At 43.0% G+C, this 130,478-nt stretch overlaps 3 protein-coding genes across 7 annotated transcripts in view; 1 reads left to right on the top strand and 2 right to left on the bottom strand.

The window, feature by feature from the left end:
* LOC310899162 (uncharacterized protein) overlaps positions 1–4,620 on the bottom strand; it is a 15,342-nt gene extending 10,722 nt beyond the window's left edge. Inside the window, exons 1-2 of the mRNA XM_083835235.1 lie at positions 4,262–4,620; positions 1–365 (exon numbers count right to left, since the gene is read on the bottom strand). The exon at positions 1–365 is cut by the window's left edge and continues 34 nt beyond it. Of these exons, the coding sequence (XP_083691361.1) occupies positions 1–365; positions 4,262–4,316 (420 nt within the window). The 5' untranslated portion in view covers positions 4,317–4,620. The remainder of the gene's footprint in view (positions 366–4,261) is intronic.
* A 7,219-nt stretch (positions 4,621–11,839) lies between these two features.
* Positions 11,840–37,637, bottom strand: NELFA (negative elongation factor complex member A). Of its 3 annotated transcripts, none has more exons than XM_083835233.1 (12): positions 37,040–37,637; positions 36,144–36,408; positions 28,957–29,128; positions 27,657–27,818; positions 26,638–26,727; positions 22,945–23,075; positions 22,695–22,764; positions 21,799–21,887; positions 20,215–20,326; positions 17,676–17,932; positions 16,572–16,671; positions 11,840–15,084 (listed from the first exon to the last, which is right to left on the bottom strand). In XM_083835233.1, exons 2-12 carry the CDS (start codon positions 36,393–36,395, stop codon positions 14,900–14,902), a joined length of 1,620 nt encoding a protein of 539 aa, XP_083691359.1. In that variant the 5' UTR covers positions 36,396–36,408; positions 37,040–37,637; the 3' UTR covers positions 11,840–14,899. The 3 variants fall into 3 exon arrangements, with proteins under 3 accessions (XP_083691359.1, XP_083691360.1, XP_083691358.1); XM_083835234.1 differs by lacking the exon at positions 37,040–37,637 and adding an exon at positions 36,927–36,941; XM_083835232.1 differs by lacking the exon at positions 37,040–37,637 and adding an exon at positions 36,522–36,920.
* A 4,892-nt stretch (positions 37,638–42,529) lies between these two features.
* On the top strand, positions 42,530–95,036 carry NICOL1 (NELL2 interacting cell ontogeny regulator 1). Of its 3 annotated transcripts, XM_083835237.1 has the most exons (8): positions 42,530–42,679; positions 42,787–42,963; positions 64,604–64,748; positions 66,587–66,675; positions 81,560–81,762; positions 82,865–83,022; positions 88,819–88,907; positions 92,746–95,036. In XM_083835237.1, the coding sequence occupies exons 3-8, from the start codon at positions 64,625–64,627 to the stop codon at positions 92,809–92,811; spliced, it is 729 nt and encodes a 242-aa protein (XP_083691363.1). In that variant the 5' UTR covers positions 42,530–42,679; positions 42,787–42,963; positions 64,604–64,624; the 3' UTR covers positions 92,812–95,036. The 3 variants fall into 3 exon arrangements, with proteins under 3 accessions (XP_083691363.1, XP_083691364.1, XP_083691362.1); XM_083835238.1 differs by lacking the exons at positions 42,530–42,679; positions 42,787–42,963 and adding an exon at positions 62,045–62,170; XM_083835236.1 differs by lacking the exons at positions 42,530–42,679; positions 42,787–42,963 and adding an exon at positions 62,282–62,434.
* The last annotated feature ends 35,442 nt before the right edge of the window (positions 95,037–130,478 follow it).

Genomic DNA, 130,478 nt, shown 5'->3' with positions numbered 1-130,478 from the left:
ACATGCCGTCACGTTCACTCTGCTGCAGTTGGAGGGCACAGAGGTGGTGAGGGACGGAGCTGTTGGTGGATCTCCAGGAGACGTGGTGACATCTGGAGGGGTGGCCGAGGCACTGGTGGATGCGTGAGAGGTGGTGACGATCCCAGAGGTGAGCGCGGTCACCGGCAGGGTGGTGGGCAGGGCCGGAGCGAGCGTTGTTGTTCCAGGGTCTGCCGATGGCACAGCTGTGGCCGTGACGAGGTCTGTGGTGGTTGTAACACCACCAGGAGCTGGGGGTGTGGAGGCATGGGTCGTGGTGCCACTGGGAGGCACCGGGGTTGATGAAACAGGGACTTGGGTAGTGGTCAGCTGGCCTAAAGCAATACCTAAGAAAAGGAAAAAGAACATCATTAGTGGTGAAATTACTGTTCTCCCATTAATGTGTAGACTTCCCATTAGGTTTTTAATAACTGCTTAACCCACAAGTCCCTGTTTGATGTCCAGAAACTGCCTTCTGCTATGTTCCATTACAGAGCAACATAGAAGCATCACTGCCAGCATCTGAGCATCACCAACACACAAGAGACTTACCAAGCATGTGTGTTAGAGTCCTAGAACCACGGAGATTGGAAAAAACCCATAAGATCATCCAAGTCCCACGTTGAGGCGCTCTGACACTCGTAGATAAGGGGTTGTGAGAATTGCCCAAAACATTTGGTTTTGCTAGGGGCAGCCGCTGAAGACAGCTCACCCTGAGATCCCCCAGCAATCTGATTTAAGATGCTTGTCAAGTAGCTGCCTGTTTCATCCCATCTTGGTTAAAGGGATCAAGAAAGAAAAGGCATGGGTTTGGGATTTCTTTTATGCTGTTCTGGAGATGCATCTGGCAACCCAAAGGGAACCTGTCCATGGGCAGAGACTTGCTTCGAGTCCAGAATCCCTCCCTTGTGAGAGCAGTGGTGATTCTTAGCGAAAAAGCCGTAATTTTCAGAGAACCGGGGTATTACTGCGGTTCAAGTTATTTGCTGTAATCCATAATAGACTGAACTGGTGTCTGCTGATGACAGCGATCTCTCAGCACATGACCATGGGAAATGGATGCTTTCCAGTCTCAGAACGGAGGAAAAACCCATAAAGCTAAACAAAAGGGAAGGAGCAGGTCGGTTTTCATTTAGCAGTGCCGTGCTAAGCAAACAAAGCAAAACAAAACCAGCCCATTCATGCCACCACAGCACTCACATCAGCTTGGATCGGGAGTTCAGGGCAGGGATTTCCTCCGCCGAATAACTGCAGCTTCTGAAAACATGCAACTTTGGTAAGGCATCAATCTGCACCCATGGCTGCCCGTTGCTTTTTTCCTCTCACCTGCCCTCTTACGGCAAAGTGCTAATACGTGGTATAAGCAGTTCAAGGGCACACACACTCCTTTCATTCTTTTAAAAACACTTGTTAATTACTGGAAGACAGAGGTTCGCAGACGTGTCCAGCCACTCTCTTAGAGGCAGCTGGGAAAAAAACAAGTAGCTCTGAAAGTAAAAGTTTTGTTAAATTGCCAGGAATAGCGATTATAATAAGGCATCAAACTCAGCAGGCAATTAAGCTGTTTCTGGAGTGCGTCACATAAGAGCTGTAAGTTACATCAGTTTTTATTTCAGGACCAAAAGGGTGACTCAGGGCCCAGCAGCGCGTTCCCAGAACTGTCACTCCCCATCACACAAGGTTTGGGCTCCTTCAGCCACTGCAGCAAGGGCGCTGCTGAAATCAGGTGGCCTCCACGGGGAAAACAAAAAGACTATTTTAAGAAGTTGCTTTAGGAGGTTGATGGAGACAAGAGAGCACAGCTGACACCCGACGGCAAGATGCAGGTGAGGAAGGAGAGCTTGGAGGGGCCACACCACACAGTGGTGACAACGTGGTCACCAGGGGGTTGTGGACGCATGGGTCACTGCAAAGTCCTTCCCAAGCCAACTCCTTTGAGCTCTTCTCCTCAAGCCTTTGATTTCTCACTGTTTGGGCTGTGTTTGCCCACATGATGCTGGGCACCGTGGGTGCTGGTGCTTAGCGCTGCCCCAGCATAAACAGCAACACGCAGATGTAGCTGGCTAGCAACACCACTTAGGTTTCTATGGCAAAAACAGGACAGCGAATAAAAGAGTCCTTATGAAGCTGTGATCACAAGGAAACAACCTCTTCAAAGTGCTCCCTCCTAAGCGTATACTGACCGCTTTGTACTCAACATTTCAGAAGACCCAGTCTTCCTACAGCTCCTGAGAAAGGCAGCTGTCTGGGCCACTGCCCACGTTTTCTGGCTCTATCTCCCAAAACAGAACCACTGAATTTAACAGTGGTGATTTTTTTTTTCCTTACTTGTTTGTCCAAGATCAACATCCAAGAGACACCAGCACTGGTCTACGCAGCTCTTGGCCATGCTTTGACCAGAGACAGGCGATTCCCCTCCCCTGCCTTAAGGGCTGAAGTCAGTCTGCTTCTCTTTTCTCCTGTCTGGCAGTGAGCCGAGTCAGCCCAAATCTTTATTAAGCTAATCTCAAAGTAAACGCTAGGAGTAGTTCGAGGGCACCATAAAGTTCTCCCAGGAAAAGTTCTCAGAAGGACCACAAAGCGTGATCTCCTGCACAGCAGCCTGTCCCAAACGCTCATCTGCCAGAGACTCTGCAGTGGATTTCAGTATTTTGGATTGCACACAGCTAAAGCACTTCTGGTTTTGTTTTTTAAAGGCTAGATATTTTAGTTGAATGTTACTTTCTCATAAGCTTTCGCTGTTTGGTTGGCTTTGCTGTTCAGTGGTGGTACTGTTAAGATGGATTATTTTAGTGAAAGTTGTCTTTTCATTCAGTTACTAGAGTAATCATTAAATAATATTAAATAATTAATAATCATTACAAAACATCAGTAGCCATCAATAGCCTTCAGTGGCCAGCACTTCATAAAGCTGTTTAAACAACTTCCGGAAGAAAAAGTGGTGATGCTGGAAAAAAATAGTTTTGAGCATCTAGACCAAAAAAAAAAAAAAAGGTAATGTTTGGTTTTACCAGTTACAGCATCACAGGTATGAAAAAAGCAATATTCAACCGACCTGCTCAGCTCTCCAAACAGTTTTCTCGCCACGCTTACAGTGTCCACATGTTTACAGCAGGGAACAGCAATTCTGCTTTCTATAGACAATTTTTTTTAAGATATTGAATCAACAAAAGTACACGAGGGACATCTTTTTGTGACAACTTGGCATGGTGTTTTATTCAAAAAACCTTGAGGATGTCACGGAAGGAAGGTTACTGAACCCTTGACGACAGAGCTAGCCCTTCCTAATTTATAGGACGTGCAACCTCGCTGACCTGCAGGCACATGGACGCTGGCTGAGAACTCACAAAATGCAGAAATAGGACGGACAGCCCCTTAGTTTTCCTTCCCAGCCTTGCACAACAGCACAGTCTGCTATTTGGGAGGAACTAATCCTTCAAGCCACACGCAACCAAGCCGTAGTTATCTACGTGAAGATAATCTTTGGTGAATTCAACAGCTGAATAACAGGCTTCTGAAACGGTGAGTTTCCCCAATTTAATTTCAAGAGAAGGGCTGCCTGGTGCTCAGATGGGAAGGAGCCAAGGAGCTCTGTGAAACACAAGCCGTTGTGGCAGAGCTGGTGGGCTCCTGCCCCAACAAGGCAGGTGACCGTGGGCTCCCACCAGCCCCGACCACAGCACTGGCGGACTGCAGGAACGGGAAGGTCGCGGGGCAGCACCGTGCCCCAAGGAATTTTCCAAGTTTCACGTGGCCAGACATGCCCTGCAAGAAACCTGGTCTGAAGCCCCAAGCACAGCAAGTTCTGGGGGATCCCACACTGCCAAAGCATCAGTTATAAGAACGCGGTTATTTGACAGTAAAGCAGTGCAGGAGGAGGAGAGCAAGGAAAGCAGCAGACAAAGGCACGACTACAAAAATATTCAGACTCTTAAGGAGTCCCAGTTACCAAAAACACCTCATGAAAGTGAACATGCTGGGGCAACCTGTTCCTCTGGGTTTAAAGTAAGGCCATGCAAAGGCCACTGCAACTCCTCAATTTGCAGAGTAACTAGCCCTCCCCCCTCTTTTTTTTTAAAAAAAGCAAGTTTTTATATTTACGCTTTCAGCACTGTGCATCTTTAAAGCCGTTTCCAGCACCTCCCTCCCTCGCTCTGCCCACCCTGTGGTGGCAAAGCCCCGCGGTGTCATGGTGTCGGTGTCACTGTGTGTCACCGTGTCACCCAGCCCCAGGAGGCCTCACCTGTCAGACACGCCGTGGCCAAGCTCCAGAGCAGAGGAGAGGGCCAGGCGCTCATTTTTCCCCCGAGGAACAACGGAGCTGGTCGAGGGGCAGGCCCAGCAGCTGATCTCCCACGGCTAACTGCTTATCCCGCCCCGGGTGCGTGCCCAGCGCTGTCAGCTGATGCTGATCATGCGGCTCGGGCAGATCGGCCTCCCCCCGACAAAGGGGGGTTTATATTCGGGGACAGCAGCAGGGCTTGCCGAGGCATTGCTGGCCTCCTCCAGGTGAGATGCAAAGTAAAAGTCGAGCAGACCTGCAGGCCTTCCCCTCTTCTCATGGCGTACAGAAACGCGTCGGGCTAAGGGAAGAGGAACAGGCAGAGCTGTGCCTGGCTGCTGGCCAGGCCCCCGTGATCTCCCTGGAGCGAAACGATTTCATTTTTAGACACCCAGGATTTCCTGCAAGAGGAAAAACAGCCTGGGAAGAACCCCCAGTTCAAAGCAGCTCCCGTTTCAACAGAGACGAGCCACCCTGCAACCAAAGCCCTGCCCTGGTGAGCTCGGAGCACACCAGCACCGCTCACCCCCCAACGTGATGTGTCAGGTTGCCGCCATCAGGATCTAAGTCACTGATCCTGACGATGGTTTTGAGGTGAGGCCCCAACCCGTCTTCCACGTGTGTACCAGGGGCTATTCTGCCCACTGTTTGTGCCTCATCTTCCTTCCCTTTTAGTTGTCTGTGCGTCGTTCCCAAGGTAAATCCTACCCACGCTCTTTGCCACGAGATTACAGCCACAGAGACTTGGCTGAAGGAGGCACAACCTGCGTAACTTGGGCCATCGAGCTGCAGCAGCCTCCCAGAGCAAAGCACAAGCTGAGCTTTGTGAGCTCTGACCCAAACCCCAAGCGCTCTTCACCAGGGCCCAGGTGGGTTTGCATCACACATAGCCCACACGGCACGTGCTGGGTGTTCTCCCACGTTGTGTAGGCTGGGAGGTTGTGAGAGGGAAGCTTTGGAAGTGGTCACTGTTGGTGCAGTCCCACTGCACAGAGAGGCCCAGAGCCTCTTCAGTGAGGGATTTCTGTGATACCCGTTCTTCTGCTCCTGACAGGATCTGTAACCAGTGATAGGAGTAGAGGTAATGGCCTTAAGTTGTGCCAGGGGAGGTTCAGCTTGGAAGTTAGGAGACATTTCTTCTCAGAAAGAGCAGTCAGGCGTTGGGACAGGTTGCCCTCACCTACAAGCCCTTCCCATGCCCCTCGAAAGCCCCTGCTCAGCTGAGCCCCCTGAGCATGGCAGGAGGGAAGGCAGGTTGCTTCCCTCAGTTGCTTCAACAACCAGGCAAGTTTAAAACGCTCTTCAGACAGGGGCTGACGCAACTTCAGGGCAAGGAAGTACAAATTGGTTAATTTATAAGCTTCTGGCCTGCCCTGGCTGGTCTCCACTGAGATTAAATGCCTCTGCTGGTTGGTTCGCAGGGAATAAATAAAGAACTGCGCCATGGCTGATCAAAAGCAACGCCCCAGGCTGGCACGGGGCCCTCTTCTTGTCAGTTCAGTTGCTCTTCCAGAGGTGGTGAACCTCGTGTCCCCAGATGCACCAGGTACTACCCTCATCCTGGGGTTTTCAAGGCTTTGCTGGCTCCTCACAGGGCAGAGGCCGCTGCGGTGGTGTTTCTCCCAGGAACAGGGCCTGCTGCTCAAACAAGCCAGCAGTTTGTGCCCACTGCCACCCGTCACCCAGTGACTGCAAGTCCCTTTGGTGTCAGGTATCCAAGTTACTTATTTGTTTGCAGGCTGCTTGTTTATTAAACAAGAAACCCTGAGCAGGGAGAACACCTCTCAAACATCAGTCAAGTGCGAGCAGCATCGGCTGGCACCGTCCAGGCCACACTGGGATGCACCAGTAAGTGCTGCGGGATGAAGCCCCACGTGAGGTCCGACCTATAGTGAGGACCATGAAGAGGAGAGGAATGCATGATCTGAGAGTAGACGGACACATCTGTCAGTCTGCAAGTGGTGACTGTCACTGGGTGCACCTCTAAGGTCAGGAATTCTGTGTTAGCTGCTGGCGGATAAGAGCAGAAACATCACTTTATTCTGGTATTCTTCGGCTCTTTCCGTAACTATCCTCCACTTCACAGCCAGTGTCTGAGCCCTAATAGGCACTTGCTCCAGTGCCAAACAATCGTCACACTCCAAGCTACTACAAAATCATGTTATTTCCAGTAGGCCGGGGGAAGTTATGGTCCTTGGTGAACCACATCTAGCTGTTCGACTACAGCTACGGTCCTGTGGCAGCACGCTCCTGCTTAGCACCCTACCACTGAGCCAGTACCTGGGGGACATCCTGCCGCATCTATTGCCTGGGAAACAGCAAGATAATCAGATAGGAGGCTATGGAGTGCAAGCTGGCTTCAGACAAGGGCTTTTCTTGGAAAACTGGTTTTCTTCAGGCTTGTAGGCATTTTACAGTCATGCTACACTGTGGCTGCATACAGAAATGGTACCTTCTGGCCAGTGCTCCCTCTTTCACAGGGGAAAAAGCACTTGTAAATTCCTGACACCCACAGGAAACCCTATGCCTGTCTGCTGGATTGGGAAGCAAGTGGGAATGCAGAACCCCCCTTCAGATACAGGGTTCTTCCAGCCCCTGGTATACAATTCAACCCTCATAAAACAGCACAGGAGTTCTGACCTGAAAAGCTCTATGACCCATCAAAAGCCTGTGATTCAGCAATGTAAATACAATTTGTCCTCTGAAGGCTCTTCAGTAACTTACCTGCAAGATTGTTATGAGCACAGGCAATGGACTAGCTTCCTAAGGAGCAGAGCCTTTGCTAAAGGAACATGACCAGACTCAGACTCCTCAGCAGTCCTAGGCAGATTGTGACCTTGACGAGCAGAAAGGCAGCCACCAGCAATTTCCTTCATTTCAGGGGGAGGGAAGCAGTTCTGCCATGTCGTGCTGCTCATGGACCTTGACACCTACCTTGTGCCTAGAGGAGGGCCAGGACACATCTACACAAGTAGGAAAGAGAAGCAAGGCAAAACCACCAGCACCCCCCAAGGCACATACACAAGTGCTTTTTGTGCTCTAAACACAGATTAAAACCTGTGCCTGACCAAATGGCCACATGATGGCACCACAGCTTTGAAGAGCGAAGACATCACCACATTTCAGTCAAGACTAAAAGCATCTTAACCACAAAACGGCAGTGTGATCTCTTAAACTGCACCAGCAGAAACCTTCATAATCTGTTGTGCAGATGGAAGAACAAAACCCACAGAAGAGAGGCTGAAGGAATCCAAGTAATGGGTTATTACAGTCAAATACCTCAAAACTCTTCCTTTAAAAATATTTATCTTCTGGATTTAGAGGGAATTAGAAACAGTGAAAATAGCCAAAGGAAAGGTATGCTACTGCAGATCTGAGTTTATCCAAGCAAAGGCATGACAGTACATAAACTGAATTCAGCAGTACTGCTCCCAAAGAGCACTAAGTATTTATTTCTTCAATTAGTCCCCATCAGTTAAAAAGTGGGGTCTTCATAGAATATCCTGAGTTGGAAGGGACCCACAAGGATCATCAAGTCCAACTCCTGGCACCGCACAGGTCTACCCAAAATTTTAGACCATGTGACTAAGTGCACAGTCCAATCTCTTCTTAAATTCAGCCAGGCTTGGTGCAGTGACTACTTCACTGGGGAGCCTGTTCCGGTGTGGGAGCCTGTTCCGGTGTGCGACCACCCTCTTGGTGAAGAACCTCTTCCTGATGTCCAGCCTAAACTTCCCGTGCCTCAGCTTGACACCATTCCTGTAGGTCCTGTCACTGGTGATAACAGAGAATAGGCCACCTGCCTCTCCACTCCCCCTCGCGAGGAAGTTGTAGACTGCGATGAGGTCCCCCCTCAGCCTCCTCTTCTCCAGGCTGAACAGGCCCAGTGACCTCAGCCGCTCCTCATATGACTTCCCCTCTAGGCCCTTCGCCATCTTCGTCGCCCTCTTCTGGACACTCTCCAACAGTTTAATGTCCTTCTTGTACTGTGGTGCCCAGAACTGCACACAGTACTGGAGGGGAGGCTGCACCAGCGCAGAGTAGAGCAGGGCGATCATTTCCATCGACCGACTAGCAATGCCGTGCTTGATGCACCCCAGGATACGGTTGGCCCTCCTGGCTGCCAGGGCACACTGCTGGCTCATATTCAACTTGCTGTCAACCACAACCCCCAGATCCCTCTCTGCGGGGCTGCTCTCCAGCGTCTCGTCCCCCAGTCTGTACGTATAGCCAGGGCTGCCCCGCCCCAGGTGCAGGACTTGCTTTTGTTAAACTTCATGTGGTTGGTGGTCACCCAACTCTCCAATCCGTCCAGATCTCTCTGCAAGGCCTTTCCACCCTCATCCGAGTCCACAACTCCAAGTTTAGTGTCATCGGCAAATTTGCTCAAAACACCTTCTAGTCCTACATCCAAATCATTTATAAAAACATTGAAGAGGACTGGCCCTAAAATGGAGCCTTGAGGGACCCCACTAGTGACCATCCGCCAGCCAGATGTGGCCCCATTTACCACAACCCTTTGAGCCCTGCCCGTCAGCCAATTGCTCACCCATCGGATGATGTTTTTGTTTAGCTGTATGCTGGACATTTTGTCCAGTAGGATCCAATGGGAAACAGTGTCAAAAGGTTTGCTGAAGTCCAAAATGAAGTTCAAATGTGGTGTGTAGGACTCCAGAATGGACCAGTGTCAGTCTCCTATGTATAGTCAGTGTTAAGGATGCAGGTTAAACCCATCTAGTACTCTAGGGCAAAAAAGAATTAAACACATTGGTCAGCTGCTTTAAAGCAGAATAAAAAAATATGATTTAATGAAATAAACAGAAGTCTCAAGGCAAAAAGAGAGAAAGTGCAGTTATCCGAAGTGTTTTTCGAGTAGTTCTCTAGTATTAGATATGGCTAAGACACCAATGGCATTTACCAAGTCAAGAAGGATCAATCACTCATCAGCAACTAAAGACTCTCCAGCACATTGCCCGTATTTTTTTTTATTTTTATTTTTTAATGTCTCATAGGGATTATTAAACCCCTGAACTTTTAAGTTGAAGATGTCAGATCCTCCTGCAGTAACTCCTAGTGCATGCCCACCACCTACCTCCTTCATGAAAGACAGTATGAATAAATACCAGGAAGAAGCAAACATTTTCATAGTGAATACTACTCAGAAATCAAGCTCTTAAAGCCAGCTGGAGGAATCTTCCCAGGTCCGGTACGATGCAGGTATCTTGAAACACAGCAGGTTCTGAAAACAAAGTTACCTCTTCTACTTTGGAACAATCACAAGTTATGCTTCTTGTCTTATTTTTCCTTTCCTGCTCTCAGAACACGTACATGCACACCTGAGTGCACAGGAACTGTGAGAAGAGCCATGAGCCTAAAGTGTGAGAAAGGCTCAAGCCTAGGCATGAGCCTAAAGTGTGAGAAAAGAACCTAAAACATGTCAGAGCTCAATCAGAAGCTGTCAGGAATACTGGACAGCTTTAGGACAGTATCTGAGTCATTAGTCCAGGTCTTAAAATCATGAGACTTGGTATTAGAATGGAATCCTAGACATTTTAAAAAAGCCAACTACTTGCCTAAGCCAGCTATGCTTTCCAAAATGTCTAGTGACACAGATGACTTAAAATAGATGGGTCTCATTCTGAATAGGCCATTCTCAGGACAACAAGGCAACCTGGCACATCTTCACTCATGCAAAATGGATTAGTGAGTCACTCTTTTGGGTGCCAAGAAATCCTTCACAGAGCAAATGCCCTATGAAATAAGCAAAATGTGCCTATCAACCTATTCTCAAAGCATTGTCGCAAGTGTTTTAACAGAGCAATTGACCTGGAACAGAATTTCCTTCCCAGCTATTCGATACGGTCGATCTGACACAGGAGAGAAAACCTCAGACTATGCCTGGCACTGTACAAGTGCAGGCAAGTGTAGCAGAGCCATGTCACAAGGCCATACATAAAGCTGGAACGAGGCCAGCCACGCATGCCCTTATAACTCAATATTGAAAGGTAAGTCCTCACATTATATCACAGAATAAACTAGACCATAGAAATGGCATCTGTGAGCATGAAGAGTTTCTGGTAGGAAAAAAAAAGCAAAGAAAACCCACAAAAATCTTCCACAGCACTCTAAAATTGAGAGAAGCAGCCACTGCCATAATTCAGCCAAAGACGACATTCAGCAAATAGGGTTTATTCCACACTTTCTTACCATGCAGGACATCCACACTTAGCGTACCTTCTTCCTCAGACCACAAAGTCTGGGCTGTGGCTTGGGTGCTTAAGTAGATGCACGCCCACACACTGCGGGGGCCTGTTGCCCAAGGTTAATCAGCTTTCACTGAATCCGCCCAAAAACCAAGAGCAGGTATTTTGATCACACCTCCTACTCGCAAATATCCCAACCAGCTAAACTAACAGATGTCAACTTTGCCTCTGTAGATGCATTTCAAAGTTGACATTTTCATGTGACAAATCTAAAATGGATACACATCGTCATGTCATTTGTTTGGTCTCAGGCTACTGGTACTTATTGCTTATTATGCTGACAGTTAAGTTAGAGATTAATTAAAGAGTAATCAGTCCATTTCCTTAGAAAATCTAAATTTTTATTATACATACTGTATTACACTGAAAATACGTACCCAAAGACAGAATATTTTGAATTTACAACTGTACAAAAAAACAATAGAAAACATACGGGCTATGCGATAGATGTAACAATTCACAAAATGACATTTCTCGTTAAAGGCACCAGATTCCCAGAGGGCTCTGGCTTAACATTTTTTAGTCTTTTTTTTCCAGTCAGATCATACTATGAAAATATGATTCACTCTTCAATTGTATAATGTCAAAGTCTCACACTCCTTGCAACTAGACAAGCAATCTGCACTTTGACATGACTTAGTCAAATTACAATTTCACACAAAGGTGTCAAGCAACTACCAAAGGCTCCTCTCCACTGCATCCAGTATCCTACGGTATTTAACTGAAAGGTTAAGTGGCAAAGCTACCAGTGAGAAAACAAGTTAACCCACAGAATACTGGCCCAACACTAGAGAGTTAACCATACTAAGTCTGGACAGCTTTGTATGGAGATAACTACAGAGAACTAGAGCAGGAAAAGTGTTCTGTCTAGAAGGAAGAAGGAATCTGTAATCAGGACTCTTGCTCAGCATTCTCCTCGGGCTCACCTTCATTAAAACAATTTCACTCTTTCTGGTCCTCATGGCAGTCATGAAAGAAAGATGGAGCCTAAAGAAACCCGGACTTTGCTGTAGGGCAAGTTCTTAAAGAAGCCTGTGTATGCAGATGTGTTCTTTTTCCCCCCTTAAGAATTAAAAATTTGGACAGGAAATAAACACAAGCCACTTCCATTGCTATAAGCCATATTTTCATTCATATTGCGCCCTGACTTGCACATCAGACAGGTAGGTGCTTCTTTACAAGCAAGGACAAGAGAAAGCTGGGACATCCTGCCTTGCTGAAGTCCAGCAACACTTAAAGTTTGGGCTTGCTATTTCCTAAAGCTTCGTGCTTGGGATGAGGGAAAGGACACAAACAGCTCCAAGATGACCAGAGAAGTAGTTCAGAGTCTATTAGTTGGTACATCAGCAAGTCATTCTGGAGTCAGATGTTTTTATTTAGTCTTGCAGCACACATTGAGCTTCATTGTACAGAACCCAGCTAACAACTAAGTGACTGAATATTTAAGACAAAAAATATCAAGTTCCAGGGCCAGATTTTGTTCTGTATGCAACAACTCCATTATACTGGAATTTAAATGATGTTGCCCTTTCTGAACTGTCTGGCACACTACTTTCAGGCCACTGGTTCAATGATTTCATTCTCTGAACCGAAGAGCTCCATGTAGTTACTTCTTACCGTATCGTTTTAAGAACATTGCAAAAGCTTCCCTTTCTTTATGCATTTAAAAAAACCTTTCTAGATTCACAGATCAAGTTGAAATAATGCTATGGTGTTGAAGGTCATAAAGTCACTTTAAAAAATAAGTTACTTTGCAGTGTCATCTTGATCCTAATGACCTAACAGAATTAAAAATACTGTGTTTCTACTTAAAATTTCCATTTATTGCGTGACTGACTTCAAACAGGCCTGGAGACCAACTTTGTTATGCAGCAAAGAATAGGCAGCAGCATGGTAGGCTTCCAACGCACTACCGCACTCGGATGACTCAAGTGCATTCTAGAAGGACTTCTTGAAGAGGGGAGGGACAGCTCTCTCCATCCCAACGCCACAGGTCTGAAACGCAGACTCATGCAGACTAAAAGTTTAGTGAGGTACCTCCATTAATCTCAAGTAAGCCAAAAGAGTCATCACACAGCAGCACTTTGTCACTACCAAACTGCAAAGAGTCTTGAAACAGCAATTTATAATAACAGTACATGCCCCTCAAGCCAGTCAATTTTCTAAAATTTTTTTTAATTGTATTTGGTACTTGCAGCTTATCTAGCAAGCAGGAACAGTTAAGACAGAAGTATCATACATATTTACTTTACAGGAAACTGGTCATCACAAAAAAAAACTTTAAAAATCTGAATGCAGAAAAGGAATGTCACTTTCCTTTAAACCTTTCTTTTAAAAGATGAATCCTTTTATATTCTATTCTTAGCCCTTACTGTGTAACATAAGGAAATAAATTATAGCCATGAAAATGCATTTATACTGAACTCATCCTAAAAACTAAAACCCACTACTCATCCGCACTTGTCAGGCTGGTTTCTAGCTGCTTAAAGAAAAAACAATCACAATCTACACTGCATCTGAAATGGGCTAATAAAGTGGAGGAGAGCCCACCATGTGACAGTTATATGTGGAACCTAACTTTCACCCTAAAACATGCACAACACTCCGTAACAGTAGCAGGTACCATCAAATAACTTGCCCACTACAGGAGCTAGAACATTGTGTATTTGCTCAAATATAGTTAAGAAATCTATAATTTTGGTCACATCTCAAAACGCTGTAGAATACAGATTCTTGTTACTTATGCTTTCCACGTTCAGTTGGATAATAGGTTGAAAAACTAAAAATAAAAATGCAATAAAAAATCCTCAATAAAAAATATTCTAAACAATCACCTAAACATCTTTGTTAGTATATAAGTACTTATGGGATTTGGTCTGTTTCCTTTTCAGAAAAGAGAAAAGCCTCATTTTGTCCTAAGAGTTCCACTTTAACAGGAACCTCTAAGCCAGCCCAAGGTACCCCCTCAGCATTAGAAAGCCATTAGGCTACTCGTTGTACGTTTTCCTTCCAAGCACCATTCCCAACTAAGCACAGCTCCACATACAAGTACTGGCAGAAACCAGGCATTTAATCCAAGTCTCCCTCAAAGAATGAAAACAAGTCTCCGAACAATGAACCTTGAACTATGTACACGTTCCCAATAAATGCAAGCTATAATTACACAATTAAAGTCAGGTTAAACCAGTGGTGTGAAAACAGTTATAAAGATAAAAATGTGCTTCTATTAGAAGGGGACAAGTATAAGGCACATTTATATGCCAGTATAATTGTAGCCACATTAGTGATTATAGTGATAACTGCACTGGTAAGAACCACAGCTATACTCAAAGCTTTTTGGATCAGGGCTTGGTAATCAAGCAACTTATGACTGCTCAACCAAACAAACATACATTAACACTGCCTCAAGACAAATTTTGTTTTGCTAACCATCTTATTCAGAGACATGTCAATCACTTGGAGGGGCATTTAAAAATGCAGCTGCAATCAGCCTTGAGATGTACTAGTTTTGTTTCCTCTCAGGCAGTTCAGAGGGCTTGACATGCAAGAGCCACAGATCAACTTCTACCCTTAGACATCCATGGCAAAGAAGTATCACTCCCACACAGCAACAACCCACGGCTACTTTTTTTTTGCCTAGTTTTGCTATTTTTTCAGAAAAAATTGTGATACTCAGTTTCTCTGGATCTCAAACTATGCCAAATATAGACTAAGTCGTGCTGGGCATAGACACTGACAATATAGCAAGCTAAAGCTGCTCAATCCCATCCTATGACCGAAGCATAAAGAGGCTAAACAGACAGTGGCTACCATTAGCCACTAGACATCTGCCACCTGCAATATTCAGTTATACTGCAACCAAATTACAAAATAACCAAGCATTGACCTGTGGTGCTTTAAGTGTCCATTCTTACAATGGAACCCACGTAGCCAATGAAAATATTTTTTTACAATAAAGATCTGTGCCCTTGTTTAAATGGTAAACTGTGAATGACTGTGCAGTAGTCTTCTCTTGTGGTACTCAGAAGTAAACTGCTCCCAACTGTAATCTTTCAGTTGTGATCTCCTTTTCCAGCATCTCAAACTGTAGGAAAACAAAACAAAAAGCCACCAACCACTTCCCCCCTAAGATCACCTTTCCTTTTACCGTATTAAAAAAAAGTTTGACATCATCTTCTTCTGCATTCACTGAGCCCAGTTAGGTCAAAGAGCCACAACTTCTATGCTGGAGGGTAATAAGAAATGTACACATGAATGCCATTTTGTACAGTTAACATACTTTATGAGCTGGTTGACTCTAAGCTTGATTTGGTCCAGTCTGCTGCTGCTGCATCTCTTAGGAAACATTTGTTATAGGTTTGTACTTCTTGAATCTGGTCCATTCACCAGTAGCATAGTTCATTTCAAAGACTGTATCAACCAACATAGTGGTGCTGCCAGTGCCATCTGCCTTTGGTAAATCTTCTGTATGCTCACTGAGTTTGATTTGAATGATGTCACCTTGCTCTTGGCAAGGATTCTCTGTGAAAACAAGAATAGAAACAAGTTATACATTTCAGCAACATGAAAAAGAGCACCTGATAGAGATTTAAAATCTCATGCCAAAAAAAAAACCAAACAAACCAGAACCAATAGCAAGTAATGACACTATAGCAGGTAGCCACAAACTTTTTACATTGCATACATCACAGGCTATATTTTAAGTACAACAAAACCAAACCCCCAAAAGATGAACACATCCAAGGCTACAGTAACTAAACAAAACAAAAGGGGGCCATGAGCATGCCAATATCATTTCTGTCTGCCTTAAGAACTATAAGAGAAGGTTATATTTAGATAGGATTTGGTAAACCTGAACTACCAAAGTTCTATTTGGGATACATTTCACAGCTAAAAACCTCAGTTTTCAGCAGTTGTGGAGGCCCAAATAACTTCACTGAAATCACTCGCCCATAAGATTTTCCATTTCAGCATGAGTACTGAACAGTAAATGTCAAGCTATTGGAACTGACACTCAGGAACTCAAGAATATCACACTTGACAGTTATTTATTCAAATTTCAAAAGGTGTTAGCATTACTACTGTAGGAATTCATTATTATATACTTATGTATTTCACATAAACAAGTAACAGGTGCACACTTTCAAAAAATAAGATTCTACCTTGCATCACAAAAACATTGCTGTATGTATTAAAGTACATCCTGCCGCTGCATTCTGAAGTAGCATCTAGTACTAAGAGCACCCTCATGAATGCAGGATATACAAAACTTTCTTTAAGCCCAGTGATCATCACAGTAACTCTATCCTGGCCATCTTGAATACCACATTAATAACTACATTAATCCAAATGCACGAGCCACATTTAGGCTCCAGCACTCCAGTGATAAGAGGCATTAAATACCAAATTAGAAACCAGAGCTAGTGCAGATGAGAGTTCACTTAAGGATTCTTACACCCATTCTCATCTTACAGTTAGTAGTCTGCTGGGTAAAGCAGCCTTCGTGTATCAAGGCCAGTATAGTATAAGACAGCTGATCTGTGATTCATAGCACCTGTAGCTACTCAGAGTGCCTGAGACAACAGCTGCTACATTTCTAACACTGCAGAGCTCAGGAAGAGGTTCTTAAAATGCAACTGTTACCTCAAGTTGCCCTAAAAGAAGGTGCATTCACCAGTCTTCTAGACAGAAGACTTGGACACAGTCTGTTCATTGTTCTGACTGGCTGGCTTATTTCTCCTCAACTCTTGAGCACCGATATCACGTGTTCTGTTCTATATATGTTCTGTGTTTAGTGGCTGCTGGGACAGTTCGATTCTTATCAGACCAAAGGCCCAAAGACCTGTTTCCAGGTAGTCAGAACTTCAATCCATAAAAACACACACAGTTCAGAGTAAAGCAGAGTAAGCTAAATCAAGACTCTTGCACTCACATATGTATACTCAAAAATGCTACGTTATTTCAGATTGGAGTACTGAAAAGCAAAGTAATTTAGTCTCAATACATGCCTCTGGATCCTGCCATGAATCCAAGTATAAGAGCCTTCTCTGGCCTTGTAACTTTGTTTGCAGTCTTGAACATTTCCTGTGCAGCATACATTTGCTCCCTCTGTAACAGATACAATAAATATGAATTCCAGTGGGGAAAACACTGCCAAAAGGTACTGTATTAATACCACAAGACAAGAAAAAGAATAAGGTAAATGTTTTATGTAGACATAAAATAGACAAAATCCTTAACCTCAAACCTTTCCCTCTTTAATGCTTACTCCTAACACTTGCAGTGACAACTGAATTCTGAAACACACTGAGAAGATTCTTTAAGTAGTTACAGAAAGATGTAAGAGACTTGATGTTTACCCTATCCATTCTGTATTACGATATTTTTTTTTTAAATACTTCCTCTACAGCCCAAACAGCCTTGCTGTAATTTCAAAGAATTTTTTCAGTAGCTCTGCTTTACTTTCAAAAAAAGTCACACAGCTTCTTAAAGTGCAGATCCTGCAAGCTAGGCTTACAGGCACACTTAGTAAAGTCTTCAAAGCAGTTGCATCTCAAATTGATTACCTGCTTAACCTGAAGCACGCACATAATATACAAACATACCAGCAATAAGAAGCTGTAGCACATAAGTAATTGCTGTTTAGTTTCCTTCTCACTCTCAGGCTTTAGAAGATGTGTAATGGGGAGTGGGAAAAGAAATCAAGGCTTTTGCCTTTATTCTATTGGTACCTTCTCTCCTACCACTGCAACAACATGATCCCTTTTAGCAGCTCAACATTAAATGCAACAGCTCTGCTGGAAATATGCCTTTCTCCCAAAATTCTTTGGGAAAAGGAACAAAATAGGGTTATGTAATAAGCTGCTGTAAATAAGGGCATCTGTAACATCGACACTGCACAACTAAAGTTGTGATTAACATTTAAAGGCAGCGATGCTAATGAAGCCATAAAAATGTTTTCATTATCTTTGGTTGCAGATAAGCAGCTTCAATCACTCCATGAACCTAAGGCCATGAATTGCCAACATATCAAGTAAGATCAACAAATAAAAATTTGCATATTCTAATCTACATCAGAAGTCACAGTTAAGAATTTTTTTTTTTAAACTTACTGTAAGAGAGAGGCTTTTTTTCGGTGGTGGCTGTTGCTGAGTTTGAGGGGCCACTTGTGGTGCTTGTGCTGCAGGGGAAATGGCAGGAGGTGTGGTAGGTGTTAGGGGTGAGGTAGGTGTAGTTGCAGGTGTGTTAGAGTTACTATTGTACATGGGTGTTCTTTGTTTGAATTGTGCAGGAAGAGTTGTGGTAGCATTTGGAGCTGCAGGCTCTTCAGTCTGTCTGTTAGTCTGCAAGGCCTCTCGTGCAGAGCCAGCTGTGAAAACCAATCAGGATAATAAAAGTTATAATCCACAAACAGGTACCAGCAACACCAATGGACTTTATAAAGAGATCTAAAAATTTCAATTCTTTCATTTTAGCACCATGACTCAATATGCTAATACCCATCTGAAAAACTGAAGAGCTAATATTCCCTCCACTCATTTGCCTTCAGCAATCAGACAGTGAGTAGCTTTCCAATATGGATTACTCTGCATAGTACCAAATTTTATGTTTAATGGACATCAGTTATTAAATTGATCTACTTTTTAACTTATATTGCTATAACAACTGTATGCTGACCCTACCAAGGTTATTGCTTTACTGTTATGTAGAAGCCAAAGAAAAATATTTCATAGGTTTTTTTTTTTTACCTAATGTAGCAGCAGCTTCCAAAGGAAGTGGTAATTAAGCATCAGCCAGTAACAAATACTGAAAATACATAAATACTTCAACAGATAAGAGAATTAAATGCAGTCTCCAAAATAATTCATTTAAACACTAACTGCTAAGAGGGCCCAAACTCCTCAATATTGAGGAGCCCTAACTTCGATTTTTATCTCAAAGTTCATTTATTCACCTGTACTTGACCATACAGGGGAGTTACTATTCCAAACCTGACTGCAGCTGAAGATAAGTTATACAATCAAGTTACTGTGATTTCACAAGTTACTGCACTGTCCAGCAGACAGCAGATACCCAGCACATGCCCTGGTTAGTTATATTTTATTGCAGCTTCTTGACATAGGCACAACTTTTAGTACTTTCCATGACTCTCATGAGGTTTAAACTAACCAATTTTTACTGCATTCACAACAGACTCAAATGCAAATACAGATCAGCTCAGCTGATAATTCAGATCAGAGTTTAGAGAATTTGTGGGGTCTATCATTTATTCATCTAGGCACAGATATAGCATCTGTCTTAGCAATATAGCTCTTACCCAGTAAGATGTGGAACAGGACACTGGGTACTTGCACAAACATTTGTAACAATTAGCTGCCTACTAGTTTTGTACAAATCTCTTAAGTTTTATTATAGGCTTCCTCTCATGTCAGAATAATTGACTTGCATAAAGTAACATATGTCAATTATGCAACCTCAGATCATATGAAACCAACCCCAAGGATCTTGTGTCTCTCATTAAGAAAAGAGTTTTATATTCCATGCCCATATGGAAAGCTAGATACCCCACGCTCCAGAAGAAAATAAAGTTAGAAAAAAAAGGAACAAAGACAGAATTTTAAACTAGGCTGCTTCTGCTGTTGAATACATTGCCAACACCCTGGAAAATAATACTAACTGCTGACAACACTGATGCGCTTTTGGCTGCACTCCTTCCAGAGATGCCAATTTTCTGCCAGGGAGGTTTGCATGGACCTTCAGAGAGATTCTGAACTGTTTCAGAGCCAAGTTAAACGATCAGTTTTTGCATATGACTTTCTATTGTGACCAACACGCCACAGCTCACATAAAAGCAAATGTTACAGTACCAGATATCAACAAGCACTTGTCAAAATAACGCATTAGACTGCAACAAGCACTTGTTAAAATAACGCATTAGACTGCAACATCGGTTCTCTGTTAACTACAAACTCGGGTAATGAATCCCAGTCATGCACATCTGTTACTGCAAACTGGTATGTTCCTTTAAGACTTTACATCCAGCAGGGAAGGAAAAGTAAAGGAAAGTGTGTTAAAATACAAGATGGAGAAAAAGCATTGTACAAGAGTTTTGTTTTTTAAAAACTGATGACAGTTTTCCAACACTGAAAGAAATGTAGCACTTCTCAAGTATGAGGGAGCTAAGGTATTAGCTATCAGACAAAGTAAAAGGAAAAAGGAAAAGCCTATGTGAAAGCTAACATGTACCTGCTTCTAGGAACACACGACTCTTGAAAGCAGTTATCCGTCTTGTAAATAGCATGCATATGGTTGTGTCTATATTGACTATATACTCTATCTTTATGTACATTACTGGTGTTTCTTTGGGAAAGAAAAAATTGTATTTCCCACTATAGGAAAAGAAAAAACAACCAGTAAATTAAGTCAATCAAGCAAAGCAGTCATTTTAAGACATAAAAAGAACAAGCATTTTCTTTATTTGGATAAGTACAGACATGTCATTTAACCTAAAGGCTGGGTTCTTGCAGTGGATTTTTAGACTGCTAAGGTCAGAGTTGAGGGACAGTATGTTTGTGAAAAGTTAGACAGTAAAACCGTATAGAGTTAGAAGTATTAAGTTCCAATAGCAAAAAAAAAAAAAGTATCTTTTACCTGGCTGTGTTTCAGAGCTTGGGATATATGAGGAAGATGGCACCACACTGGGAGTAGCAGGTAAATAACTTGTAGAAGGTAGTGCTGGCTCATTGTTCAATGAGCCAAGTTTCTGTAAAACAGAAAAGTGTTATGGTCATAATGCATGTACTTATGTGCGGCTTTTCCATTTTAAATACAGCTTCAGAATTAGTACTGCTAGAATATTCATTATGGGAACTTAATTACGGACTCCTCTCATAAGGTTCAAATGTCAAACTTGCCCTAACTCCCTATACAAACTTTGTACATTAGAATTACCTTAGGAGGAAGAAAAGCAGCTTTTATTTCTCATAATTCAGATCAAAGTTGCTTTCAAAGACACAGCTGAGCCAGAAAAAGGTATTATTGCAATGGAATATGTACATTTGCAGAGTTGAGCTGCTGGAATCAGAGATGCTGAAATTAACAACCTATCCTGTATGTTATATTTTTCCTAAGTAAAACTAAGATTTAAAAGACTCGCAGGTACTCAGTACTGTACACCGACCATGATTCTTAGCAATATTTAGCACTGACTGACCCTACTCTCTACGGACAGCAGCTCCCAAACAGTGCTGTCAATGGCATCTGCACTTGCAAACCAGGGAGTGCTTGCAGCCACCACAGTTCAGGCTGCACAGCAATGAGTGACCTCCAGCTGCCTTCAGTTCCCCTGCCCCATTTCTTAGTTATGGACATGGAGAACAGGTATCTGAAAAAACTGCATGGATACTATCTAAACATTTTCACAGTCTTGCAAAAGCAATGTCCTGAGATACAATTGAAGAAAGGTAAAGCCGCACCAGTCTTTCCAATGTGTCCTACCAGAAAGGATTAAAAGACCCACACCACTGACTGTACCACATTTAATATTGCCTTTTCAGTAGATCAACTTTTTTTTTGGGCAGGGAAGGGGAAAGAGTAGAGAAAAAAGTACTGTTAAGAGAAGGAGTGGATATCCCTGAACTGTATGGGTTTTAGGAAGAGATTATAAGCCACAGGTATTTGGACAGAGAAAGTCCGCTGTATTTCTCCTCCCTTGTCAGTAGTAATGGAACTGACTGAATCTAGTTACAGATTGATCTGGAGACCTCAGAAGAAGCTGCCTTCTGAATTAAGCATCATTTTTACAAGATCACAAAGGAAATGGAGAAGAGAACCACTGAACAGTGCTAGCATACAGATTCTTTTCCTCAATCCAGGAGACATAAGTTTTTGAAGACTTCTTTCTTACTTAGCTACATAAAATTCATCTCTCCCTCCTAGGCATGGCCCAATGAAAAGTACTCCTCACTCTGCATCTGTGCACACTGTTCCACTACGGTCACAAGTGATGCAGAGTCTTGCAGGTGGTCCCAAAATGACTATCTCACTGGGTATAGGAACGTTCCCTGAACCTGGGATGTCTGACAAGAGGCGGCTTTTTTTTTTTTTAAGATTACTGAGGCATGCTTCAACAGCTTAGAAAGCTATCAGTGTTTTCAAATAATGTGTATCATGGTCTCCTCATCTTTATGCTGTTATTTGTTTTGGGGGTAAGGTTTTCTGATGTTTTTTCTTTACCTGTGTAGACACAAGGCCAGCAGCATAATCTGGAGTAGCATTTTCTACTACTGTTTCTTCTTTGGCTTGCTTTTCCACAACTTCTGTATCTATTACATAGAAACAGAAGTCAGTTCAATGAAGTTTTCTTAAATAGTGAATTAGATTTACTTTTAAATAAGAATATAAAACCACATTTTTTCAGATTCTGCTAAACCATGCTTCAGAGGCATACGCTGGAAGTTTACAGTAATGAATATATAGTAAACTTCATAGACAATTTTATAAAAAACAATGGTGGAAAGAACCACAATATAAACACACATCAAGATACAGCAGCTGAGCAACTGGGCAGGACTAAATTTTCTGACAGTAAAAATCTTTTTTTTTTTTTAAATTGCAATTGTGATTTTATTCTGAGATAGGTGTTTCTGGAAACAAATACAAAAAGGTTGTTCTGGGGGTAAAAAAAGCTGGCTACCATATCTTCCTGATACTTAGTGCACTATCCCTTGAGTAAGAGTAGTATATGAGATATGTATATGAGATAAACTTTTTAAAAATCTCGCCTGCAATTTTGGAGATACAGATTTTTTTTTTTACGAGATTACTCTGAATTTCTTTACATGGCTGTGCAACCAGTAGAAATAAGCATAGCAAAATCTGAGAGCAATTTCAGACCACCTGAAGCTAGTCTCACACCCATCTTTGTTGTGCAAAGCACAAGTTTTTAACACAGCACATTACATTACGATTAGTGGCACTGGGGAAAACAAGTGGAATTTCTCCCTTCAGGCTGCTTGTTGCCCTTTTTTCTTGGGAGCTTACCTGAAAATGAGTTTTAACAAATCAAGAATAAAGTAGTACTATAAACCTAGATCTGATTTCCAAGTACATTAGCAATGTTCTATACCAACCTAATGTCTTTCTTCTTCTCTTTGCTTCACGGCCAGCACCTACCATATCCAGCTCAGAGATATCTAAAAGCTGAAAAAGAATGCAGAATCACAGTAAGTTATTAAATTTTTGTCAGTTTGTATCTAAATATTATCCTTATTTTTTTTCTTTAGTGTACTGATATGTGATTCAAAATAGCATTACAAACTCACTTCCAAATTGGGAGGAGATCTGAGTGGAATGCAAGCGACTAAGAAAGAGTTCACCTACCTTTACTCCTCTTTCTTTGCGCAGAGGTGTTCGTGAAGGAGGAATAGGAGTCCTGTTTCCAGAAGGGCTAAATACACTAGGTGCTGAAGTACTCCTGAATGGAGCTTGTTTTGGTATTCCTTTGAGTGGTGCTTAAGGAAGATCAAAAAAGGCAGCAATTGAAATACTTGCTTCATTAGTTACAAAGAACAATAATAAAGAGTTCTTCAGCTTTTTTCCCTTCTTAATAGCCCTCCACCCCCTTAACTTCAGAAGTTTCTAATGTGGAACTGTCTACTAAACGTTTTTCAAAGGTCAGATTGGGCTTTACCCTTCAAACAAGGAGTAAGAGTCACTCCCTAGGCTAATGCTTGCAATTCCAAAGCTTAATAAGTAATTTTTATACAGTTACATGCCTTGAATGTTTTTCTGCACATTCTAAATGAATTAAATCAAATAAGCTGTCAAAATAACTGCTATCAAAATATACTTTTCAAACATACATTTATACTTTCCTTATTTACAAAGAACAAAACTCAAACACAAACTATTAGGCATCAGTGTTCAGACTATTGCCAAAGTTAGTCTTTGAACATTAAGACCTAGTTACTTGGTAAAACTGTATCTAACCAAAGATTTTGGCCAGAGGTTGTTAAAATTCCTGTAACTGACTAACGAGTGCTCCTGCAAGCTTCTTTCTTTTCATTGGGCTTACCATTTACATTTACTAAGGAGTCTCATCATAGCACAGGCTGTATTGTCACTAAAGGGGTCAGAACATGGGACATCAAGGTGCTCAAGCATGTCCAGAGAAGGGCAATGAAGCTGGTGAGGGGTCTGGAGAACAAGTCTTATGAGGAGTGGCTGAGGGAGCTGGGATTGCTCAGCCCGGAGAAGAAGAGGCTCCGGGGTGACCTTATCGCTCTCTATAGATACCTTAAAGGAGGCTGTAGCAAGGTGGGGGTTGGTCTATTCTCCCACGTGCCTGGTGACAGGACGAGGGGGAATGGGCTAAAGTTGTGCCAGGGGAGGTTTACATTGGATATTAGGAAGAACTTTACCGAAAGGGTTGTTAGGCATTGGAATGGGCTGCCCAGGGAAGTGGTTGAGTCACCATCCCTGGAGGTCTTTAAAAGACCTTTAAGAGACATTTAGATGTAGAGCTTAGTGATACGGTTTAGTGGAGGACTTGTTAGTGTTAGGTCAGAGGTTAGACTAGGTGATCTTGGAGGTCTCTTCCAACCTAAATGATTCTGTGAGAATCAGATCCATTTGTAGATGTCACGATGTACAGAGCATCATGAAAGAACCAAGATTTACAATGCCTGGGTTGAATACTAGTTGTTTTGATCCAAAGCAAGTTTTTGCAGGATGACCAACCTTTCGACTTTTATAAACCACAGAACATAATTGCCTACCCTTACACTTAAGACAGGAGAACTTTGGCAGCACATTGTAGCTGAAGGGGACACCAATACTCCCCCATCAAGGGTGCCACCACTCCGATGCAGAACACGGAGGCTGACCATCAACGCTGCACAGTTACTGTGAGAGACAGCACAGTCATGAGAGCCACACCTGGAGAGTTAATAAGCTGCAGGGTAGCCACCCTGGCTTCTTCCAGAGCATCCCAAATCACCACTCGTATTAAAAGTGGCATCAGTCCTATTCATATGGGAATGCTTGGTTCTCCCACAGAAGTAACTACATTCTGCACCTCTGAATATAAATGCATGAATCTGGCACTGGAACAGGCTCCCCAAGGAAGCAGTCACAGCACCAAGCCTGCTGGAGTTCCAGAATCATTTGGACAATGCTCTCAAACATATGATTTTATTTTTGGGTGATGCTGTTGGAGTCAGGAGTTGCACTCAATTCTGACTTGGAAGGAACCCACAACGATATTCTATGATTCTATTTATTTTTTTTTTACCTCAAAGGCTCCCAATTTCTCCACCATCCCTGCTTTTTAAGGCAAAGGAAAAAAAACCCTAACACCTCAGATTTTAGAGAAGCTAATATATAGTTTGGAAGTACCACAAGGTTGGATGCTGCCTCAGATGAAAAATGCTATTTGGCTAGTGCTGTTATATTGCTTCTGCAGAGCTAAAGGCTTTTGTAATCCAATGGAAGGGTAAATTACTGCTTCACATGAGGGTTTAAAATTCTGGAGCTGCTGTTTGCACCAGGAGGATCCAACTTGGCTCTATACCACAAGCAGAAAAATTGCTGCCTCGATAGTAAGCAAGAGTTGCTACGCTTAAGCAGCTGTTCCCCCCCCAACTTTACAGAGTTACCCCTCTATCTCACACTTTATATAAGCACTAAAACCAGCAATCTTTCATCAACTGCTAAAAAAAATCAGCTAGTCAAATACATGTTTGTCAGGTCTTTGAGCCATCTAACAATCTCCTCATACCCTACAATTTGATCAACATTTTAGATCAAACAGAATTTTGGTTTGATGCTGTATACCCTGAATCCTTCTATATATTTTACTGAAAACGTTTTCTGCACAGGACAATTCTCTGACCTATATGAGTAAGTTTCAGCAGTGGAAACCCCAGCTGGTCCCATAACTGGTATTTCTACAGACCACCTGGCTTTAAAGGCCAAAAGACTGCTTTAATATTCAATAGCTGAAATAAAAGTTAGAATAGGAAGTATCACAGAACTAATAGTCAGTTTCTACATAGGACGATTTTTAGTTCAAATTTCAACTGCACTTCTTGCATTTATGCAGGAAGCACAATCGTGTGGCTAAACACTTTGATGCTCAAATCTAATACATTAAAATGCATCAAGAAGGTGCCTTGTTTCTAGATGCCACACCGAGAAATTATTCAAGTTTTATACCTCAGCAACATACTGGCGGTCAGAAAAAAAAAATCTAGCTATGCAGTGATTTAGAGTGTTACTAATTTCAAACCCTCTTCTTGCTCCCAAACTTATAGAAAAAGATCAGGCAGTTAGGAACTTAGTGAACAGTTGAAATTCTTCCTTCAGCTTTGCATTAATTATTATACATCTTTTTCATGTCCGACAAATAGAAGGCACTGCACATGCTTAGCTGCAGTAAGCAGTGTTCCACTAAAATACTGTGTTACTTAACGCTCAGAAAACAACTAAGAATATCACAATGATTGGTTGGCTCTTAACTGAATGTTCCTTGCCCTTGCTTGCATCTGTTTGACAGATAAGAAAACCGCAGGTAAATCTCCGTTATGTTTAAGCTAGCCTCCTTGGGAGTAATCACAAGTTACTCCACGCACTACAGTTAAGAGTATCTTCCCCTCCCTTTCTCTATGGGGAATTATACGGATACACGCTAGTTTCAATCTACTTTGCAGTATTTCAGAGACCACAGCAGATTACTGTGATCCACTCACTCTGCTCCCGTTTGGAAGAACACAGCTTAGTCAGGAGTTATTCCTGGAATGATGCAAATCAAGTTCTTACTAATGTCTATAGGCACGATCTATCTGCACGTTTTAAATAAGCATGGCAGATATTCTTGCTATCTAAAAAAACCACCACTCTTGTTCTTTTTGAGAAAACTTGTTAAAAATTTTAAACAGCTGTAAAGAAAGGAGTTAAATGTTTTACTTCAATATAAGTTAAGCTTTTGTAGAAAACAGACTTAGCATTTTTAGTCTTCATCAAATGTTATTTTATCAGATTGTCTTTCAGGGAAGCGATACAAGTAAGCCATACTTGTTGTATCAATCTTTTTGACCAGTCCCCTGCCTTTGGCATGAAAAGGCACTCCTGCAGTCTTCTTGAGCTGTTGTGCAGTTTCTGTTGCTACAAAAAGAAAAAACCCAAAACTTCAGTTATTAAAAAATCTGTGCTGAACAAATACAATACTTGGCTTCTCATAAAACATTAACTAATAAATTAAAAGGTGGGAATATCGAGAAGAAATGCGTTTTAACTAAACAGGGCATTTATGTAAGGTACACAGTATTTGGCAAAATGCAGAGTCAGTATGACTCCGCAACTGACAAAATGGTCTAAGCTAAAAAAGATCAGAATAGACAATTTACTCAATAAAGATCTTAATAATTAAAGAAAATTTCATACAAGATAAGATTTGTAGCTTTTTTTTTTTTTAAAAAAACAACACTGACTACTTAAGCCACAAGCAAGAATCAAACTGCAGCAATACAGCAGCAGGTGAAATAAACTCCTAAGATCACTCAGATCAGCTACCAGTATCTACATGTATACATACGTTGTCTTTTGTTAGTGAAAACCCTATTGGCTTTCACCCCTCCATAAAAACATACTGAGCAAAAGAAAGCATTAATTAGCAGAGCAGCTCTTGTCCCTGTTGCAGAAACATATGGCAAAATAAAACTGTCATACCAGTTTCATTTCGGGAGCTTTAACCAAAGCTGTCCCTCACAAGTCTTCACAACTGACTTAAATATACCCACAAGAGAATATATCTGTGCTTTAAAAAGATACAGCTTTTTGTATCCCTTTTAAGTCTGAAGAGCATTTCAATCAAGACTAACATTTTAATATAATCATGGCTAGAATGACTTGCACCTGCCTTTTTCCACACATGCCTGTTTATCAAGGGTGCATGCATAGGGGGAGAAAAAAAGCTTTTATAACAGAAAATATTGCCATATATATCTTTACTGGAGAATAAAGCTAACAATGAATTTTCCTTTCACGATTTAATTTGTTACTCAGTGTTATAAACTAGCTGTAACACTACTTACACTTCTGCAAGAGTTCAGCTCGGAGAGTGGCACTTTTAGGTTTCCTTTTCAGCTGGAAGTGTTTCACTGGGGGAGTAAGTGGCCCAGCTAGTGTTGTCAAGGCATTTTTGTTTAAGTATTGGCATTCCAACGGCAACATAGCTGATGTTTCGCATTCACTTACTGCATAAAGAGTTAACACAATACACATGGGTATAAACATCTGATAGCTAATTACAAAGCATTCTACAACTTGACTCTACAGGTGTTTTAAGTTTTAGATTACTCAATTAAACACCAAGAGTAATTTAGTTCTAATTAAAACAGTATATAGCCGCTTAATAAGGTGGTTTTTTTTTTACATTAAGTTCATAAGAGCTCCCATGTTAATCGCCTAGACAAATTATAGCAATCGTAAGTGAGCTACCATTGTTAGAGTAAAAAAATAAAGGAATTCTCAGATTCTTCCTTTTTGTGTAGTTTTTGAAGACTACTAAACAGAAGTCAAAACCAGGAATGTGGGTAGACAAATCAGAACCAGGAATGTGGATAGACAAATGATCATTTGTGTACAGTAAAAAACAAGATGCTTCTACCTCCAAGGCATTCCACTATCGGAATATCGCAATCCTAACTCCAAGCCCATTTCTGATCATTGATGCCTAAGGGGCTTTTTCTGGGCAATTTGCTAAATCAAACCCACTGAAACAGGAGTGGCTTTGCACCAGCATTTACAACACTGTTTGAAGTAGAAACTGTGCAAGTGCCTGGGCCGGTATTACCAGCTACTGGACCATCCACAGCTAGTCAGACAGCAAGTTAATGCTCCTTGTGACCAGTCCTTTCCTCAGCACCTATCATTTGTTGGCTAGATGAAGACTTAGGGCAGAGATAACCCACCCACCCCACACAGGTGCTGCAGAAACCTCTCTTATTGTTGTCCTTAGCACAACATACAAGAGAACAGTGTTTAACAGCTTAGCTTATGAAGCTGCAGTAACCCAGTATTACCTGACTGTACATACAGTCCGTCTACAGCACTAGTGAAACCACATTAACTTGTATGTTGCCCTTCACAAAGGGACGCGGTCTGAGTTCTGATGATTTGTGAAGAGATAATTTAAGAGGTTACCATTCCTCAAATGTCACAGTTCCAGTATCATGCCAGGTCATGAACTGTGGCAGTTATGAGAGAAGACATACTGCTTGTCCTGATACCAATACTGTTAAGACAGTACAGTATCTTCACTCCCTGTGAAGAGAAAGGTTGTTCCTGAAAAAAGGTATCGTATTTCCGTAGCTTTCTACTACACACACTTACCTTTTTCTCTAAGCTCTCCTAAAATATCTTGAACATTGGGATTCTGTTCTTCAAGATCAAGGTTAAGGGAGCCAGTATCTGGAAAGGATTTTAAAATATCAGCTACCATTAAGACCCAGGGGTCTGAATCCAAGGTAGCGAGCTGGATAATTTCAGTCAGTGCCCCTTTCATCTAACAAAAAAAGAAAAAGAAAATCAGCCAATTGGAAACCGTTTTAAACAGGTTGTAATTGGGTTAATTATATATACATATATATATATATTTAAAGACACTAGTATAAACATGCACAATGTTTTACTACTGGGGAAGGGAAGAGGGAGACTGCTTTAACACAGTTATACATTAATTACAGAATGAAGCAAAGAATTAACCAAAATTTTTCTTACTAAATACTGTTTTTGGTTTATCTAACAAGTGTGCTTTGAGCTTTTGGCAGCTCAAAGCTTCATTCAGCACAGGACATTTTCACTAGAAACAGGCCACATTTTTACAGCATTGTCCCTGTACATTCTATGGCCCACTTACACACCCAGTGTACCCACAGATTACTATCAGTCAGTATTCAACTAGAATACAAGTTAAGAACAGGTGTTTGAATTAAGATGTACCCTCTTTTGTGCTGCAGAATAAAATAGCAGAGACTGTATCTACATCACACAAATGTAAGCCAAGTCCTCAAAATTTTAGTTAAGCTTAGGCCAAAAATTGTTTCATGCTAATAAAACTTGCAATACTTGACAAAAACTATTACAGAAGTACACCCAGCCCTCTAATGCCACAAGTAGTTAAGATTTTTCCATCTATATTAGGCTTCTGTAGTGAGATCTTTTTCCTTAAGCATTTATCTCAAAAAAGGGGAAACGTAAAAATTAATGAAAAATATAGTCATGGTAATTTTTTGAATTACTGATCAACACACGTTAGCATTAGTAAATAAAAATCTAGTGATTGCAGCTGGGATTTTACAGAGTGAATTGCTATTTCTTAAAGTAGCTGTTTTAATTCATTAAATTTACTTAATTCATTAAATTCAGCTTAAACCTCTGAAATACAGACCAAACACTTGTTTTTCTTAAGAAAACTGCTTATGTAAGCATTAAAAGTATTAGCTTCACAGAACTAAGATGATCGAGATGTAGTGCATTACGTATCAAGCCACAAACATCAGAATAAAGTCACTGAAAATGTTTAATGCTGATACCATACGTATAGAGTCTATCTAAAGAACTTATGACCAAGTATAAGGAAACACTTGAATTTTGACTATTCACAGCTGATTGTGGCCCATTACAATGTCTACCTGTTTCTGAACAGAAGGAGAAAAGCAAAAGATTTGTCTTCACCTTAATGCTGTATTTATTTCCCTTCATCTCAAGCTGGCTTTCTCTCATATGAAGAGATCTAATAAGCTTACTGTACTCATGCAACCCTAAGAAATGAAAGCTGAATTTTTGCTCTCCATTCGCCCCCCAAGCACTTTTAAACCTCAGCAGTCAGAGGCAGACAAACACTCACATTTCCCAGTTCTCTTCACCCACACAATGTTAGTGCCCTCTCACTTTAGTCAGGTGTAAAAACAAGTGCTTTTAGAGGGCAGTTTGTCCTTCAACACGAGCAATGCTTCGTGTGCTCACAAACAAAGCGGATCAGTTTGTCCAGCTGCAAACCTAGTAGCTCCCAATAGCTTCCAGCTCGATCAGCCCTCAGTGTGGCTCACTAGTCAGACTTTAGAACCGGGAAAACAGCAGAGCAGAAAGTTGACACCACAACAGTCATTTGCCATTTTCAGCAGCACAATTGATTTGCTTTGGATTAAAGTGACTGCATAACCATGGCCTCGCACTGGTCAGCGTGCTGTCAAATTCAGCCAACGCTTACCCAAGGGAGAGAATCAACTTCTAAGGCTCTAGTCTTGGGTGTCCTCCACAGCTCTTTTCTTTCTCAGTAAACATAAAAATCCCTCCCAACTCCACACAGATTTGTCAGTCTCTGTTCTAAGCCTACACTGCCTGTCACAAGTCGTTTCTCCTACAGCAGATGAACACAAGTGTGAATACTACCCAAAGTCTTGTATTCTCATATCTGTCCCCTAGGGATTCAGGGCTGCTTTATGCAAAACACCTGAAAATTCAAAACACACAAAGACAGCTGCTGAAGCTGTGATTTATTTCTAACCTGTGTACCAGCTTTTATCTGGACACCACAGATACGCAGATAAATGCATAGAACGCAATTTTTCCATCAAAAACTCAGACAATAGTTGGAAGAAAGATGTCCCCAGTACCCTCCTAATTTAGCCTTTGTATCTGCTCCACTGAACTCACTCTCGCACCCAAAATTCAGAGTTCCATCCTATATTACATACGTTCCTATGGCACTGCTGTCCAGGCAAGTTACATCCACACTGCCCTCGGGACAGTCTGAGCTCAGGCCGCTTGCTGCGCCACAACGACTACGCTTGGCACGATTCTGGTTCCTTCAAGGAAGGAGCGCAGGAAGAATTTGTTCGCCTAGCACTGGACAAGTGACATTATCACGTAGCCTCCCAGCAGACGGTAACGGAACAGTCCCTGCCATGCACAGGCACGTGGAAGACTCTCCACCGTGCCCTGTGAGCAACCCAAAGACCTTGCCTGAACACAGGTTTGCATTTGACAAGCCTGGATTTGAGTTTTGCTGCAGGTTTGCCTCCAAGCTGCAATTTAAATACACATTCCCAGTTTGAAGTTCAACTGGTAGCCAGAAAAAAACTTCTGTTGTCTGAGAACGCATGAAATGCAGCTTAGCATTAGAGAATCCTAGGTATGTTTTTTTTTCCCCTGTTACTTTTCAGCACAGCCATAATCCCAAAGTCTTAATTGAGTAATATTGTAACACTGGGTCAGGAAGAGCCTGATAGGCTCCACCAGTGTCTTGTTAGGCATGAATGTCAAGATCGGATGCAACATGTTCTGGCACTTATCTCATCTAAAACTCAAGCATCTTAAGTATTTTTCTCAGCCTGCTGGCATAGGACATGACAAGAAACATACCAAGAAAGGATCAGGCAGGTTGGAAAAAGCCCAGGAACTGAGACAAAGGGAGATTAATAACGGCTGTGCAGGAAGAGCATAGACACCGCACTGTGGGAATGGGTGAAGAGAGGAAACATTACTAGAAATACGCCAAGTCATAGCTCCAGCAAGACTTCTTGCAAAGCATTCCCACTAATTTGCTTGCTATTAGGCCTAAATTAACGTGGGACTATGCCTTTAAACAACTGCACCAATAGCTGGCTAACAAAGCCTATCAAGCTCTAATCTTTTAGGGGCCACAGGTTATATTTAATAAGTACCTGTGCAATTACAGAGCATTTTCATTAAGCTAAAAGCACTGGATGGAAAGCACAGTATTAATATTTATGTGCTACAAAACTAGGATGGATCAAATCACACTATTGTATTATTTTAATAATGACAAAGTGTAAAGTGGCCAGAAGTAGTATTAGATTAAAATACATATTGCATCACAGAAAAATGGACATTAAATGCAGGCCAGAAAGCTGCATAGCAGCCTGGCTATTCTGAACACGGAGGGAAAGTGAGTGCCAGGCACCTGCTTATGCCTTTGCACTAGTGCCCCACAATTCTCACTTGCATGGATAGGTGACTCCTGGTTCATACAAGCAAGCAAAAAAAATAGACTTTTACTCTCTTCGACACAGCTCCAGTCATACAAGGGCTGTGTACCTTACTTTTAAGTTACTTTTATGGAGCACAGAAGCACACAGCCCTCATTCCAGACCTGACTATAACATCAGTCTAACCCTGAACAAATAAATGAAACCCTTGCACAAAACAAAAAACCTTGCTGTCATGGATGTGAACTGGGCAAAAAGGAATATAATATGCAAAATAAACAGAAGTTACTGCTCTGCCAACATCACCACTACGCTGAGCATTAGGCATTATTTCAAATAAGCATGATTATCTAGAAAGAGTTCAGCAGAAAAAAAGCTGGGAGGCAGGGAGATTTGAGAGTTCACAAACTCTGCCCATAGAAATACAGCAGGAAAGGATATTTTTGATAACCGCCTACAAAACACTGAACTATTAAAATAAATATGAGAGCCAATTATCCTTATTAGTCAGCGGGAACAAACAAGCTGTAATGAGGTTCACAGCATGATAAAAATTTAGGTTTATTACTTATCCCACAGGAGTATTACGAGGATTAAGTCACTAATATATACACAATATTTGGAGCAGGGACTGAAAACACAGTACAAAATTGCAGGATATTGCATTTGAGAAGAAGCATAACACTTCAGCAAAGGACTGAGCTTTCAAGAGAGCTCATTGAAGATTTGCTTGTCTAGACTGCAGCCTTCACAGAGATTTAGAAAGGACAAGCAGCCAATTAAATCCCTTCTAAACCAAGTAATACCACACTTCTCTTGATTACCACATCAATTTTTACTCAGATGTCTGCCTCCAAATGGTTTCCATGCTACTCTGTGCCAGTTAAAATGCTATTATAAAGAGAACAAAAAAATGTTTTGAAGAGAACTAAGTTCAATCTGTTATCTAGAGAGGGAAATATCATTTAACACGACCAGAAGTATATTCTGCATCCTCTATCAAGATCCTCAAAGCTTTACAAAGCTGATGCAATGTTTTCTAATACTATTTTAAGTTTCCAAATGCCAGCTCAGTGCTCCTCACACACGATCTATGGACTGGCACATGGTATGGAAAACATACATACTACTTCCTAAGGAGACTAATAAAATAATTTCATAGTCAAGTTAAATCACTTTCAGATATGAGAATGATTTCCAAGTGAAGAATTTCACTTCCAGATAGCTAGCTACAGTTATGCCAGTTAAAATAGAGCAAACATCAACAGTAAGCTACATAAATAGGTTTTATTTACGAAGACTTGTTATCAAACTCATCACATGAGTGTCTGATAAGACATCCCCTTCAGTCAGCAGCTTGGTTCCACCAGCTATTTTTTATCATTTATAGAAGCAAGACTATGATGATACTAGCAGAGCTACTAACAACGTTAAATGTTTCTGCCTCCTTGGTTTTTCGTTTTTAAAAGGAGGGTTTTTTAAGCTCTTCCTCTCAGTAAAGAATCATATTCCCTCCAAATAATTAAAATGTTACAGGTACTTTGTAAAGGGCTGAAGATACAGTAAATCCCTTGATTTACTTGATTACATCTTGATCAAGTGTGCTCTGTTTACCAAGAGAACATTAAATTTATGATTGACTTCACAAACAAAGAAGTGAAAAATCTCACAGCATCTTTTGTTTCAGCAGTAAGAAGAGCTTTATATTTGGAATACAACTAATCACTGTAATTATCTATAAAAAGGAACAGCAACCAACTTGCTCTTATTTAGATACACTTCATCTCCATGGTTAACAAAAGCACAAATCAAGTGCAGTTGCTGGCTACCTGTTCCTTAATTTTAATCAAATTTAAAAATAGTTTTTATGTATCCAGTGAACACACAGGGCATTTCAACATATTATTTTAGTTTGCTTCAATGTTGCTCCCTCAGAGAGCTGGCATTTGACTGTTATTTATGAAGGAATTTTACAAAGCATAGGGACCTTTCTCTTAGGCCTAAAAACCACCACTAATTTGTTGGCTTTTTTTTCTGCACACTGCAATACTTATTTCTTCCAAGCTCCTTGGATTTTCACACAGCTTCATAAGAATCTTGCATACCCAACAGTTCATGTGAGCCTATGGAGTTCCCTACCCCTCTCTTTCTGGCCTGGGTTATTTTGTTTGTCCAAAACACAACTGCGTCTATCACATAGAAGTAAGACAGCCTGTGCTCTGGACAGGCACTAAGCATAAATATCATGTTTAAAAAAAATAAAACAGATGAAACATACTGAGCAAGTGTTTTTTTTTTTTTTAAAGAGACAGCATTTACATTTAACTACGAACATCCACACAGACATATAGTACACGTAGGGGTCTGTCTTGCCACAAACTAGTGCTTACACTTGATGCCTGTGCATTTGCAGCTTAGAAATACACAAAACACAATCAGAATGATGTAGTCTCCCCACACCCTGTCTAGTACATGTGTATAAAAAGTGTAAGCAGCTGTGTCCTACACAAGAGACTGGTGCAAGCACAGCCGAGGTGCAGATTAACTGTGCACCATCTCCGTAATTGTTATGGGAAGCCATACCACACACGGCACAAGTAGGATAGGAATTCTTTAAACCTGACTGATTCACGTTAAGCTTCTTCAGTCACTCTTCAGATATTGCCCCAAACACCAGTAGGTAGTAATAAGCCAGCTGCAGATGAAGTATGGTCCAGTGCCAAGCGAATAACATCTTCTGGACCTACAGGTACTGCTTGCAGAGGCAGCTCAGGCTTCCACCAGCCAGCTTATTAGCCGGGGTAGGAGAGTAAAGGAAAAGCACCAGCTGTTCTCAGAAAGGTAAAAATGTAAAGATGGCAGTTTTCCCCTCAACTAAGATGTGAGTGCAAGAAGGTGGGAAAAAAAAACAACACTGCTCATCACAGACCCTATATCCTTCATCTCCAAAGTTTCAGCACTTGCTGCTGTCCTTCCTAAATCCAAGATGTTCAACTCGGGACACCTACACAGCTGCCAGTACTAAAGAAGAGGAGTTAAGGAAGCCTAACGCACACCGCCGCTCCTAGCCACTCCTGCCCCTCTCCTAACCCTGCAACGGGCTCAGAAAAGCCCTCTCCTCCAAAGCAGCGCCAGAAGCATGCAACCCGCCCCAAAACACAGCCCTACACAGCCCGTGTGGAGGTGTGAGAGAGGTTTCGGGTGGAAAATTGCTTCCAAAAGCCCAGTGGCAGGCTCGTTGGAGGGCAGGGGGGCAGCAGCAACGCCTGAGGTGCTCTCTCGCCCTGTTCAAGGGAAACCCGAGCGCTTCTTCTCACACCACGGCCCCCTGCCCTGCAGGCCAGGCCTCGGCTCACTGAGGCCTCCTTTTCTCCCCCTTTTCTCCCTATTTCTCCACAGAAAAGCGGCGGGGAGAAGCTCCCCGTGCCCCCCTCCCCGGCCACCTGCCCTTGAGGAGTATTTAAAACAAATTAATGAAGAAAAAGACGCGTGGGGGGAGGCGGTGCTGGCGCTGCCGCCCCCCTTTCTCCCCTCACGCCTCGGCTGAGCTCCCCCCGGGGCTCTCACCTCATCCACCGCCCGGCGGGGCAGGTGCAGCATCCCCAGCAGCAGCTTGAGCTTGACGGCCGAGGAGAGGCCGTGGAAACAGAGGCGGATGTTGTCGATGACGGACGCCGTGAGGAGCGAGGCGATGCTCGGCGGCGCCCACAGCTCGTCCGTGGAGCCCAGCTTGTTGTGCAGCCACAGGCCGGTGTCGCTCTCCCGCATCGACGCCATCTTGGGAGCGGGGCGAAAAAAGAGGGGGTTCTCCACGGGCATCTTATGAAGACACCTAAAGGGAGGGAGGAGGGGTGAGGACCCCTGCGGGTCGCAGCCTTGTTCGTAACCCAAAATGGCGGCGCGCTGCGAGGTTGGCTCTAGGGAAGGCGGAGAGCCTGCCGTAACCTAAAATGGCGGCGCCCACGCGGCGGAGCGCAGCGAGGCTGCTCGCGTCTCTCGCTCAGGTGCAAAATGGCGCCCGCCACAGGCATGTCTTCCGTAACGCAAGATGGCGCCGGGCGGCCACAGCTCGTCGCGCCTCACGGTCTTCCTCAGCGTCCCCGGGGCTGTGAGGCGCCGGCAGCCAGGAGCAATGGGGTGTTAGTTCCCCGCTGCTCCGAGGCAGAGGCCGGCCCCTCGGCGGCCCAGTGTGCCGAGCTGCCGCCGCTGAGGGCGGGAGAAGGGCTGAGGGCCCCGCTGCGAGCCCGCCCTTCGCTCCCTGGGGTTGGGCCGGCCCTCCTGGCGCAGCGAGGGGAGCCGGAGGTGGCACCACGTCTCCTTCCCTCACAGCCCTCATGTTCTCCCTCCCACCTCACATAAGGCCCATATCAGCCGTGTTTCTGCTTTGCCCGTATTGAAAATGCACCCTGTATCGCCTATTAACGTCTAATTAAGGGGCTAATAACATCTTAAAGTGAACCCACCTCCCTCATTTCTGGCTTCCTCATCGCTCCCATCCTTCTGTCAGCCTTTTGGCTTTCTTTTTACCTCGGCCGGCTGGCACAGCGTGCCAGCGTGGTTGCTGGATGATGAAACTTCCCTGTAAGGCTGTCATTTGACAAAAGTGGAGTTGAGTGCCTTTTCCATCGTTTTCCCCGGAGATTTTTGTGCTGGGATGTAGGAGGTTACCTCTGTCTGATAGACTAGCGGTAGCTACTCACATTGGGGTTTATTAAGCGTACGTTCATATTCCCTTGTGATTCAGCTCATTGTTATTTAAATATGAAAAATTAATCAATTGCCTAAATCCCAGAAGATTTAGAGTTATCTGAGTGTGGCATAAACGGTTCATTTTAGTGTCTTTCTAGCTGAAGATAAAGCAAAGGAGTTGTAGGAGTGCATAGCAAATTCACTTTTTTGAGTGATTTTTTTTAAGCTTTTGAACGAAAATGTTTTCTTTGCAACTTTCTTCCTATAAAGGAGGCAGTTTACAACCTGACTTCTCTAGGAGAGCAAAGCAGTTGTTGCTGAAGCTCTTTATGTTTCCTCAATCCTGTTACAGAGTAGGTTACTTTGTTCTCATTGCAGCTCTTGGTCTTGGCTGCCCAGGGTCTATGTTACCCTGATTTTTATCAGTGTGGAAGTGTTTTAGAGCAAAAAGTTTCTATGTGAATGAATTACATATGAGTACAATGGGATTTTTTTTTTTCTTTCAGAGCCAATCATTGAAAATGTGTGCACATAACATGCTTTTCATTATTATTATTTTTTTTTAAACAAAACTGTAATGGAATAGTATTAGTTTAGACATATAAATAACATGTAACTATCACTAGTAACCTTTACTTTCCATTAATTACATCCAGTTGTTTAAAGGAAGCACCAATATTCTTAAAACTTAGGCATCTGCTTAACCATAGTGCAAAATCCCATTGAGTTCACTGACACTGTTGTATAGCAGGAGAATGAGTTTTGGGGTGCAGGTTACCTGGGGTGGTGAGTGTGTGTTCCTGTATTTTATGTAGTGTCTCACAGAATCAGGTCTGATTATACTTAAGGTTATACATTCTGCTGTGAGAAAGCATTCTGAAAATAAAACCTGCAAAGTGGCACAATGGTGACAGAATTCCCCAAATCTGCCAGTGAGGCATAATTTTAATAGCTCATCCTTAATTCTGCCTTTTTTTTTTTTAACTTTTGAAAATGTATAATCCACGAGAGACTGTACAGCCATTTTACAGTTGTGTTCAAGAAGCGGTTAGCACAGAGAGTTGAACTGGCTCCATGGGATGGCACTAACGTTTTTTAAGCACCGGACCTTGACAAATACAACTCCATAGTGCAAGGTGTGGAATTGTACAGCATCGCTCTACCAGTTCACATGGACTGAATGTTTTTGAAAGAGTAATTTTGTTCTGGTAAATTTTGTGGGGGATTAGGTACCAACTTTCTCGAGCAATGCTGAAGTTGCACACTGGTGGAAGCTAAGGGGGTATTATTCCATATTTTGTTCCCATGCTTTCCTTGAGGCATCTATTTTTGGCCACTGTCAAGGCTTAAAGCGCTGGTCTGCATGGCTGTTTTTTATGAGCTTATGAAATCACTTTAAGATCTTATCTGAAGTGTGATTTGAAAAGGGAGCCTGTTATGTGAGATGTATCTGGAATATGAGGTTTTGCATAGTCAATTTGGCTGCAGTCCTACGACCTGCAAATTTGTCTCTATCAGCTGTTAACTGAATGGGCATACAGATGCTGTGGAGATTAAGACAAAGTGCCAGCTAGCTGTAAGAGCAAGCTTTTGTCCTGTTTAGCTACCTTAACTTTCTGCTTGAATATAAGAAAGCTATAAACATTTTTTAATCTAAATTTTTAGTGTGAATAGTGGTTTTCAGAGTAGTATGGCAAATATGAAAGTGCTCATTCCTTAGGGATTCCTGATGCTAGAGGATATACTTGATTTCTCCGGAAGTCCTTAATATCCCATATGATGTTGCATCACACAGATAATCATCTGCAGATGTTTTCTCCTCCAAGTTGCAACTGCTGTACTCAAAGTTGGTGATGTTGAACAACAAGTTGTTGAGAAAAATTGAGGCATGCTGCAAGAAAGACTGGGGGCAGACACACTAGATTCACTTGCCCAGTTGTGATAATATTCAGATAAAAATAGATGTAGACAAAGATTCATCTGTGAATCTACTTTATAATTGTTTTAAGAAAGATATATGTCTTTATCTCATAACAAAATGAGTGCCTCAGGAGCTTCCCATCCTGCTGTTTGTCTTGGTGGGTTAGGACAGAAGTGCTGTGCTACCTGTCAGGCTCAAAGTAATTGTGTATACTCGGAAAGAAGTTACAGGGATAGTGCCTGGAGTTTTCCTCGTTGAGGGGGAAGCAGCAGTGCATCTCAGCTGGGCACCAAGAGTGGTGCGCTGGCAGGCAGAGGTTTCAGCTTGGCATCGAGCTCTCAGTGAACAGGAAGCTGCTTTTGCTGTGTTTTAGAAGGCACTGAGGCATGTGCAATAAACATGACATGAGCATTAGCAGCAGCACTAAGTTCCCGCTGGCATCCCATCCTGCAATGGCAAGCATGGCAGCTTCAGAGCCAGAAAGGGTTCAGACTGTGATTCACACCAGGATGGCAGGAGCCAGCCCAAGAGCGTAGACAAAGCAGTTGTGTATTGCTATATAGTACACTGTCCCTTCCCCATTAAAACATTTCCATTACATTTGAATAACTGAGCTTTTCAAACCTAAAATTAGGTTTATTTGCAGTTCTATTTTTACATCCATGTGAGTAACTGAAGCTCTAAACTCTGCAACTTTTTAATACATTCAATCCTTAAGTATGTTTTTAAAGTGCAATTTTCCCGGGTTTTAGAAGCATAATAAAGGGACAAATTTTATCGTGTGGTATCAGTTTGGCACATAAATTGTTTGCATGGTTAAATCTTTAGAGCTGTCAAGGGCGTTAATGCAGTGATGGGTAGTAATGGGCTACTGTCCTTGTGTTAGCTGGCAGCAGAGGTCTGCCGGTGAGTCTAAGGTACACACAATTTTAAGGAAATACCATTTCACTGCTTTACATATTCAATTAAATTATCATTAAGCTGTAGTTGACTTTATAAAATGGAATTTGCTGTCAGTTTAATACCTGTCAATACTTCACTTCATAAAATGCTGCTTATTAACGAGGTCATACATTTTCATTCTGTGCAGATGTTTCATTTTGTGGGGGAGTTTGTTTGACCCATCTGAAAACTTTGCTGTAGATCTGAAAGGCAGCACTGAGAGTTTATTCAAACAAAAAAAGGATTATCTGACTTCCTCAAGTCAAATGGTAAACGTACTTGTGGTAACGTCTTGTGTCAGCTGTGACACAGCCAGCTGCCTTGCCTGTCAGACAAAGTCTTTTAAACCAGATATAATTCTGTTCCAGCAGAAATACAGATGAAAGTATTGCTGTAGCTCTGAAAAGTGTCCTGGAAATATCCTGTGGGCAGCAACTATTGCAGAGGTGCTTCATCTGGCTACCTGTGTCTAAGATTATGCTTAAATTGTCATTGCACACTCTTACTTACCACTTCAGTCACACAATTCTTTGTGTTTTCTGTTTTTTGTTTGTTTGTTTTTCCAAATAAACTTCAAAATGGTGTAGTGGCTTCAAACCTAAGATAATAAATGCTTATGAAGAGTGAAAGGTAGAACTCAAAGCAGGCATTTCCTTTATAACCTGTTCCAGGGCAGTTTCATTTGATACGCTGACAATCCTGGGCTCTGGCATCTAGTAGTGGCTAGTGGGGCTTGAAAATTGAAGGTTATCAGCAGCAATGAAAAGATTTCCTTGAATTCTCTGCAAAGCTGCATACCTATGTGGTAGGTCCCACCCTGAGGAAATACAGCCATCTCTGGAAACTGCTTTCTGCTTTTCCCCATCCCTGTTTCCTCCCATCCCCATAAGCAGCTGATCAGTGTGGTGTTAGCACACCAGTCCTTAGGGTAGGGCCCGATCAGTGGCACTTCCAAATTTCACCAGAGCCTTATATTTGCTTCCCACATTTGACCTCAGAGGTCATCAAAAGGCTGGTTGTTGTTGGGGGGGTGGGCCTGGCTGAAAAGTATTCCGTTAGATTTTGTGGGCATCTCTGCCTACAGCCACTGCTGCTGCTTCCACTAGTGTTAACAGGGCCACTCACTTGCCTTTGCTACCTCCTATGCTGCCTTTCTTTCACTCTTGATTTTAGTAAGTTGTTTAGTGTGTTCCTGTAACAAAATGAAGTATTAAAATAATCATTTAAAAAAATATAATGCAGAGCCCAATTACATCCTCAATTACTTTTTAATAAACAAGAATGCAATCACAGTAAGCAGTACAAATATAATAAATCAAACATAACAATGTGCAAAATTAATAACCATTAGGGGGTTTTAAAAACCACTAGGACCTAAAACACAAAGTGCTGCATGCAGTAAACTTGTTCTTTCAAGGCTGTTTGCTTGTGCACGCGTGGTGCCTCAAAAGATCTCTGCTTACGATGATCTGACCAAATGGTAGAAAGGCCTTGCTTTATAGATAAGGGATTCAAGGGAATGAATCAGGGTCATCTGTTACTTGACATCCCATGCCATATTCTGTATAAAATGTCGTATTGCTGTTTTTTTAGAAGCAGTGATTCTTCTTGCCAGCTGTGAGAATTAAATAGTGCTTCAAAATGAGGAGTATTAAAGGAAGGTAGCATCAGGCCATTGCTTCCCTCTTCATTACCTCCAGGGACTTTGTTTGCCAAAACCCATAAGTTTCTCTCCCTTTTTCTCTCCTTTATCATGTTTCATAAATTAATCTTTCTCTTCTTTCATGTTTTATCACTCTTTTTGTGCATGCAAAATTCAGGAACGTAGGACTGGAAGAGACCTGCATCACCACTTGCTGTCACAGGAAACATTATTGCACCAGTCCTTTTATAAACTGTTCAACTCCATTTTGCAGCTGGCTTGATTGTTTTTCTCTGCCGCTGAAGTCAGAAAGCTCACTGCTCTGGCAAGGATTTCTACCTTTTAATTTTCCAGGTAGATTATGACCATTTCTATGAAAACATCCGCTTTTTCTTTCTATGCATACTAGGTAAACATTTAAAGTAGAATTTGTCAGCTGCTGTGAAAAATTTTGCTCGTAATTTCTCTGTTTTAATGACTGTGGGAAAATACCTTCCCTGCCACACCTCTCTCGATGGGGTCCAGTTTGTCAGCGGTGCGCGTGATTTGCAGTGAGAGTGCACTGTTGGCTGACATGGGCTCATGCCCAGCCTGACTTTCACCGTGATCCCCTGTCCTTTGCTCACCAGTCAGCTTCCTCCTGTCCTGATGCCTGAGGTTATTCTGCTCTGTTGAGTTTTGTGCAGTATCTGTTTGCCTAAGTCTCAGATTTATTGAGATCTCTCTGGATGAAGCTCTGCCAGTCCTCACGTCACCCGCTCCCTAATCTGGTGTCCATAAATTCGCTCGGTGCACACTGTGTCATCGTCTGGGCCCCTGATCAAGATGCTGAACGCTGTGTTCTTTGCTAGCTAGTCAGCCTTTGGTCTTTACCGGTTGAATGTGCTTATCCTGCCAGTTTTGCTTTTGGTATATTTCTTTCTTTTATAATTAAAAGAGAGATCCTTTATTGCTGTATTTGCTTTTGTTCAGATTGTTTAATTCATTTGTTGATACTCGCTCCTGTATTTGTACAGCTTGTTGGGCAGAATTCCAGTGGGACGGCATGTACTTCTCTTCTGAGGACAATGAGATCAGGACCTGAGGACCTGACCACACCAGCGCTTGAGGCTTGGCTGTACAAACACAGGCCTGCTGTGGTGGGAAGATGTCAGGAGCTGGAACACCAATAGATCAGGCTGCAGAAGCAATCAGTAAGTGTGATACCCAGGATGGTCCAGGTAGCAAGCAAAGTCGTGTTTTATTTATTTATTTATTTATTTATTTTTATCACTTAGCAATTACAAAAAAAAGTAGCTTCAGGATAGTGATTCATTAAGACATGCTTGGATTAATAGGCATTGTTTGAGTTATACTTTTTCCAAAGAAAATCTAACAATAGTGCATACAAAGCCAGAGAATTCACTAAAAAGGGAATTAACTGATGCGAATCATTAATTATACAAATTCACCCACAATAAATTTCAAGTGCACGCAAGCTTTCCAGCTTGTCTGAGTAAACAGATAGTCAATGTCAATCAGTGTCTAGTGATGAAGATATCTAGCTTTAGTTCAGATACTGTTTTGAGAACTGGAGTCTTTTTGAAAAACAGATTATAGCGGAAAAAAAGACAGAGACCTCCAAAGAGCATGACAGCATATGCATAACTGAGGAGTCTTGCTGAAATCAAAGCATCTCAGTTCAAGTTATACTGTGAATTTGAATTGTAGGCACTTAAAGAGAAAATGGACTAAGAGATTTTCAAGTTCTTTTTCATGACAGTATATTTTCTTCACCCATCTGTATGTTTTTACAATCACTTTTTCAGTTTTTCTATTTTTGTTCTTTTCATTGCTATGAGAAAAATCCAAATAAACAGGGAAAAAATTGCTCGTTTTACAGCTATGCGGAAATGATTATGAATCCTTTAGTGTTTTGGTTATAAGTTATCTTAAGCTTTATTTGTGAATGAAGGGTTCCAAAGGAACATATGTTATTATTTAATTTAATATGACTGTTTCTTTAATATTTATTGACCATATTGAAGTGTTTCATGTAAAGAAAAAAAAAATTGTTTTATGTGCACTATTTGTATCTGTAGGTACAGTTCTAATTGTGACTGGATTTTACTTACTCATAATACCCGATAAATTAGATTCTCACTTTTTTTTTTTTTTTTTACATTTGTACACATGTAACCCTGTTTAACAAAGAGGGATCTAAGATGTAAGATAAATGAAATGATGTGCTTTGGGCTAGGTAGGAAGTTTAGTTGAGGAAGACTAAAACTGATAAACTGATTTAACTCAGTTTTCCAGCACCTGATTGATGATTTTTCTACTTCTGAAATTTAACTGGGCTAAACCAATGAGGAGAAAGCTGGAGTTAAAAATAACGTTGCACACTTCCCAATTTGCAATTGCATTAATGAGGGGAATGTTTAAATCCAGCTTAATCTGTTAATCGCTTTTTTACTGCTGGGTGATATAAATTAGCTTGAAGGAAAATGTTTTGAAATGGATTATATTGACACTTATATAGAAGAGTTTTTGATCTACAGCTCTAAAAGCCTTTGTTAAAGGAGCCATTATGGATTTAGGTTTTCAAACTGATGGAGGAGGGGAGTGAGAAGAGCAAAAGAGGGAAGAGAAAAACAAGGAGGAAATTTTAAAAAGAATGATTACAAAATATTTTGATTTCCGTAAATGTTTTGCCAAAAATTAATGATAGCAATTTGCACATTGTTTCTTAAAATCCTAGTTTTTTGTTTGCTTGTTTTTTGTTTGTTTGCTTTTTTGTTTGTTTGTTTTTGTTTGTTTCAATCAGTGGGGCACCATCATTGAGTTTAATGGCTAAAAGGTCAGCATAGCAGGAAGACACTAAACACAGAGCAATCTGACCATCAATTATAATTGATTCTCAGGTACTGCACTGTCTCAGTGAGTAATTATGAGCATGTAATACACTGTGACTAGATGTAATAGATTGTTTGTACACTGACATGAGGAGAGCCCAGTAGTGCAATTGTAGCTTAATTACATATCAAGTGATATAAAACAAGGAAAATAACCCTACCATAGAACTAGGTAACAGCTTCTTAGCAAATTGCCAAATGCAAAACTGCCAGACACCTTGTAAAGATATCTGTTCATCCTAACACAGAAAATGCAAGCCTTGAAACTGAAGTGGAAATGTCACAGTCCTAACCTGTAGCCTACACAGAACCTTTCCACAGTAATTGAGGGAATAAGGTGTTAAAATACTGATTGCAGAGAGGAAGGGATAAACCATTCCTTTGCACATTTGACAACATGGCAGGAAAATGAAGGAAAGGAAATTAGCAAGCAAGGAGAAAGCTGATCCCAGGCAAGCATGGGTTGGTGATGCACATGAAAACAATGGTATATGTAAGGGATTTTTTGTTTTACTGTCATTCACTTTTGTTTTTTCACTGTTAAAAAGTTCACCGATTAAGTGCTAGGTCCTGATGTTTCACATACAAACCTTTACAAAATTGGTTCCAGAACCAACTTTTTAGAAGAGAGTGCAGGAATGCAGGAAGGAAGCTCAGAGGAGGGCAGTTCAGTTACACACGCAGATCTTTGAGTAAATTCAGTTAAAGGTCTTTGGAAAATATATTCCTGGCAGCTTTGTGAGGTATGAGGACAGATGAAAGTAGGCATAGAGAGAGATCTTCTGTGTAAAGGCATAAATATGAAAATACTTGGTGTTCTAATATGCTGATTTACAAGTGTGATCATATCCTCTTGGCTGAAGTATTGGGGTTGTGTTTTACCTCCTACAGCTTGAACTTAAAGAGGCATGATCTGTTGCTGACAGCCCAAACAATCCATATCCTCTGTGGATCAATACAGAGGAGAAGTTTTAAACACCAACCCAATGCAGTGCCACAGACCCAGGGCTGAGTATGTCAACTTTATGTAGTGAAGATACAGTACATTGGGTCATAGATACCCAAATATGTTAGCTACAGGCATAATTACATCAGTGTGATGCTCCAGAGGGGATAATTAGCTTGAACAGCAAAATACTCTACATTCATTTACACTTTCTCCATTTCTTTAAATGTCTCTCACTTTTTTTCTTAAGTCTATTTATACACAGATTTGCACTGCTTCATTACTGTTTGGCAGTAGCTTAGTTAAACTAGACCCTTTCACAATCCTAATATTATGATAAAGCTTACCTTGATAAATGTATAGGTATAAACTAATCCACAGTATTCAGGAGTAAAACAATATGTGTGATAACAGATTTAGAGATGAAATTGTTACACCACTACAGCCTCTGTGTATGTTCATGATGCTTCTGGACATCTAAGAAATGTCAATTAATGCACTTTTAGTCTACAGGGATTCCTTTTATGGTTCTTAATGCTTTTCTACATCATGTATCTTTAAATTACACACACACACACACACACAAACACAAAACAACAAACAAACAAACAAAAAAACCATACTAAACCTTTTAAGGCTGCAAAGTCAAGCATTCTGAAATTAGAAAACACCAGAATTCATGTTGTTTGCAGAACTTTGATTTGCCCCCCCTTGTGTTTGATTAATAGGTAGGCATTAACGACATGAGCCCATTCAGCACACAAAAAGGATGATCCTTGCTTAATGAGCAGCAGCTATTCAATATTTTGTTTGCACGTTGTTGTTTAATTTGGGACTGACTCCATGCCTTAATACTTACCATTCAAACCCTGTTCTGAAGACAGAGTTACTAATTTTGTTACAGACTTCTCAGTGGTATACAGCAGTGTAGGAGCTTCGCAGAGTTTCACAAACATAATTCAATGTATTTTTATAGCACCCTCATAAAGTAAGGAGAAGATAGCATTACAGCTAATTACATTACACTGCAGCTACATTTTTAGCCATAAAAGCACAAGGTTAGAATTCAGGCTTCCAGCAAAACCTAGCACCCAGTTCATGGCCACCCAAGAAAAATGTTTTTTTAAGTGGCTAATTTAGTAGTCTGTGTTAAAGACAAAAATAGAATCCAGTCCTTCCAAGCAGCGTAAAAATGCCGTAGCTTTTTCTTCCTGCAGTGACTGTGTTTTTCACTTTCTGCAACAGAAGAGCTGGGATCCTCTGGACAACATCTGATTCATTGCACAGTCCTGACTCATCTCCATACCACAGTCCATTCCGTACACTGTTATCACACTCTGTAGCTATATATAGTTCTATACCAACAACCCAGATATGCTGCCCTAAAAATGACAGAAAAAATACAGACAGAAATAAAGGAAAACAAAAAGCCCTTCCCTTCAAGTCTTTTTAGCAGGCCTGTTGGTCCAGCTGTTTCCCCGCCTCTCTAACCTGATGTGGCTTCAGTGATGGCTTTGCGCAACTCTGTCTGTGCTAATGCTGAGGGTGCAGTGCCCAGGGCATTCCCAGAGGGCCTCCGTTTCCTACAGCTTTCACCTGGATCATCCAGCTGCAGGTGCACAGGAGTCAGGAAGCCAAATGGCACGTTTCTTTGGATGGCTTGGAACAGTGCAAGGAGTACCTCAGCTATGGCATGGTGCCCATGTCAACAGGGATTGTGGGTCTCCATCTGTAGCTAACAGCCAAACATGAATTTTTATCCCTCCACCATATATGACATTACTTGTGTGTTGCCAGTCTTCCACCTCCTCGCACAGCCAGCAGAGTTGCACCAACAAGGCCATCCTTAGTTCGTGTTGATCTGTGGCATAGTGTTTGGCCTAGGTATGTTTCCTTCAAAGAGATTTCCCGAAGTGGCTGGAAGTCTTCAGCAGCAATAAGTACCCATTTTAGTCATTAAATATATATATATATATATATATTTTCTTTCCCACTAGAAAGATGGGGTGGCCTACCTAGGCCAGCAGAAACATGCCCTGCCAGAACTTTGTGGAGACAACGTGGCACGAGGCTGGAAAATGGTTAAAAAGCCTACCAGTGGAATACGGTTAAAAAAAGGGTTTATAAGGTGTGCGGAAGATGCGTGCTAAGATGGGGAATTCTGGTTCCAAGATGGTTAGGGGAACTTACCAGTAGGAAAAGGAACCTTGATGCTTACCCCTAGAAGGATGTGTCTTGCCACTTCCCATAACTGACTCAGACAGCTAATGGTGTGGCCTTGGCCTGTGAAAATTTAAGATAACAGGATGCTCTCAACCCTAAGAGGTGGAGCCAGGCACTGCACCATAAATCAATGCACCACTTTCATCTTTAAAGAAGAAAGATAAAATCAGTTCCTCTCTTCCTGACAGATGATGGAGCTAAACCCCCTGAAGAAGTCATAAAGCGTAGGTGGGGGTTGTTTTGCCTCAAAATTCCTACCAACAACCTTGTTGTAGGGCTCCTTCAGCTTCTTGATCTTTATATGACAATGGTCGTGAAGCTGTGAATGCCTCTACTGGAACTGTCAGGGAGTGATCAGTGCATAAATAAGAGAATTCTTAGTGGTTTTCTTATGTCTGTGGTTCTCTGGGTATTCTTCCAAATGGCAAGAAAGCACAGAACTCCTCAAGGCACTATGATGCTTTCCAACTCCCGGATTTTAGACTGTGGTGCAGCACACAGTGTAGGGTGGCACCACTAATCTATTAGAGGTCTGCAAATCTTTCTCGAGACAGGGACATTTTGCATAAGCACCCACGTGTGAAGTATAATGACAGCATGATGCAGCATAAGGATCGTTCAGGTCTGCTGCACAGCTTTGCATGTGGTTGATTGGCACTGCTCTGGGGAGAGATGCACCAAAGTGCAGTCTGCATGGGTTGCATGAGCAGTGTCCTGTAAGGCGATCTCATGGGCAGATACCCTTAGGGCATAGTGTGCTGGTGTTCCACCTGAGGGACCTTCAGAGAACACTGGTAAGTGCTCCCTGAGCCCTACAGATCTTGCAGGTTGTAAAGAGTTCCAGGGCTCAAGGACCAATGTGTCACTAATGCAGGACAATACAGACCTACCAAAATGTCTTTGGTGGTGCTTGGAGAACTCCTGTCCCTCCTGCAGTACAGACAGACGTGATCCTCCTCCTTTATACTGCCCATATGCCAGCAGAAGAGATTGAAAACTCATTGCCAGCACTGAGAAAAAAGAAGATTGAGTGTTTGATGGATATTTGAGCCCCACAATGGGGCACACTCAATGAGTTTGTGTCCACGGTAAATGTAAAGAACCTCTGGTGCATAGGAGCTGTGAGTTACAGAACAGTCACGGACCTGAGTTCCCGTAAGTCTTTACAGAACATATTTGAATTGAGATTTTCAAAGGCTTGTTGCTTGGCCCACATTTGTACAGTGACTCTCAGGAGCAGTGAGCAGTGCATCCCTTATACCAATAGCTCTTCTGTTAAATTTCAAGGCCCTGCATCAAAGTTAAAGGTGCACAAAGTTTTTGACAGAACAGTCTTGCATTTCTTTTATTAAGATGGACGTTCTTCCAACTTCTTATTCTCACAGTCAGACCACATTTTAGTAAACAAGCAAGCAAAATACATTTCAGGTCCTTGGCAGTCAGCTAGAATAGAAAATCTCGCTCAGACAGTTGAGGTTAAAAGTTGCAAGCCTAAAAATGAAAATATCTGTCTACCTTAAATACATATTTCTATATAAGTAGTCAAACAGGAGTTATGGCATGCAGTAACTTTTGCAAGCTACTAATTCCTGAGATCTTGTACCTTCTGTTTTGGTAGCTATGTTCCTCAAACCAGTTGAGTGATTCAAAGCATTATTGTTAGGTGAAAAAACTGAACCTCATACATTTTAAGCGATAAATTATTCATTATTTATTGATAATTATTAATTAGCTGAAACAGGGCTGAACAAATGTGAAATACATGTGCTAAGCTTATAGCAAGAGTTTAGAACATGATGGAGTGCTTCTTGCACTATATGGACTTTCAGATTGTTTCATTACATAAAATGAGCACAGATTTCTTAATTTTTTACTAGATAGATCTTTCCAGATTGTACCTGTTCTCATTTCTGTAACCAAAAGGTGGCAGCATATTGTCTGCTTTCCCTTTCCATCCATCCTAGCTCAAAGCCCCTAAATAACCTTACTTGCTCAGTTTGTAGGAATGCCAGGAAGTCCAGAACAATCATGCTGACTAAGGAACACTGACGACATCTAATGTGAATTCAACTGTTTATCACCTTTAAAGAGAAACAGGAATAGAACAAGGGCTGGTGATTTTATTCAGTTGTTTCAATGACAGTCTGATTGACTTTTGGCATTGTGAGGAAGGGTTAAATTTCATCTCAGTGGTGTAACTTCAGGAGAACACCTAGCTATAGAGCCTAACACTTTTATCAATGATAATGTTAGTTGAGAAGCCTGTACCAATGGTATCTGACGTACTATTGATCTGTCAGACTTGAACTCAGTTCTGTTCCTACTTAGTGACTTCCTTTTTTCTTAACTAAACGAAATGCTGGTGGGCATCCAAAGGAGCAGCAAAGGGAGAGTGAATACTTCGTACAGTGTGAATACCAAGGTGAAAAGGGTATGAATGTACCAGCTGAGTTTTGCTCCATGAGTTCATCAGTTCATATGCTTCTGGAAAGATAACCAGAGACACCCATTTTCCATTTTGGCTGATACAGAGATGTGGAGGAGGAGGAAGGTGGTCTGAACCGTCACCTGCTCTCAGATCTGCAGGGATACTCTACAGTTGGCATGATGCCACAAGTCCTCAGGAAACACAGCTGCTACAGAACACTGCAGTGTGTGTCCTTAATGACTCAAGACACCTGCAAGCATATCAGACTGATTCTTGCTCTCTGTGCTGCCTCCCCATACTCAAACTCAGGGTCTCAGTCATGATTTCCCAGCTGCTCTGTGGCCTGGCTTGGGGACTGTAAAAGACACTGCTCCGGGTTGTTGGCTGGAGTAAACAGTACTGTTCTGAGAGGCACCATGAAGCTTTTTACCACCAGGGTAAATAAAGCCTATCTGTGCTTGAGAGAGGTGAGAACTTCACTTATCCCCATTTTTCAGCTGGAGAACAGATGCACAGGAAGTTAAGAATATGCCTAATAATTATGGCAGACTTCAGGGTCACTTTCAACCCCCAGCTCACCAGATGCCTATAAAGAAATGCCCTAAAGTACAAGCCTCAGCAGCCGTCCAGACTGAATGCAGAAGCTTTCCTGAAGTTATATGATATGCTTGGTTCATTTGTCTGCTGCAGCCTGCAAGTGTGGGTAGTGGTGAGCAGCAGTCCCACATGGCACTGTACAGCCTGTCTTTGCTGTCCATAATTAGTGGCTTGACTTAATGGAGAAAGTCAGTTCATAGACAGGGCTAGGTGGAGAATTAAGGAGAAAGACGTGGGAGCTGGAGTTGTGAAGCAAGATACAGGTGTGGGGAAGGTCACTGAGGTGGCTGAGAACGCGCAATCCTTTGTCTCAATCATACCTGCCAATGGAGATGCATTTCTTGGGAGTAGCTCATAGACTGAAGACAAAAATCTTCTAGATATTAAGGATCATCTTGAATTATTACTCATCCCTTGAAATAGATAAGCGAGTTTTTGGCCTGCTCACACAGAAGCAGCATGCGCTTAACTAAAAAGCTCCCCAAATACCACATTCTTCCTCATAAAAGTAGTAGATGAATAATAATGCTTATAGGAAAATTATAGTTCATGTTAGCTCATGAATGCAAAGTACTAAAATACACATGGCAACTAGGCCGTGTAAAAGCACATATGGAGGAGGATTTCCAAGCTTTAGCCTGGGTTTGTCATAAGCAGAGATGCCTCTGAAAGAGGCTGGAGGTTTTTCATGTGGCTGTATCAAGAAGCTCCTCAGTAGCACAGCACCAGTGGGTGGTTTGCTATGCAGTACCTCTGTTGCTCTCTGTTGTGTGCATGGCTGCTGCTGGGATGTCAGTGCCTGCAGTTTGTCTTTCCGTTTGATCTGTCCTTGGTTCAGCCACCTTTCCACAATGCCAGCACTGGCTCCCAAGGGAGATGATAACCAAAAAAAAAGGTCATGCACCCGGTGAGCTCCAGCCACTACAAGTCTATTACTCAGCCTGAAACATGCCCCTCTCCAAACACACTTTGTTAAATGCTGACTGCTGGATAGATGGCAAAAAGAGACTATAACTAATTTTCTTCTGTATACTCACACGTGCACAGGTGGGAAATCCCTCTGTGAATTGTCTCTTACATGCTGTCAACCAAAGGATGAGTTAATACAATTCTGCCATGCCAACATGAGCAGATTTCAAAGCTGCTTGCCTGTTGCTCCCTGTATTTCCCACCTCTTGTTGAACAGCTGGTCTGTAGAAACAGAGGAAATATTTCCGTTCAGAGATTTCAAAACCAGCTTGAAAGATAATGGACAGAGGATACCTCAGTATGTTCTTCTCTCTCCCTCAGTGTTAGTGCAGCTGGAAAATTGTCTTTATGACCGGTAAATCCCAGACCTTTTTAGACCTGAGATAGACATTCAACACAGGTTCTGTTTTGAATGGAAATCTATTTTCCTCTATCCCTTATTTTAAAAGCATCTGTAGTTCACAGCTACACTCAAAACTGACAAGTCTGCGTGTCAAATGGAAATGCCAACATAATATGGTGTGACATGAACAGTGCCCAAACATTTTCTTATGGCTGGTTTTGCTGGTGCAACAAACGTATTTTTTAGCATTTGGCTGTCTTAGGTGAAGATGGGGTCTTAAGACTATGTTTTCTTTATGCTGGAGAGTTACCATTTCTGCTACATTTGCACCCCCTTCTTTTTCTGCAGTGATGTTTGCAGTTTAACACTGGTTAGATAGAAAAGCCAGAATTCACTAATTCAGAAACATCCCACACCACAATACCTAGTCTCTTTTCCACCTAGATAAAAGTACTAGCAAAAAAGTGCAACCTGTGTTAACTTCAAATTGCTGATCTCAAGCTAAAAGGTGACTCATGATGCAGTCAATCTTCAAAGCTCATTTTTATGCAAAAGGTGATAGTTTAATCCTCTGTTAAGCTAGGTGTTTTGGAAAGAAGCAATTTTCAGCTCCAGCTTGGAGGAAACTAATTATCCAATACAACATCCTATAGTACAGAGATGGGATCTCAAAGTATAGTGTGTGCATTTGCCCTCAAAGATAGTTTCACAATTAAAGCTAGGCCTAGCCCATTAAAAAAAAGTAATAATGTTTTGGTAGTTGCTATTAGTTAATGGGAAACAGTAGGCTTTTTGAATAAGCTAATGACTCCTGACTGTGTTTAATTACAGACTTTATTTAAAAAGGTATATCTGACACTCTCCATTAAATAGCTAAGTAAAAACAATCCAAAATATAAAATAGTTGATGGTAAATCAGCACATTTTTTCCTCTCCTTAAGTCTTTTTATATTTCAGAATATGTGCACGCTTTTTAGTTTAGTTTTGTTTCAGCAAGCCTGCAGCAGAAAAGCAGGTCTGCAGGTCTAAGTGATTATAATGAGGAGAGGCACTCCCGAGGTCCAGGATAAAGAGGGCTACGCTGCTAGTCTGATTCCCTAAAATTAACGGCTTCATTTTTGTCTCCTCGGAAAAAGGGCATTTATTCCTGCAGAAGCCTGGCTGGAACCAGGAAATTCTGCCTCTCAAGGGAAAAAGGTCCCACATTTGGGTGGCTACTGGGAGGTCGCTCGCCTTTCTGGAAGGCAGCAGCTCCTTTTGCTGGGCTCAGAACTCAGTTTGAACCAGGAGCTGACAGCTACTGCCTCTCACAAATCCTTCTCTGAAGCTGCTATGGCTCCTGGCCCTGCACCAGCCCAACAGCATGCTGTCTGCCTGCTTGCCATCTTGGGTGTCCTGCATTGCTGATCTTTCTTCTAAATCATGCGTGAAGCCCCTCCAGTAACATCAATGCAATAGGGCACTGAATCAAATCATGCACATCAAGGGAAAAATGTTAAATACTTCTAGCTTTAAAATTGCTGAACAGATGTTCTTTGTTTTTGACTCAAAATCATTCATGTTTAAATACAAAAACAGATGAGCCAAGTGTGAGTGTTTCAGGCTCAGAAAACCCACTGGAACCAATGAGGAATGGTAGGCTTGTTTTATTCTCACATCAGTGCATCAATTATGTTTAAAGTGCTTTCCCTAAATTTACTTCTGTGCCAGGACAGTGTATGAAGAAATTAGCAATAGGGGAGGTTAAGTGAGGATCACAGTAAAAGTTGTAATTTAGCTTTAACAAACAAGAATGCTCCAGCCATGTTTATCTGCCATGTATCGTGCATGCTTTTTCAAATGCTGTAGGGAGCCCTGGTACTTCTTTGTTAAAAGGATAATTCATCTAATGTTACTGCAAAACCTATTTTTGTTTACAACTGTATTGTAAAGTTGACATAAATCCACTAAAATATGTTTTGTTTTGTTTTGTTTTGTTTTTAAATCTTGAAAAATATTTACTTCAAGTTGCCTATTAAAATATCTCCCCCTATGACAACCACATTGCTCTATGTGTGAGCACATTGCCCCACAGTGTTTCAGGGTCATAGTAGATTAGACTTTAACTCATGTTAGCAAAATCAGCATATCACAAATGCATCACTAACATAGGCATTTCAAGCATTTTGAATAATAGGATCTCTAAACACTCACATATTTTTTCCCCTCCTAATGCCTTTTCCAGAACATAGTGGGAAAGTAAGTTCAGATACCTGCTTTCTGAGGAGAGAATGCTGCTCTCGGGATAAAAATACAGGATGCCTGCCCAGAGAAGATTTCTTGGCAAGGGAAAAATATTTATGCAACTGAAAGCTCTGCCTTGTTCTTTTATTTCCTGTTTTGAGGTCGGGAGATGGGAATTAGTTTGTGCATTATCACAGATCCAAACATAGCTCTTGAAATAATGCAGGATGGTATTGAGGGGTGCCCACATTCCCAGGCAGAAGGTGTTCCTCCCTGTTGCAGGCTCCTCATCCAGAAGCAATGAAAAGGGATAACCAAGTGGTTATTGCCCTGTTTTTCCTATATCCCTAAAAATAAGTAGAAAGTTCTAGAAAGGCCAAGATGAGCCTCAGTGTGGAATAGGTGAAGAACCTCTAGTTAAGGCCTTTTCAGCTAATTTAGGGCCTTCTAGGGCTCAGAGCCAGCTGTTATTTTGAGGAAGATGAGTTGGGCAGATTTTTCTCTCAGCTCTCTCCTGCCTGTACCTTTCTTTTTCAAAAAGTGTGTGTTTGTGTCTTACTGTCCCCACATATCTAATGTGCACTGATTCAGCACAGTCCCAATGCCCATTTCGATTTATTGACTGATCTCAGGGAGCCCATGCCACGGGCCGTCTCTGCAATGCTGTGAGTGACTTCCATGCACGTTTGAAGTTCTCGAGGTGGTTGCAGGACACTTTAAAGGAGTCTCTCTCTGTCTTTTACACCCATTTACATCTTTGTTTACAGTCTGTACTTCTTGGAGCAAGCCATGTTAGCAGCAGAAAGCCAGCTGAGCTGATGCTATTTCTGGCAGATGGGACAATTCAATGACACTCCATGTTGGCCTTTACAAAGCACTCTAATCCATTCTGGCATAGTATGCCAAACTATCAACTACAACCTATCTTTCTAGAGAGCAATAACATTTTGGCAGAGGGGTAAAGTGGTGGAGAGGGGCACAAATGGCTGTTTCCTTGGAGGGCCTCAACATTGCGCTCGGCCGAGGGCCCAAGCCCAGGGTCAGTGTTCGCACACTGCAGCTAGGCCTCACAGGAGAGTATCAAGGGCTTGACACAAAAAGGGTGTCTAATGGTGGACAAAGAGCTAAGAGAAAGAGTATTACAGCAGAAGCTGTATAAGGGATGAGAAAAAAATGAAAGGAGCAGGGGCAAAGTAAGAAAGAGTTTGGCTGACAGATATTGCTTTCCATTTCTCTCAACCGCCATACTGTCCTGAGCACATCTCTAAGCACCCATTAAAATATCTTCAATGATTCTCTTCCTCCTCACCTTGAAAATTTGGCAGGAGTGTAAATAAGCTGCTCCTACTTTTAAACATAAGCACTGTTTCAAGCTATTAAAATTGTATAAGCATCTGTCCTCTTCCCACTCAGTCAGTGCTGAGTTTTGGAAGAAGCGTTCAGCTGTTTTGGCAGGCAGATTCGCCTATCAGACAGACTTGCTTAAGGCTTTCTGACAGTTCTGGGTTCCAGCGTAACAGTGAAAATCCTGTTTCTCCTGATTCACTGAGGCTTACGTTTCTAAAAACAGTAATCCATATTAGCCACAGTAAGGGGACATGTCTGCAGAATACCCCATGCAACAAAGTTGTATGATGGCATCCCATTCCTTATGATGTGTTACCTCGATGTCTGTGTCCCTTGAGCAACCGTACTGGGTCTGGCTGGGATGGATTTAGTTTTCTTCACAGCAGCTCCTGTGGTGCGGTGTTTTAGATTTGTGACCAAAACCAGTTCTAATATCATACTAATATTTTAGCTGTGGCTGAGCACTGTTTGCACAGCGTGAAGGCCTTCTGTTTCTCTCTGCTTCCCCAGTGAATAGATTAGGGTGTGCACAAGAGGTTGGGAGGGGACAAAACAAGGCAGATGAACCAAACCAACCATAGATATCCCATGCCAAATGGCATCATGCTCAGCTATTAAAAGGGAGAGGAGGTTGGAGGTGAGGTTTAGGAGTTAGCAATCTTTTTGCATGGGAACTGGCTGAACATTGGTCTACCTGTGGGGGGTGGCGAGCAATCACCTTTGCATCACTTGTTTTGTTTTCTCTCTCTCTTCTACTTCTTCTTCACTTATTAAATAATTTTAATCTCAACCCACAAGTTCTTCTTGCTGTTAGTCTTCCTTTCCCCTGTCCCCCTGGGCATGAAGAAGTGATCAAGCGTCTGTGTAGTGCTTAGCTGGATAGTGGTGTTAACCCACAACAGCAACATTTTGTAGTCCGTGGATCAGTTCTAGACCTTTGAAGTCAGGATGTCTCTTTCTTCCTCAGAGTGCTGTATATCACTGTTGACGTTTTTGAGAAAGTCTAGAAAAAAAATATTTCTTGTTCAACACCAGAATTCTTATCAAACACAACTATAGCAATCTTGTCTGAGGACTTGGAAAGTTTAAGAAAATGGACCTTTACTCCACTTTTCCAGACAAAATAGCATTTTTTTCTCTCCCCTACCCAACTCACTTTCTCATCTTATGCCACTGTTGCATTGCAGCTATGTTAATTTCACCTGCATACTTTTGTCTGCATCTCCCGTGACCATACCTGCTCTTTTCTCCACAAAAGATCTACCTCCAATCTGACTGTATGTCTGCTCCCCAAATATCCTTCAAACTTCTTGGCAAGATTCAATTTATCATTATCTCTTTCTTGTGTTGTTGGCTGATTTATAGATGGATCTCTGTCCTTCTGTAGGGAAGGTTGGAAGTACAAGAAGCCTTTTCTTTGTATGGATGGGCAGCTTATAATTTTTTTGTTCATGCTTTTCCTGGCTTGTCAGTTTTCTAAGATTTTCTGCTATCTATTAATATATCCAACTGGTTTAGAGTTTTTTTAATGCCCCTGTCATTTTGGTATCTTGGTTTCCTTTCAACATCCTCATCCCCTTACAATACATGCTTTTGCCTGTGGCAGGGATTTTTGTTGCTTTTAAAGTGGGTAGATGTGAAGATCAGAAAGAGTTCAGGAGAAAAGGGAGCATTCTAGTGGAGCATTTCAGCATTTCAGCCTCCTGGGAGGTTGCTGATTTATGAAGAGGAAGATTTTGCAGCATTTCCTAATTCTGATCCGACTTTGGATTCAACATATTTCTCCTGAAGCTGCCTTCAACAAGATTGATTTGTTCTCAGCTCTCTTAGAATGTACTCTGCATAGTCTCAGAGCTGCAGGACTGCCGTGGTGTTTCTTAAGACAAGTCTGATGTTGCTGGGGCATGAGCTACCACTGTATTCTAACTGGCATTGGGAGTGGACAGTGAAGGAACAGTGGTGGTTCTGGCTGTTCTCCAGCATCTCAGCCAAGATGGTGACCATTATAATGACACTTAAGGAATATTAATTGCTCTTTTGTTACTGGCCAGTGTCTAAAAACATCCCTCATCCATAAATGAGGAATTCATTTACAGGACATTTTGAATACATGGGTAAACTTTTAGCTGGTAACTGCAGCCCTGGTTAGTGCAACATCAGGATAATACTGTACTAACCAGCTTGCGATTTGTAGCATTGTAATTGTAGAAAAGAGGAGAAAAATGTAGAAAGGAGAAGCCACATGTCAGCTTGCAAATATCTTGTAAATATGAACTCAGGTTAAAGATGCTGCCCCATCTCTGGAAGTGTTCAAGGCCAGGCTGGATGGGGCTTTGGGCAACCTGGGCTGGTGGGAGGTGTCCCTGCCCATGGCAGGGGTTGGGAACTGGATGATCTTTAAGGTCCCTTCCAACCCAAACCATTCTATGATTCTGTGCTGCTTTCAAATATAAATATACATCTATCTTTAAGCCATTGAGTCATAGAAATCTTAATGACAAAATTATCAACCATTAATGAGATCCAGGTATTGCTGTCACAAGTCATCTTGGATCAGTCTCAGGTGACTGGCTGCAAATGAGTTGGTTTCTAGAGTAGGGAATGAATTTGGAGCCCCCTGACTATGGGTCTTCTGGATTCTGAAGCTTGAACATCCTTGGATAACTTTGGATAACAAATAATTCTGGGGGCAAAAGGGGTCATTAATATCCTTCCAGTTTCACCAATCTCATTTCCTTAGTTTCCTCACTTGTTATTTTTGAAAGTAGCCACTGCAAGAAAACTGGCTAGTGCTGCACCGCTTCTCAGCAAAAAGAAGGCTGTCTAACCTGTGTTAGAAGGCCTCTGGACTGTGAATTCTGGTTCTAGAATGGGGATCTTGGAAAAATAGCAGTTTATTCCCCTCCAGTTCAACGCATAGCCCATTCATATGCATCAGTATTTGTATGGTTGCTGCAAAGTACTTGAGACATCTCTATGGACTTACCAAATTACTTAAAGTTGCAATTATTACGTACCTAGAAATAGCTCAAGTACAGCTTGGAACACAGTTTATTTCCCCAAAGATGAGTGGATAGGGACAGTGCAAGGCAAGGATAGCTCAGCTAAATGCTAACCCTTCTTGAAAATTACCTTGAGATCTTTAAATGTTTCCCAACTCCCAGAGAGAAGCTGAAAGATTTGACCTCAGTGTAGCATCTCATCCAAAAAGCAGTAAGTAGTTCTGACAGGGCAGGACTCCCCAAGAGCTGTATGGAAAAGTCAGAACTGGACACGAGCCCAGACTTGGGCTGCGCTGAAACTCAAGACTTTTGGGGATTTCAGATGAGCCATACTTGGACAGATAGGGACTGCAGGAATTGCAGTCACTGACAAGGAGATCATTCCTAAAATTGCTGGTGGGGAAAGTGGAAGGAGGGACCATTTCAATTATTTGCTGCTACCAACACATGCAAGACCTGTTCAGGGAACAAAGGTAGGATTTGTTTCTCATTCTGGCCACTCCGACACTTCCCAAGAGCTTTAAGTTGGAAGGAGAATAAGAGGCTTACTCTGCAAATAGCTCGGATATCAGAGTGGGACAGAGCGATCAGCACGAGGGAGTTTGGCATCATTATCCCTCACATCTGCCCGAGAGCCTCAATCAACACTCCAGCCGTGCGGTGCTGCGCCAACAAGTGCAAACACGGCGCCTGCCCTGGAGCGATCGCAGGCCGGCGTTGGGGTGGGATGACGAGGGGGGAGCCGGGGAGAGGTGTGAGACAGTGTGATATTGGTATAACGAGCACATTTGCATGCCGTCAGCAGTCGCAGCCAGCTTTCTCCCCAGGCTCTGCCAGGTGGCCGCGCTCCGTAGGATTCATGGCAGAGGTAAAGCTGAAAAGGGGGGCTGATGGAGGACAAGATGGTACCTTTGTGGGGAGATTTTTGCCGTGATTGAGAGGGCAGGCTGTGAGATAGCATAAAGGTGTCTGCAGGAGAAGTGACAGAATCTGTTATCTTTAGTGAGGGAAGAAAGTTTTCTGCCATGATAGAGTATTAGATTTAAGAGCCAAGGAGAGACCAAGCAGTGAAGAGGCTTAGATGAAAAGGCACAAGCTTTTCTCCCAATCCCACAGAAAAATTTATAGTATCAAAACATGTGCTATCAAGATGAAAAATTGAAATCTCAGAAGCATTGCTTTGATGTTTTTTAGCTGCTGGGGATCTCGAAAAGAAATCCATTACGTTCGACTTCATCATAAAAAGAAACTATAAATTCTCACTGCTCACCTCATGAATGATCCCCACAGGGCAGCAGGGGAGTTGGGACCTTCCAGCTTTCACCCAAATGTCGCTTTTCACACTCAGCCCGAGCTGCTACGTGACCATCACTGCAGCTTCGGGCACAGCCAGCGAGATCCCCACTGAGCGCTGCTGTGCCACCCCAGCCCTGGTGTGTACTTGCAGTTTTGGGTTCCCTAGGGCTAGCATCTGCACCACCCACTCCTCCTGCGAGAGGGAAGTAAGACTACGAAAGATTTTATCGTGGTTGTACCGTCCTGGTGGGGATGGGCTCCAATATCCTTAAGGTAAGAGCTGCTCCCACTCTTCAGTTTCATTAACCGAGAATGAAATGTATTTTTACTCTGTTTGGCGTAGGTTTAAGAAGGAAATGATTTTGAAGCAGAAAGCCAGAAATGATCAATTTGAAATGTCAAATGATTTTTTTAAAACTTTTTTTTTTCAAGTGAAAATATCCTTAATTGGGGTGTCTTCCTCCTCCGTGGAAAGCTTCCACTTTGGTGAACTGATATTTTTTCACTTGAGAAATCATGAGCTTCTGTGAAGAAGGAAGCTGGTGCTCAACCTGGTACAGAATGGGGAAAGGTGAATAAAGAGGAAGTGTGGTGAAAGCACCAAAAAGGAAGTTGGTCCTAGCGGCCGCAGGACAAGTAGATTTTGGACGAGGCAGCTAGGAATGACAGAAGCAGATTTTTAAAAATTTAATAAGTAGTCAGAAGCCCATTGCATGGCTCTGGTAAAACGGACCAGGGATAACACCCAAGCTACCAGTGGCTCGCTGCTAGATGTTACTGTTGTGACAGAAAAAGGATGGGACTTGGGAGAATAAGATAAGATTTGCTGGGAATGATCAAGAGCACAGGTTAAGAAAAGGCACATACGTATGTATATACATGTGTACGTATGCTATTTATCAGGAAGACAGGCCAAGAAGTGAGATTAGATGGCTGCCAGTGATCATGAATAAAGTTTTGCATTTGTAATTTGTGTATAGGCAGATACTGAATCAGACCAAATCCTATATGGTTATCTCTGCAAGAACAATGCTAAATCTTGTTTGCCCAAAAGAACAGTCTCTAAAAAATATTTTCCCTGTCCCTCTGTTTTTGTGATGTATAAGAAAGGCAGTACTATAATTAATCCTCCCTTGACACTGGTCATAGATGCAGTAACTTCGTATTGCACCAGAACAACTGGAAATCTGAGCACCTGACTTGAAAAGTTAAATTAATGGGAGCAAAACCTTCCCCTAGGGCTGTACAGGAGAGACAGGATTTAGAGCACATTGAAAAGAAAAAATGTTAGCCAGCAATTTAGTCATAACTCTGAGAAGGACTTTCTGCTCATGGCAAAGAAGACTGTGTGCCTGACCTTCCTGAGGCTGAGTGTCCCCAGCTTTTGCCCTGAGAGCGCTAAAGATTGAGTCCCTGTCGAACTGGCTCAAAGCAAACAGAGGGCACAGCCCCTTTGAAGGGCTGTTCATGCTTCCCAGCACTGCGCCTGCCCTCGGCTGTGCTCATTCTCTCTTGAACAACAGCTGGTAGTGCCTCATTTGTGGTGGGAAATGTGTTCTGGGGAGGAGATGAGACCCCTGAAGTCAGCTTTGCTTTGACAAAAGCACTCTGTGATCTGTGCTCCGCTCCTGTATGCATTCAGCAGGAACGCCGTCAGTGTGTTGTTGTAGGATGGAGCCTGTGGGGCTTGAGAGGGGAACAGAGGTACAGGCTGGAAAAGGGGGGCAAAGTGTGCTCTCAATTCAGAATCTGGGTCCCGCTCGGAGTTTAAGCGCCTGCACATTTGCAGCTGTTTCTGACAGCTCTGAGACTGGGATCGCGGAAACATCCAGGCACAAGTGGTACAACCCCTGTAACCCAGAACCACTCACATGGCAGACAGGCTGAACAGTTCCTGGCCTTCACCAAAATCTCAGCTGTGACATGCCCTGCAGTTCCCGAGTGCAATCCTATAGCTTTTCCTTGTTTCCCATAAAGCAGGTGTAATTCGTCATGGTTATTTTCAGGCACGAGAGAGCAAGTCGCTCGAATCGGGCACCACATCCAGCTGAGCAGACTGGGGGAAAACCACTCAGTGGACTCGAAGAAAGATGAATCAGATGGCCCAGCTTTAAAAACCGTACCCACAGCAGGTCAGTCAGTGCTGAAACTCCTGTGTCAAAGCAGAAACATCCTTCCCCAGACGTGGGAGACACAGCCTGTTCCTCTTTAAATCTGTGCTGTGTGCTGCAGTGCTCTGCATTGTTGCCATGGCAGAAATCTCCCCATAGTAATAACCTCTTTCAGGGAAGGTTAAAAAGAGACAGTGCACATGCTCAGAAAAGCTGCACTTGTTCTGTTAGCAGTTTGCAGCGGCCATTTCAAAGAGACCATCACAAAGGCGAGAGAGAGATCAGGTACCGATTTTTTTTCCTTTGTTGGAGGGGGTGACTTTTCTCTTTCATAGAAGACCTTGCACACATCTGTCTCTGTTCCCAGATGCATTGCTGCGAGAGACCACCCTGGAAGCCTGTTGTGATTGTTTCTTGCAGATAGCTAATTCCCACAATATTACTAAGAGGCAGGAGTTAGATGTGGCCTGAGGTGACGGCTGCGCTTAGGGAGCAATTATTTTGCAGCAGGGCTCATGTGTGAAGCTGAGCTGAGGCCGGGGTGGGCAACGTGTAAGGTACCTTGAAAAAGTTTAACAGTGTATCTGCTTTGTTTTTTGAACCTCTATAGGACTGGTAGTCCACAACGAGAATAGCCTCCTGTCCTACTGACCTGCAGGCTTCTGCATTAGGTACTTTCAAAGGAGGCTGGTATTATCCTAACATGCTGTTACTTGGAATCACTCTGCTGCACCCTGTTGCAAAGCCTTGTGCCTTTGATTGTACTTGCTTTGATCACTGGTCACCATTAACTAAAACAGGAAAAAAACAAGCCACTTGTTATGATTTTAATCCCTTTATTTTAAGGATTGAAGAAATAAGAAAAAGCATCACATCGGATCACTTCTAAATAGTGGAAGGAATAGGAAACACAGTTCTGGGGTTACAGGAATTACATTACCAGATGTATTACCTGCTATGGGCCCAAATGTATTTGTGACTCTGTGCATGTGTATTTCTTGCTTCTGAAACATCCCCTGATCTTGCATTTAGGTTGAAGTGCACAGAAAAGAGATGTGTAATGCTCACCTTTCCTGGATAAATTGCTGGTTTGCACATACTGCAAGTGTTTGTGCAGAATTTGCAGCTTCTGATTAGCTGTGTCCGAAGCAGTGGCTTTGCGTGTATTGAAGAGGAGACTTGTTTCATTGTGTTTGTGGCTAGATAAGGAAAAACCTCTCCCTTCCTGCCTCCTCCTATTACACCTCCAAATGTGAAATACAGGCTGTTCTGGAGAATGCTGTATTCCTGCATTCAGCACATGTGGATTTGATGTTCTTGTGCAACATCTTTCAATTAATATATACTTAAAAAAACAGGAAGAAACAGCCTGTTGCACTGCTTTCCTGGACTTAGCTAAAGAAAATCTTCATGTGGATTTTATTGTGTTTTTACAACCCTATTTGATTCTCTTTTTCTTTCCTTTGAACAAACAGGACCGGAAGGTAAACTTGGCTGAACTAAGGACCACCCTAGTAGTTCGCCAGGATGCTTGAGGCTTGTGATTGAAATCTCTAATAGGCGTTTGCAGCTTAAGCCAATCCAACTTTTCTGTTTCCTCTTGATCTGAACAGTTTACTTGTCGGATCAAGAAAACACTTCATTTGAAGCCTGTGTACTTATCAAATATGTTACCTCTGTGTGAAAGGGTGGGTGTTGCAGGACCAGATTGTACCTGTTGTCCGGACATGGTGTGGGCTGGCTGTGATATTCAGGAAAAAATGGATGGCTGCAAATAATCTGAAACTCAGATTAGGAAGGGAAACTTTTTTTTGATTATTTACCTCTCTGCCTACGAATTTGTAGAAGTTTAACAAAAGTCTTTTCCTTCAGCTATTTTCATAATGGAGTAAGTTTTTATGATCAGTGTTGTGTGTAGTTAATGATAGTGGTTAGCTTTAGTTATTATTCTAGTGAAAAGACGATACACCAATAAAGCAATCCAGTAGGTAAAAAACTCATTTTGAGGGACAGATGCATTTCAGGTAGCTCTATAACCCTTAGGGATTTGATCTCAAGGTCTAACAGTGAACCAGCTGTCCAGACTCACATGCTGGTCTGTGTTCATGCAGTTAGAAAAAAAGATTGGAGTCAAAGATTGGGCAAAGTTGCTGGCATCCTGGATTTCACATGAAAATGAAAACTGTCTAGGGACTTCTCACCTTCTCCTTCATTTCTAGGGACATTCTCTCCCAGTTGTGTTTTACATGCAGTATTGGAAAAGTACAGGGAACGTCTGACTGTGCTATAACTGTGGTATAGATCTTCTGGTTGCTTGATTGCTTTTTTTTTTTTTTTTTTTCTTTGAAAGGAGGACTGACAATGCTTTAGCTATCAGGAACATAAAGTTCTTTGTAACAAAAACCCTGGTATCTATAATGTTCCTCCCTGATCTGTTTGTGTCTCTTGATAAAGAGAGAAGTACCCGTTCCCGAGATGCTGGCACCCTGCCTTCTGAGAAGAGTGGTCCTTACAGTTCCTTTAGTTTTTGTGGCTGCACTACTTCTCATGGAGCCTGTTAGATCTGATCAAGAAGCAGGAACAGCCATACCAGCTGAAAGTATGTACCACCCTACAGTCCTCTCACACAACCTGTACTGTAGCTTTAGTGTTGCAGGACACCACATCACTGAAGCTTGTCCAAATAATTCAAAGTGTTTTGGAAATGTCTTACTTATGTTGTTTTAAAACCACAACCTGAACTTTCATACTGTTTTCGTCCTGCATCCAAGGCTCTCTAGTTTCTTATTCTTGTCTCCTGCCTGTTGCTGTCTTGCTGAACCTGAAATCTGGCAATGTTCTGCACCTTTTATTTTGTGCAGCTATTTCATTGTGTTAGCCTTTTCTATACCATGAATCACCCTCTTTGCCTTTCAGAGACATTCTTGAGACTTACTCTTTTTCAACTGGTGTTGACCCTTCATTACATCTTTCAATCTTGGTAATGTCTGCTCTAATGAATTCAGTACTTTTTATTTTAAAATTTCACAGTGAAGATGCCAAGAAAGCACAACTTGTCAACACTTAGCCTTGCTGCCTTCAACCACCTAATTCTCCTGTGCTAATCTGTGTTGAGTTTAATTTATGTCATAAACATAATGACAGGTCCATGCATCAAGTTGTTGGTGTGGAAATTGCTGTCCTCTCCTTTTGTCTGGTGCATATATGATAACACTAAGGTTGGGTGGTAGTATAACAATGAGAGAGGGAGTCTTCAGTGCTGCTTGGTGTTTATTTTTTCTCTCTCTCTCTCTCTCTTTTCTTTTTTTTTCCCTGGTCAGTTAAAGAATTTGGCAGGCTCCTTCTCTCCCGCAGCCAGGATCCCTCTCTGCTGGTTAGCACACAGGTCATGAGCTGGAGGCCAACTTATCAGAGGCATGTAGTAATCAGTCACGTATCAAGTGTTTGCAGAATAGGCTGACAGACGCTGCAGGGTATTCTACCCTTACTCTAGGTTTTATCCTTTCTTCCTAACCAGACTTCAAAGAGCAAGCTAAGCCTGTGCTCAGAATTCCTCACTTGTGCAGTTATTGCCTATGAAGTTGTCAGAGAGACACAGGCACTGAGAAGCAAAGAAGAGCATATGTAGAGGCTGATGATTCTGAGGCATTTTATCATGTCTGTATTTGTTCAGTCTCTGTACTGCAATTTGTTATAGAACAGCTTTGTGTTACACGATGATCAAGGCAAAGCAGGCCTTGTGACCTTAAGTGTGGATTATCTAGGTATCTTAAACTGCAATTATTCCAAAATGCAGCAGTTTTGTTTATCAGCAGTACCCTCTAATCACAGGGCATTGTGTTTATCTGCTGCTTGCCTCACTAGCTTTTGACAAAGCTGTATCATATTCAAAGTTGGAGTCCTAGTGATCTGTCTTAGTGATAATGATCTCAATTGTATTCCATTAGCTTTCTACTTAGAGCTCAAATTTGTGAGATTAGGAGACAGATTTTTCCTGGGAACAGGACCGTGGCTGTAGAGATCATCTCTGGAGAAGATGAGGTTGAACATGTGGTCAGGGTTAGTGGAACAAAATGGAATACTGAAGTTATGGGTTTAGTGTTTCCACTCTTCTGTGAACTGTGACAAGAGAAGAAAGATAGTGGAAAGGGGGAGGGGAAGAGATATAGAAGAATGAAGGGAACAACAGTGAAGGAAGAAGAAAAGGGAAGAAAACATGATATTTTTAATGCAAATTTGTTGAAGTCATTCTTTTGCCATTGAGACATTGAATGGACCATCATGATGGACCAATTGCAAAAGCCTGGATTGTTTAGGAGTACATACATCAGTATTCATTGTGGACCTTTTTCTGTAGTTCTTCATCATGCTCAAGATCACTGTTTACTCATTCTTCTTAATAGCTCATGCTATATTCTCTGCTAAATGCTCTCCTAGGCCGTCCCTGTGTTGATTGCCATGCATTTGAGTTCATGCAGAGGGCTCTACAGGATTTAAAGAAGACAGCATATAATTTAGACACACGGGTAAGGAAACATTCAACTTTTTTTTTTTTTTTTCTTAATATGAAAGAAAGTGCTGTGGGTAGGAGTAGATAAATTGGATGATTTTTGCACAATACACTGTCATTGAGCTGTACTGTCCTACATTCTAAGGTGATGCTGGGTAATTACATTTCACCTCTCTGGGCAGTAATCTGGAATTCTTCTCACTTGGGTTATCATGTCATCAGGGAAACTAGGAAGTTTATAAAAGTGAACTGACAGTCCTTAGCTCTTTATCCTTCTTTTGGCCAAGTTAGAGCCATTAGCGCTGCTGTTCTCATTCCAAATGCTGAGTGCACACCATTGTGTTTATGTCAGAGGGAGTAAGGTCACAGCATCATTTACATTTATTACCCAAAATGAGAGTCAGCTCAAACAAACAAACAAAAAAACCATCATAAAATAAAATACATACTTCTGCCCCTGGGGAGAGGCTAAGGGAGGAAACATCATCTCATAGATATTTTTTACATTGCTCTGATTCCATAATGATGAAAAATACCACAAAGTAGAGCAGTGTTGAGAATGAAACTTGTTTGGCTTGCAGTCAGAGTGGAGAATTTGCCAAGGTTGGTATCTTCCTTCTGTGACTGAAGTTGAATCTGTGTCTTGCTACTGCAGCCTGCAATCTGTGACTAGCTGTATCCCAGCTGCTGTCAGATAGTAGTGTCTTGGGAGGGTATATTTTCCCCTACCTCCCATGTACCCTTTAGCTAAAGTGCTATATCTGCACTCTTGCACAGATTTTTTCAGCAGAAGGCACTCAAACTTTTTTGCTATTCTTATCTATGGTCAAGGTCATTCGCAGTTCAAAGCTTGCAAACTGGCATTTTTGAAGAATGGTTTGAAGTAACTCCAGGCAGGGTCCATGACATTTGGATGAAAATGCAGCTGTAGGAATAAAGATGCCTTGAATTGTGATGTACTACAAGAAACAAACATTCGAGCAGAACCAAATTAGTATGTAGCAGATTTACAGTTAAACAAAATCTGTTCAATAAATACAGGTCAAATGTATTTTGGGCTCCTCCATGAAGAAATCCTGTTAATGCATACATCTGCTGAGTACTGCATACAGCCAAAACAAGATGTTCTGATTGTGCTGAAAAGTGGTCCTAGCACACCTTTTCCTTCTGTTAGAAGCTTTTGAATTTTTTGCTAGAATTTCTAAATCTTGATTCAAAAATATCTCAACTACTAAAATCTTCTGTGGTTGTCTGGCTATGGCAGTGACCTTTATGACACCTACAGATTTCATACCATGAGTAAAGCTTTATAAAATAAAGGTATTCAAAGCTGGGTGGTAACAATGAAGACTGAACTGCATAGCCCCCAAAACAGCAACTGTATTTTAATATCTAAAAGTAAAAATAAAATAAAAGACAGCCAAGAAGAAGAAACAAGGATAAAAAAAAAATGCTCAGTTGAGAGGAATGTCCTATAGTTGAGTTTTGCAGTGGTAGATTTGACATTAAGCTTGAAAATGTGGCTCTATGATACATTCTCACTACAAATTTATCATTTCCTTGCCACTTTAAAATCTAAATAATTGAAGCCATATTGAGATCCTTCAGGGCCTCTGGATAGGACAGGCTTATTCTAGTCACTAGGCTAGGAATTCTGCCTACATCTTCAAAAGACATGGAAATATTTAATAGTTGAGGACTTCTTGGCTCGTAGAACTGCCTTCTACACTGTTTCAGTTCTCAGTTTTATTATTCTTCTGTGGCCCAATTTGATGCAAACTGGGAGTTTAAAGACAATTACTTTCAGCCACATATATATTTTACGTTTGACTATTTTGGTCTGGTTTGCTGCTGAGTGGGGCAAATGTTTCTGTCCCGAAAATACAATGCCCTTTGTTAATATTCCCACTAGAGACACTCATTTCCCTGAAAAACTCTCTTTTGTTTGCAGACAGGAATTTTAGATGATGACTAAGCAGCTCCTAACTGTGTTGGAGGGGGAGGGATTCCCAAAAGCTCAGAGAGAAAATTCCCACTTAATTCCTCCTGCTAGTGTCACCATGCAATTCAGCACGGTGGAAACTATATCATTTTATTGCACAACTCAAGAGTTTTCACAGTTAATTTGGCCCTGTGTCGATCTGCATGGTGTCTGACAAAGCAAACTGACTCTACCATAGGTCACGCAGCATTTTATGTAGGCGATAGGCTATATCCTCTTCCTTTTACAGGACTAGAAATGCTTGTAACCTACACGTGTGTGCTGATCCTTTACTGATTGACAGACTGGCTGCATTTTACTCATGTGGTGAGAGAAGGGTCCCAGACCACCTCTGAGAGGCTGGCTGCTACCTGGGCAGATACCAGATCTATTTGCCACCTCTACATACTGCTTTTGTTGCTGCTGCCTCTGGGAGCAGAATGCCTGCTGGATTAGTTTTTTTAACAGCAGTAACCAACTCTGGGCAGTCTTTTATGGGAATACCTGTGGTTTTCCACTCACACAACCAAAGTGCAGTACCTGGCAGGTGCAGCTCTGATCATGAACTAGCAGAGGGCTCTTTTACTGTTGGGAGGGAGCTGTTACCATCAAAACCATTCCACCAGCCCCCAGCCAGCTCCCTACTGCATTAGCAAGCTGCTCGAGAGAGAGGCCAGCAGGAGCAGGCGATAAAACAACTCCCATAAGACAAAGCCTGTCCATGGGCTACACGATTCATTGTATGTCTGCGCTATAAACATTTTTAAATTCCACTCCATTTTCAGAGTTAACCAGTGGGCATTGCGCTACAACTTAAAAAAGCTCAGAAACTGCATTTTTAGCTGGAACTTACAATCTTTTTTGTAGGTTGAGAGTCTGAGCCCTGCCCTGATTTTTTTTCCCTTCGATGTGCTTTGACCCACCGGGGGATAATAACAAATCTCTGTGTAAATGGTTTTGTGATCATGCTCACAAAACAGTCAGTGAAGCTGTATTTACTGCCATTCATTCTGTTCTTTATTTCTTCCTAAACCGTCAGTGGTTATTTGGAACATTCAAAGCCCATTAAGTTAGATGTGCCCATGAAAGTAAAAACAAAGGCTTGGAAATGTTATTAAAGATATATAAGGTGGTAAGCAGCCTTGAGGCTTAACTCCAAAGCTGTTGGCATGCTGTCAACCTCCCTTATTCAAACCACTGCAAATGATGTCAAGGAGATGGTTAGAAGGTGGTGATTGAATGTCTTTTAGGTGATTAGCAAAGTCTGATCAGATCTTTCCAGTCTTGCAGGGCAGCTGAAATAATCAAAAGTGATATCTGGTTTAATATAGTATGACAAGGCTGTGTTTAGTGAGTTATCAGCTGGGAAAGGAAACTCACTAATAAATGCCTCGTCTTGTACTAAGAAGGCAGGTTTTAAGCAGGATGTTTATGCTCAGCTGTGCTCTAAGGACCTGTAGTTGATGTGGGTCAATAGATACCATAGCTTTTAAAACATAGCCTTTAATCACATGGCCTTCCCATCTCATACCAAAATCACAAGGCAGGCAGATTAAAGGTGGGTTTCATTGGCATTTAGAGCTGGTAGTCTTGGTAATGTCCTTTTTCATGTAACTGGTTACACCAGTGGAGATTAATTTGGCGAGTAGATTTCCCACAGCTGGTGTGTCCCAGAGCAATAAGGAGGTTCTCCCTCTGATCAGACTGATTCCCAGATACAGCCCCAGCTCATGACAGACAGAGACGACTGCATATAATGGATGAAGATATGATGTTGGTGTCAGGAAGCTCTGTGCTCTTACTGAAACCACAAGTGCTCCAAACAGACAGGCAAAGCAAAGCGCGTGCGTGCTAGAAAGGAAGGATTCCCACATTTCCCTTACGCAGTCGTGCTGACCCTGCCCTGTTCTCAGCCCTCTCTTGCACAGGTAGGCTGAGAGGTTGCAGGCCTTTCAGATCACACCCAGCTCTGGCTCGGGAAGGTTCCCAGTGGGAAAGATCCCAATTCGCTCTTGTTGCTGTCAGGCACCAGTCTTGGCATTGATGAACCCCATTTCAGCTGGGTAAGCTTCTGTTCTTACAGGCTTGGGACCCCTTTCTTTAAAGCCAGTGATCCCATCACATGTTTGAACTATGATTTCCATATGCCTGCTCAGCACCAATTGTCTATTTTAGACCCTAACAGCATATTAACCATAACAGTAGTGAAGAAAGAGATGTTAAAACAGAGTTAAAACATGCCTCACTTTCTCTATGTAACTTTCAACAGTTAGACAAGGCCATAATACTCTAATTTTATTTTTTTAGCCTGTTTTTAAATAAAAAGAGAATTCCTGGTAGGCTGTTTTTTTTGTTTGTTTGTTTGTTTTAAGCCTCCCATGACCTTGTGAGATTACGTTCCAGTTTGTGCGGCTGAAGTAAGGTTGTAAGAAAGACAAGTAAAAAAAAAAAAAAAAAAACACAACAGCAGCCAGACTCATATTGAATATACTAATGAGAAAAACATAAATATGCACCACGCTGAATTCCTCCATGTCACAGGACGTACTGCCTTGTTGGTAGGAGAATTAATCACGCAAAAGTTAAATTGCTTTGCAGACCAGAAAGCAATAGCTCTGTTTTGTTACCGTAAGCATCATCTCATAAAACCAATCCCAAATCTTAGAACAAATGTAAAACGGACTTTTCTTTGGGAGCTAATTAGTTTTACAGTGCTGACACTTTCTTTTTGATGTTGCTTTTGTCCCCCCCTCTTACAGACAGAAACTCTGCTTCTTCAGGTGGAAAAGAGAAATCTGTGTGACTGTGTAACTGCAAATCTGCTGAACTGAATCCAGGAGGCCAACTGTATCACCTGTTCAGCGGTTTTTAAAATGCAGCTGTAAAAAATACAGCTTTATGGAGTTCATGTTGCAAGCATGTACACCCCACTGTGCTGAGGATACTGGGGGGTTGTGTCTTACGTATTTGTCTGTTCCGTTTTTTTTGTTTGTTTTTTTTTTTTTTAATAGTCCTCTTTTCAGATTCACTGGGTTGCCAGTAAGGGCTCAGTTCAGTTAATCTGCTACTTGGCATTAGAGCGAGGGGAAAATTTACATGCTTTGATTTTTAAATCAGAATTGGCCAAGTGTAACCCGCAGGATAAATATGGCCAGCAGTGCTCTAGAGACACCAGCAGCTGGTTTTGGTCTCTAATATGAGCATACCTCTGTGGCAACTTCCCCAATTATATTGAGACAGGTAATTGTGTTCTCTGTAGGTTTTGCCTGTTTATTAAAGATGATGGAAGTCCTTTCCGTTTGTTTGTGCTGTGGCCACTTTCAGGCGTATTGTAGTTATATCAGCTGTAAAGAGGCATGTGTTACGAGGAGGTATATGTGTGCTGTACTTGGACCAAAACGGCTTATATCTTTGTGCTGAATTTCTGGCATCCTGTGTAAGAGTGTTGTCTTCTTAAATTAAAACCTTTAATTTCTTACCTTTCTTCCCTGGACATTCCACACTTAACCCACCATATCTCTAAATAACTCCATCCTAGCAGGTCAAATGGGAAGAACAAAAAAAAGGAGAGTAAGACCACGACTTTGCAGCCTTGCTGGCAGCCTTTCCAGAAGGCCAAAACCTCTCCAGCTGAGTTTGGAAGAAGGTTCCTGCCTGTGGCCTTATCTCTTTAACTAAACCAGTGGGACTTTACTGGGAGTGGATGAGAGAGGAGACACGAATACTGCTGTGCCAGGAGCTGGGCTGCCTTTAGAGGGCTTTAGCTGATCCTGGTTATAGCAGAATGGTTTCTCAAAGTTTCTTGGCTTTTGCAGCAGTTGGGTCTTCCCCATCTTGTTCTAGCTTGGCTTTGTTCCTCTGCTTTGCTCTGGACCTGCCGTGGCCTCTCTCTAGGCCCAGGAATCTCCTGGTGAACCCCTCCCTGGTCCCCCATCCTGATGACTGTGCGTGTGGTCACTGCGAGCGTGGGTGGTGGGCCTGATACTCCTCAGGTCTGCAGTCCCTTCAGATCCAACTGCAGCACTGTGGAAGTAATGTGTGGTGTTCCCACCTGCTGTGGTGTGAGGGCCCATGGTGCTGAGCAACGCTGATATCTCATTCCCTGCCTGGTGAAGGTGCTGAGAGGAAGGGCTTGCTTTTACTTGAGAAGCCAGCATTCCCATTGTGGAACTCGGAGGGAGTCCCAGAAGAGTGCACATGGTGAAAACCCAGCTCCCAAAGTGGAGTTCGTTGGTGGCCCACCACACTGCTGTAAGCTCACCAGCTTGGTTTAGGTGTGGGCAGGAACCCACACAGCTAATATGGCACACAGTTCTCAAAAAGGGTTGGCAGGGAGGCCTGGGAATTGCACCCTGCAACCAGAATGTCTGTTCTGGGCAAGTGAACAGAAACTTTTAATGGATTTGAACACGTATGCTCAGGTTTAATATGACACAGTGACGAGGGTGAAGGCCATTTTTATAGAGCAAAAGCAAACAGCATAAGCAGGCAAACTGCTGATGAAGACAACTTGAATAAACCATACTCACAAAGAACACACTTGAGTCTTCAGTCTGGACAAGAGATGATTGAAGAAGGAGATGGTATAAATTTACAAAATCATGAGTGACCAGAGAACAACTGTTTGCTGTCACTTCCCAAACAAGAAGTGGGGCACAGTGAACTGAAACCAGCTGGTGACAAGGTCAGAGCAAATAGGATGATGCTCTTACCTACTGCGTGTTTAAGTTGTAGAAGTCCTCTCTGCAGAATGTTGCTGATCCTAAAAATTTATATGGGTTTAAAAAGCAGCTGTTCAGACTCATGCCTGAAAATCCTATGGCACACTGGTAAATATAAAAATGACAACTTTGATTCAGGAGGTCCCTGAACCACAAGTTCTTACAGGTTAACAGCACTTTAGGAAGACACAGTAGTTGCCCTGGTTTTATACTTTTCCTGACATTTAATAATGGTCTGTGCCAATGATAAGATACTGGCCTTACAAGGATCTTTGGCATGGTGTGGTGTGGATGTTCTTATGTGTAGAAATGAACTGCTTCCTCAATTCATAAAGCAAACCCTCTCTCAGTGCTCCAGAGAGCCACTCCTTTTTATCCCTTTGACACAAACACCTTCAAAAAGCCTCAAATTCTGGGTTTCCCTATTGTCCAAGGACAGGCCCCATAAAGTAGGCCAGTGGCCCTGCTTCTGTAGCCTGGTACACTGCAGAGACTGCTCCAAAGTACAGGAGTAAGGGCTCCTTTAGGAAGCAAAAGAAATGGTACTGCACATTTGCCTGCTGCCAGGAAGGAGCTATATAATTACTCAGATATTAAGGTCTCTTTTTGAACAGTACAAACCCATTCCTGTCTAGCATTCATTCGCTGCCCTGTGGCCTTACAGTGAAAAATGGAAGTTTGGGGCTGGAAACAATTGGTACAAACAGGCTGACCTCTTCCCATCATACTTAAAACTCACTATTGCCACTGTACATCCTACAAGTAGTTAATTTTTTTTACTCAAAATCCAAAGATCTCCATTAAATCCAAACTGTTTTATATGTATTTGGTAGGGCCATCAGAACATGTATGCATCCTTCTTACTCCTTGTCCCGTTTCATTCCCTGTACTGCATTATGTGGTTTGTCTCTTGCTTTGTGACTGCACTGAAAGCTGTTTGGGACAAATAAGTTGTTAAAAACACTGGATGGTGGCCACCACACCTTCAAGTGTTGTGAACTTATTAAATAAAAATCAAAATGTAAAATATTCTGGCCTGTTGCTCTAGTTTCAAACATAGTATTTGTTTTTAAGCATAGGTTTGCAGTTTAATCTCCATATCGATCTTCCTTAACCTTCTCAGATGTTCCTTAACCTTCTTATTCCAGCTTGCCATTCCAGCTATAACTTCGTAAAGTTATGGGGAGTGGCAGAGACAGTATTTTCATGGCCCCCAAGGTCCTGAATTTTGAGAAATGGCTTAAAACATAAGAAAAAGAATTGCAGGTATGGATACCATGAGAAGAGAAACTCATATTTCTGCAGATACTTCATTTTTTGTGTTGGTCTGCCCATACTTCCTTTCCCGGTAGTCAAGGCTGTAGAGCTACAGTGGGAACAATTTGACAATACTAATTTTATTTTTAAATTATTCTTTGCTGTGAGGCAGTGTCCATAATAGATGTAACAACTTGATCCTCTGTTTTCCAGTTGTCATCCTATGATTTCTGCTCTGAACATGCACTTGCTGAAAACCCACTAACACATCAGCTTGCGTTAATTAGCCTTGAGCACCTTTGCTGTTTAAATCAAATTATGCAATACTGCACTTTTCAGGTCATCTAAGTGGCAAAACAATATCTTGTTCTCTTTGTCAATAGAGTCTGGAAGTGGAACAGCACTGGAAATGTTCTCATTTTATTTTATATAGCTTCACTCTTCTTTGAGAGTCCGAAACAACTGGAAAGAATGCTGACTGCTCCATGGGGTAAGCAGGACACAGGTTTCAAGGGAGGCCAGTATGCAGGTTATTGTTTTGGGGTGGGGTTTGAATATTTTAATAGCATTAAAAGCTGCACTTTACACTTAATCTTCATGCTCAGGCAAACATAAGGGAAGCCTAAGCCTCAAGCTGCATATAATTGTTAGGTATTTTCTAAGCATTGCTGCTCTTATCATATATATATATATATATATACATATATATATAAAAGAATATAACTTTATTTTTATCTTAATCATTTGTTTTATTTCTATACTCTGTAAAATATTTAACTTTGGAAAATCCAGTAGGTAGCACAGACAGAGAAATGAAGAAATCACATGACGGGGACAGTGAAAATACAGCAGAATTTTTTTGTTCTGTGAAGTGTTATTGCATTAAAGCAGTTTGGGTCTTGCGTTGTTAGAGAAGGCAGACACAAAACACAGCTTCTATTTAGCTTTAAGTGCAAAGCAATGCTAATGCATGCCAATTTGATGTGATTATTAGATAATCTAAGTGGCTCTTCTAAGAAATGAGCAGAAAGTGTAGGAGCTTGTTTGTATAACAGAGTTGTGCCGAGTCCAAATTAGTGGAAAGATCTGGTAATATAAAGTACATTTCTATGTCAAATCTGGACTAACTTTTGAGCAAAACAACCTTCATTTATGCTAACAACATTGGCAACATTTGTTATTTTTGTGGCTTCTGCACAGAACCTGGTGAAACTTGGCGTTTTCCTTTGCATAAATCTCAACTGACTTTAAAGTTCCCAGTGACACCAGGTCTGATGAGGTTGTATCTATTGAGCTCTCAAGCACAACCTAGAAAGATGACCAACTGAGAAAGATGTAAGTAACAGTTTTACTCTGGAACTCTTCAGGTTAATATAGGGTACAAACTTTGGGACGAAAATCAACATTACCAGCATTTGTGAATGCTTATAGTCAAGGTTTTCATTGGAAAACATCTTTAGTGCAATAAATTGAATTTCAAAGCTTTGAGCAGTTTGCGTTGTTTCTCTTCCCTATTAAAGGACAGACCTTCAAATCATCCATGCAGTAAATTTGATACACAAAGTTCCTTGCCTAAGCAGCTCTTGAATTCTTCCTGGACTATATGTACACTGTAATAAAGCATCCAGCTTGTGAAACATATTTGTTTTCAGCACACAACACTGAATATAACTAATGCACAATTTATTCTTGCATTGAAGGAGGAACTGAAGAATATTTAAATGCCTTTTGACAGCTGGTATATTGCGCATTTGAAGAATGCTTTGTTTTATATACAATGTAAAATCAAATTGTATTTTACCCATGGAGGGTTGAAGCATGCCCTAGAAGTCCTAGAAGCTTTTCTAAAACAAAATGAGACCTCACCTTCTCTTTCTGTATGCACATACAGGCTGCTCAGAGAACTGTCTGTGCCTTCTGCCACCGCTTTTGATAGCAACAGAATGATGTACCAAAGCCAGCACTTAGAAAAACCCCACCAGGTACTTCCTGAACATAACTGCTTTCAGAACAAATTAATTCAGGAGAGGTTTTCACATACAGTTCTCAAGTAAAAAATGACATACTCATATTTTAGACATGGCTAAGACTGGCAGTAGCAGTGCAAATAGGTCAGCTTTACTGTTCATGGCATTCGGGTTGTGTGTACACAAATAATACACAACCCTTGCCTATGCTGTAAACTTACACCATGTCCAGCACAGTGAACCATTGCTGGATTTGCAGCAGTCCAGTGCAAACCTTCAAATATAAACTCTGAAAACTCTGGTATTTTGCCAGCGGTTCTTACTTTTTCTTGGAACTAAAAGCATGAGCTGACCTTCATTTCACAATACCTTGACAGCTGCCCCTCCTGTATAGCTGAGAGCATTCTAGGCGCTAGGGATCATCTAAAGATTCTTGTCACACTTGGCTTCAATTTATTTTGGGCAAATTGATCAAGCCTGGATCTTTCCCCACATCTTTCACTGTGGTGAGTGAGACCTCTTGGAGTTGATTATTTCCTGCACTGAAGGATATCTTTGTGCCAAGTTTCAATCATGCTCCTGGTTTGCAGCCACATCCCTGTTTTGCAATGTCATGTGGACTTTGCTGGGACAGCTGCAGGGCCTCAAAGCCTCGCAGTCTGACCAGGGTTCAGCTGGCTTCTTGAAGGGTTTTCCAGGAAGCCCTAAGAAGGGGAACTTGTCAAGCAATGTTGCTAAGAGCAAAATCATTATTTCAGGAGGAAGGCATTTTTTCTCCACCAAAACTCTGACTTAGTGCTTAAAGAAGATACTGAGTCATCAAGCAAAGGTGAATCGTTATCTCATGGCACAAGGGACAAGATAAGTAGAGGGTGCTTTGATTTTCAGTCCTTCTCAGGGCCTGAGATGCCTGTCAGAAAAGTAATAATACAGTTTATTCTCTTTATGTCCTGAAACATCTACAGTGCACCAGCCTGTCAGCCCTCAACTCATCTGCAAGACTGTAAAATAATCATTTAAAGGAGTGTTAAGAAGCTGTAGGCCCTGGCAGCTGCCCTTCAGTCGAGTATCTCTGAATTCCTTTACCAGTGACTCATCCCAAAACGGGAATGCACTCTCGCCACCTAACTTGTTTAGACCAGAAAAGCATTGCCTTTGCCCTGCTAACTGGTGAAGGAGAAATAGTCTGAATTTCAGCCGCTGCATGAAGGCAATACATTTCTCCCAGGGGTGTCTGTGTTTATGCTGGAGTTACTACACAGAGAGCTGGGAAGTAACTACTGGGGAAGCAAAATGATTCTTGTCATCAAAGAATCACGACAAACAGGGAAGAAAGGATATCCAGAAGAAATCACCTTGTCTGAATGCAGGGCCAGCTATCCCAATATGCCATTCCTAAACGGTGTCTATCAACAAGTTTAAATATCCCCCTGTCTTCACAGGCAAGCCATCCCAGTGCCATTCCTATCATAAAGAAGTTTTCCAGGGATGTTGGTGTTGCCTCCTTGGTGCTGTTTAACCTGTTACTTCTTGTCTGATCCATCAGAGATGCCCAGAATGATGCTTTCTCTGTATCAGCCTTTTATCTACTTGAAGAAAATTTCATGTCCGCTTCTGTTCTTTAGACCACACAACCTCAATTCTTCCAACTGTTTTTGGGAGAGTGCAATTCCTAAACCTCTGCTCATTTCTGCTGCTGCTGGTGTCCCTGCTAGTTCCTGGCATTGCTGTATTGCAGCGACCAAAAGAGATGCAGTACTACAGCTGGGACCTTGTGCTGAAGAGTCTAAGTTTTTGCACACTTTTTTGTACATCCCAGTATAATTGCCTTTCTTGGCAGTGACAGAGTATTGCAGACTGATTTCAGCTCATGATTTCCTAGCTCCTCCATAGAAGTACCACTTAACCTGCTGTTTCCCATTCTAAATGTGAGTTGTTGATTATTGCTGATGAAGTGTATCACCTTGTCCTCATCCTTATCAATTTTTAATCTGTTTTTAGACCTTTTTTTTTTTTTCTTTTTAATTTGTTTGTATGATTTAGGTTTCTAGTCCTTTCCCCCAGCATTACTTACAACCTCCTGGCCTGGTGTTATATTCTAAATAATCACTTTGCTTATTCATTACCCAGGTGACTAATGAAATGCTGAATAACCCTTGACCTAAGCGAGCCTCTCCAGACCCCATGTGATACATCTTTTCATGCTGACGGTGATCCATTGCTAACTCTTAGCAGTTACCCAGACCCAGAGAAGTTTCCTTGCTTTGTTTCTGACAATGCTGTGTGACACAGCATCAGAAACCTGCCAGAAATTGGTTAAATTTGGCTTTTCCCTACCCATAATGCCTGTTGCCATATAACAGAAGGACTCTAAAATGTTTTGACTTGGTTCTTGATAAATACCCTGTTAATGGAAATTCTACTTGTTTTACAAACGCTTACAAAATATTGTTAGGATTATTGCTTATAAAATATTTCCAGGGACTGAAAGTAAACTGGCTCATGTGTCATTTTTCAGTTTCTCTTTCCCCTTTTAAAGATATTCACCACATTTACCCTTTTCTGTGGCTGGTAGAACTCACATCTTCCCTGAGCTCTCAGCAATAATTGATGATAGCAATTGCTTTAGTTGCTTCTTTAAATAGCCTGAGATAGGTGTACTGACAGAACTGAGCAAAAAAAGAGCACTAGGCAGATTGAAACCCAGAAAAATGACCTGGCAAAAACCTACAAATGTATATAACTAATGAAATTTTCTGCTAAGCTGTTCTTGCGTGAAACATTTTCATTGGTATTGGTTGTCTTAGCCACCTGCTCACTACAACTACAACTGCTTTTTGTTGTTGTTTTGTTTTTTGTTGTTGTTTTGGTAGATAAAGGAGATGCTAAGTGCTGTATCACTTTCTAGGCATCAGCTTCATTAACTTTCCCCTCCCACTGAACAGAGAACAAACTCACTTGGCTTTTGTCTTCCTTACTCCCCATGTGCTTAGAGAATGCTTTTTTGCTCCATGCTTCTCACTATTTGCATTTGATTTTGTTTCTTGGCCATTCTCGGGTTGTGCCTCTGTTGTCTTGCCACTCTGTTATTCAAGTAATAGTAACCGGACCCAGATTCCTCTGTCTCTGTGCTTTCTTAGTTCAACAAAGGGCTTGTGGCCACGTTAGCAGGCAATGATTTAGCACTTCATACTAGACTGGAATTAACCTCTCCTATCTTTGCCATGTGTTCCCGTGACCATAATAATAAGTTCTGAAATTAGAGCACTTACCTGAATTTTCTTTTTATGCACATATATTTAACTCAGGCCTTTAACGTTAGTGATTTTAACTAGGTGTATACATTTTCTTCTTCAACTGTAAAGACATAACTTCCAATACCTGTAACATTTTGGCATCAATAAGTGATTTTTTAGGGAGCTACCAGATGTTTAACCTCACTAATCATCTTTCCAATAAATGTCTGGATGTTTCTGATTATTTTGCAGGAAACTCATCTTTTCTTAGCAAATTATAATCAAGTATGGATTCAGTAGAAAGAGAAAATGAAGTATAAATACTTCCAATAGTCCTCTAGGATTCACCATGACCTTCTTCAGACAGCAAATGGACTCCTGTGTTTGTCTTGGAGTCTTCTCATCCATCAAAGTAAATTTAGTACTGATACCCATTAGTCATAGCGGTATGCAGTAGTGAATGCAATAGCAGAGAGTCATGCAAGTACTTTCATGCTTCTCTCTTCTTCAGCTTTGCCGGAGGTGATAGAACAACACAGATTGCTGGAAGTTATCCATGCACACTGGCTCTTTTCCCTGTGAATTGAGAACTGCCTCTTGGACCACACACTTGTGTTAGCAAAAGGTGTTGGGAACATTTTTCATGATTTTTAAAGACCATCACATTTGAGGCAAAAACTGGACAGACTCTGCAAGTGCAATGTCTGATTGTTTTATGTTGGCACCAGGCAATTAAAGAAGGACATTATTTTAAGCTTAGTAGTGTGTTTTAACACAGAAATAACATCTTCCACCCCATTAGAAGGTGGATTGAAGGGGCCCTACTGCAGATTCCCCCACTACTTGAAGTGGGAGCAGGTTCAGTGGTGTTGTACTGTTTGGATGGCAGTAGTCCAATTCAGCAAGTACTCCTTCTGTGGTGCTATCACAGTGTTAGGTCTGGATAGTGGGTGGTTGAGCAGTCAGAAAACGACAAGTCAGTCCATCCTCTAACAAATAGGCTTTATTGGATTCATATACAACCATAAAAAAACTAAGCTGTGATATCTAGACCTTAATAACAGGATATTGGCTGTGCGTGGGTGTGTCAAACTATGTAGGTACCTAACTATGTGTAGGTATCCTTGGAGTCTTGGCATCCTGGGAATGGCATATTTCAGGACATTCAGCTTCTCTTTATTCCAAATTTTCCCAAGTTCTCTGCTCTCATCCCCTTTTATACTCTTTGCAATTCAGATGGGTAACACCTCTGCTTAATTCTGCAGTTGCCTTTCCTCCCCAAGATGTCATATTCCTTTCCTTACCTCATTGCAGGTTGTGTTGCTTGTCCTACCTTAAAAGAATTAAAAGATCAAGCAAACATGAAAAATTATTTTATAAAATCTTTATAACTTTAGAAAAGACTATACTGGTACCTTGAAAAAATATTAAAACAATGCTTTCCACCTTAACAAAGGTCCTTGTATCTGTAGGCAATTGTTGTCTGTCCTCTTCTTTAAGATCATATATGAAAAGTGTTATATGGCCCATGGGACCATAATGAGGGTACGCTCAAGAAACACATATGCCAGGGTAAATGGAAGTGTAAGGCATAGATTTTGTGCCAGCATTTCCATTTGGTGTTATTTAAAACTGTAGATCAGGGCTAGACTGTGTGACCAGCCCTAGATGAGTATATAGTCAAACTGTACAATGTTGCTGTTATACCCTGGCTCTTCCAGAGCTGCTCTTTTTGCAGGCATCTGAGGCCTGTGAAGAGACAGACAGTGATAAACTGGGCCATCTCACACAGCCTCACTTCAGGCATCCAACTTCAGAGCCTGGACGAGGAGTCTTGTCTTCTCACAGAGTCAGTGGGGCCATTTTGGCAGACATACGCGCCCTGACTCACCTTGTGAAGACCCCACTGACTGAGACGTTCACTTGGGCCCTCCACACAAGGCAAGTTGGATTTCGGTTTCAATTTGGGGCTAAAAATTATCTTAATGTGTCATTCTTGTAGGAGTTCATTCCACTGCTCTGGGCTGACCCTCTGCAAAGTCCTGGCAAATAATTACTGAGAGCCTCTCTCTTTACCAAAGGGTATCACCACCTCCTTAGGGCTTGGTTTCATCCAGGTACTGTCCAGGCAGGTTCACGCTCGAGCTTTGTCAGGACACACCCTATCAGTAAAAATCTACATCAAGAGCTGAGGGTGAAGCGAGCATCCTTAAAATTTTGTAGTGTATAGGTTTTGGCCAAGCTGTAACCACAGCTACCTGGTGCGATGGTGTGCAGGACACGTAGTACTGTCTGATTCCTCTGCCAACCTTGTTGTTGTCCTGAAGGCTTTATTTTCACTGTAATTAAACAATGTCCATAACGGAGCCTGCCCCAGGGCACAGGACACCAGCGGCGGGCACTGGATCTTTTTTCCTTCCAAGCAAACTTCTGAGTTTTCATCTCATCTGAAACCTCCGAGAATGAAGTCTCAATTTCAGTGAGCTACAGCTAAAGCAAGGGACGGGAGCTGCATCTTTCAGCACAGTCCCCTTGGGAATAAAAGCAACCAACACTGACACTGCCCCAAGACCCTCTTGTGGGGGTGGCAGCAGCCGGCGTTCGCCAAGGGAAGGAGGTGGCCTTTGAGGGGTGGAGGCAGGGGAGCACAGCGGTGGCCATCCCCTGATTTTTGGTCCCTTTAAATCTTCTCCGCCACTTGGCAGCTCCAATTTTTCAGTGTTACCATGGCAAATCTCCATGGCAATGACCCTAATCAGGGAAGGGGGGGGATGCAGGGGGACGCATGCTCAGAGCGGGTGCTGGAGTCTCGCCTGCTCGCTTCAGCTGCTCCAAGGGTCTGGCACACAGGCGAAGGGAAAGCTCAGGTACTGGGCAAACTGCTCCTTGGGGTTCACCGCAAGCCCGTGGCGTGTCGTTTCCATCCGTATGCATGTGGGTTTGCTTGTGCATGCGGGTCCGTGCTTATCCCATCTCACCCACTTCTCCGTGCGGAGCGCGCTGGGAGCAAACCGCTGATTCTCACTCTTTCTCCTCGTTCCAGGCTGGGAAGAAAGCTTGAATTATTGACGAGAGCAATGGCGTTGCCGTCCGTCCGCGGCGTGATGTGGGTGGCGATCCCGCTCATCTCGGTGCTCGGCCTACTAAGCGGGAGGCTCGTGGGGGCCAGCCAGGACTCTGGGAGTGTCATCCCTGCCGAAAGTAGGTACCGCCGGGCCGCACTCATGCCCTCCTGCTGCCCCGTGTCCTGCTTTGTTTCCTCCTCGTAGCCCACCGTGGCCACACAGATACAGTGAGCTCCGGGGGTACCCTGCGCTGCCTGATTAGGGAGGGAGTGATGATGAGTTTGTGACCTGTTAGCAAAGCACGTGAAGACAGTGCTTATCAAAACAGCAAGCAAGCAAGCCAAAAATAGAGTTACTTAGGGAAAAAAACCACCAGTAACTGCACACTCTAATTAGTTTTGCTTTTTTTGAGAGCTTTTTTTCCAGATTTGCCCCTATACACACAACATCCTTCCAGATCTGGGTATTGTTAGAAATAAATTTGTTCTTATTTCTGCTAGGGCATTGTATTTTACTTATTTTTTTTTTGTATTTAAAAGTTCAGCTTTCTTGTAATTACTGCAGATAGACACAGGTAAAGTTGTCCCAAACAGTGTATTTGTAAAACATACGTAGATTTCTGAAATCCTGCTGCTATTCTGCAGACCAAAAAAACCACAACCCAAAATATGACAGACTGACCTGAGCACACTTTGGAGCTGGGAGCTCTTAAATTTGGATCACAGCTCTGTACTAACTTCCATCATTTTGTGCAAATCTCCAGTTAAACTTTCTCATCTCTAAAATGAGGCAACAGTTCTAAGATGTTAGGGGATGGAGTCAATGTTCTCGGGCTGTTTGGTGACAATGAGTTTGAAGTAGCTGCTCAGTGGAAACTTAAACTATCCTCTGGAAGAAAAAAAAGAAGGAATGTAATTGTATACAAGCCAATCTCTAGTTCTTAGGCACACTGTGTATCACAAATATCTTTTTACCTAACTGCTCAAATATTTATATCAAGATCTGATTTAGTCACTGCATCTTATTCTCCTGTAATTGTGTTATTCATTTTCAAATACACCCATGGCTGCCTCTATAGGCCTTGAATGCTGAATTCTTCCCTTTTTCCATTCTCTTCTCTTTTGATTAGTGATAAGTGTTGGTCTGTTCTAAAACAGACCTCATCTCTGCTTTGTGTGTATGTTTTCCAGGCATACATTCATTAACTTTAATAAGTTTTGTGGCAAGTAGTCTATTCTGTCTTCTCAAAGAGACTATTGTGATTAAAAAATGAATTATATGTACCCTTTGTGTGTCTATGTTAGTGTAGGTAAGTCAACACCTTTTGGAGAAAAAGTATATTGTGGTTCCTTGTTCCTCTTGTGTGGTGGAAACTCCTATTTTATCTGCAGAACAAATCTCTTGGCCACTGTCTCCAACCCTAATCTGATCTTTTTGATATCCCATGGCCAGGCTACTGAGTCCTCTGATGAGCCCTTGAGAAGGATTCCTTGTCTTGTCTTGCTCTTGCATGTGAGGGTGAGAAACGAAAGGCAGATCTGAGTGTTTCTGCAGAGACATGCTGCTCTGTCCTGAATCCTGGAGGCCGGTAGCAATGCTATGAATGCACGAACGGTATTTGTGTTTGAGCCCAGGCCAGGAGAAAGGCTCCTGACTCATCATGAATTGTAAATTGTTTTGTGCTGCTGCAAGGACAGAGTTTTAAAGAAACAAGGTACTTGCAGTGGTCCTCACCATCCAGTTGTGGAGAAAATGCTACACAGCTGCAAAGTGCTCCAGCTGCCTTCCTTTGCCCATCTGTGCGAGCTGCTCTCAAAGCCTGGGAATGCTCCTAGACACACCTAATGTACTACAAGAGGTGCAGCTCATGGAAAACAGGACACTGGGCTAGAGAGACCTTTGATTTGATCTAGTACAGACATTCCTGAATCTTTTCCCGCTTGATCTCAGCTCCACTGCCTATTTCTCATCAAGGAGCTCCTTCTCTTGGGCCCTGACCCAATCTGGGGGCAGTGCTACTGCTGTGCTTAAGTCCATACTGTCAGCACAGGTAAATTGGTAGCTGTGTGTGATCCAGGGAGAAAAAGGGGGCTCTAGTACAGGTTCCTGACAGAGAGAGATGATGATGGACCATACTAGGTGTCCTTCTGCAGGGCAGACCAGCGTGGTGCTTGGTACTTTTCTCATTTCCCAGGTGTGGGACATGGAACTGGGAATGTGCCTTTTATAGGAACAAACAGCTCTGCTGCCTCTCTCTCCCACTTGGTGGGAGAAGTGTGTTCCCACTGCGGCACCGTGAGAGGCCAGCAATGCTCTCTGCAGGTGTAGGAGGTGCAGGAGCCACAGGAGATGTGCGGGAGCGAGTCAGAGCTCTTGGTGCTGCAGAGAGGTCCTGTGCTGTTGCACGGCACTAATCTCTGTCCTGGCATGCCTTTTCCTACTCTTCACTTCACTTACTGTCTGCTAGTCGGAGAACCAGGCCCAACTTTTTACAAATAATGCTAATTAGGAGTGATTAATCACGTCCTTATACTTCATAGGCACCACTTTGCATTTGCAAAGCCTGTTCAAGTATGAAATGGTGTTACTAATGCTTTCAGAGTATTTTTCTCTAAAGTTCAGAGCAATCCACTAAAAAATAATTAAGCAATTTCCCCAACCTCCCATTGCATTTACAGCCCAGATCACCCGCTGCGAAAGCTGAAACGTGGAATTTGAAGAACAGAAGCTGGTCAGTCTGGTTTCATTAGCCAAGGTACATGAAATACAAAGAGTAAACGCCATGTGCATGAGAGGGAAAGTAAATTAGACTTCCACAGTGCTTTCAGTTCCAGTTTTTCACCAAGAAGAAGCCAAGAAGCATATTTTAAGCTCTCCTCCCCCACTTCTCCCCAAACACACAAAGACACATACAGTCTTCGTGCTGACAGGATCCATTTGAAGAATTATAGCTGACTCTTGATAATTCTCATTATGTTAATCCACAAACCTGTTAAGTCTCCCTATGAATGATAGCCTGTTCCCAGCTGTCAGCAAGGAATTAATAGCACTCTGCTGTACTTTGCTACGACGTGAAGGTTTGGTTTCACGAGTGCTTAAAGCTGATGTAACCCTTCTCCTCCCCAGAACCTGGCCCCTTGTCCTTGTTCTGGCCCCAGAACTTGTGCATTCAGGAGCTGATGTGGAGAAAACAAAATCAGCAATCCAGCTGACCAAGCAACTGCATGGTCACTACTTGCTGTGAGCAGGGGAAGGTGCGGGAACATGCAGCCAAGGACAGAAAGGATGGCGGGGTTGCTCCAAGTGGCAGCAGCGCATATTTAGGTTTGTTTAACCCCCTTGCGGAAGCAGACCCTTAAAAACTGTTACTCTGGGGAAATGTTCACATTATCCTACTGAAGACATTGTGAGCAAAAAGAGAGGCTGAGTCTGGCTAGATAGGCCAGCTTGCCAGGCCAGCTCTTCAGTCTGGAAAAGTGACACTGAGGCAGGAAGTGATGGAGATCAGCAAAGTCAAAAGTGGGACAAAGATGGTGAATATATAATGCCTGTCTTTTTCAGTGCAAAAATCGGAGGCAGGAAATGACGCCAGTCAACTTCAGAGCGCACAAGACTGATACTTGTCACACAATGAACTGTTGAGCTGTGGAACTCATTGTCACAGTGTGCTGTAGATGCCAAAATTTTCCATGGATGCAGGAAGCACTGTAGCAAATTAATGTGAGAAAAATCCCTGGAGAGCTTATCAGGTGTAAAAACACCAGCCAGACTCAGGATGTCTCCAAATCTCTTGGTAGCCTAGAATAACATTGCCGGAGGTTTATTCTTATATATTATCAAAGTACCTGCTATTGTCTGCTGGAAAAGCCTGGCTACTATGATAGTTTAAAAGCTCAGCTGGTAAAAATCGGACTGTAGCTGTAGACTTTCCAGGTAGTGGGGATTTGCTGCCCCTATTTTACTGGGGGAACTGCATTCAGGTTGCTCTGAGCTAGTGCAAGATGCTTGTTTGAGTTCAGCCCTGCCCAAGTTTGGTCTCCAGAGCTCGACACAGATGCGTGCTCTGCAGGGCTGCATGGGGGGAAGAGTTCACACCTCCACAGCTGCCCTCCTCCTCCTCCCAGGTACAGCTGTCCTGTCAAATAAGTCAAAATGAAAGGGCAGGTTAAACAGCTGGATTTTGCCATCCCAGGATATCACAGAATTCATAGAATATCCTGAGATATCGGGTCCAGCTCCTGGTCCCACACAGGATGCAGCTGGTTAGAGGAATGACACGAGCTGTCCCGCTGCCAAAGCTGCCAGCAGGGGTGCTACCCGGGCCCAGACACAGCTGCACCTGGAGAAGGACCCTCCACCAAGGAGGACAGCCCAGGAAACCATACACATCTGCAACGTGGCTCTGAAGAGCTGTGCTTTATCAGGAGCTTCGTGTGTGCTGATCCAGGGCACACAAAGCTGTGAGGGTATACGTCCTCCTTAGCACCACCATTTTCCCGCAGAAGCTGCTCTGATGCCAGGGCAGCTGCTTTCACAGGGGTGGCAGAAGTGTTAATAACCACTTGGCGTGGTTGTGCAGCTCCACTAGGACCTCCCTGCCCACACAGGAACACTTGGCTGCTATAAATACCAGTGAACGATCCCGCACAGCTTTTGTGGTTGCAGGTAGTTTCAACTATGGAATTCGTGGCACTCCTCGAAGATGCTTTCTCCATGTTGGCAGGAGCGGGAGACATTCATTTATGACCTGTAGTATTAATTTTTCTCCTGCAAGTTCTGACTTTGAGAACATTTTGTGACGGGGTATGCAGCACTTCCCCGAGGTGGAGCTTTCTGAGCAGCTCGCTGCAATGGGAGGGAGCAGGCCGCAGCACTGAGCGGGTGGCAGATTTGCCGATGGCACAGTGAGGATGTAGGTTCTTCCTAAGGGCTCTGCTCCGTGCTCTGAGGTGAAAACAATTTGACTACCAAAGTACTGATAACGGGCTCTGGCTGCAGGGAGCTCCGTACCTACTGCAGCCTCAGCTTTGCGCTCACTTTGCTTTGTCAGAGCAGCACGAGTGGCTGCCTGGGGACAAGGATTTTAGCACTGCCCCCGCTATGGGGACTCTGGGATCAGCGTAAAAAACTTTCCTCTCTTTCCATTCCCCCCTGCATCTCCTCCAGTGTCTGCATTTTCTTCCTCTGAAAACCCATTAACCCATTAAACTCATTAAACTTCATTATCTCTGTGGCTGAACTGAAAGGTGTGAGAGCGGTGCAGGGTGAATTCTGGCAGCGTAGAAATGCCCAGGTCCAGCAGCGAGCCAGGCTGGTTGTTGTCACATCCCTTCCTCCTCCTCTGCTCTGCCTTCTCCCTGCCCTGCCCCTCTGTGCACACACACACTGGCATCAGCTGCAGAGCCAGTGGGACGCTTTGCATTCCTGGCAGAGAAAAAATACAGCAGCAGGTGAAAGGAAGCAAATACAGAGCTGGCAGCGACCCTTGCCAAGCTGTTCTGTAAGAGCTCCTGTAAAAACAGAGCTGCTTGTCTGATTTTTGAACCACTGCAAACTGCTATTTTCAGCGTGTCAGTGGAGGATTAACCAGTGTACAGGGAGGAGGAGAGGATTTCCATTTCAAGGAGAGAAGCTGGGGGCTGAAGGCACACAGCACCCTGCAGAACCAAGCTTGGGCTACATTCAGAAAAGCCCACGTAGCAAAATGCTCTTGTGCTTTTGCTGGTCCTCCCTCATCAAGTGAGCACTTGCACACCAACAGACAGAGCCCTGTCCACAGGCGGCCCTAACTTTGCTCAAATGCAGGCGTGGGTCCTGGTAACATGGGTTTTCTCCTGGAATTACAAGGTCTCTGAGCCTTCCCTCTTTGTACTGCCACACACCAGATTTCATGCTGTGACAGTGATGTCTTTTTTTCTATACCTTTCTCCAGGCCGTCCCTGTGTTGACTGCCATGCGTTTGAGTTCATGCAGAGGGCGTTGCAGGATTTAAAGAAGACGGCGTATAATCTAGACACACGGGTATGTGTTTCTATAGAAATGCTTTGACTGAGCCTTTATCTTCGAGTGGCCAGGTCTGCTTGTCTGCATACAGCAGACACGACATCTCTGCTGACTCACTTCCATTTCGGCAAATAGGATTGTTCCAAGTACAGATTATTTTCCATGCGCTGGAGAGCTTCAGTAAAGATCATCTAGTCTAACTGCTTGCATAACAGGCTAAAGAATTACCCCAGACAGTTCCTGCATCAAACAGAGAAGGAAAGATACATGAAAGGGAGGAGAATGAGAAAGACGGTTTATTCTTTATCTCACAGTGTTGCTTCTGAGCTGTGGATGTTTGTCCACTGGGCAGGAGCAGCAGATGAATGGAAGAGCAAGCAGGGCTGGCATAGAGGAAAGGCAAGCACATATATTCCTTCCTCATGTATGAAAAAGGAATTCATGCTCTCCATGAAAAAGGGTGAGGTTCATTTGTTTAGGTAGCTATCACAGCACACAGGGCATTTTGCAGCTGCACCTGCCTGTCTTGTGCTGCAGAGGTCCCAATGAACAAAATACGAGGGTGTGTTAAGTGCCCTGATTTTAGCAATACCTACTTATGTTGGTTCTTAATTACACACAAACACTGGAATAGGACTTAATGAAAACTCACAAGTGGTTTCCATGCTGCCTGAAGTTAGCAAGGGCCGGGAGGTCTCTCACCTCTAATAAAGCCCTTCATATGTCTTGCAGTACGTCTCCATCCCTAATAGCTCCATCAACATTGTCAGCATGACAGCAAAGCAACTTCTGGTAAGAGAAGTCAGACTGGAGCCACATCTGCCAGTTCCTTTGGGTGACTGCTCAGTGCCTTCATCCAGTGCCGTCTGTTGGTGGCAGGGAGGTGCTCCTTGTTCCTTCAAAGTCACGCTCCGCTCCAATTGTCATTCACAGCAGAGTCAGCCACAGAGATGTAAATCAATTATGTCTCAAACGATACCACTGAAGGGCAATTACGTTGCTTTGCATTTGGTTTCTTGTGACCTTGGGCAATCAGGTAGGGCCCTGCATGATAAGGTCAGAGTGACTGGAGTTTCCTTGAGCTATCAATAGCAAACTGATTAGGTCAGAGATCTGCGTGCAGCATGGGTTACATCGCAAAAGTTTCCCATGCACTAGCCTAATAATAACTATTAGGTGTCGGACCGCAAATAGAGGGGCTTTAGCCCTGCAGCTGGGCTGGGCTGCTGTGGTCCACGGTGGGGTTTCACCCGCTTGGATTAGGTTCAGCTGACATGTTTGGTACCTATGCCTGGCCAGGAGGTACTAAATTACTGCTGAGGCTGCACTGGGCAGATTTCCTGAGTGCAGCAGAGACAGCGCAATCCCTTAATCCCACTGACTGAATATCTCTATATTCAGACCTCTGTTGACATCTGTGTTGGCTATTTTATTTGGGGTTTGTAGTGCGAGGAGAGCCCATCAGAGAGCAATGCTGTGCGGTAAGAGGCTAGGCAAAGTGTAGAGGGAGAAGGTGGTCCCAGAGCTGCTCATGAACTCATAAACTGCTCATTCTGCAAAGACCTGGACAGGCCTGAGATGACAAAGCTCTGGTTCAGACAGCTGTCAGTACAACCAAACAAGGGGTACGGGAATAGTCCATCAAGAAAAAAAACAGAACCAGTTATCCGGAGCATCACCCTCCCTTTGACAACTGTAAGTTTAATATTGCTAGTAAAGAAAGGGTATGTTATTTTCCATCTTTTCCTGCCTTTGGACTGAGACTCCAAAGACCTTTCTAGAAGAGATATTTAAATATAAATTACTAAATGGTGCAGAGATTCTAAAGGGAAATGAAGTGGCCAAGGCTCTATAAGTGGCACATTGTGGCTTTCCATTCTCTGAAAGGCACAGCCTCCGTATCCTTACTGAACTGCTGCTGCTTGGCTGATGCTGACCAACTTTACCTTCTCGAGTTTTATATAAAAATAACTTCATTTAACAACTCCCGAGTCTTTAAATTTCTTGTTCCAAAGGCAAACCTCACGGAGGAGAGTTCTATCCGAGACTCCCTAAGCCAATGCCAACAGGGCCACAATTAATTTTGGTAAATGATGCTTCTCTCTCAAAGTCCTTCAGTTCACAGTTGAGTGGTCCCAGAGCTGCTCTTCCTGCCTGTAAATTGGCATGAGTGATGCCTAGGCAGGGTCTGGGGCAACAGTGACAGCTTGCTGGCATTATGGTGAAAGCCAGTAAGCCTGCGTGACGTTAAGGTGATTCTGTTTCTACCGGGCCCCAACAATGAGAGCATTCACTCATCCAGGATCACTCCGTACGCCCGGGGAGCAGCGTTTAATAACGCCTGCCTTTGCACTAAGCCGGTAAGTGAAAGCAGACAAGGAAAGTGAACAAGTTCCTCTTTAAAGCAAAGGCGGATGTCAAAAGTTTGGGTTGGAAAGGATAGAGGGCTGCAGAGGGGAGGGAAAAGCAGCTCTCAAACAGCCTCTGCCCGCCTCTTTAGAAGTGCCCAGCGACTCCTATGGGAACCGGGTGTCTTCATTAGCTGGGCCTTTGCCATCTTTAATTTGTCAGGAGGTGTCATGCAAGGGGAACACTGGCAGACTGAAGACCTCATGTTTCACAGAGCTCTTTCATCTTTTGTTAACAAGCAGGTTTCAGGCTTTTGTATTTTATTTCTTCCTTCTTTTTTTTTTTTTTTTCTTTTCCAGTGCAGATGGAAAACCCATTTTGCCTTTTTTTTTGCCTGAATTTAAGCCTGGATTTTATTTTATTTTTTTCTCAAGAAACTCTTCAAAGTTAGTCTACAAAATACTTAAGGGACCGCAGACCACAGGTTGAAAACCACAAATCGTACTCAGGAGGAAGTTTCTCTTCAGTCACGATTGCACTTGCTAAAGTGAGTTGCTTGCACCATCAATTTTATTCTGAGTCTTGCAAGAGACTCAGCTTCTGAAATGATGGTGCCGCTTGGGAAACTCGACCATTGTTCCCCTAAAAGTGAGACCAGGACCCATAAAAGATCTAAGTCTCATCTTTGAGGATCTGAAATTGTTTTTTTCCTGGATACAGATTTAAAAAAAAAAAAAAAGGAAAAAAAGCTTGGAAATGTTTTTCCACTAAGACACTCCAAAACCAAGAGCAAGTAATTTTAAATAATGTATATAGGGAATGGTTTTTAAGCTTTTGATGGGGTTCTGGAGGCATGGCTCCAAATGGAGTTGGTAATAAGTCTTTAACACTTATACTGTACTTATACTATATTTACACTGTACTTATACTTACAACTGTCAGCAAACTAACTCAGGATGAAACAGGAGCCACAAATTAAGGTCTAGTTCTGCTCTGAAAGATTGCGAGTTGCAGACAACAAGGTTAGACTGGCAGCTGGACTGAACCCAGAGTTACTCTGGAGAAACAGCAGTGTAACTGAGAGCACAACTGGCTCCTTAGCACATGCTATCTGGTGCAATTAAATTATACAGTACTGAAGACATCGTCAACAGGAAACCATCAATCACTGAGAAGGAATTAAGACCAGTGCAGCTGAAAGTGGAATTTTTGCTCAGCATTTATAAAGGACACACTAATAATTTTGACAGCCTAGTCCCTGGAAGTTAACTATGAAAATGAAAACATTCAGATTACAAAAACACTCTCCATGCCTCTTAGTTCTGAATATACATATTTTGTATCACTTTTTTTCTGGATGGAAACCAGCATTAATAACTATGATTTTTCACTCAGCACAGCACCTTGACTACAGCTGTGCAGAGGGATTAGGTCGAATCAATTATATGCTATTTTAAAGTGATATATTCATTTTATTTTATTTTTTATTTTTTATTTTTTTTTTCAGACAGAATCCCTCCTCCTGAGAGCAGAGAAGAGAGGCCTGTGTGATTGCTTTCCTGCAATACTCTGAAATGGGCACTGGGATTCGGCCAATGGACATTTATTAATTTTTAAAATGCTGTTCAATAAATTACAGGAAGATACAGAGTGCAAGTTGTGCCACACCACAAGAAAAATAATTTTTATCCAAACAGGTACAGCTCAGTTAGATCATTTTTGCTTTAATGTGTTTTATCAGTACTGTATGTGATATTGCATCTGCTGAAATGTCAAAAGAAGAAAATAGTGCCAGCATCTCACTCATGGGTTTTATGCAAGGACACCATCTCACTTTTTTGCTATTTCAAGCCAAAAATTGCCCTTAGACTGTCAGGCCAACCCCTCAGTCCATGTAAATCATCACAGATCTGTGAAACTCAGTGGAGTCACATTCCTTCATATATTTCTGTTAGAATGTGTCCCCAACATGAAAAGGAAGCTACTTCACAACGATGCTTAGCTAAAAATTTGCAAACAAGCAGTCATGGTTTTATGTAGAAATTAATAGCTGTCACTGACAGCTTGGCAGCCCAGGGAAGGAATTTGTTCCCAATTGTATCAATGGTCCAGTGCACAGCAAGCACGGTAATCTGCATCCCAACGTTAATTTCTTCAAAGCCACCCAGTAGCTGTGATCTTTTTGGAGGGATTTATTAAGTATCTAATGTGATCGCTAACATTTATAATCACATGAATACCGCCTGGCAGTTGAACCGATTGTGTCTGCCAAAATCTTCTGGAGAAGTGTCTTTCATTAAGCAAATCACATACTGGGCTGAACCACTCTCGCTGGCCTCTGCAGAGAGTTTTGGCAGACAGCCTGCCAAACGCCTGCACACCCAGGAGCCTCCTGCAAACGGTATTTTTAAAATATTTAGGCTCCAGCAAAATGGTCCATAGCTCTTGCATGGACTTTACACAGGGATGAATTTCACTGCCTAGCGATGGGTTACAGTGCTGATACTATTAATATGCCTGCTGCAATCAGTGGGAGACGAGAGAGGACAGAAAAAAATAGGTGGTGTAGTAGTAGTAGCAGACAAGATTGCGCCTTGTTAGTCTTTGAAAAAGAATAGCAGTCCCTTTCTCCTTGTTTTTCATTTTTCCTTTTTTGGGGGGATAGGGTGGAGAGAACAGAAGATGTCCCCAGTGGAAAGTTTTTGTAGATTATAGATTTTTCATAGGACTTCAAATACCCTCCCCAAAGTGTAATTAGTAGAGATCAGTAGATCAGCTAGAGCATCTATGTACAGACTAGAAATTTTATACAAGCAAGAGTATGGAAGCAGTATCAACAACAGTGGAATTCAAAGTTATTTTACCAGCCTTTATTAAAATGTCCATCTTCCCATACGTGGCTGATATTTTGCTGTCAGGCAGCTCAGTAAGTTATGACAGTAGCTAGTAACCTCTGAATGTTTCCAAACCTCTTCTCTTCCATTTTATCCCACCACTGCAGGCATAGGGAACTGCGAGCCACTGCCAACTTATTATTTTGTGTGCAGTCACCCTCAGCAACACAAAGGAATGTATTACCGTACACTCTGCCAAAGTTGTTTGAAAGGCTTGTGTTTTTCATCAGGGAAAAGCTTCCTTGCACCTGCATTTCAAGTAGGAAATTTACTTTGTCCTTTGTAGTATTCTAGAAAAACCCTTTATAGGTCATCAGGACCTAGACTGTGTAAAAAAGAAACATCACGACACAGCAACACATTGCTTCTCATAGCATCACACTCCACTGCAGCACTGGTAACTGACTGATGGGAACCAACAGAGGCTTTCAGCACAGACTGCGTCTTATTTTACAGATAAATTGATAGGCATAACACAACTGCTTTGCGAAACACCAACCTTAGGTTGCTTTACTCCCATCTAGATTTGAACCTAAGCAATGCACTGATCATGAGTTGACTTTTTGTAGGAGGCAGAATTCCAGCACAGCTCACCTTTGGGGAACAGCAGCATGTCTATGGTTTTGTGTTGTTACTGAACATGCTTATTCTGCTGGTCACTTAAAGAATCTTGCAAAGTCCTATTAGCAAACACTTTTCTTTGGCTGTGTTTTCATTTAGAAAAAAAGTTTGCTCACAGATAACTTTTGATATACGCAGCTTATTATGATAAAAAAAGGTGGAATGAGTGATGAGTGGATGTTCTCTGGCTCCCAAAAGGATCAGAGTGACATTGCAAGTTTCGGCACTGACTATATGTACTCCTCTTTGTCTAACAAATAAAAAGGCAAGATGTATTGCACTATCTGGTGTACTTTGTTTCTTATTTGGAACATGATAGCACTCACTTAGCAAAAAATATCAGCTCTTTAATAAGGTGGAAAAATCAGGCAAAAGTGTTGTTTTGAATTAAAAAAATCAATAAATCTTGTATTTGGGCTCAATTTATGAATGTATTCCTATTTAATGAAGTTTAAAATTGAACTCACTCTTATTTGAAATTAAAAGTACTGCAATGATTTTTGTGAGCTTTCTAAGGACTCCATACTCTGTACATGATGGTTATGATAAAGCTCCTTGTAATTAATATGGTAGCATGAAGAAAAAATTGAGCTAGATAGATTTAAGTTATTATTGCTCATGAAGTTAACTTAAATTCAGAACCCCATTTGCTGGAAGAAACTGTATTTTACCAAAGGATTTAATTGCAGTAGGTCTTAAATCAGAAAGTCTTCTTTGCTTCATAACACTTAAAGTATCATTTTGCTGTGAAGCCAAGGCAATTTTCATGACCTTTTGAAACCAAGCTGTCTTCTTTTCTTTTGGTGCAGTGCTGCTGCAGGTAGCCTTGGGCACAGAGCATTTGTACACAAGGTGGAGTGAAAATGGTAGGCTGTAAAGACGTACAGTTAAATTCTCCCTAGAAGAGGAGAAATATGATCATGTTAACACGATGCTATCTCTGGGTAGGCAAGATGTGGGATAAATCCTCGTAATGCATCTCCACAACTTCTCACACCTTAGCTACAACGTTCTTTGGGTGTAACTCCGTGTGTTTTCTAAGGTAGTCATTTCGAGCTGAGTCTCGGGATAACTCTGTGAAGACATGTCTCTGGATTTTGTTCTGAAAAACAGGAACACAATTCAGCCTGCTTGTAATGAAGATCCTTTTTAGGTGACATCAAGGGTAAATAGTATGATTAGCTGAATCTGGCAAGTATATGGGCTGATGTTCCTTGCCCATATGTTTCTCTGAAATACTCTGAAAGCCCCATGGAATCCCCCCCTCCAGTTGGAAATCTCATATTTAGAAATCATATACTTCTATCAGAACTGGTCTGTAGGTAACTCCTGGGTAATCTGAGCATCCAATACACATTCCCCACTTTCTAAGCAATAGTTATGAACTGTGTAGGTATTTTCCTGAAGACCAGCCATGTCAGCTCCAGGCTGGAGCTCAGAGAGGAGACCTCTTCCTGCAGCTGTGAGACTTGTGCAGGGGGCCGGTGATTCTGTTTGTTTGCTACCAGAAGACAGTTCTCACCCTGCTGAGAGAAAACACTTGCTGTGCTGACGGAGGCTAACAGGAATTCCAGAATAGTTCAAAGGTAATTTAAAAGAAGAAAATCTCTGCGGCTGTTGTGTCTTTCCTGAGGCAGAGAGAGAAACATAAAATAAAAAAAGGATTTTTTTACTTTATTTTATTTTTTTTACTTTGGAAGTAGCACAAGACAGAACGTTTGCCTTTGCTTCTCCTGGCAGAGAAGAAGGGAGACCCCTCCCCTACAACAATGTTCTGCTTAGTCCTTCCCCAGGCAAGAACTCAGTGGGAGAGAGAAAAGGGGAGCAAATGTGGAGGGGAAAAGGGATACCTGCCTTCTGCAGCCTGGCTGAGTTCCTGGCAAATCAGTGGAATGGGGAGCACATTGGTGCAACAAAAGGGCTTATTCACCCCACTCTCATCGAGCATGGCATGTGCATTTTGCAAGCTTTCCAGAACCTGCTTTTGAGATCTGTGCAGCGTAACGCAGGTGGAAGAGGTGGTTGCGAATAACCCCGGTGCTCCTCAGCTGGAGTTATTCAAAACATAGGAAATGTCAGGCAGGCTTTGTGCTGTGTCCATTCCAAAGAAAATACAGAAGATCTAGAAACATCCTTTGCTAATTTGTACTTGCCAGTTTGAATCTTTAGGGGAAACTAATTTGCAGGTGCTCTAATTAGCCAAGAAAAAAAGGCAGCAGTCACTTAAACGGTGTCATTGGTGGCAAAAGTTATCTAGAGGTGGAAAAATAATATCAGCAGCAAGTATATATATGTATAACATGTATAAAATATTTATTTTTATTTTTGCTCCCCTGGAAAGACCTTTGGTCTAACCCAGTGCAGACAAACTTAGGTGCTTATGTTGTGTAATGTAAATGTCCAGAGAAGAACCTGAAGTTATGAACTTTCTTCCCTTAACTTCAGAGGGGAGGAATGAGAAACATAAGAAGGCTGTTAGAAAACCACTTAATCATTCTCGTTATTCCGGGGGGGCCTGAAGCACATGGTAAACTTAGATCTTGTGCGGGACAGGAGGTACCTGTACAAAGGAGGAAAACAAACTACCAGGTTCTTTCTTTTGAGGTCCCTGCACCCACAGTCCATCCAGTCCATCCAGAGCCCAATCTTCTCAAGCCTGTATTGCATGCTCCATCCCTAAGGTGGATGGCAAATGAAAGATAACTGGATCCCTGAAATATCAGGCCCAGTTGACTGCTGAGCTCAAAGATGATGGAGAAGAAAGGCAAAAACAAAAGGAGCATTTGCAACACAGAGCAACCATCCATGATGGAGCTTTATACAATGAGGAACCACAAGTAGTTGCTTGGTCTGTGTGTAAACACAGCCCCGTCCCTAGTAGATAAAAAGAATTACCATCAATGATGATGTTCATTAATACCCATTGTTAAAGCTTCAGTTCGCTACATCCATCCTTATGCTTTCCATGCAATATCTCTTGGCAGATTAAGTCCCCAGTAAACGATGGACTTTTTGTTCAGTCTGGCTTGTGTGAATGCTTTCTTTGAACTCCATATGTTTCTGTTTATGCTGAAATCATTATCAGAGCTGTTCCCTCAACATTGTGGCACAAATTCGACTCATATATGCCCACATGGGATTCTTCATGAACTCACTGGAAAGCACAAAGGTGACTCAGGCCTGTTTCACACCAACACAGTACTTCATTTACTCAGTGTGTTTATTCTGCTGTTTGGATTATGTACAGTCCTCTTACTGCAACGTAAAAGATTTTCCTGGGGAGAGCAAAGCCCCTGTGCCCTGTCCCTACATCACTAAGCTGAATTCTAAAGAATTTTGATGCTATAACATCACGTTTCTCAAGCTGATCAAGAGCTGGCTTCAAGATGAAATGTTATCTTTTGTTTAAGTATTGACTAGGTGAAATAACAAATAGAAGTCTAGCCATTTTGTAGTGGTGCAGAAGGTATTTAATCATCTTAAAAGCATGAAAATACTAAAGATAGATGCTGTCTGCAGCACTAGTTACTGAGCCTGGATGTTTCTTCTAGCTCTTGATACAGCAACCTGCTTGTACTACTTCATACATTATAGATGGAAACTGACACCTCTCGAGAGGACAAATTCTTGTTATACCAGATTTCGTTCCATAGAAATAAATTAAGAAGGTGAGGTGAAACTATGGATCTATACATTGTTTGCAAATCCACATTAGTCAGATTATAACGAGCCTATCTTTTCTGATGATTAATTCCTCTTCTTTTTGGTTGCTCTAGAAACTGAGCCTGTATTTCACTACTCAGGTGTATGTGGGAGTTGAATGTATAGCAGACTGTAAAACAAAACAAAAAAAAGCTCACTGGTAGCAGTTAAGTATAGTATAGACCTGAAGAATTTAGAAAACAGGAATTCTTGAGCTCTGATTCATCTTTGCCAGTTAGGTTCTTTGGGATACGGGCTACGTTTCCTTTGCTATCTCTGCCCTCCAGATTCATCAGTGGAGGAATAACTATTTTTATAATAGGATTGCTGAGCACTGTGTCTCACCTGCAGATGTATTAAAAGTAAGCATATTTTGTAGATGAAAATACTAAAATCATTGTCAATGTACTTAAAACAATGTACATCTTTAGATGAAAATGTAAATCTTTAGACATTATAGCCCTGTATGACTTCTTGTGTCAAAGATACAAATAATTAGTGTCTAACTGTTGTTTGGCTGATATTTGAACGATTTAAACTGGATTAAAAAAAAAAAAGAGGTGAGTGTTACTCGTTTAAGTCATTTTATAAAATCAATGATTTTCCTATTTGGTAACTAAAAACCTTTCCCTCAAATTATGGTCCAGATTCCTAATACATCTTCCAGAACTGTTTTAATGTGCTGCTCATATTTCCTTTTCCTGAGCAACCATGAGTAAGTTTCAATACCAAGATGGGCAACAGTGAAGAAATATACAGATTATTCTATGAATATTTGCAAAGGAAGAAGGTTATAAATCTCTGTTTAGAGACTAGATTTAGTATGTCTTAACATGAGCTATAGTAACTAGACTGCTGTATATTGTCTGCAATAGAACAAGTACTTGCCAAATAATGCATTGAATAATTGATTTTGTCTTCGTGAAATAATTCTGAAGAATGGGTTATAGGGACTCCAGTATGTTTCATTGCTATGGAAAAAAAAAAAAAAGAAAAAAAAAAAGAACACTTGCAAAATTTAAAACATTCTTTATTGCAGATAATTAGCTGTTTCCCATACATACAGTTATATAGCTCAAACAATTTATTGTGATGGAGTTTGAATTAGTCACATTTAAACAGTTGTTGAGAGATCTGGACTTGGAAGTAAATGAAGGCCCGCAATGGATTTAATGGGTATTGGACCTTGGCCAGCTCTCCAAGTACAAGTGCAAACATGCAACACTTGGGAAAAAAATCAGACTAGTAGCTAAAAGCTGGAAAGACAAACATGGTGAACTTAGGAAAAATGCATTTTGCTACTTTCCCTTTCAAGTGAGGTCAGATTTATACCTTGTCCATTTAAAACTTTAATTGTACATGACATGTGAGCAAGTTTTTGTATTGCCTCCTCAAGGTTAGTTGCCATTTAGATTTGCAGTTTATACATGGAGGGCCACCAGATACCTCACATACATCAGGCCAGGAATTTTATCATCAAATTCAGAGTTTGGAATAAGCGGGCATGAGCTTTTCTGGACACTGCTGGCAAACAGCTGGTCCTCTGGACACTAACATACTCCTCCCAGTTCTTGCCAACCTGAAAAAAGCAACCAGCTTCTGCCTGGGTGACTGACCAGCTCTGTTGAGAAGAGCTTCACTGACAAAGTGATTTGTGGGCTGCACATAATGCCTGGGAAGATGAGTAGCCAGCACCTCTCTCGAGGAAAACCTAATGGCATGGATGCCTGTAATCCTGGCAGGGGAGATGCTTGTTAGGCTGTCTGGCATAGTGTGGCTTGGTTGTGTGTTGACCATGGAGAGCAGAAGGCTGTAACTGGTGTAGGTGCTGCTGCCCCTGTAGCACACAGAGGCATGAATAGTTCAGTTGGAAGACCTACAAAGACTGAATCCAACTGCCTGACCACTTCAGAGGCATGTCAAGGTATACATGAATCCGCTAAGAAAAACTCAGAACCCAAAATCTCAGTTGATACTGACTGTATTCCGCACTTCTTTGAATACACATATGCATGCCTCAAATATGACACAGATTAAGTTTGCCAAAGCACAAGACAAAGAGTAATACCCAGCTGAAGACTGCCAGCCTTCCAACGCTGGATGTCTAGAATTGACGAGCAGAACAATGATGAGGCAAACATTTTTAGGAAAAGCAGAGTGGTTTTTAATCCCATTTTATAGCTTCTTGTACTAGCAGACAAGATGAGGATTTGTGCAGGTCAGAATGCCAGTCTACGAAAACAGGTTGCTTTGGCCTCAAGTCTGAACAGCCTGCAGGCTGCAGATGTGCTCATCCTTCCCTTTAAGGGCCAGTTTGGTTGTTCACCCTGGAAACAACTCTTTTGAAAGACAGAGTTTTTGTAGTTCTTATGATCCAAACTTAACTACATTTCATGAAGCAGGGAATGGGAAGCCAGAAGGCCCTTAATTCTGTAAATGAAGCTTCAGTCCCCTCCAGCCTATCTCACACAAAGTGTGGGCTTCTTCTTCGGTTGCCATCTTGTTGTCAGTCTGCATATTCCTTGCTGAAGTTGCTGAGGTGGTGGCACGGTCTCATCAGTATTTTGCCAATTATTTGTTTCTTTCCCAATGAAGCTGCAGGTGCCAGGAACATGCTTGTTTGTCATCACTACTCCATACCATGTCTCAGAGAATGGATAGATATGGTAGATACGAATTTGGGGTGGTGAAAGAATCAATGCAGCACTCATGATGGTAGTGCTCACCTGCTTGGAACAGAATAAGAAATGTAGTGATTAAAACAGAACAAATATTTAAAGCATAACCTGGAAACACAATTTGCAGTTATCTGTGTATTGTTACTGTATATTAATAGAATCATGCCAATGATAATGATATTTTAAGTGTAAATTGAGATTCAGTGTCTGAACTGAAGAGGGTGAGGGTAGACAGGAGGCAGCAGTTGACAAAGCAGTGAAGAGTTCAGTAGTTCAGAGAGAAGGAAATTATTAGAGACAGGCTGTCTGTACAGGCTGCTAATCTGCAGACCAGTCTGATCTGCGAGCTCAGCACCGAAAACAGACAGAAAAGAGGAGGGAAATTCACAGCCTGTGACCTGTGTACCCAGGGCACCACTTTGTGTGCCCCAGACAAGGCGCCATTTTGTAGGCCCTGAGAGCTGCACGTGGGGACAAAATGGCTGCCAGCGGGCGGAATTTCAGGGTGGAAGACCCGTATGCTGTCAGCATGCCGAGGACCTGGCCTTCTATTTGTGCTCGAGCACAGTGACAAAGGGTTGTACGTACCTTAAGAACTAGAAAGAAACCAACAACTGTGCCTACTTCTGTTGTTTCTGTGAGGCAGCACCAGTGTGATAATGGGAGGAAAGGATATGCAGGCTTCATATTCCGTGGAAAAGGGGCCCCCAAGTTGATTTTATGCCTGAGGTACCTGGGTTTGGCCCCTTAAGAAGGGTATAGCCCTGGCCAGAGCTGGCTTCCAGCAGCCTTTCATAAAACCCCAGCCTTGTAGTATTTGACAGTGATTGCTCAAAGCCACCTCTCATCTCGAGATAGCCACATTGCACAGTTTGGGATGATTCCAGCGTGACGCTGCTGTATTGTTTGTTTGCAAGGAAGGAACAGATGTAAAATGCAGTTTGGTACTATATTATCTCATTAGCATGACTGTGATTAAATCATATGGGAACAGCCATGTTACGGCCTCGCTGTCAGTAACAGAATTTGTCAGGTTATATGTACTGCCAAATCCAGGAGTGCACTGTGCACTGTGGAAGAAATCATGGGACTTTTATAAAAGGAACAAGTTGAAATAAATACATGCATTTTGTTCTTTTAGTGTCATTTTTTAAACTTTAAATAATGCTAGCTAGAAACTACAGTACCAAATACCACAGAAATTGTTTTAAATCTGAAAAGCTTATAAGTCCAGAGAGCTATGTGATGCATTGCTTTTAGTTGTTAGAGTAGATAAAGCATGAAAAGTCTTTTGCTACTACAGAGACCCCTGCAGTCTGTAGTCACAGAACTCTATCGACTTTCTCAGAGTTCAGCTACTGATGAATTCGGTCTGGTCAATCAGGCAAAAGTTGCATCTACGTCCAGTCATTCATTATATTTGGATGTAGACTTGGAGACTGTTGAACTGTGTTTTGTTGTGCCTGATAAAGAAAAGCAGATACTGTGTTTGTACGCGCAGATGGCTTATCAAATGTTTCCCAAGGATGTGGTTGTGGAGCTCAATGGACTTCAGTGTGATCTTAGAATCAATTAAATTCTGAGATGTTTTAACAGGTTTTGACTGAAAAACAAGACAGGATAGCTGTGCATGGAATACTGATGAACAGGTACAACAGGAGCGAGATTGTATTGGTAAAGTGGATGGAACAGTGAACTGAAATACACTGCTCCAGATGTAATACTCTAGATACGCTTTCTGACTGTTTCAGTTCTGCACATTCCAGTAATCGATATGTGCCTTTGGAGTACTAACAATAAATCTTGCAAGGTGCTGCAATAGCAGCTTGCTTAAAACAACGTACATCCATGCTTAACAGCTTTGCAGAATTGGACCTGGAGGGCTCAGTGCTCTTTGGGATTAATCACTTAGTGAGCTTTGCTCTCTATTCAATGATGCCATTATTCAAGCCATGACAGTTGGTTCCATTAAATATCCATGTGTTTCAAACTGTTGAAAAAAAGATCTGTTCCAGATGGAAATGTAGCGTGCAAACTATCCAAATGCTATTTTTGCAAACAGCATTTCAAGAACAATTGTTTGGGACTTTACAATATGGGCACTAACAAGAACAGGAAAGGAGATTTGAATGTGGCTTCCAGCAGCTTTTTCCCACTTAAAAACAGCGTCTTGGGACACTTCATTTTACACTGTCACTGAACTACAGTGGGCCAGCTGAAGTTGCAGAACAGCTCCTCTTTGCTGTGGGGTGTCCCACGGAAGAAGAGCCAGAGGAACTTAAAGGGTGGCTCAGTCTGCCCGTGTGATAAGCTGGGAACCCCATCAGGACTCTGCTGTGAGTCTGAGGGATTTTCACTGATAGGCCCCTGTAGCTATCCTGAAGGCCCAGCTGATAAAGGTAATGCTGTGGCTGGGAAAAGTATGTGGGAAACAGAAAGACTCCAGCCCATTCCATGGGGACAATTTTTGCAAAGAAGATTTAGAAAAGCAGTGTTGGATCTAACTTGGATAAATTTGGGGGTGAAGAATTTAAATAATTTTAAATTCATTCATATGAACTTTGATAACTGAAGAGATGAGCAGATGCTACTCTGCTCGGCAGCCCAAATTTGTCCACAAAGATTGCATGAGGAAGTATGAAGGGGCAGGGAGGGCTGACTCCCCCAAGACTCAGAGTGCGGCATTGGAAACTGAGGCTGGAAAAGCTGTGGTGAGGAGTTCAGCTGTCTCAGCCTGCAGATGTCATAGAGGTTCAATTCAAACATTCCTTAGGGTCTCCTTACAAGGGTTCACTTCTAGGGCACTGAAAAGATCATGGATAGGGAAGACAGGATTCAAGCAGATTACAGTGGCATTTAAGTTTTATTAAGCAGATGAATCTTCCTGGGTAGCAATTACTCTCTATATTATTGCAAGTTAAAATGGTGGCATTTGTAACTTTGCTAGAATTTCAGCCATTTATTTTCTTTAGTGTCTCAAAAATCATGACCAGGCAATTACCATTTTATGCACTGTTTTGGGATGCTGGGAGTGTTCTTCTGGTAAGGATTAAACTGCACTGTGAATACGAATGAACACCTTCACCTTGTTTTTCAGATAATCATAACTGAGTAAGCTCCTTGTAGGAACTAGGCACCTGAAACATTAGGAGCTTCTAGCCAAAGCACAGACACATGCGACTGCCCCAAACTTAAGCACTTGTAAGATCGCTCAAGAATTTGAACTATGTGAGAAGGGCTTGAGGTTTGATTGTAGAAATGCAGTTGTCAGACACAGAATGGTTTATTTTTGTTTTGCAGTGGTTTTGTTGTTGTTATTGTTTTTATTTTTTTTGGTGTCATTGTATTGAGTACATTTGGACCTCCAAGTTTTTCCTTTACCTGCCTGCTGTCTGCCTGCTTTGTAGGTACAGATTTCCAGGCTAAAATTTCCCATTTGCTGACAATTACTTTGTTTCCATGCATCTGTTAACTTTATGCAGTTCCAGATTGAGTTTTTATGACAGTGAATTTAGCATTCATTTCTGTAAGTCCCTTAGGGAGTCTGAAAACCCAGTTCTTACTAATTTCTAACAGAAAGTGAGCAGCCACATCTTTCCCATCCATCCAAGTGATTCACAGAGGATCATCGCTGTGTGAAACCTGTGAATTGTTGTCTTTCATTGATTTCAGCCTCCTGATCAGTTCTCCACAACAGATTTCAACAGAAATATAAGCACTGAGGCTGAAGTGTCTTTGTCACACTTGTTCAAGTCTAGTTACTTTTTCCCTTTGGGTATTTTCTATAGTGTATTTTTATATATAATGTAGCTCTTTCTCTATTGGCTTCTCTTCCATATCCCTCCAAAGCCTTGATGCTTCCTTGTCAATAAGGTTTGGCACAGTTTCAATCACAGTGCTTTGGAGCTTTCTTCTTTGGTGCCTAAAAGAGTCACTGCTAGAAAATGCCTGAGGAAAGCACAGCTGCATGTGATAATGAAGGTTTATATCATTAAAAAGGGAAGCTTATCTTATATAATTTTTCCACAATTCCAATAATTAGCTTTTATTATTCTTTGACATTTCTTCCTAAGAAGAGGCTAACAGTGGTGGTGAGGACTGAGCTGGAGGGCACAAATGGACGTCCAGCAAGGAAGTGACGTGAGTCTGCTCAACTTACTGACAAGTGTGTCAGGAACCTGAAAAAGAAAACTTTTCAGCTAGGAACATAATTTTTCAAGTTCAAAGTGTTCAATTGAGTTTCTGCATAAATAATAATTAATGATCTATGTAACAGGCCCCTTAATGATCCAGCGTGGTTGAGAGGGAATAGAAATGTCAGAGGAGGGAAGTGCTGCAAGCAGTTGTACCGAGGTGACCCAGCCGTCAACCTGTTCCTGGGATAGGTGGGGAGAGCCCAGTTTTCAGAGGACAAAATACCAGGTGGTGAAAATGCCAGAAGTCACTAAGAACACATGCTTTGCTGGGGAACAGAACAGCAGTGATGAGGCTAGTGAAGGCCAGTCCTTTAAGACATTATGCAGCCATGATTTATCAACCACATCGCTGGTGTACGTAGCCATGGTATCTCAGCGGCTGCACCTGAAGTCGGATGCCCACTGCACAGGGGGGTGGTGACAGCCTGGGACACATAAAAATCCAGGGAGGTGGAGAAGAAAGGATACAGAGACCACCAGTGTGCTGTCCCCATGTTGCCACAGCTCCCAGCACTGGAAGTGACGGAGGCAGAAGGCCACTCCAAGAGCCATGGGGACGCCACCAGAGCACAGCAGCCAGCAATTGCCACTCTGGGCTCTCCGTCCTGCCCCCTCCATGGCCAACGCTGTCTCTGCAGAAGCAGAAGGAAGGAAAAAAGGGGTCAGCAATTCAGAGCATCTCTTACCCTGAGATGTTGCTTTGCAACAACCTGAGAAAGAGGAGGAAGATGGTTAATGGTGGAGAGGATCTGCATCTTATATGCTGGTACATCTTAACTGTTGGGAAATGTAGTGCTTATTTAGTCAGAAAGGTTGGGTTGCTACAGTGCTTCCCTTCTGTTTATTGCCCTTGTGGAAAACAAACATGAGTCAGGAATGGCTCCATCTGAGAACTGGGGTACTCGATCACAGTAGCCCTCTGCTGCTGAGATCCAAAAATACGGATACAACTGCAGGGCCTAGTTCAGAGCTTGGTGTCCCAGTTCCTCTGAGGCGAGGGTGACCAAGTCAAGCTTAGCCTCTCAAGGCAGAACAGAGGGTGAGAAGAGCAAAAAGTGGATCCCTTTGGTCAACAGTGATCTCTGTGGACTTCTGAGAGGCCAAGTGCATTGTTTCCTCTGTGCTCCGTCTCAGAGAGCCAAAGACCAAAGTGGTGGCTAGGAGGAGGTGACAGTAAGTACTCCTCTGGGTGCTTTTGTGTCTGGCAGGCATCTATATAAATATTACTCAGCTGGTGGAGGTCTGCAGGGCATTATTTTTAAACCTATTATCGCCCTTGCTTTTAGTATCTGTTTATGTTTTTCTGCAGAAGGCATGGGTGCTTTCTCAGGCACTTAATGTCTGCTTCAGGGCCATTAGCACGCCTGGTACAATTATAAACGCACCGAGCCACAATTCAGGCTTTACGATGAGCTGTGTGTTCCTTTCATTCCGGGGACCTTTCAGCCACGCAAGTGCAACATTCAACCCCACATTTGAACTCCTGAAGTAATCACTTTTTTTCCTAGCTGGAATGATACTTTCAGCAGGCTCTCTGTCTCCGTGAGCAAAGCAAACAAAGTAATGTGCCAATATCTCTTAAATTTACAAGTCTTACACTTTTGTGTTTGTTTTAAGGAAGAGAACTGCACTCACATGTATCTCAGGCAATTATTCACACCTCAGTGTACTGGCTTAGCGCCTTATCTGTAAGTCAGCAGTCAGAGGTAATTAGATTTTGGCTTATAGGAAAATATCTGATTTGATCTTAGAATTTCTACCCTTGGCTTGCCAGTATTTGAAGCCTTTTTCTTTTTTTTTTTTTCTTTTCCTCTCTGAAGTGGAAAAAATGGATGGTCAAGGTCAGGCTTTTCTTGGACACAACCCTGTTTACTTATAAAAACGGTATTTAATGTCCTGTCTCACTGAGCACTGCAGCACTGTTGCAATTCAAGGCCTCTTCTCCTTTGAGCAGCAGCTCCCCAGCTCTCTGCTCCCTGGAAAAGGAGAACCACTCTCCTGTGAAGTCAATGAGTAGTACGAGCCATTCAGTGGGTAGCCGAACTCCTAGAAAAAAAAAAAAAAAAAGAGCTTCAAATCTGCTGTTTACATAACTTTATTTCTACGAGGGTTACGGGGAAGGCTGCAGCAGAAGGCAGGAATGGGAAAGATAACACTATTTACGATTCAGAAGCGAAATTCACCACTACAAAAGATCTCCATGCATTATTTATAGGGCAGGCTGGCACTACTGCTTTGAAGCCGCTCTGCTCTCATGTTTTGGCTGCTCTTCTGTGAGTCTGCAGAGAAGTGGGAAACAAGATGATGCTGCAGAGGAAATGTGTGAGAGCCTAGGCAGAGCGCCATGTAGTTGGGTTACGTGAATCAAAAGAAGTAAACCTTGGATGTGTCTTGTGCGCTTCACTGGGAGGTGTTTCTGAAAGTTTAGGTATCGTTAGTTAGAAAAAGGAAGAGTAGAGGGGTTAACGTGCCACAGTCACTGCCTGACGGCTAAGTCAGAAGGCCTGAACATGTCTCTCGGCCATCAGCCTGTAGGCTGCTGTTTCACTTGCAGAGGTTGGAGCTGAATTCACAGAGTGGGCCTGGCTGCTGCTGAGGGGTGCTCACATCAATGGCAGTAGAATGGGATTGCACCAGAGTCATAATTCTTTACATTCGGCGGGGCAACAGAGTGAAGAGCAAGGAAAAGCCAACCCCAAAATACTGAACAGCCAAGAAAGGCTTTCAGTACTCTTTGAAGAGACCACGATTTCTTGGGTGAACCTGAAATATCCTATTTTCCAAGGATGCCTAATGACTTTTCCAAGGTGACCGTGCACTGGTGGCCATACACCAAGGTCAATCCATACCATAACAGCACATAGGTGGGGTGGCAGCTCTGGGTGCCAGGTGGAACAGTACTGTGACAAAACAGTTTAGAGAGGTATCAGTATGAAAGCAGTACTAATGCTGCCTTTCCTTTAGTTGTTCATAAAAAAACCACTCAGGTCTTTTTCTTTTGTCTTTCAGTCCCACCGCTCCTTGCAAATGGAGATACATCAGAGCTGGAAACCTGCTTTCCTCTTTTAAGCAGTAAGGAATTATGTCTGGTCTTAAAGGCCTAGATATGTCTCATAAATTCTTTACACAAGAAAGCGAATGCTTCTCGCTTCCTAACCTAACTATGTAAAGCTCCCCTTCTATGCCACGACACTGCGAGATATTTAAATTCATGACAATTTCCCTGCTCATCAGTATTTTCTGAGGCCGGTGCATTTGCATGCTGGAGGTTATGCACATGTTAGGAATTTGCTTTATAGTTCTCCTTCTGAAAGGTGCACAGCCTTTGGGTCTCTTGCTAGAAGCGTGTACCTGCCATGTACAGTCGTCTAATTTGCCCCCCTCTTTGATTTCTATGTTGAACTCTCGGTGCTGTTGACTTGTAGCAATTACAGCCTTTCTGCCAATTAGGCAGTGCAGATGAGCAGCAATGGGCTCCCAAACTGGCACTCAGATGCTCTGGCTGCTCAGTGCACTGCTGAGCTGCCGCAGGCTATCACAGAGCTGTTGGCACGAGCATTTTTCTTCTGCTTGCTGAGGGCTTTCGGGTCAGCCTGCAGCCTCACAAAATCTATTCAAAGAAAAATTAGAGTTGAAGTGAAGTTCTTGCATAAGACTAACACAGAGAAAGAGGCCAAAAACACTCTCTGTAGCAATTCTCTCCATAGGAAACAAAATTTTTCTCTGCCTTAAAATCACCGTGACAATTCAGTGGGGAATAGCAGCTGCTGTTCCTCACTCACTAAGGTAGGGCTCACAGAATCACCTTTAAGGCTCATCAGAAGCCAGCTGAGCATCCAGAGCAATTTCGGGAACACCTGTAATCCCTGTGTGCCCCACTTTCCAATCAGTTGAATGAAACTCACATTCCCTTTTTCTAAAGCCTGTAAAGTTTCGCTCAGAAGCAATCAGGGCTCATAGCTTTCCTATCACAGGCAGCAGTTTGCAGGAGGAGGGCACCTGGTGTCACCCGATGGTCAAGATTCACGTATTTCAATAATAATACAAAAATTGCTCCGGCACAAATCCCACTATAGACCAGCTCCCCCCCGCCTAGACCCCTGCAGCAGCATTCAGTGTCACCGTCAGTATTTCATGCAGAGCCCTGCGCTGTCCTGCCTGCTCCAGAAAGTGGATATTAACGAGGCATTTTTATGCTGCCTTCTTGTGATTTGTGGCTCTGTAGAGTCCTCTCCTCTCCTTAACCTGGCTTCTTGGCTGTGCTTCTTTTGCGTTTCTCCCTTTTGGCCAGCTGCTGGCAGTTGTTCCCTTTTCCACGGTTCACACACAGAAGGTTTTCTGGGCTGAGTTCTCCTGTCACGTCCACCCCTGGAAATCAGGAGGACCACCCTGTGCAGCCAGTGGAGTTAATGGCAGTGTAAAGCAGGTGTTGCACAGTGTTTCGTGTTGTTCTGACATTTCCTGCTGGCGGTCTCTCTCCTAGATCTTAGTTGGGTTTTGTGTTACAATAAAATATTCATTTACCCATGCTTGCTAAACACAGTGAAATCTGTAGAGAGGCCCTCTTTTATCTACTGATAACTTTTGTCTTGAGACTCCCCTGCAGGATCCCTGCGAACTGAGGATAAGGAACATATAGCCAATGTCATCCTCTGTGAGATCAGTGATGTAAAAATGAGAAGAAATGAAAATGTCTCCGTCATTTCGCAGCCTCAGCAAGTTTAATCCCTTGAGACTGGGAAGGAGAAAGTCACTCCTAAAATTTCCCTTCATCCTATAGGCAGTTTGGTGATCAGTCCTGAACGAGACGTAAATGGAAAGACCTTCTAGATTTTAGTGCTTGCTTGTGGATTTCTATCGCTGACATGAATTTTGGTGGCCTTGGACCTTCAGAAGGCACATGCCTTTCCAGGCTCTGTGGTATGGGGTGTACCTGCTAGATCCTTCCCCAGAGATTTGCTCTGATGGAGGAATAAAAGTCAGGAAGGTTGGCCCAGATGATAAAAGGAAGTCAGGAAGGTTGGCCCAGATGATACGCATCTAATAACACTTCTCTGAGCTTTTTCTACTCCAGTTGGTGCTTCTCTAGTCTGTGCCAGAGGCTGCCAAAGGATCAGGCTGCCCTATAGGCAAGCCTTTCTCAGGTGGACGTGCTTCAGCCCAGCGTGGGTTTCTTTGCTAGGAGGTGTACCTGGTTCTGTGCTTAAATGATGACCGAGCTCTCCTCGATGCAAACAGGGTAAATTGTCGAGGATAAAGCACGTTTGTTAGATGTAAAGACCCTGGCAAATCAATGTCCCTATTTACAAGAACCCTTAGCTTTCTCCACTACCTAGATAGTTTAATTTTGTTCCTTAAGGGATAACAGCAAAACGTGATACCGTGTTTTTAAGCTTTTATTCATTTTAATTTTCCACAAATGGTTTTCACTGTAACAGTCTCAACAGGAAGCAATAACAACACATAATCACAAGGCTCTTGATAATGATAAAAGTAGATCTGCTGCCAGCAACTATTATGGTTGTCCTGGGACTGTGAAAAACATTATGCACACTTTTGTTTGGGTGAGATAAAGGGCAGGTTTACTCTGAAAAATGGCTGTCAGGCTGGCGTTTTCTTATTTAGTGGCTTTGCTTGCCACTCATGTCAGTTCTGCTGACGTTAGGGGAGACAAGTAATATTGTACTACCTCGGGGCTTTAACCACTCACTACCTAACGGTGTCAGATATGCTCGGTGGCTCGCTATCTTCCAAACTGATTCATGTCGTGGTTTAGCCCCAGCAGGCAGCTGAGCACCACCCAGCCGCTGGCTCCCCGTCCCCAGGTGGGATGGGGGAGAGAATTGGCCTGGCAGTGAGAGGCAGCCAGGACAAGGAAGAGCAGCATCCCAGCCCTTTGAGAGAGCCCTGGAGCCTCTGCTGCCCACCCACAGCCGGCTGCATCCCCCAGAAATCTCGCCTCGTGGATATCTGAAGAGCCAAAGCCACTTATGGCAGAAACCCTACTTGTGAGGAACCCGTGTTAAACAACCAGCGTGCAAATTGATCTGATAGCCATTCCTCCCAGCCTGTTTATTGTGAAAGTGCTTTGGGCTCGGGACTACTCTGCTGCTTGTACGGTGTCTGCCGTGCTGTCTCAGCTGCTGATCAGGCATGAAGCTCTCCCTTAACACAAATATATAGTGAGGGCAGCACTCTGGGTGCCTTCATGGGCTGCACTGGTTACACAGCTACATGTGCAAGTAAGGTCATTTGCCTGGTGTAACTATTTCTAGTGAAGACTTGGCTTTACTTGTTTCCCAGCCTGAGTTCACAGGCCTGGAGGTTAAAAATAAACCCTACAAGCACCATTTGTATTGAGTAGACTGAATTTAGAAAGGACTGAGAAGCACTAAGTGTGACCCCCCTCCACCCTCCCATGCCGTTTGCACAAAGTGACTGCTCAGAGGCAGGTTAAGTTGATCAATTGATGTTTTTCACTATTTGTCTAAGTGCTAACATGGCCTTTGACATCCGCACCATTAAGCAGCGGTCTTGCAGCATCCCAGAGCAGCAGGGGAGAGCAGCTATGCCATCAGATAGATCCCGTCTGGCTCAGGGAGTTTAGGGCTGAGATGTGAGGTGCACTGTGACTTCCACATCCAGGCTAGGGATATGTGGGATGAGTCGGATGTACAAGACTGTGAAAGAGCCGAGTGCCGAGGCTGGGATTTACGGTGATTCTTAAACCAACTGGTCTTTCAGTGCAAGGGATGCACCCAAACTCTTGGCACTCACCTGCATTTGGAGGCTTTTCCCATGATTGCCATTAAACATCCTGGTGAAACTGGGATTCAGTCTGGAGCATTTTCCTAGGCTATGGTGGGATTCAGAGCTTCCTCCTAAAACACAGATGGTGGTGGAAGTGTTGGTGCTTAAGTGAGGAGATTCATGTTGGTGATTAAGTGAGAAGCAGAACTGGAAAGTGATCATAGTCCCGACTTTCTTCATCATGAAGTCCGTTCTGTGCAGGCCTTTAAGATTCATTTGGAATATAAAGGTAACTATACCATAGTTACGTGTCTGTAGTGCTCACGGGACAAAGACATATAAGGAATAAAATGTAAAATGGAATTTCAAAACAACAGAAACCTTAATGAAAGCTCACCTTTTCAAGTAGGTTTTTCAGATCTTCTAGAATACATCTAAACATTAGTTTTGTCATTAGCCACAAACAAACGTATTTATTAGCTACAAACTCATCACTAGCCATTCATGATCTGATTTTTCACAGATTTTTTTTCAACAACTTCAATGGAAATTCAGAAGACTCGGAACTTTAGAAAACTGAGAGGATCCGATGCTAAACATCTTCACGTGTGTTTATTTTCTTCTAGCTTTCATTATATAACAAGCTGAGCGTATTTTTTCAAAATCCTTTCATGATTGGAATATCATCAGATGCATAATAAGGACAAAATTAGGACTAAACAATTAAAAAAATAATTTGAAAGTTAAAACTTTGGTGAATATACAATTCTCAAAGAATTTAATTTAAATTAATTAATTAATTTCAGCCAAGAAGACAGGCAAAATATCACTGCATTTTAATGAGGAGTATTTCCTTGAGACTAAGAAAGAAGAAAAGAAACAAAGAACAGTGTATAAAACATTTTTCCCTTCTTCCATGTATTCAATATGTTCCTGAAAATTAATTTGCCTTGGTGACATAAGGGATCACAGTTAGATAAAATTGGCAGAGCGGTTACTTAATAATGATGTAATATCAAAGCAGACTACCAGTAATATAAAATCAGCTGTGCACAAAGAGTATATATATGTATTTATTTATTTATTTCAGTAAACTTCACCCTGCTGTTTCTCATATGATGACCCAGATGCAGTGCCCACTTCTGTATATGTCTGCCAAGCCTTTCCGTTCAGGAGAGCCATAAACTGGCCCTCACTTGTAAAGATATGAGAGCTCTGAAAAGCATCCCAGCTCACAGTATTTTACAGCCTGAGTTCAGGGTCACTGGCATTCCTTTCTGAATGCTGGAGGGGAAAGCAGACATTTGTTTGAAATACATCGTCTCGAGTGATACCGCAGCCAGCGAGGCCCAGATTAATAAAACAGCTCTGGATCCAGAAGGCCCAAAAAAAGAGGCTGAGGTTTCCAGAGCGCTCGAAATCCCGCAGCTCCTGATATGACAACTCTTGTAGCAGCATTTTATCTGAGTTCCTGGAAATCTGGCTGTTCACCCTGCTGCCTAAAGGAGAGCTGAGAGTATGCTTAAGAGAAAGCAACCCCAGGTTGTAAGGTCTGGCGCGCGTCTCAGCGTTTGGGATGGAGGGTGGATTTATGAGGTGGTTGAGAGCAGGAGCTGAGTGGGCTATGAAATGCTTTCCAATGCGTATGCAGTAGCAGAGAGATGGCTAAGCAAGCCTGGAGCAAACTCCTGAGTCTATGTGACCAGCTGGGATAAGGTACGATTGTAGAAGTCCTCGTGAGAGGTAACGCACGCTACTCCTCTGCAAAGATAAGAAGGCCCTGGAGGTCATGTTTGGAGATATATGTCCAAGTGACGGCAGGAAAAGATGAAAAAAAAAAAAGTCCATTTACAATAGGTTCTTCCCAGCACTGTGCACACTGACCAAGGCAGCTGCAAATCAGTATTGACAGCTGTGGTACGTGAATTAAACAGTGGGGCAGCAATCTGGGAAATCTGTACAACTTACGAATTCTGTTTGGTGTTGCCGTATGCGGATCCTGATTGAGTCACAGACTCTCTTTTGAGTGTAGGGCTGATCTCACCCTTCTGTGCCTTTACAGCTGTGTTGGGGCAAAATGGTGTCCAGAGGGCATGATACAACACCAGAATTTGGTAGTCACCGAACCAATTACATGTAAGCAATATACTTAGGTCAGAAAAGAGGCCAGACCGAGCAGTGTCACCAGGGTGTGCAGGCTGGCAGCTGAGCAGTGTATTTGTTGCCTGGTCCTGGCTTTTCTCTCGTGGGCCTGTTAGTATGGGTTTGCTGACAAAGGAGCAGTGGAGGTGCGGGATGAGGGAAGACCTGGAATCACCCAACCCCAGGCAAGGAGCAGTTCAGTCTGGCAGGGAAGCATCACAAGGAAGGATGTGTAGGTGACCGCTGTTCTTCCCCTTAGGTTCTGGTTGTTGCTGCAATAATAATGGATCTTAGAGCAGTCTGAGTATTACTTGTTTTCATGTGCCATCCCCCTCGAGAGCATAAAATCTTGACCAGAGTGCCAAAAGGGGAGCTTGTAAGCATTTGGGGGAGCCAGGCAGGCTGGCACAGAGCCCTACTCTTCTTCCCATAATCCGAAGCAACAACAAAAAGCAGCTGCTTCACTTCAGAGGTAGCTCCAAGTATCCAGCTCCTGACAGCTCCAGAAATGTATGATTTGGGATCCGCTTCCTTGCATGAACATCCCTCACTCGGTGATGCCAAGAATCAAACCAGCATGTCTGCAATAGAACAGATCTCACAAAGGCTGCTCCTGGCGATGCTCTGCTGTCACACCAACACCAAATTTCTCTTTCATTATGTTCAAATCAGTCTCATTAGTTCAGTCAGACTTCGTTTTTTCAATGCTCGGGGCCTTCTTGAAGTAAGACACATTAACTTCATCTTGATTTATAGCCCATGGGTTGGTTTGACTGGTTTGTAAACTGAACTCCTACACATTTTTCCTTCCTTATGGCTGTATTTTCCGTCCTCTTCCCTCCAGAGCCGTCTACCCGATCAGCCCATGTGCTGTGTAGGCTAGTTAAAGATTAACACAGCCAAACTGTGGCAGTGCAAATCTTGAACATGCACAGAAACATAGAAAACAATTTTGCAAAACAAGTTTTACAAGCACTTCATGAAAAAATGTTTATTCATAATATTTTATGTTTGGTTTTATTATCAGTCGGTGCAAAAAAAACAACTATGGCTGTTTGCAGCTCTAGCTTCTTGTAGTGAGCGTTAAACTTAAAACCCATGTTGAGAGACAGCAATTTGGTCATTTTGCAAGACAGTAAGGGTTCAGAAGCTTGTATTACTGCTCAGGCTCCCGAGTGACCTTGGCAATTCACTTAACCTTGTTCCCTTTCAGAGGTGATGGTGTTTTTGACGCTTTGTGACGGATTGGGAGTTCTCAAGTGCAATCATCATGGAGAGAAGTCCATGCACAGGCTCACAGGCGGCCCTCCCTGCTGCCCCAGACTATTTCTCCCTCGTGTGCATGGGTCCAGCAACATTTCCAGCCAGACTCCAGAAGACTGCCTATTCCCTAATCCCTTGCTGCAGCTTATGTGCCCTAGGAAGGGCACTGCGGCCTTGTGATGTAGCAGCAATGATGCTTTATTATAAGGGTAAACACAGAGTGTTTATAAATACGGATTCAGACCAAAGAAATAAAATAGAATTTAACAATGTAGACCCTCACAGAGCAGTCAGACTGCTGACTGGTCCTGCTTTCTCCAGCCATACCCTATTTGGGGAGGGGAATAGTTGAATATCCATAAGAACTCACCTTCTGCATTTGCCTTCCTCGAACCAAGCCCCAGTATTCATCATTTGAAAGCCTCAGTTCTCATCATGGTTCCTGAATGCCATAGGAGGTCAGCATTTTATTCTTCTGGGCATTAGAGAATCAATCCCAAGTGTTACTGAAAAGTTCCCCTAGGAAAAGCGTAGGCTAAGATAAGATTCTTGACAAGGCTCCCATATTTTCTGGTAGAATACAAGCCTGCAATGATTGTTAACCAAGACACTTGGGCAGCACTTCTGCACAGCCTGAGAAAAATCCATGCCTTCTTTTAATCCTGTACAGCAGGAGATACTTGCATCTGCCCCAGCTAGGATCCCTGTCTTATACCTGTACAGATGTTAGAAAGCTCGGGTAGAAATATCAAAGGTGTTTAAAATCCTATTTTTTCCCACATATTCTGTGTTTTATTATCCTGCCACAATAACATGCTTGAAGTTTTTCTCCATGATTTTCTTCTCCTTTTTTTTTTTAAATTATAAATACATTTTGTGGGCATTCCTAGACTGAAATGATATTATTGGGATAAAGTCTTTGTGCTGAAAACCTCAAAGCAAAACATGGCCTGATAGGGTGTAACGATGAGTCATAAAAGGCTTTTTCGTGATTTGCCCCATCCCTGGGGGTGCCCAAGGCCAGGCTGGATGGGGCTTTGGGCAGCCTGGGCCGGCGGGAGGTGTCCGTGCCCATGATAAGTATCACAGGCAGGGCTGGGAGGATGGAGGGAGGCAGTGGTACAACACACTGGTCAAGGAAACCCAGGGGAAAAGTGACTGCCCAACTCGGAGGGCAGCTGCTACAGTGGTAGGCATGGTCAGACTGTTTGGACTGGGTTTGCAATGTGGTGTTAGTTTCCTTCAACTACTCCAATAAATGTAGGAAATTTGCATAACTGCAGGTCCAGCAATGTCTGCCTTTCACCTGAAGATGCTCCATGGGTAATACACGGATGGTAAAGCTGAGCCACAGCATTTCCAATGAGGGCTTCAGCTTCCTTGTCAGAGGTTGTGGTGGGCACAAATCAAAAGAGAAGGCAGAAAAAGGAGTGAGCCAACCTCTTCCCCCTCCCAGACCTGGGCTACTACCCTGGACTCGCTTGCCCTTCTTGTCACCTTGACCCGTGTGGGATCTTTGCCAGAGTCTCTTTGGGACCCCACTCAGAAGACACTGAGCAAGTTTTATCCTGAACATCTGCTGCAGAGCCAAGCAGTTTTAGTGGTGATCCATGTTCAGTTTAGGAAAAACCTGCAAATTCCCAGTCTGTTATACCAGAAGGGCATGCCAAGGGCATGGACTGCCATGAGGCAAGGATAAAATAGCAGTGTATGGAGACTCTAACTCTCTTTAGCACCCAACTGTGGATGCAGTGAATTGATTTTTCATTATTTTGGGCAATGTCAGCTACAAACCAAAAGGCACAAATGTCAAAATGCTCATGGAGACCTGCATGAACATTTTTTCCCCCAAAAAAAGCCCACAGCCAAAGCCCACAGCCATTTCTCCAATAGTGGCAGCACAAATATGAGTAGCTTTACTGCATGCCAATTTCCTCTTAAATCTCTTTCCTCTGGGAGCCGAATGCTTAGAAAATATTTAGGGGGACTGGAAGCTTGCCGGCTGCTCAGCTAATGTAGGCCTCGAAATCTCTGATGATGCTCCAAAGAATGTCGGGCTGCAGTGATGGGCCAAGTTCCTTTAGATCAGGCAGAATATGATGTTTTGGCAAGAAAAAACAGAAATCCAAACAGGTGCCTCTACAGAGGGAGTTTTTTTTGTATTTATGCTGCGTGTTGCACAAATCTGGATAGGGCCATCTCCAGGACTGTGTAAATATGAAATCCAGCCCAAAAGCTGAGACAAGCAGTAAGTTCCTGCAGCGCGGGCGGCTCTCCAGGAGGAGACAATGGCTGGCTTTTAACACATCTCACTTTTTTATTTCCTTAAACAACTCGGCTTGTGTAACCCTGCAGTGTGCTGCCAACTGCTCATACTCAGCTCCCTGTTTGTACCCGTGGATCCACCGAGACTTTCCATTCCCGTGAGTGGGATGTAGCTGGGGTGGATTTTCCTGTCCCCTGCTCTGTAGGTAGCTGCATATATGAGTAAACTGAAATACTTAAGGATGTTGAATCTTTCCAGTTGGTGCTGGGGACCTTGCCTTCTTCTTTCCAAAGCTGCTCTTGATTCTCAGTGCAAAATTTAATGGGAGATTGGTTTCATTTTTACTCTGCAGGTTGCTGAGCCATAGGAAGGAGTGAACTTCAGCAAGGGCATGACTCCCGGTAGCCGTGGCATAGGAGAAAGAATTATTTCTAGTGCTCCATACGTGGTAAGACTTGCTGTCCCCATCACATGGCAGAGGTTGGTGCCCTCTGACCCAGCCTGGCTTTTACACGGGAAGTTTGCTCCTGCCATGTAAATATGAGCGATTCTTTCCATGGTTCTTCCCTGCAGTTCCCTCCAAATATTCTCTGGCTGTTTTGCAGAAGCAATTAGAGAGCTGGTGGTGAGAGATGGTCCAGCTATACCTGCCACTGTCCTGAGACAAAATGCTGCTCTGATTGCAGGAGTAAATGGATATGTGGGTTTCCATCTTCATATCAGGGAATTTGCCATTTTCATTGCTGAAAACGCTGTAGTGGACAAGCTTGACAGTGGATGACAAGCATCCATCCAGACATCGCAAGAAAACTGAAGAGCTGCCTCTCCATTAGCAAACACCTTCTGCACAGGGTGGATTTTGTCAGAGTGAGCGCACTTTTACTTATCCGGCTGGTGACAAACAAATCAGCCCCCTGGTGATAAACCTACTTCGTGGACTGTCCTTTGCACATATCTGTACGGCCACTATCCCTGTGTTATTTGTTAACATTTTTCTGCTTCCAGAGGGCAAGGTGTGTTTATTTTCTCTCTCTCCTTTTTTTTTTTTTCCTTTTTTTTTTTTTTTTTTTCAGTCAGAAAACCCAAGCACAAAGACCTCAAAGTCTAAATCCACAATCACTGAGATGCCTGAAGTTTTGGGTTTTTCTGGTAAGGAGCTCTGAGTGCTTTGCCTGTAATTGCAAAAGAAATGTGTGGTACATGGAGCAGCAAGAAGTGCAGCACTTTATCCCGTCAGCATCCCTCTTCCCTCGCCACGGGGGTTCCCATTCCCTGCCCATGCCAGAGAAAGTTTCTCAGCGCCTTCGCAGCTCCCAGCGCAAGTACAATGCCATTGCAAACAAAATTAAATCCAGGCTCTTTGTGAGCTGGGTATCGCTCTTTCTACTGCCTCCCCTAGCTCTGAAGTTCAAGGACACCTTGCAGTTCATGCATCAATACACATTTTAAGCTATCCGGTCCTTTGACACACTTTGCATGTTTCCCATTCAGCGCTGTCAGCCTGCAATCACCGTGCGGGGCTTCGCTCTCCTCGTTGCCACCTTTGATACGGGAAACCATTTTCAGTGTTCCAGCACTGCTGCTTACCTCCAAAAGGACAATGCCACCTTGGATTTAAAGGCACTGAATAGCCACAAATGATCCCCACGGTTACAGCAAAAAGGGAAGACCTGTTTTTGAACAAACGCCCTACTGCTGCATTGTGGCAGTGAGGACCTGTGAGGCGAACTGGAGCCAAAAACGCACCTGCCTTGTTGATTTTGATTCTTGAAAGACAGAGAAAATCCAGCCCCAGCCTAGCACATACCTAAAACACCTGCCGTCACCGCTGCGTTGGGAAATTCAAACGGGGCTGTAGCAAAATCTGGGCTGGGACGTGCTGCCCGTGGTGCACAGAGGCACCGAGTCTGGGCTTTGGGGGCAACGCGTGTTTGCCACCAGCCCTTCAGTGGCTGGGTGGCCCCCTAAGACACTGTCACCGGCTCTGCTCGGGGTAGTTAAACACGAATACACAACTGGTGCTGGGCCCCGAGCAGCGCTTTGAAGCACTGCCACCTGGCGGCACTGCGCGGTGTCACAGCGCCGCCCGCCGCCCCTGCCTCCCTGGGCATCTTGTGTCACTCGGGGGGATTTTGCCTTCAGTGCCGAACCCCAGTTTCATCCTTTTTTACAAGGGCATCCCTCGCGCAAAGACCTGCTGGGCCTTCAGGTATCATCCTCACAGTGAATTTTTAATCTCATGGCCATTTTACAGCAATTCAGCTTAATTAGTCCTAACAGTCCGTCGCTAGACTGTGGTCTTCATTTCAGTGAAAGTCCCGGGGACTGGGTCACTCGGCGCTTCCTGACATCATCCGGAGCCTTTGCTTCATACATTTCTGATGAGGCTTGAAGCCTGCTGGCTCCTCTCCGTTCTGATCTTTTTTTTTTAATTAGCATTTTGGGGCTTTTGCTGCCAGAGCCTCAGAAGGTGACCTCCGTGGCAGGGTCGCGTCTGGCTGCGGGTCTGGGTGCTGATGCCCGTGCTGAGCATTGCACGTTGTCCAGGGAACAGCATCCCTGGGAGCAAGGGGCAGGGAGCACACGGACAGCACTTGGGAAGATGTTTGCTGGATGCTCCAGGACAAGATGCTGGAAGGGCAGCAAGCCTCCAGAAGGAGGACAGGGAGCTGGTGGTGGAAAACTTGCTGCTTTTTTGATGAATTAGCTGCTGATTATGCCAGAAGGACAGTTGTTTTCACCGTCCACAAAATCTGTGCAGGCAGCCAGAACTGCAAACTCTACCTAAATATGTCCTGAATCTCCCAAAACGCGTCCTTTCACAATGAACTACCCCATGCTATGGCATGGTACGTATAATCTCCCCTTTTCTCTCATCCTACTACAGGGATAATTCAGCGTCCACAGCTTGGTAACAGATTTATCCTTCTTCATCATGACACAGCTGCAATACGTCAGGGCCAAATCCTGCAAGGGGCTGAGCATCTCTTCAAACCTGCTGAGTGCCTTTGGCTACAGCCTCGTCATTAAGAGGAGTCAGCAAGGCTCAGCAATTCCTGCCAGCATTTTAGCAAGGGCTGGGACAAAGTCGCAGAGTCCTTTGGCACTGCGTGGCCCAGAAGGACACAGAAGAGGACTACGGGGAACTGTTGAACCCAGCTGAAATCTATGCAAAGCCTGGCACTTTTGGGTTTATCATTTACAGGGGACATTGCCATTATTTATTGACTGGTTATTTATGTTGCAGTAGCACTTCAGCCAATAACTGAGTACTACAAGCAGTGGCATGGGAAGGGACAAGGGGTCAATATCATTAAATATGGAAAAGCGTGGATACATAGTCACCTATTGTTGTTAAATAATTGCAAAATTTTTTGACTCTGCTGCCTGCTTTCCATTCCTAGCTAGATTTTCTGCAGAGCCAGAAATGTGCCTGTTGCTTTGGATGTGCTAGGTTCCTCAGAAAGTTCCTGACCTGAAACAAGTGGAAAAAGATGGAAGTGTTTTTGCTGGCTTCCCTGTACCTTAGGTGAGCCAAAAGTCTTAAATGCAGAATACTTTCGTGGAAATGAGATACTGTGTTTTCAGTCAATCTTTTATCAGACTAAGGACCCATGCCTCAAAAGATTTATTCAGGGACTTCCTTGTTTACTGGTATTATTTTTGTCAGTTAAAAGCATCTTTCAGTAGCTGATCTGTAGGAAAAATCTTTCTCCCACTTTTTCCCCCCTTAATTAAATCTAGTCCAAACCCATCCCTGCATCCTAATATTAGGATTGTTTTCTTGAATCAAAATATTTTGGTGTCAGTTTCAGCCCTTGTATTTTCACAGATCTTGGATAAAATGCAAATCATTTCCTTTTAATAGTGCCACCAGTCTGACAAATGTTTCACACGAGGATCGGTGAAGAATCTTTTCCTCCAGCAATTGCACAGTCTGAGCAAATAGGTGGGCACTTCCTTAGATGACACGGGTTTGTGCAACAGCTGTTGCTGAGGATGCAGTAGGTATTTGGATACTTGTACCTTATTTCCATTTACAGTCACAAGGGTAGAAATGTTAAGGGGCAGATTATGTCATTTATTTTTTCCAGAGTCTGCCCCCATATATTTTGCTGCATAACTACGCTGTGCTCTGGGATTATAAGATTGTTAGAGCTGCTTTACACAAGTTCTTCCCTCTGTTTGCTTTTACTTTCCCAGAAGTTTGAAGGAATGGGGGCTGTGACTGAAAAAGTAGATGTCCACCAGTAACCATCATTGCTTGCCTGTCCCCTCTGTCATGCATGTTCATGCTCATCACAGCCAGAAGAGCAGCTTTGATGGTGATAAGAAGTAGCAGTAATCCTGCTCGCCGCTGCCACTGCTCATGCAGGGAGTCCGAACAGAGCAGGCGTCTAGGAGCAAAGCTGTCATTGTGCCATCAAAAGGAAAAAAAAAATAGCAGTGGCAGAAGAAAAAAGATTTAAAGTAATCTCCAAATATCTTAAGTAAGTGGAATAACCTATAAAAGGGATAAAGAAAGGGATAAATCCAACAGGTACCTTCATCAGAGCAGTTGAGGGCAAGAAGTGACATGAGCAAAGTGAGCAAAGTGAAGCTCTGAGCAGCACAAGTCTTTAGCAAGCATTGCATCTCCTTGGAAGAAGAAAAGATCTCTCTTTTCCATTTAGCAAAGAGGCAGAAAGTCATTCTGCCAGCCCTTTGGAACTGATAAGCCCAGCAGATGACTGTGATCACTGAATATCTCTTAAATGATAGAGCAAATCAGTTGGGAGTTCTCATTTAATGCTTTCCTGACTCCAGCTAGAGGTCTGATTTACCTTGCTCATGGAGTTGTTGTTAGTGCACACATCTTCCCAGGCACTCGGCATTTGGTGAACTCTGCAAAGAAGGGGGAAAAATGCTAAAGCCAGAAGTTTGTGACAGTTGGCAGGAGAGGCTGTTTAAATAATTAATATGGAGACCTGGAAGTAGTGAACAAGAGGGAATTGGAAGCTAATAGTCCAGAGAGAGAGGGACAACATCCTCCCGTGCATATAGGAGTTACACCCACTTCTTTTGGAGGTGAAGCTCTGGCCATGCCAATAGGAGGGCAACGGACATAGATCTGTCCCAGCAGGATTGCTTTGAGATTCCTCGGGTCAGCTGCAGGGAGATGGAGATGTGGCCGCGAAGTGAGAGAACTTGATTTAGGCATCCAGGGGTACCTCAGCAGAGCTTACTCCATGTGGCCAGTGGAGTTCAAGGCAGCATTCAGCTGTCTGTAAGTGTTGCTTACACCTCCACGGACTGAAATGGAAACTTTGATGTACACCTGTAGGTGCCTAAACGTAGGCGTCTTATTCTGTGAGCTGAATGTCAAATGTGCAGCTAAAGCAAAGCCGTCAGAGCTACACCAGTTGGCAGTAGCCATAAATCTGATCCTATTATTTTCCTGGCTTCAGGCATATAGAATTACGTTAACCAGAGATAATGGATGCAATTTGCTAACGAATTCACTCCCAGCAGCAGGACAGAAATGAAGGTATTTTACAGCTCTTCATACAAATCCTTTGCTAACTATTTGTGCCATGTTAAATCCAGGGGCTGATGTCTGGAATATTTGATGTAGTTAACGATGCATCTTTGACCTCCTTTGTGCTTTTGCGGTTTGGCCAAAGTTTTTGTACATCTGGAATCTGGCTGTTTCGCGAAATGTTAAATAAAGGCAAAGTTGTCATCACATGTATGAGAAAATACAGCGCTCTGTATGTAGTCTTTGCAAATTCACCTTCACTGGCTTTGTTCTTTTGAGTAAAACAACACATTTAAAATACTGATTTAGATGTAACAACTTTTGCCCCTTTCAAGGAATTTACTTGCAAGGTGGGACAAGGAATTTCCTTTTGCTCTGCAGTGAAACACACATGCCCACAACACCTTGAAAGAGCTCAGTTTGCCTGCAAAGACTTCCAGCAGGGCCGTGCAATAGCATGGCAAGTAACAGCTTAAACCTGCTTATAGCAGCATTTTTTCTGAAAACATTTCCAGCCGGTATCACCATTTAGCCAGCACAGGAGATGCTGTCAGTGCTCTAGCGGAAACTGACAGATTTTATCCTTGAAATGTGGTAACTCAGACTTATTTTGTGCCTTGCTCCCTGCTTTTTGGAGGCAAGCAGGCAGGTAGTGGACTGGCACACAACCTCCGTGTGCTGTGACACACTGAGGAACAGTCAGCTGCAGGCAGTGCTTTGGGGAAGACGAGCACTGCAAGGGAAGCATATGCTAAAAAACGTGCTAAAACTTGCTTTTTAAATAAGTTACCTCAGAGTCTGAAAAAAAATAAAGGAGAAATGCAATTACTTCTCATAACTTTTACTCTGTACCCACAACAAAACAAACAGACTGTTTAAAGCAATCTCTTGGGGGAGAGGATTGATCTGTTTTTCTAAAAGGGCTTTTATACTCCTTTCCTTGTGTTTCCTGGAGCATGGTTGTATGACTTGAAAATGTATTCACCTGTGCTTTTACATAAGTCGTTTTTGAGTTCATGTCTATTCTTTCGTTGCATGTGTCATGGATTTTTTGCCTTCCCCAATTCATTATATAGTATGGTTTTGATGTACAAAGGATGCAAAAGATTGCTAGTGACTATTTTTTCTTCCCATCTCTTCTTTTATCAGAGATTTTGCTCAGTGACTCAGGATTTATATTAGTTATAACAGTTCATTTCAGTTCTTGGAAGAATTTGGGGTGAATTGTGCTTGGCTCTTTGTAGGTTAGTTGCTTAGCTACCTAGCTTGGTCTAGGAACATCTCATGTTTTCTTCCCTCTATATTTAGCATGTCCACTGTAGTCTGAACTTTCTTCTGTGTCTCCTTTCATCCAATACTTTAGCAGGCTTTTATAAGGTTTTTCTAGCTCACTCTATGGGAGCCTGTGACAGCACATTTTCTTAGTTAATGCTTTATTGTTCCAGTTGCTGCTCTTCAGCAATCTCCCCTTTAGAGCTGACTTCTGTGATTTCGTAGTACCATTGTGTGGTTTTATTTCCTTAAGGAGCTGTCAAGATTTCTGGTTGTACTGGCCAATTTGGACTTGGTAGGTCAATTCAAATCTGGCCTGAGTATAAACAACTCATCGACTTCACATATAAACACAGAGCGAGTTCTAACGGTTTCCGAAATAGCTGCTCTTCTCTATCTGTCACTAAATGTGATTTTGTTTCAGGAAACAAGTATCATCATTCAAAGGGCACCAGCCTGTAAATACATTAATCAGGTCACAACATCCTGGGTCCGCCACGTAATCTCTCACTGAGTTACGATATAATCAACAGGGAAGGTCTCTTTGAAAACTGCTTCCAGCATGCCTTCACATAGATTTGGAAATATCCGTTGTGGCTTCAGAGGTGTTCTCAGCGATGAAGTGTGACCTTCCCCAGGGATAAAGCTGGGCTGGCCCACTCTTAACAGCTCCATGCTCAGCCCTGCATGGCCCTGGCCACATCCCAGCCAGGGAGGTGAGTGAGATGGGGAATGAGCCGGCTCATCTTCTCTCTTTGCACGTGCAGGCTGACCGAATGGGCCTGCCACAACTGTTTGGTTGGAGTGGAGTTGGCAAAGGTGGGTAGGGGAGAGAAGGAGCATTAGCTACTATAGCCTCCCCCTCTTTGGTGGGTGGCTCCAACGCAGCAGCCCTTTGCTAGAGAGCACGAGTGGCCAAGAGGACTGAGACCTTTCAGGCTTTATCACCCATCCCAGGGTAGGCTGCAGTTCCTTCCAGTAGGAGCCATTCCTTCCTGAGCCAAACCTACCAGACATTTTCTGCTTGCTGCTCCCACTGGCTTCCCCTTCCACTGCTGGCTGCTCTGGCCCATCACCATTTAGTGGTTGCAAATCTGCCCTCCACCACAGAGGGACCATGTCTTCTCTGCTGGGCTGGCAGCTCCATCAGGGCTCCTTCCAGTCCTCCCCATTCAAGATCTCCCATGGCTATTTATTCCAAGCATACTCAGACCTGCTGTGCTAGTCTGCTCTGGTTTCATGCAGCCCAGCTCCCTGAAAGGTCACCAGGGGACAACTTACTTTTCTCATCAGAAAATAAATCAGAAATATGGTTGAAACACAGTTAGTTGAAAAGACTGTTTCTTGCCTCATTCCTCCCGACTGACAAGGTCTCATAGCAAAACAGCAGTAGCCAATGTGGATGCTGCAGATTCTCAAGAAGCAAAAGGGAAGGATCCAAACTCGTGGGCACAAAAACAGTCAGTGGTGAAAAGCACGACGACCCCACCAGCTATGGCTGGCCAACCTTACCCTTGGCAGCAGAGGGCCAAGCCCTCAGCTTGGTGTTTACTCCAACCACCTCTGTGTCTGGGGTAGTGCTGGACCCAAATCTGGGTGCAGGAGTGATGGCTACGTCAGGAAAACTGGAGCGTGTGGAAGAATGCTGGGATAAGCCTCGAGACTGCACCTAGCATTGGATTTTGCTCAGAGACAGTTTCTGGTATTAGCTCATGAATAAAAAAGCTGCCGTGCACAGTCAAATGCCAGCCACTGGGAGCTGTGGAGACAAGACAAGCCAATTTTAATGAAAAAAGATTTCTCGGATGTAACTCCTAACTGATCTATAACACGCAGTACGTCTGTTTCTCAGGTCCCCGTGCACAGCACAGCTCTGAAGCTGCTGAGATTCTTCTCTGGGACTCAGGCTTTCATTAAACAAAGGAAAAAAAGATAAAATGTCTGGCCTTTATAGCTGCGAATAAAACCTTCCAAGCATGAAAAGAATGTCAAGTCTTGCCTATGCACAGAAGTGTATTACTTTAGCTACTTTACAAGGCAGGATGGAGGAAATTAGCCTGGTATAAGGTTGTTTCATTCTAGTGTAGCTAACCCCACATGGTGGGGAAACATATAGGCACAGCTTTCAGACACTTTTATCCTAAGAGAAGACTCTGCACACAAGGAGAGGCCTTTGGGTCCTGGCTGGTGATGAGGAACAACCTAGTTTAGCACAAGTGATGCAGCTCCTGTGCCTGATGCACGGCTGTCACAGCCACTCACCCCATGGCTTATACAGCTTCTGCTCACATAGCAGTTACACCAACCCAAAACTCAGCTGTAACCTTGCTCTGAGCAAGGCCACCGTGCCCATATCAGAACAGATCAACTCCAGAAATGTCTGGCAGTATCACAGCCTTGGTAGGGATTTGCTTTTCTTTTTTGACAACAGAAGCCTTCATGCAGATATACCTAGGGTGGCAGACAAGTTGTCTGGCTGGGGGAACTTGCTGTGTTTGGGAACTGTTCTAACCTTTCAGCTAAAAAAAATAAAATGATCATTTTGTCATTTTGTCTGTAGAAACAGCGTTTCCCCTAAAGAAGATGGTTGGTAGGGCAGGAGCAAAGCACATCTTTGTGAGTCTGAATCTGCAGCTACCCAGAAATGTTTGTTCTGAGACCTGTGGGTGTTGTGGTCCTTTTTTGGGGGGGCACTGACCCTAATGAAGACATCAATGATTTTCTGATGAGCTGCTTCTCAGGAGGGCAATTCCAATGTCTTGTCCTAATGCTTTCTCTTGTTTCTCTTGTGACCCCCTGCCAAAGACATGGTGTCTCCTTTTCAGATGTCCTGGAAACAGATGAGCTTCAGATGATTGCTGCAGCTTACGTGAGCTCCCCGGGGCCTGCAGAAGAAAGTCCTTTTGATCTCTTCCCCCCCTCCTCCAGCTCAGCTCTGCAGCTCGCCCTGGCAGATGGCAGAGCCTCGTTTGTCCCAGGTAACAGCTCCATTCCAGCGCCTGGAGCTCTGCCCAGAGGCCTTGGGCCTCCAGGACTGCCCTTGCTCTGTGCTTCTTGCACACTCATCTTCTCAAACAGGCCAACAGCCCACCAGCAAACATGGGTTATGGTACAGATTGCGTATCCTGTTCCTGTGTTTCATCCAACAAAGAGGTGTCGCTGCAGAACACCCAGGTTTGCTTTGAGGTTTCTTGCCCGAACCTTGAGGTTCTGCGTTTGCTGTTTGCCTGCCACTGGTGTGACACCAAGATTATGGAGGGAGCTGCGAGGCAGAAGCACACTCGCAAGGGTGCTCGAAAAGTTCCTTACCACTTGTTTGTGTATAACTTTCCAAAATGGGAACGTTCATTTTACAACGGGCCTTTTCAAGTGAAATAGCACTGCCGTGCCTCATGCCAGCACAGGGGCTCCTCTTGCAGTACCCTGTGAGAAAGAGGTTTTCAGAGAGAAAACCTCCAGGCTGCCCGATGGGGAACTCCCAACACCCTTTCATTGCCCAAGAGGGAACTTCCAAAAACCCATGCTCAGCTATTTAGCTGTGTTGCCTGTGGGTTCTGTTTCTTGTTTTGCACACATAAAGCTCGTGTTCACATGTGTCAGTCTCTGGCAATCCAATTTTTTGGCACTATTGCAGGGGCAATGTGCAGCGAGAGGCCTGGTTCTCTAATAAGGCCTTAATGCGCTGCTGATTGTACAGAGGAAACCTGAGACAATCCTCTACCCCTCAAATTTAGTGAATTAAAAGGGAAAGCTGGAAGGACAAAGTAATACAGTCAAGCCCACCAGGGAACAGGCAGAGACTATCAGTGGGGGTGTGAAAGACAGAAAAAAAAAACACAACAGGGAACAAATGCTTTCCTCAGAGAATTTTTTTGATCATTTTTGAAGGCAAACACACCAGTGTTTCCCAGCTCCTGACAGGTTTCTCCGCTACCTTCTGCTTTTTTCCCTGCTATGCTGCCAAGGACAGCCTGCAGGCCATTGGCACGTCCCTTGGGAGAGCAATGTCCCCAGTTAATAACAGGGTACTCAGGCACGTTCCCAGTGCTACGCCTGGTGCTGCTGGGGCAGATGGGCCTTTCCCAGTCACCCGCCCCTTCCTGGGCAGCCAGGACCAGCTCTCCTTCCTCCATCTCCTGCAAAATCAGGCACAGCCGGGGCTGAAAGCTGGCTGCCAGTCCCAGCCCTGCCACTCTGGCAAGTCCTAAGGAAAGCCACAGGGTGGGGATAGGCCAGCAGCGAGGGATTCCCCACACCGAGGCAGATCTCAGCAAGGCGATCGGCCAACTTCCCACTCCCCTCTAGCATTACCCCCTGGAGGCATTCACCTGGGGGCAGGAGCAGGCCTTCCTTCCTCAGGGCTTTGCTGCTCTCAGGCCTGCAGCATGTGTGTCCGCTCAGCAGCGGGTGGGAAACACGGAGGCAGGTGCCAACAAAAACAGGCCCGGAGGGACCGATTTCTTTCGGAAATGCCAAAAGACTGAAGCGGTTGTAGCGCAGCTCGTGAACTGCGGTGGGGAGGGGTAGCGATACACTGCCAGGCGTACGAATTGGAGAGGTTCGGCAGTCAGTGTGGGCTGTGGAAATAGGCAGAGCAGCAACAGAGGAAGCCGAAGAGGTAAGCGGAGGCTGTGCAATGTCGAGGTGAGCTCTGGGACAGCAGAGGAGCCTGAGCGATGGCCAAGGTGCCCACAGCCAGCCTGGCAGTGCCCTGGAGAGAGCTCCCCAGCACGGCTTGGCTTTGGGCGCCAGGAGGAGCGAGGGGTTTAGCTCGGTGCTGGTGTTTGCTCTGGGGTGCTGCCCCTAAAAGCACTTTTTTCCTTCCCTGTTTGATACAGCTGATTTGTTGGTTTTCCTTTTTTTTTTTTTTTTTTTTTTTTTTTCCCTCAGCCTTCTTCCTTCTCCCTTCCAGGCCCATACGCCAGGCAGGAGTGCTGTCAGGGGAGTATAGGTTGGATGTGAGCCCAGAGCAGGGTCCAGATTTGGGAAAGCCGCTTTCTAGCTTGATCTAGGCACAGAAACCTTTCTGCACAGCACCCCAGAACGTCTCTGCAGTGCTTTCAGACTGCCCCAGGTGATAAGCTGTGCCATGAACACAAAGAAGCAGTCCCCTGCAGACCCACATTTTTGCATCTGAATAAATAAAGACTCCAGAAAGATGGAAATGCAACCGATGTGCTGCACGCAGGCAGTGGGAAGCACTAAAAACCATGCAGGTAAGCCACACAGCACCAGTATTTCTTTGAAAATCCCTTTTCAGAACAGAATCAGTAGGACACAGCCGCATCAGACACATATCATTTTTCTGTTCACAAATGCTTTTAGACACTTAATCATAGCCTGTGGCATGTTCACGAGAGGATGTGCATCGGAGCGCACACTCGGTCCATATGCTCTGGAGCGATCCCCAGTTCCTCCACAGTTACAGCCAAAAGTGGCATGAATGTGCGGAATATCATCTGTCTTGTTATCATTAAGAGGCGGGACGTATTCCCTCCCATATATTATAACCACTGCTTTCTTCATTGTTAATCTCTTAATTGAGGTAGTTATTCCCAAATGCACCGTCTTCTGTTAATGCTATCATATCTTCAAAGCTTCTGATCTCTGCACCCAGATAGCTTTTTGTTTCAATCTGTCCTTATCTGCAGTGTGATTTTTTTCTCTATTTCGCTTGCTTGGTAAATTACAATTTTTCACAAGCTGCCACAGATGCTCTGCATGGCCAGACTTCATTCTATCAATGTTCACCTTCAGTCAGATACCGACTGCATGAGGCCTTTGGCATTTATTTTTGATAGGGACTCAGCAAGGAGAGGCATATGCCTGCCACTGGCTTCTGCCACTTGTCTTGGGGCTTTAATTTCTCCTCTGTGCCCCTATTTGTAAAGCACCGTTAAATAAGAGCCTGGCAGTAGTGCCATGTGCCCGGGGGGGG

Source organism: Anser anser (genome assembly GCF_964211835.1).
Source record: "Anser anser genome assembly, chromosome: 4".
Classification (NCBI taxonomy): domain Eukaryota; kingdom Metazoa; phylum Chordata; class Aves; order Anseriformes; family Anatidae; genus Anser; species Anser anser.
This window is presented reverse-complemented; position numbering and strand designations above follow the sequence as displayed.

Excerpts from the sequence above, each read along its gene's own strand:
- NICOL1 (XM_083835237.1), top strand. The coding sequence starts at position 64,625 with ATGCTGGCACCCTGCCTTCTGAGAAGAGTGGTCCTTACAGTTCCTTTA. Across the intron at positions 81,763-82,864 it reads ACTTGGGCCCTCCACACAAG|GCTGGGAAGAAAGCTTGAAT; the intron begins GCAAGTTGGATT and ends TCCTCGTTCCAG. Across the intron at positions 83,023-88,818 it reads GAGTGTCATCCCTGCCGAAA|GCCGTCCCTGTGTTGACTGC; the intron begins GTAGGTACCGCC and ends ACCTTTCTCCAG.
- NELFA (XM_083835232.1), bottom strand. The coding sequence starts at position 36,607 with ATGCCTGTGGCGGGCGCCATTTTGCACCTGAGCGAGAGACGCGAGCAG. Across the intron at positions 27,819-28,956 it reads AGGAGAGCTTAGAGAAAAAG|TAAGTGAATGCGAAACATCA; the intron begins GTAAGTGTGTGT and ends CTCTTTATGCAG. Across the intron at positions 16,672-17,675 it reads AAAAAAGCCTCTCTCTTACA|AGGGAGCAAATGTATGCTGC; the intron begins GTAAGTTTAAAA and ends TATCTGTTACAG.